The sequence below is a fragment of the Leopardus geoffroyi genome, chromosome B2 (assembly GCF_018350155.1).
Source record: "Leopardus geoffroyi isolate Oge1 chromosome B2, O.geoffroyi_Oge1_pat1.0, whole genome shotgun sequence".
In the NCBI taxonomy this organism is placed as follows: Eukaryota; Metazoa; Chordata; class Mammalia; order Carnivora; family Felidae; genus Leopardus; species Leopardus geoffroyi.
Window position 1 is genome coordinate 76,335,289 of NC_059332.1, and position 144,179 is coordinate 76,479,467.

Sequence of the window (144,179 nt, forward strand, 5' to 3'; positions counted from 1 at the left end):
CGTTAAAAAAAAAAAAAAGGAAACTTAGTCCAAGGGTAAAACTGAATATCAAAATTATCTAGCATTTTAGCAAGCAGCTTGAGCCCTGGCACATTAAAGTGACTGATATTTTTGTGTTGAGTCAACCAAAAATGACACAAACATTTACATAGCATCGGTCCAAAGGGAAAGAATCAGAACTGGTATAAATCAGTTTCTACTTGGGAATTTACATTAAAGTGGAAAATAAACACATGGGTGGTATTTCTATTTTATTTAAAGTTTATTTACTTATTTTGAAGGAGAGAGAGAGCAGGGAAGGGGCAAAGAGAGAAGGAGATAGAGAATTCCAAACAGGCTCCATGCTGTCAGTGCAGAGCCCAACGTGGGACTTGATCCCATGAACCGTGAGATCATGACCTGAGCTGAAATCAAGGATCAGATGCTTAACTGACTGAGGCAGGGTAGTATTTTAAAAAAATTATCCTTAATCGCTTTCAGATAGATCAACTCTAGGGATGAGGATGGGCAGGAACAATTGTGTCTGCAATCCAACTGGCAAGTCGAATGAGTCACATTCTCTAAGAACTCTGGTAAATGACGCTGAACTGTTGCCAGGTGAAGGAAATGGAGTTTTTTCATAACTACATTGAACTGTGTGGCAGAGTTCCTTAAAGGAACTAAGGAGAAATCTCTCCTGGGCTTGGCACCATCAAAGAAGTTTCCCTTCTTTCTTTCACTCTAGTTGAGTACCGATTTGGGCAGGCATAACTTTTTGGTCATTTTACTTTTGACTTCTGCACTATCTTCTCTTTAAAACATAAGCTCCCAGAGTTATGAGGTTTTTGTTTTAATTTTAGCATGCTTCTGAGCCAATCCCAAAGATAAGCGTTCCATGCCCAAACCTGAAGAAATAGTAGAGTTCAGGGACAGTTCAGGGGCTCAGCCTTCCAAGTTGAGACTGACTTGCCATGTGGGCTTCAAGGCAATTCATCTCTCTCGTTCCATTCATTCATCTCTGAAGTGGGAATAATAGTAGCCGTCCTCACTTACAGCACCGTTTCCTTTGTCATTAAATATTTATTAAGCATCCACATGCATGACACAAAGTTGTATAGGCTAAACCGGACAGACACTCTCTCTGGCTTTAGAGAGCTCTCATGATGCAAAAGATAGGCAGAATCTCAGCACATAAGTCCAGGGCAGGAGTGTGAATATTTGCATGAGTGAGTGTGTGTGTGTGTGTGTGTGTGTGTGTGTGTGCGCGCGTGCACTGAAGAACAAAAGCTGGAACCACATCTTGTTTGTCATCTTTATAACCTCAAGCGTTTGCCTTGATTTTAGGTTATCTTTAACCATTAATATTTGGAAATATATTTGAATTTCAAAACCTTTGGGTTTCACACTACAGCATAACCAGATTATATCTCCTTTTCTATTTGCACAAAGGGCAGTCGCTACCACATGCCCAGAAGGTATTCACGTAACAGGTACACAAGATAACCCCCACAGAAGAACAAGGAGCAAACATTCATAGCACCAATGAGATTCTCATGCATTGGGGTTACATGCATTCTCATAGCACTAGGGCGTTATTCTTTATGGTAGAGGTCAACACAAGACTGAATTATAATGGTTATTTCTGCTAAGAAAACACTTTCTCCGGGAGAAGAAAGCATTGAGAGAAGTGGTAACCAAGAGGGTGCAGAATGAAAGTTACTGTGTATAATATGCATCCAGCTATGAAGCTCCAGCCCTTCCCATTAACCTTGTGTCAATCTGTATTATTAAGAGACAGTCAATTAGGCGAGGTACATTATAATTTTTTTTTAAGCAAGCAATAGTTGGACGTTTTCATCTGGGCCCTAGCTGAGTTTCCCTTGTTTGCTTAATCTGGGCTTTCGGTCTTCCTGAAAGATGAAAGGCTGCCATTTTAGCCTCAATGCCTCATAATATGTGCGTTAAACTCAGCACTGCCTCATTATTTATTAATGTCAAGTTATTATACTTCAGTGGAGGATGGGGGCCAGAGCCACAATGGTGACAGATGTTCCAACAGATCAGCTTATATAATGAGAAGTTGGGCCAAATCTGTCGAAAGAGGTGTTTTTTTAAAAAACACACTGACTTCAAAGAAATGAGTTGTGGCATCTGTAACATCTATGGAGCAGTGCCAGTGAAGGCGAGTGGGTCTGCAGCCGGGGGGCACAAGTCATGCGATTATTGGAGCTTGCAGTGCAGTGACTGGAACAACATCTGGGCTGCAGCAAGCTGGCCAGGACATTTAAAAAGAGCTCCTGCGGTGCCTCAAACTTTGATTTTACAGAGCTGTGGGGAAAGAAACAGGCTGCATTCAAAAGCTCATGTGTTTTGGCTCACACATTTTGTCCTCGGTCACTGTGGAGGGCCCCACTCAGCTGGGGGATCTCAGGGACATTGTTGGACAGTCATTCTCTATCTACTCCACTAGCTCCAAGGGTTTGTGCTGGGGTTGGGCAGGTGATCCCCAAAAAGAGGACAAAATAAGAAATACCTCTTGCCAATCCATGAATATGACACTTATTCTTTCACAGCAAGAAACTCTCAAGGGACGCATTTGTGCAAGAACTTGACACTTATCAGTTGGTTTTGGATAGTATGTCAGTTGGAAACTAAATAGCGTAGTGTGTGTGTGTGTGTGTGTGTGTGTACACACGTGCATGTGTAGTGAGGGAGTGAGATTATATCCTATAGCTAAATATTAAGAATATCCATTTCCAGTATCACAAGGTTCAAAAAAACTTTTTCCCTGTTCCCCTTCTAGAATATTCATTTATTCAATAAATATTATTGTGAAACTATCATGTGTGACATAGAATAGACAGAGCACTGGACAGAGAAAAGGTCTGAGAAGGAACTGTAGTAAGTGAGCCTTGCTTACTGCTCACATGTTTGGAAAGCATTTATGAGGTGCTCTGGAAACTCTGAAGTTCTCTAGCACAGTGCAGGAGGCAGGGTAGCAGGGTGACGAGGAGCATGGTTTCTGGAGCCAGAACCCTTGGGTACAAATCCTGACTTTGCCACTTACAAGTTGTGCTACCTTGGGTACATTATTTAATCCCTCTTGGATACTCAGTGTCCACATCTATAAGATGGGAGTGATAATAATAGTAATAACAGGTTTGTTGTTAGGAGCAAATGTGTTAAAATAAACATGATGCATTTAGAATTTTACTTGGCACATACAAACGATAAGTAATTGCTCCTTTAAGACACGCATGTGCTCACACACACACAAACATGAAAGGTGTTATTTCAGAACTGAAGCCATCAAATGTGAAAAACAAAACTTCCCACTCTCATTTCTGCATCCTTCTCTTTTCAGCCCTCACTTGGCCAAACTCTGTCCTGGACTTCCTGATTCCCTTGTTTTTCCAACTTTCTGTGTACGTCTTTTAATCAACGTAAGCTTCCTTTGCCAACCTTTTATGTATTATAAAGTTTGGAAGCTTTCTACTCCCAAAACACAAGCAGCAGCAGAGCCCAAAGGGCGTGTTGTACATATAAAATAGAAAAGGAAAAGTTAGCAGGGGAGCCTGGAGAGAAGTCACTAGGTAGAGGAAGGCCTGGGGCTAAGGATTCTGAAGTGAAGACTCTGACTTACTAGTGCCAATGAACATTCAAGAACCCTTGATAAAGTGGGCTTTGGAGCAAATCAGACCCGGTATGAGTCCTGCCATGAGTACTCACTAGCTGTGTAACTTTGGTAAATCACTTAATCTGGTTGAAATATAGTTTCATGTAAAATGGGGGTCATAATATTATTTCCTTCCTAGCACATTTACATAGACAATATGATATAAAGTAGGTAAAGGACTTAGTAGAGTATCTGCAACATCGTAAGTGCACAACAAAGAGCAGTTGTGATTATTACCACTGGCCACCCACTAGTTTGGGAGGAGTGTGGGGAAGGAATGGCCTGCACCGGAAGAAGGAAGAGAAGAAACCTCCCAGCTCTCTGCCTTTCTTCCTTCCAAGTCACAGATGCTTAACAGTGCCTGACAAAGCCTACTCCTCACTGCTTGATAGAAAAGGGGATGCCAACAAGAAACCCGAGGCTGTTTACTCAGGAAAAGAGACATACCTATAATAGAATCAACACGAAGACCAAATATCAAAGAACTTAGGAAGAAGATGCCGTTTTTTAAAGGTCAATGAGCACAGTTCTCTGTACCTGAAAAAAAACAAGGCAAATACACCAACAGAGCTGGAGGAATTAAAGAATAACTTTAATAGGACCATAATCTTCATGGGCTAGTGCATTTGTTCCGATCTCTAAAAGTGACATTCATCCTGGTGGAACAGTTCCATTCACATATTTCAGGAACTTTCAGAATCATCTCAATGTAGAAGCCCATAAATGAGTCACTTTCAAAACAGCACATTTTTTTTTCTTCAGCACATTTTCTTTTCTTCTTATAAATTCAGTAACAGCAGAAAGAGATCCTATTCTCTGGAAGCCACAGTGATAATCCTCCTTATCCAACCTATTTTCACTTTGGTAGGAAAGATGGTGTCAGGGCCCAGCAGATTTTTCTTGAAGTTATGGTGGGTCAGCTAAACAGACACTAAGTCCAGCTTCCTCTTTGATAGCTCCCTTTTCCCCTTATCTAATGCCAACTCAACTTTGCTTTTTATTGGATTTCCATTACTTCAATGTTCTTCATGGAGACTCAGTTTCTGTAACCATTACAGCTGATGGTAGTTTAGTACTTTAAACGTCGTTAGTTAACTTGCTGCATCACACAGGCCAGGCACATTTCCATCAAAAGTTGCTATCTTGTCCTTCCAGCCTAGCAACCTTGGCAAGGTGCCCTCTTGGAAAGCCTAGATTGCATCTAAAACCATGTGGCAGAGAGAGAAGCCAAAGATGTCCGTCCTGGGAAGACTCAGGCTGGGAAGCAAGCTATACTGTCCAAGCAATAGGGGACCAGCCACACTCAGAACTGCTCCACTGGCCAGCCCACAGGTCTCCCCATTTCTCTGATCAATTTTACTTGCCTCCACACCGCTTGCCCCATCCTGACCCCCTCCACTTCTATTGCAGTGACAAATAAATCTAAAATCCAATTTCAACTGTGTCTTGTTTTCAAAATACATGCAACTCCAGCACACCAGGTCTACCTAAGGCTCATCATAAACCAATAATCATTTTCATAATATATAAAGGAAATTCCTCTTTTCTCCAACAATTATCCAATGGTTGTCTTTACGGGAATTCATCTTGAGTCACACCATTAGCTGCCCTTAAGGATAAATAGACTTGTTTTTATCCTTTAACTGATTAAGTGTTATATGGCTACTACAGTGGATATGAGGAAAGAAGTAAAAGATGTTAACACTAAGTACCTGTTATGTGCTAGTCCCATTATGTGACTTCAAAAACTTTAATTCATATCGTCAATATAAGGCTAACAAGTTCATAACAATGGCTGCTACTTTTTTTAACTGATAAATGATATTTAATGATCTCTGAAGTAGTTTTTAACAAGAAGCTAAAGATGTACTACCAATTAGTAAGTAAGTTGCAGTAGGTGGACTTTTGCTGTTTTATTCCTGTTCATTGCCCTCCATTCTGCTGATGTGTTCAACAGATTCTGTTCCCTCTTACTCAGCAAATACTCCCAGTAGGGCAGCAGACTTTCTGCTAATATTCCAATTTGTCTTTCATTTATAGATAAATAGTACTTTTTAAGAGATTACAGTGATCCCGTGTTCTGGTTCTATGAGTTGCTCTTTTCAGTCCTTACTTTCCTAAAGGGAGGATGTCCTTTTACCTCCAAGTCCCACACAGGTCCTTGTAAGGATCTCCATGCTCATACTTCTCCTCTTCCCGATAATTCTAGAGTAAGACTGCATATGTTCAAGTGTTTAATAGAATTCAATTAAATCCCCAAATCACGGGACTCTGGTTCTCACGGATTGAGAACCACGCTAATGTTGATAGCCACTAGACCCTTGCAGCCGAGCACTTGAGATGTGGCTGATGTTATTGCAGAAGCTCAAACTTAACTAAAGTTTAAATTTAAAAACAGAAACCATGTAAAATATTTTTTCATTAAATAAAATTTTATTGTTTTGGAAGGACTACGCTGAAAATTTGGCATCCAAATTGAGATGTGCTGTTAAGTGTAAAATCAACACTGGAGTTCAAAGAATTAGTCAAAAAATGTAAAATCTCCCATTAATAATTTTTATATTAAGTATGGGGCTCCTGGGTGGTTGGTTAAGCATCGGACTTCGACTCAGGTCATGATCTCACAGTCTGAGTTTGAGCCCCACATCAGGTGAAGCTCGAGCCCTGCTCTGGGTGAGTTTAAGCCCCACTCCACGCTCCACACTCTCTCTCCCTCTCTCTGTACCTCATGGGATTCTCTCTCTCTCTTTCTGCCCCTCACTCTGTGCTCTCTCTCCCAAAAATAAATTAATTAATTAAAAAATTAATTTTTATGTTAATTACATGTTTAAATAATAATACTTATGGGGTGCCTGGGTGGCTCAGTCGGTTGGATGTCTGACTTTGGCTCAGGTCATGATCTCACGGTTCATGAGTTCGAGCCCCACGGGGAATGTGCTGACAGCTCACAGCCTGGAGCCTGCTTCGGATTCTGTGTCTCCCTCTCTCCTGCCCCTCCCCTGCTTGCACTCTGTCTCTCTCTCAAAAATAAATAATAAAACATTACAAAAATTTAAATAATACAACTTAGGATATATTAGGTTAAATAGAATATTTTATTAAAATTGAGTTCACCTGTTTCTTTTTTTAATTGGCCACCACCCCACATTTAAATTTACATATGTGGTTCATTTTATATTTCTATTGGGCCGTGATGTTCTAGAAAATAATTATAAAGAGAATGGAGAGTAGTTTCTACACTGAAATGCAGGGAGAGAAGGATAGAGGAGGGAAAGATGAGAAACTACTAATTTAGCCCATCTAACCATATGAAAAGAAAATAATTTCATTTGAGATTAAATCCCTGGACTACAATTTCCTATAGGTTTAGTTTTCCACTCCGTGTTCCTAATTAAAACCCTTCATGGGCTACTTCCGAGTGATGAGATTGCTCTGTGAGACCCTGGCTACTCGGTGGCTGGACATGACACACACCCCTTCCCCGTATGAAAGTGCTTAAAAACGGTATAATAAACGCAGCTTACAGCAATGTCATTAAACGTTCCCCTCCATGGTATCTGTGTGGAGCTTAATTAGATGGAAGGATTACAGAAAAGTTTGTGTCATAATGATTCCTTAAAGTGAAACTGTAGATCAAAGTTCACCACTGCCAAATATACAACTTGAGAACAAACTCAAGTGCTGCTATTAATCATGGTTTCTGGGGATTTGATGACACAGATTAAACTGCTGTAAAGAATACTGCTGTGCATCACATTCTTGCAACTGTCATCAACACTTCTGCCAAGTGTTCACAGAGCAGGAAGGAAAGCTGCTCAGCATTTACTGGAGGTGCCTCTTTCTCCGAGCTTAGTCAAAAATCTGGGCACCAGGCTTAAGTTCATGACAACACCTCCGAGATATCTGTAAAGCCTCTGCTTTCTTAGAAGCTAAGGGAAGTCTTGGAGAGACTGAGAGATCATGGGTCGGGGGGAAGTAAATTGAGAGCAGATATCACCATTAATTTCATTTCCATTGAACTTTCAATGAGATATAAGACTTTCCATAAAGATTCTGTAAAAATATTTTAATAATTTATAATATACTGTATTTCAAAGATTTGAGGATATGTGACTTTTTTGTTACATTTTTAACATCTTTCAAACAGAAATGTTTCTTAGAGTTGATGGCATCTTACAGGGAGTGGCTATAATAAGGTCATTACTGCCTGCATGTTGTGTGCCCATTTAGCCATGCTGCTCCTACTTTAATCACTTTCGTTGAGTTCTGTGCACTGTTCGAACAACAAAGGTCAAGTTTAACTGCAAACTAAAATGTCTTTAAGATTACATAGGGATACAACATTGAAACAAAAGGCTATTGTGCACACAAAAAGTCACACAGACAGAAAGGTGGGGCATAAATTTGACATTAGTAAAGTCATCACTGGAAGAATGACATCAATTCCACCTGTCCTTACAAAGCAACAACCAAGTGTTTTATGGGACTGAACAAGTAGAAGAAGCCACCTTATAGTATGTCGAAGACATGTTAAAAAAAAATAGCCCATTGCATACCAAACAAAGCAATGGACAGCAGAAGAAACTGCCAAGCAACAAGAGACTGGTGTGATCGATTCATGTGTTGTACAAGACTGTGGATAAGGCCTTGTCTCAAGTTTCATTAGCATCATATTTTTGTTCGTAGTCATTCAAACACTGACATGTTAGATTATGAAAATTTAGATATAGATTAGATATAGGTATAGATATAGATAGATATAGATACAGATATAGATATAGATATAGATATAGATATAGATATAGATGTAGAGGTAGATGGAGGGCAATAATAAAGAGCTTGTGCCCTCAGTTTGGGCCCGAGTGATATGCTCATAAAGGACTTCTTGTCTTTGGCAAATAATAAGTTGTCTCCTGCTCTTCCTTCTAACACAGAGGATGCTTGGATGAAATTTATGTATTTCCTTATTTAAGTAATTATTTTAAAATATTAATCATGTGGTTTTAAGTTTATTTATTTTTGAGAGACAGAGCATGCGTGCAAGTGAGGAAGGGGCAGAGAGAGGGGGGGAAAAAAAGAATCCCGAGCAGGCTTTGCACTGTCAGCTCAGGGCTCAACACAGGGCTCCAACCCACTATCTGTGAGATCATGACCTGAGATGAAATCAAGAGTTGGACACTTAACTGACTGAGCCACCCAGGCACCCCTGAATCACTTGGGTTTTTTATAGGTGAGCAACACTCAGTTACAGAAATGATGAAACATCCCGTGCTCTCTTGCCAGTAAATAAAATAGTCTTCCTTTCTTCCTTAAGATCTAATAGACCATAGAAACTTACTAAATAATCTTGATAAGCTGTCATGATTGCCAGGAGAGTCAGATGCTCGCTAGTAGATGACAGATAAGAATCAAACACACACCAGTTGAATGTGTGTGTCAGGCTCATTTGTTCAGCTGGCTATGTTTGTTTGTTTGTTTGTTTGTTTTAAATTTCTTTAACATTTATTAATTTTTTTAATGTTTATTTATTTTTGAGACAGAGAGAGACAGAGCATGAACGGGGGAGGGTCAGAGAGAGAGGGAGACACAGAATCCGAAGCAGGCTCTAGGCTCTGAGCTGTCAGCACAGAGCCCGACGCGGGGCTCGAACTCACGGACCGTGAGATCATGACCTGAGCCGAAGTCAGACGCTTAACCGACTGAGCCACCCAGGCGCCCCTAACATTTATTAATTTTTGAGAGACAGAGCTTGAGTGGTGGAGGGGCAGAGAGGCAGAGAGAGACACAGAATCCAAAGCAAGTTCCAGGCTCTGAGCTGTCAGCACAGAGCCCGATGCGGGGCTCAAACTCACAGACCGCGAGATCATGACCTGAGCCAAAGTTGGACACTTAACCGACTGGGCCACCCAGGCACCCCATCAGGCTATGTTTCTAATGCCACACTCTGGCAGTCGCACAAGAAACATTCCCCATGATTTCCTAGTAAAGCAATTTCACAAATGTACTTGGCTTGGAATAAGACACTTGGGAAACCAGTGCAATCCCCCTTATGTGAGGGGCAGCAGTATAGTGTGCCCAGGATGCAAGTGAGTGTGTTTAAGTTTTAAACTTAAAACTTAAAATTAAGACCACTCGTCTTCCTTCCTTCAATTACATTCTTCCTGGTTATGCTCTCAGAGCACCACTCTTTTCATGGAGAACACTTACACTGTGGTGATTTTTATATTTATTTGAGTTGATTAATGTCTCTTTCCTCTGCAAGGTCATACGCTATGTGTTCAGGGCAATTCTGTGCCCTATTCACCACAGTATTCCTAGTTCCTAGAATGATGCATGATTCACTAATGATGTCCAATAAATATTTGTTAATTTGTAAATTAAAATTGGTAATGGAGTTCTGAGGCCACAATTCATGTTAAAAGAAGATCAGGCAATGACATCAACAATCTCAAGATTTAAATTTCAAGCTGGTGGAATTTTACTTCAGCTAATACAGCTACAAGATTGGAGAACTTTGGCACTAGGTATTTTCCTTCAAGAAACATGTTGATACTGGGGTGCCTGGATGGCTCAGTTGGTTAAGCATCTGGCTTCAGCTCAGGTTATAATTTTATGGTTCGTAAGTGTGAGCCCCCCACTGGGTCCTCTGCTGTCAATACAGAGCCCGCTTCAGATTCTCTGCCTCTCCCCAGCTCAAGTGCATGCGTGGACTCTATCTCAAAAGTGAATAAACATTAAAAAAAAGAAAGAAAAAGAAACAAGTCGATACCATTCTTCTCTGATTTTCACTATCTCAACATATATGATCCCTCTTGTAAGAGGCGTAGAAAAAATAATTTTCTCAAATGAAGACCTGACTATTAATATTATTTCCCACAGAATTTTGAAGAACATGGATACATGTTTCCAGGGGGATCATTGGAGGGACAGCTGGAAGATGCATTTCTCTTCTTTGTTAAACTCTGCTAACTAAAGAGGCCACTGGACTAATGTGGCTCGAAAGCTGTTGTAGCTATATACGTAAACCAAAGTCTGAGCCTGTAAATGCTCTAAGATTAGGAAATCAAAATGCTAAGGACAACCAATCACCAACAGCCAACAAGGCTTTAAACTATCTTCAATCAATAATTTCCTTACTTTGCCTCTGCCTCTTCTCTATAAAAGTCTGTCCCTAAGTTCCCATCCACAGAATGCTCCCAACCGTTTCTGATTTGGTACTTCCCGATTAGAATCAATTTTTGCTCAGATAAACTCAAAACATTTAATATGCCTCATTTCATCTTTCAAATGCTCTTAATATAACCAAGACTTTCCCACTAGCTTTGCCCTAGCTCTGAATCCCTCAGCTACCAATTCATAATGGCTGTTCGTGGGAAGCAGGTGGCAGGAGGAAGTTGTACTGAAGGATATGTTTTGGTGATTGTTCCTGTCAACCGACTGCTTTCTCTAACAAGAGCTTTGTGTTTTAGTTAAAATCAGCAAGGAGCACCTCCTTCTTTCCTCTTTTTTTCTTCCTTCCCTTCTCTTCTTTCTTCCTCCCCTCCCAGTCGGGAATTTATCCTCAATCATTATTACTGCCCTAATCTCCTTTCTTCCATGTTCTCAGACACAATTTAAGCATCAGAAGACTAAGGCTGAGCCCCAGCCTGTCACCTGATGGGGGTGACTGTGGACAGCTCCTAAACTTTTATGAGCCCTGGTTTCCTCACTTATATATAACGTGAGGACCAAAGCATCTCACAAGATTGTTGTAAAAACTAAATGAAATCATGTATTGTGAATATGCAGTATGTATGCTGCACAAACTCTAGTTGTCTTTTTATATCTCACGTGAAGAAAACTCTGCATTAAGTTTCCCCATCTTTCCCGGAGAGTGTCTTCTTAACGCATCTAACGGAAGCAAAGCAAGAGAAACAATCACAGTCACCAGTAAATGATTATCTGGGTACTGCACCAAGGGTGGGGAAGTAGAGCAAGAAGAAAGGAGCGAGGGTGGCGGAGTGACCCCAGGCAGGAAAGTTGCCACTGATCCTGCAAACCACCTTCCCTGTTTCAGACTTAATAACTGCTCTTCCCTAAGCAAACCTTGTCAAAATGAATTACAACGTGTATACTCCCCAGAAAATACCCTGTTTGTGTCTGCCTAATAGAAGGGAAACACCCTGAGGCCTGGGTCATCGCTGAGTGATTATACAATAAGACCAATTGCTTGGAGGACAGAAGGAGAACAGCAAAGGTGTTCGTAAATGAGTTGCCTGACAGAGTCACACAGAATTAGTCAGCTTTTAGTGACCATAGTGACCACAGAGTCATGACCTACTCATAATAACCCTCCAGAAGCATCATCCACACAAGAGGTGAACTACATACTGAAGAATCTATTATGTCCATTGCCCACAATCCATACTTCTTTGAGCACATGGACTACTTTCTGCTTTGCAGAATTTCCTGGAGCTTTGCTGTCCAACATGGTAGCCACTAGCCACATATGGCTATTTAAACTTGAAATAATTAATATGGAAGAAAATTTAAAAATCAGTCCTTCATCATATTTGCCTCACTTGAGGTGCTCAGTAGCCACATGTAACTACTGTATGGGACAATGCAGATAGGTAACGTTTACATTATTACAGAAAGTTCATTGGACTATTTGAGTATTCTAGAATACTCATCCCCCATTTTTCCCAGTCCTCCAGGCCTTTGTCAAACAGAGCCTCACCTCACAGCTTTCCTTGATCCCTCTCCTCCCCCGTCACCATATAATCTTAATCACATCTTCCAATATTCCCTTGGAACTTGGTATTACCTCTTGGTACTCTTGATACTACCTCTATTTTAACACTTATTGTATTGTGTCTTGACTATGTATTTGCACATGTGACCCTATGATGAGGCACCCCCAAAAGAATAAATTTTTCTTGCTCATCATCACATTTCTAGCAGCAGAATCAGTCATGTGGCAAATGCTTAACAAATTCTAAATCCAGAGATGAATGAATGCTTGAACTTCATGTAAATAATCAAACACATGGGTTAAGAACTCAGGATGTCATGCACAACCTTCTCCCTGGGGTTCTGAAAGATGCATCACACACACATGGAAAGTAGAAAAAAAAAACAGGCATTTAATACAGAGTACAGTTTTATCAATCTGGGCACATATCTGATAGCCCCAAAGCAGAGCTATGGTAAAAGATACTTCATGAACTCAGTAGGGCCTCCTTCTTTATATATATTCTTTCCCCCTATATATTACTATTTCACCCCCAAGCTCTTGGTGGATCTTACCACTAGACTATGAAATCAAGCAAACCAACAAGCCAAAGTACTATCCTATATTCCAGAGATAAAGGATTGGACAAATAGCAATAAGAAGTATGTGTGTCCCAATATACAGTGACCCACTCATCTAAGATGCTTGACCCTAAGATGGCACCAGCTGCTGGGTCAACAGCCATCGTTATGGTTTCTCTCATAGCAAAGATTCTCCCCAAAGTGTCCTGGGTCTCCACCAAGAAAGAAAACATTTTTTTCTTGACAGATCACCCCTAATCCATGGTAGATGGAGAGATCTCTAGGTCCTCTTCTACAATTTTATATTTTTATATTATAAAATAAGTGCTGGGGCGCCTGGGTGGCTCAATTGGTTAAGCATCCGACTTCAGCTCAGGTCATGATCTCGCCATCCGTGAGTTCGGGCCCCACTTTGGGCTCTGTGCTGACAGCTAAGAGCCTGGAACTTGTTTTGGATTCTGAGTCTCCCTCTCTCTCTCTGCCCCTCCCCCACTCATGCTCTGTCTCTCTGTCTCTGAAAAATGAATAAACCTTAAAAAAAATTAAAAAATAAGTGCTTTTGCTAGATGAAATAATGTTTATTACAATATCAACTCACTTGCACAGACATACAACTAATAACTTAGAAGTCAACATGTTAGTAAAGCCCAATACAGCAATCCCTTTAAAGCCACTGGGCCCATAACTCCCAGGATACAATATGCCCATCTCTTGTGAAGCCCGGGCTGCTCTATCACCCTGACTATCTCGCTACAATCAACAACACGTCTGTGACTAGCTGGATGACAGGATGTAGAAAGCCTCACTTTCCCCCCTGTTATTTCTAGACTAGACTCTAGGAGGTGCCTGCAACAGAAACAGTCAATTCCTGAAACCATAACTTCAGCCCACTGAAGCTCCATACACTAAATGATCTCCAAGTTGCATGTAACACATTATTCCTGCAGTAGTGTCTCCCCTTTGAATTCACATAACATCATAATAGCTTTCAGAGATATTCATAATAAAATACCTACAGTTTGGGGAGGAGCATCTTATTTAGGTGTTGGCCATGACTCTCTCTTCATACAATTCAGTTCAAGGAGAGGAAGGAATGAAGGGAGGGTGAAAGGGAGGAGGGGAAGGAGGGAGGGAGGAAGAAAGGAAGGAAGGAAGGAAGGAAGGAAGGAAGGAAGGAGGGAGGGAGGAAGGAAGGAAAGAAGGGAGGGAGGGAGGAAGAGAGAAGGGGTGGGGAGGAGAGGGGAGGGGAAGGGAATGGAAAGGAACAATAGAGAGAGAGGAAGAATGGAAGGGAGGAAGAAAGGAAAGAAAGAAGAGAGGAAGGGAGGGAGGAAGAAAAGAAGGAAGGGAGGGAGAAAGGAAGAAAAAAGGAAATAGAGAGAGGAAAGAGGGAGACAAGTATTCTTTACCCTATCTTTTTATGAGGAAGCTACAGTCCTCTGTGTCTCCATTAATAATGGCAAATGGCAGCTCACCAGGCAAAACCTCCAGACTTACCAAATTTGAGATTCCATTCTAGGCTTACAAAATGCATTCATTATTTTATTCATTTATTGACACATTTATTCATGTATCCACTCCTTCATTAATCATTTTTTATCTTTACCATATGCTGTGGCAAAAATAAATGAGATACAGCTCCCTCCCTCACGGATCTCCCATTGTAGCTAAGCTAGTTGACCTACATGAAAAGCATATGTTGAGGTATATTCCTTTAAAAGAAGAATGCAAAGTACTGTGACAGTATTTTAGAGGGAAAGTTTATTTCTACTGGGGAAAGGAAAATGGGAGGAATGTAAATTATTGAAGTTTCATTGAAGAAAGACTAGAGTAAGTTCTGAATAATGAGAATGTAGGTTTGAAGGACATTCAGGACTGAAGGAAAAACATGAGGAACGACAAGGAAGTTTGAAAATGTCTGATGTCATTGGAGACTACCACCAAATTTGCTGAATATCTTGTCCAAAGCTTGTGGATGAGTCAACATGGGTTACCTCTGAAGGTCACTTGCTTCTCCAAAACTATCCTACTTGGTCTCTTAGGATCTTCTGGCTCTAAATTGTTATATTTCCTTAAGGTAAAACTGAGCAGACAGCAGACATTTAAACATATACCATTTCCAGTTCCTTTCTTCCCCACACACCAAGGTTATCACATTTGGAAAAACAAAATGAGCAGAAGCTATAAGGGACCCACCATGATGTTTGTTCGTTCTGAGCCAATCTTCCCTAAGGCAAGGCACTACTGGAAGCATGTAACATTCCTTGATAGATGTTCCTTTAAGATTCTCTTTATTTTTGCTGAGTGAGAGATTCTATTTTGTTTGAAAAATGTAGTTTAACTAATTTTCTCTTGAAATTCATTTAGGCAAATTAATAAAAAAGAATCTGCAAATCTCCTGCAATCCATTTCATCAAATGCCTTCAAGAAAAATGTGCAGGAGTTTTCCAAAACCCTAAACAAGCAAGGTTTTCCCTTCCTGCTATTAATAGAGAAATATCTTATTACAGTTCTATAAACAGAGCCAAATTGAAAAAATTGCATTTAAATGATGTTAGGGTTTCCAAAGAAAACCACAAAACAAACTCCAAGTTAAGGCGATAATGCATCCCTGTTGTACCTTGGCACAGGAGCAAGCATTCTGCAGTGACCATCTGGGATATGTAACATCATAATAAGGGCAAGGGTACCAACTCATAGAGAAGCCAAGAAGCAACACTTTTTTTCTTGCCAACTGTGATATATTCTAGTATGAAGGTTTTTCCAGGAAACCAACATTTCAACTTTTACAAGACATTTGAAGACACCAAAAGTTTTTTCACTGCTATACCCCAAATATTTAATGCCAAGCAAATAGAAGATGCTCAATAAATATTTATTGATTAAATAAAAATTGAGAGTGCAAAACTTTTTCTATGATAATAAAAATTTCATGATGCTTTGGGATCCTTTAACCTTACCCTTGACACCCTGGAGGATGTAGGGGTTCCTGGGTGGCTCAGTCGGCTAAGCATCAGACTTTTGGTTTCGGCTGAGGTCATGATTTCATGGTTTGTGAGTTTAAGCCCCACATCAGGCTCTGTGCTGACAGTGTGGAGCCTGCTTTGGATAATCTCTCTCTCTCCCTCTCTCTGAATAAGTAAGTTTTTAAAAAAGACACTGAAGGATATATCATTATCTACCTAAGAACATTCCAGGTGTGTTGGGAGGAGGTGTAATTTAGCAAATACTATTAAATTTCTAAACCCAAAAATCACTTTAAAATGCGACTACTACTATTTCTACTAACAATGTGAAAAGGAAATTTTTAAAAGTTCATTAAAATGTCTTGGCCCTCACACTAAAAGCACAAGCAACAGAAAAAATAAATAGGTAAATTGGATCTCTTCAAAATTAAAACCTTTTGCAATGCAAAGGACATCATATGTAAAGCTAAAAGACAAAAAGACAGCCCATGGAATGGGAGAAAAATATTTGTAAACCATAGATCTGATGACTCTAAAATCTAGAATATATGAAGAACTCCTATACCTCAATAGTTAAAAGACCACCCAATTAAAAATGAGTAAAGGATCTAAATAGGCATTTCTCTAAAGAAGATACACAAATGGCCAATAAAGCACAGGAAAAGATATTCAGCATCATCAGTCATCAGGGAAATGCAAGTCAAAACCATAATGAGATACTACTTCACACCCAGATGGTTATAATCAAAAAGACTGATAATAACAACTGTTAGTAAGGATATGGAGAAATTGGAACCCACACACATTGCTTGTAAGAACGTAGAATGGTGCAACCACTTTGGAAAACAGTCTGGAAGTTCTATGAAACATTATAGCAGGACCTAGCAATTTCATTCTTAGGCATATACCCAAAAGAAAGGAAAACATATGCCCACATAAACACTTGCACACAAATGTTTTAGCAGCATTATTCATAACAGCTAAAAAATGGAAACAAGCCAACGTCCATCAGATGAATGATAAATACAATGTGAAATATACCTACAATGAAATATCGTTTAGCAATTTAAGATATTTAAATATTAATCCATGCTACAACACAAATGAACTTTGCAAACATTGTAAGTGAAACAAGTCTGTCACAAAGGACCATATATTGTATGTGGTCCATCCATTCACATTAGATGTCCAGAACAAGCAAATCTATAGATAGAAAAATAGCTTAGTGGTTGCCTAGGACTTTGGGGTAAAGAAGGGGTAGAGGGAAAGGTGGGGTGATTGTTAATTGGCACAGAGATTTTCGCAGGGTGATGAAAATGTTCTAAAATTGATTGTGGCAATGGTTGCACAACTCTGAATATACTAAAAATGATTGAATTTCTCACTTTAAATAAGTGAATTGTATGGCTTGTGAATTGTGGCTCAACAAAGCTGTTATTCAGAAAAATATTTCGCCCTTATTAAGTTATTCTAGGACCTGATCACTATAATGTAAAATGTGGACACAGGATGTGTATGAAGGTCCAGCCTTGTATAAATTCAATGAATTAGAGAATAATCAACTGTTTTATATTATTGTATGTGAGTCTCAGCATGAATCAAACCCTTCAAAAAGACACATTCAAGTGTTTTCTGGATGATGATTTAAATTTATTTTGAATGTACTTGAAATGATCTCTAGATATTTTACTAGATACTTATTCCAAATTGAAATAATTTTATGCCATTCAATAAGAGCATCATGAAAAAGAAATTTTATTAACATCTTTTCCTGTTCACTGTAAAGTAGCAAATACCTTAAGTTCAGATTCTTCCAAATACTAAAACATTAAAGTATGCCCTACATATTATAACTAACAAAGGATAGTTCCATTTAAAAGGTAAATTCTAAGTAATCCAATAAATTTAAAGTAATCCTGCCATGGGCGCCTGGATGGCTGAGCGTCCGACTTCGGCTCAGGTCATGATCTCGCGGTCTGTTGAGTTCAAGCCCCACATCGGGCTCTGTGCTGACAGCTCAGAGCCTGGAGCCTGTTTTGAATTCTGTGTCTCCCTCTCTCTCTGACCCTCCCCCATTCATGCTCTGTCTCTCTGTCTCAAAAATAAATAAACATTAAAAAAATAAAATAAAATAAAATAAAATAAAATAAAATAAAATAAAATAAAATAATCCTGGTTATGGTATGTTCTTTGTAAAAATAGATATACACAAATATGTATTTTTTTCCAAAAGACCTATATAAAGATATATTTTTATAAAACTATTTTCCTATTATACAGCTGAATGTTTTCTATAAACTGTCATATGAATTTAAAACTGAAAGGAACAGTAAAGTTCCTCATTTCGGCTACCCCTTTCACACATAAAAAAACTGAGATCTGAGGTGATGAAGTTTTTGTCCAAAATCATGATTGGGAAGTCCATGGTTTGAAACCAAGCTCCCTAATTTCCCAAGGAATGATGTTCTCACCATACCAAAATTCCAAAAAAAAAGAAAATTTATTATTTGAAAGTCTATCAGCATGTAGAAGGACACTATGTTTATATATGTCTTGGATGTTTTTATGCTTGAATATCTATTATTTGCTCATTTCCATCACTAATGTTTTTAAGCTTTGAGCTCTTAAAGGTTACATTCATGTATGTCTACCTAACTGTTCACATAGTCAACCTTACTCTCAACTCAGCATGTATTTTTTAAGTTTATTTTGAGAGAGAGAGAGAGAGCACACGAGGGAGGGGCAGAGAGAGAGGGAGAGAATCCCAAGTAGGCTCCGTGCTGTCAGCACAGAGCCCAATGCGGGGCTCTAACTTACAAACCATGAGATCATGACCCGAGCTGAAGTCAGACACTTAACCAACTGAGCCACCCAGGCATCCCTCAGCACGTATTTTACAGAATGACTGACAATCAAGGATATTAAAACATAATGTGGTAATAACTTAATAAAATTATTTAATTTCCAATGGAAAGCTTTAGAAAACCTCCATGTAAATGAGTCAATAAACTCCCCATGAGGAAACCCGGCATGGTTGCACTTTGAAAGGATTCTTTACAAACCTGTCTAATTAGAGACAGCATCAGCATAGCATCCACCAGCTCTGCCATGACTCCTGAAAGAAGCTCATGAAATGATTATTTTTAATGGCTTTACACCAAGTTTGGTTAGAGAGCCTTCTCCTTGCACCTTCCTCTTCCCTTCCAAATCTTTCCAGAATTGCCCTACTCCAAAAATTGCTCTTTTCTTCTAATCAAACTTCTGGCTACCTCCAAAGCTTATGTTTATCTAATTCATAGTGAGGTGCAAGTTGCTGATTTAGGTTTAAATCTGGGAAGTGATGTCTCAAGAAGAATTCACATTTTTTTAAATGTTTATTTATTTTTGAGAGAGAGAGAAAGAGAGCGGGGGAGGGACAGAGAGAGAAGGAGACATAGAATCTGAAGCAGGCTTCAGGCTTTGAGCTGTCAGCACAGCGACCAATGCAGGGCTGGAGCTCAAACTGCAAGATCATGACCTGAACCGAAGTTGGGTGCTCAACCGACTGAGCCACCCAGGCACCCCGAGAGGAATTCACATTTTAAAGTGAGGTTTCTTTTGCTCAAAATTCCATTAATCAATGTGAAGAGTGAGGGTGATCCTTTGCTAGATCAGCAACCTTGTGCTCCAATCTCTTCTGGGGACTGTGGAAGTCTCCTGACCCCCTACATTCCAGAAATCAGGGGTCAGCAAGTGGGTGTCCTGCTTGTGAAAAGCTGTTGACCTCTGAGAAGGAGTTTGTATAGAAGCAAGTGTTAATTTTCAAAATGTGACTGGCTGTGATAGCAGCAACATCACCTCATCACAATGTCCCTTGGAATGTTTTCCAGTCAAGGGGTCTAGAAGTGATCTGTCATCACTGGTCAGTGGTAAAAGCGCCTCATTCTTGTATGCTTGCCCTTCTCCCCTGGACCAGAAACAAAACATACCACCATGTCCTTCTCTTCTTACATTTGAATTTTCATGTGTTCAACATTTGTCAGGGCTTCACCTTCAATGACATGGTCAGGGCACCAAGAAATTATATTTAACACATGAAAAATGAATGCCAGACCCATTTTGCCATGCCTTGTAATCGAAAGCTACAAAATTTGTGCTTGGGGTGTTCATATGTGTGCTTGTTCTTGGAACAACATTTATAGACACTTTAAATGATTACCCTCCAAAGTCATAAAAGGGTTTAGTAACACACTTTAATATATAATTTCTTAAGCACTTTTTTAATAAAATACAGATATATAATTATAATTATCAATGCATGTATGTCATTTAATATAATGATAAAAGGCTAGTCTTTGAAGTGACATGGTGATTAATATTTACAGTAAAGCCTAAAGGAAACAGCAATTTGTACAATATTGCTAAATCAAAAAAATTAATAAAAAATTCTACTCGTATTGTGGTATCATTTCATATCACCAACAGCAAAAAGGAAAATGCTCTCCCTATTAGTATATGTGGGGATGGATCATTAATTAATTTCCATGTCTTCTTAAGATAGAAAACTCTTGTTCTTGAACTGTACTAAGCATTAAGGCTGGGATGTACTCATGAGGACTTTTCCTAAATCTCTGTCAAGCAATCAACACCACACACAAACATCTTATACAGATCTACCTACTGGAAATAGTTTGTGTCCCTTCGTGCTAATCTTCAATTTAAAAATCAATACTAATTTGATGAATTGTTACAGAATCCATGGGGAAATTTATCAACATCCATAAACAGAGTCATATCCTGTGCAACTACTTTTCAAATAATTATCAGCCTAAATATTTAACAGCCATGTTGTTTTAAAGTAAAGAAGCAAATCAGGAACTACACCCTTTCCCCCATCTAAACTAGGGAAGAGTTAAAGCAATTCTGTTTACAAATGAAAGGAAATCACACTGCTTTAGCTTGACAAATATATGAAAGGTCGTTAATGAGTCAAGGAACAGACGTATTACTTTAGTTTCTCAACAGACAGATGGTAATGCTCCTCACCATGCATTCTTAGCCTTTCTGATTCATCTCATAATGTGCTATCGAAGTTACTTGTTTTGAAATCTTCAGCCATGTATACATTATTTTAGGGATTTTTCAAAAACTAATTCTGTTTACATTTTTCCAGTTTTGAGGTCGAAAATGCTGCTGAGGTTAAAAGTTTTATAGATCCTTTATCATAATTAGTATCTTCCTCCTTCATCCTGTAAGAGGGTCTTTATAGTAATGGGCTTTGGCCTTTGCACTACAACCCCCAAAAGACAGATTGCTGGAGATAACCCACTGAAATTCCTCACAGTGTTATTTAATACCATAAAAGCCTAGAATCTATCTGTTTCAGGAAAGACTCAAAGAAACAAAGTTAAGGAGGAAGGGAGGTTTCAATTTGTAGGAGTTACGAGACGTAAATAAGTAGCATAAATGCCTTTTTCCTTATAGATCATGGATCAGGAATCTCAAAGCAAAATGGAAAAAATATCCCGAATGAAAACCACACTATAAAAATCTAAGGGATAGCTGACAACATTATTCCTCTTGATTTAAAAAGACAGACACTTCTCATTGGAATCAAAGAATTTGAGGTGGATTTATTTTCTTTTTACCATTCCACTCATATCATGTGTTCCTTCCCTGGCAAAAACTGGAATTTAAAAATGTTTACTAGAACATTCTTTAACGGTCTACTTAAGCTAAATAAAATGAACAAAAAACCCAAAATACTAGAAATTTATTCTCTGCAGATGAGTAAGTACCTCTTATATACCCAATGGAAAGTGAAAAGAAAGTACAAGCCTCTCTTCCACTTTACTTAAGTGAAAAATTATCATAGGTCATGGATTTTTACAGAACCAAGGTCATCTACTATCTGTGACAAACAAGAGCAAGCAAGAACACAAAAGCTAATCCTTCATGATTACAAATACCTCAGAACTAATACCAAGACCTCAACTGGCTTTTGCATTTTAGGTTCTCACATTGTGCCCAAGAATAACAGAAATCACAAAACTCCATGTGCTGGTTACTGTTAGTTATCAACACTCAAGTATGAAACTGTGTAGAGCATTTTTCTGATAAATTAAGTTATAAGTCTTGGTCTGGTTAGTATCACTGCCAAGTTTTAAGTTTGCTGTTTGGTTTTTAAAAGAGTCTGAGAATTTTGGTTAAACATTATTACTTATGCCAATACTCTGTGCAACTAGACGAAATGGGTAGGGGGGAGGGAGGATGTGGTTTTGTAGGCTGCAAAACTCCACATGCTATATACGGTATATGTATATACCATAGATAATTACAATCTCACCATGAGAAAGTCAAAACACTCAGTGAGCCTTCACTTCCTATTATATGTAAATCTTACAAGCTACTGATAGTTTCTTTTCATATTGCTTTCAAAAAAAAAAGAAAAAGAGAAAGAAAACAAGAAAAGAAAATACATTAGACCAATCTGAATATGGTTTAAACTTCAAGGATTCATCAGACCATATGTGCAGACACTTGAGATGATGACAGAGTTAAGCTTCCTAGGGTCCTAGAGTCAAAGAAACTCTGCTGACCCCCACTGCTAAGCAGGTGCACTCCTTCCACAGGGGGCAACATCTGCCGATCGGTCATGGTCCCACTCGGTGAGGACCCCAAGAAACTTCCTTGGGAAGAAACAATTTTCTCAGGACTGGCAGCCAGCTTGGGGGATGTAGAGAAATTATATCCATATAAGGCACAGGGGCTGTGTAACCTGAAAGTGTTATAGGAACCCTGATGGGTCTGGTTAGCAGCAAAGGCGTTGCTGGAAGGTGAAGGCATGATGTACTGGAGCTGGGGGGACATCCCCGAAATCTGCATGGACAAGCTGGTCTGTGGGCAGCTGAAAGTGTCCCCATCAGCGCCGCCCATGGACATGTTCACAGAGGTGTTGCTGCTCACGCCCACATAGGAAGGAGTCCTGGGCGCGGCGAAGGTCTCGCCGGTCTGGTTGGTGAGCCTGTTGTAAGTCTCGGCCAAGGATGTGCTGTACCGGTTGAGGGTGAGGCCAGAGCGGGCACAGGCAGAGTAGTCAGCTGGGGCCAGGCTACACAGCTGGCTGGTGTTGGGCCCCAGATGGAAGGCAGGAGAGGAGCAAGGGGAGCCAGACAAAAGATGAGGGTGGGTGGCAGGGACACCACTCCCAGAGCCTTGGAGCAATGTGGAGGAACTCGTGCTTCCTACAAAAGAAGTTGAAATGTAAAGAGCAACGACTCTACAGCCATGTCTGCCTTTCAATTTTGTGAGCATGAGTGAGACACAGCTTGTCACAAGGAAGCCTACGCTGAACAACGAAAAGGAGATGCTTTTGTCTCTCAAGGAATTATAACTTAACTGAATTCCGACAGCAACATGTTAGACACAGATCCTCTCAATATTCCCAAGGCAAATGATCTCCCCAGGCAATAATTTTTTTTTTACTGCAGAGGATATTAGGACACTGCCACATAGAATTTTCACATTTTCTCCCTCCACCAGCTTTCCCAAAGGCTTCGGATTTTTCTCTAATAAATATTACGAATACTGACTTTTCTGGCAACTTTATAAATTTCATCTCACTCTGTATCGTCTTCAGAAAGTATAGTCATCATCTGTCTTCTTTCCTTATTTTACTTTTTCAGCAGACCTTGCTCTGGGTCGATATGTTTTCTTGCAAGAAAATAGAAGTAACTTAAAGGAAAGAGCCAAACTGGTCAAAGACACATCCTGCCTCAAACACATCTGCATCTTCCCACCAAAAGCTTGTGTGCATCAATGGCTGTACCCCAGAGGGCTATTGCAAGAAGACAATAGTCTAGAACTTCAAAAATCTTATTTCCAACCAGAAAACAGGTTGGTGACTCACATGCTGACACGAGAGCAAAGGCCCACCATAGAAACAGTCCTTTGAAACAGAGAGGGTGGTTAACCCTGGGTCCAATCAATAATGGTGGTGGTGGCCCTCTTCCCCTCTCTGGATTCGCTGGCATATTGATGTTTGCAAACTTGACAGAAGTTAGGGGGAGAGAAGAATTCCAACAGGCTGGACAGGTTGTAAAGCCTTCATTCCTCCATCAACAGTGTTTTATATAGCTTCTCAAAATAATCTAAAAGCCCAAGCCGGTCAATGATAATTATCTAAAACCCAGCATGTTAATTGTCACCGGGTTGCTGGGCAGGATCAGGCATAAAAAGCCTGAGTGCAGGAGTGGGCTGAGAGTCCTACCTACCGAGCAGAGAAGGAAGCATCATTCCTTGGCATGCAGCTCTCCATGAGGAAACACTAGCCTGAGCTTGGGGGAAATACTCAGAGGTGAGCCAGAAGAAGTCTGCCTGAGTGTGCCTGACCTTCTCAACATAAATCCAACAGGAGAACCGTGTCTACAGGCAATGCTGCTGAAGGAAGTGAAGAAAGAAGCTGGCGAGAAAGGGTGAACTGGGACCACCACTGGCGACTCCCTGCGCAGTGCGCCTGGCACAGGAGCTCACAGTCCGATGCTAATTTTAACAAGACGTTTAAGGGTGACATAAAGGTCGTGAAATATATAAACAGCCTAAAACATCCAAGACTTCACCTATGACCATTTTTCTGGTCCCCATCCTCATTCCACACAGAAGAGATGGATCCTGTCACAAGAGGATGTTGGCAATGAGGTCACCATTGTAGATGCAAATGACTCATTCATTTTTCAGTGCCCGAACTTCCAGTCAAGAACTGGCTGTATGTATGACCCAGGAGACTTTGTTTTACCTTGCTTGGGAATTCCAGGGATATCTTCAAAGGTGAGAGTCCGCAGTGAAGGTCTCCAGAATGCGTATGACTCCACAAGGGCTTCCAAACCCATTCTAAATGGAAGGATCGGGATGGAGGCGGACAAAAGAAGCCTAGTTAGGAGCAGTTGGAGCTTTCGGCAGTAATAAGCAGCTCAAAAAACATCACCAGTGTTGATGGTGGCCCCCCCACATTGGTAGGGTAGGAGTTTGGCACAGTCATGAAGAAATGCTTCAGAGATGGGCTACATTCTGTCACCAGGTGCACAAGATGATGGAAACCACCCAAGATGTCCTGTTAACATTCTCAGAAAACTAAGCTGACCTCGGAGAATAAAAAGCTGTCCCTCTGTGCTAAGGAACTGAGGCGAAGAGGTCCATCCTAGCTGATGTGAGTCCAAGGCCCTGCTGGGATCTGGAATCCACCCTCTTTCCCTGTAACATTACTTCTCCCTCTGATGAGCAAGGCTTTGTGACAAAAGCATGACCCTGTAAAGCCAATTTTGCTGAAGAGGCACTTCTGCCCATCATTCAGTGCCTCGGTAGCCAACTTTGGAAGAGCACTCATCCAAAGAAAACTGACTACTCTCTGGGGGGCGCAATCTCCACCACACCCAGTAGAGCCAGGATGGGCTCCCCTCCAGCAACAGGGAGTCCAGGAAGGTAGGAGGCAGCACTGACCTCTCAGCCCAACATGCAGAAGGAACACAGGAAGGTGATCTCACAGGCTGGTGTAGTATCTGGGGCTAGTATCAGCATCATTCTTTTCAGACCTTTACATACACTTAATGAATGGATACTTAAAGACACAGGACAAGTTGGTTGTAAACCATTTACATGAAATATGTATATTTGAAAACAAGGGTAACTACTCTAAATAGATACATAAAGGTATGTATGTATCTCCTACCATAAGTGATTCAGAATCTTCTTCTCCTTACATCAGATAACTAAGTCCTCTATGTTCTGGAAATGAGGCGCTTCACTCACCCATTCTCAAGACCTCAGTCTTCCCTCAACTACCACAGCCCTAAGCGATTTGTAGGAAATGCCTGCTTTCTGAGTGTCCAGCAATACTCAGACATCTCTTGTGATTGTCAAACACACTTTTATTTAACACAGATAATCTATATTTAATGCAAATGTTAAAGATCAGGTCTTTCTCTAATAGCTTGTGCTCAACTTGCTACTTCCTCTGGACACCTTGCATCCCCAAATAAGAACTATGAACAAAGACTACAGGACCCCCCTCATCCTGGAGTCATATCACCTACATGACATGGGGAAAACTCTCTAAACACTCATAGTGAGTGCTATAGGCAGATAAAACCATCTTATACAACTTGCCCTACTGTTCTAAGGTTTTACACACTGAATTTACTTCCTTAGAGTGTTCAGAGTATAGAATCTATTAATTTGTTCACGTCTATCATGACTCCACGGAGCATCACTACCACATCTTAGTGATAGAAGGGACAGCAATATGTGCGTGGATGGGTGGTGTGAGTACCCATCACCGGTTGTGTGTATGAGCCATCCTCACGTGAGCCCAAGCATGGACCTGACTCATCTCTCAAGTCGTAAGTTCAGGGGGTGCTGCTCTTAAAGCACTTCAAAGAGCCATCACCAGCCCCACACAGGTGCTAGTACTGGGCTGCCAAAGGGGAGAGAGGGGAACAGAGTGGACCCTGCACATGCCTTACACCTGGGCTGCACTGAGAGTTGAAGGGCAGAATCTGGCTTTGGATATAATCAGTGTTGCACAGAGAGAGGATTATTTCATGGTAAGAACACTGGATTGGGGGTCAGGAGAATTGGGCTGTGGCTGCAACTCATTAAAATTCATTGTGTGACCCTAAGTAAATGTTTTAACCTCCCTGGACTTCAGTTTCCCACAAAGTGAGGATTCTTTACAAAAGCTCTGCCTCATTTCCTAGCGCTAAAATTGTTTGCTACTAAGTGATTTTTCCAAAACCAGACATCATATCTGTGGCTGACTACAAGCCAAATGCAAGATCACTCTACTCAGTAATATTTTACATACATGAAAGTATTGATTTGGGGGCAGTTTGGCAGCTTGGTCAGTCCCAAAACCCATGTAGCCTGCAGGTTGCATTTAATACTCAACTAATGAATGCTGGAGACTACTTATCTGATTCATCTATATTTAGCTTGTACTCAGTTTTTATGACTTTCTAGAAACAAGCTTTTTTTTAATCCTAAAGAATGTTAGGATGCAGTTTTGTATAAAACTGCTTTTTTATTACCACATGGATGAGTTCTAGTAATCACAGTTCTAAGTACTAAGGATACCAAAGTGGTCACGGAGTAGTCTCAAGGGGAGTTTGCTAAGAGGTAATTAATAAGCATCCACTGGACTTAGACATGTATTAACTGCAGAGATGTGCATTATTGCATTATCTGTTTTAGCCGTGTAAACTTTACTATGCTTCAAATACAAATCCATAGACCAAATTCTTGGGGAGACGTTATTGATCATCACAAACGTATAATCCCAAGCTTTAAAGGGATGCTCTGAAGGTGACATATCGACAAGTCAGCTGACTTGGAGCTATCGATATTTTTCTCGAGGCTGCTGTTTCACACTGCAAGTTCCAGAAAAGATTTCAGATATTGTGCAGGAAACAGTTATAAAATATTTATTAGCTGAATCTGGACTTTTTAAAAAAGGCCTTCATTTTCTCCAGTAATGGAGACTTTTCCCATCTAGTTAAAGAAAAGATAAAAGCACCTCCTGCAGGAGTGTAGCCAAGGCGATAATTTATACAAGATGCCTTTGAACAATTTCCACATTTTATCACCACCCTAATTTATGCTATCAAATGGCCAAGTTTATTTAGTAAAATGGTTATGTTTTTCCTGAAGTATTTAAAGCAGAGAAATTTCTGTACCTTCCTGAGTAAAAAATTTTATAGGGTCAAACCCAAGGCCTAACTGAAGAATGAAACTATTCTCAGCACATAAATTCTCTTTCACGTAGCAAATGTCTTGCAGGAGAGCTTTTAAGGGTTGAAGCTACTGATTCCTATAAAATAGGCTGCGGAGCCATAAATAACCAGGAAGGGATAATTTTTAATTAAAGCAAATTGTTTTATAAAGTTTAAAAAATCACAAGTCCATGTTTATTTCTTGTCCTGCTTAATTTGTTTATTTCATGTGTGGGGAAAAATAAAAACAAAATTTATGTTAAAAAGTAGTATCAACAAGACAACACAACCAGGGGTATTAAAGAAATATAATTAACTTTTTCTCTTGGGCTTTCTTTTCTATTTCTGTGAAAAAAATATCACTCCTTCCCCAAGCCCTCAACACCAAGGCACCCTCCAAGTCTTACATATAACTTACTCTTTTTTAAAGGAAAATAATAGGTAAGTTAGAAATCTTCAAAGCTGACCAAATCCGCTCCTCTATACATGTGTTTTTGCATTTATCAATAGAAAATGTTAAAATTAAATTTTTAAAAAGAGGATATTGATTTATAAATATTTAGCATTCCAAAATAAGGACTGAAGAGCTATCTATCATAAGCAGGAAAACTAATTTTAATAAGCTAAAAATTAAAATTATTTACTTCACTAACAAAAAGCTATAGATAGGCTCAACATGTTTTTCTTGTACTGCGACACTGCTTAAATAATTGGTGCAAACAAAAAAAATTTAACAAAGTGTTAAAACTTAAAATTTAGTAAGTGTTAAAACATAATTCATTATGTTCTGTATGTCCATTAAAAACTAAAAATTTTAGGGGCACCTGGGTGGCTCAGTTGGCTGGGCATCCTACTTCAGCTCAGGTTATGATCTCGTATCACGTCGGTGAGTTCGATCCCTGCCTCAGGCTCTGTGCTGACAGTTCAGAGCCTGGAGCCTGCTTTGGATTCTTTGTCTCCCTCTCTTTCTGCACCCCCCACCCCACACTCTGTTTCTCTCTCTCTCAAAAACAACTAACATAAATTTAAAACAATTTTTTTAAAAACTAAAAAATTAAGAGTCAGTAAAGAAATAGGAACAAGCACCATGGATGCGACAACTCTATACTTGTAAAACAAAGGGAAGGAAAAAATTCATATCAAACCTAGTATTCTGACTTCATGATACCAAACAGAGACTTAGTTTATTTTCACCAAACCCACAGATATTTTTTCACTGACCAAATTTTAAAAACCCAATGTTTTTCATTATGCTGATGTTTCTAGAATTCTTTGTGAAAACTTGTCATATGCATCTTATCATCTCACTTCTATTTGTAGGCTCATTCACTATTGTTATCTATCCAAAATACACCTTTAAAAATATTTTTAAATGTATTGCTTCAAAAATGAACCGACAGTATACAAGCAGTGTGATTCTCCCAGTGTTGACAGCAGTGATGTGTTTGGTAGGTTAGTCCTATAGGAGAAGCTGGACACAGTTCCTGGCTATATATTCTTTACGTCTCAATGCTGCCTTCCTGGAGTTTCAGTGAGTTTTAATAAATGTATTCTCTGCTTTAAAAAAAATAACGAATTGGAAGTAATGTAAGACTCTTAAATGGATAAATACTATACTGCTATAACCAAAACCACAAGAAGATTCCATTAAGTGCTTGTCAAGGTAGAAAAGAAGTCACCCCAAAGGCTCCCTTCAGTCCCTCACCAGTGACCACCTCGGTTACTAAATTATTCAGCTTTTAAAAACTCCTCTGAACAGCAAAGTTAACTAAGAGCTAATGTAACAGCAAAAGCCAAGCAAAGTTTTCTCCACACTGAAACAAACATCTAAAAAAAAGACAGAATAATTTCAATATATCAGACAACAGGTATTATAGGAATACCTGCAATCTTCCTACAGAATGAAGAATTTCAGAGGGAATTATTGGCCAGTCCTGTTATTCGTCAGTCTTGTTGATCTACCTGCACTAAGTTAAAGGCTACTCCGCTCTCAGTGCATTTCAGCTGCATTTTAGTCCTCCCATTGCACAGTGTTTTAACAATGCCATTGCATATGAAGATGAAATCAAACCTCTTCAAGCACTTGAGTGTATTCTGAGAAAAAAATCTCTGTCTGCACCAACCTTGCCTGATTAATCAACTGGAAGAATGAAAAATCTGGACTACTACCTGATTGTTTCCTCTCAACAATTTTAAATCAAACAGTTCCTAAAACAAGATAATTGAGATTTTGACTTCCTATAGACACAGCCTATGAATACCAAGTTTTCAAGAAGTATTAGAATAATTTCTGGAGTAAAATTATAAAACTTTATCAAATATTTCTTTCTAAAAGCAAAATGCTTTTAAAAACATTTAAGGCAAAGCCTTACCCTGAAGAGGCCTCTGGAGAACGTTAGTCTATTATAACTGTTACTATCAATACTTATCTTAGAAAATGTTGCACCAAACTGTATTGGAATAGAGTCATATCAATAAATTCAAAAACCCTTGGCACACAGACTAGGGTGATCTGCTTTTTTGATAAAAGTAATAGAGTGGAATTCATTATTGTAGCTCTCCCACTTAGTACAAACACCATAAAACACGCCACAGAAAAAATAAACAAGTGTGTGGCTGTCAGCGGAGCCAAGACAAATTTGGAAACTAAAGAACATCAGCTCTCTTGGCAAAGGGGAGTAGTTTCATATTCTTGTTGGAAATCTGAGGGAAAGAGAAACCCCATCATGTTCGAAAGACAGAATCAATAGATTGTTGTGATATCACTAAGCAAATTCTACACCGTGAGCAGATGCACAGAGGCTACTGACTTAGAATACTGAAGCCCCAGGGCCTGAAAGGCAGGCTATTGATTTGAGATACTGAAGCCCCTGTGCCTAAAGGGCAGGTCTCCTCAAGCCCCCTTCAGAGGTGGCCTGCACTGTTACCCTGAGAACTTCCATTTTTCAGCCAGCATCACACATCAGAGTTCACCTTAGGAATGGGCAGACCCCAGCACTAGACCCAAAACTAAGTTACCTCCAAGGCCCGATGTTAGCGACAAATTTTAATCCTCATCAGAAAATGATTTCAAAATCATGTCAGTAAATTTAACTCTTTACCTTGTAATGTAAAATTCACAATAAAAAGCCAAATATATTTATCAGAGCCAAAATGCTCTTCACTAAGACTTACCGGTTACGCCCAGAGTCTCGAAAGCCTTTGGCAAATGGATTCCTATCTATCTTCAGGCGAGTTATCTGCAGAGCAGGAAAAAAGTCATATCAAATATTAGAAATGTCAAGGAAGTTTATTAAAGACAGAAATGGTAGAAGAACTACAAGTAATTCCAAAATTGACTCTCCCCTATTTCTCAGGTATTTTATTATTTTAGCTGCAAATCAAAAGAAAATTTCAGAAATCACCTAGACATTCATCTGCTAAGAAAAAGACAATCCCCATCCATACTCAAACTCTGTAAATAAAATTTGTTTTGCTTTTAATATCACTAGAGAAGGAAATTCTGAATCTTCTCTTGATAACTTGTCCTTTGTTTTCAATCCCTCTGAACTAAAGCACTTCCCTTTAACTCTGTGACATGGTTTAATCCTATTTTTATTGGTAATGGATAACAGCTAATATCCAACTTCTATTTATTCAAGTTATTTATATGCTTGAATGCTATTAAGCTTCAACATATTCCTCTCTTCTTCTGAAGGTAATATACACTTCTTTAACTTTTCTGCCTTTGTATTTTTCTTTGTCTCTCTTTGTTTTGTTTTTTTTTTTTAATTTTTTTTTAACGTTTATTTATTTTTGAGACAGAGACAGAGCATGAATGGGGGAGGGTCAGAGAGAGAGGGAGACACAGAATCTGAAACAGGCTCCAGGCTCTGAGCGGTCAGCACAGAGCCCGACGCGGGGCTCGAACTCACGGACCGTGAGATCATGACCTGAGCTGAAGTCGACGCTTAACCGACTGAGCCACCCAGGCGCCCCTCTTTGTCTCTCTTTGAATCATCTTTATGGCTCTCATCTTAAAGTTTTATTCTTTCCTGTTTTTTTTCTGTTGAATCCTGACCTGGTCAGAGCAATATAGTGAATGTCTAACCAGAGGTAACCCTACTGGAAGACTCTAATGAGATTAAATCCTATTCATGTAGTAGAAATAAATGATGTTTTAATTTTAACTAAAATTTGGGGGTAGAATTTTTACAGATGGCCTAATCATTTCCATTAAACATATTTTTTAGTTATACCATCTTGTAATTGACACTAATAAACAACATCTCATCTATTTCTTAACAGATCTGCACCTTGCCCAAAGGAATTTACAGCCTATTTTCAAAGAAGCACATCATGCTTTGTTTTTTATGCTCTTTGGTTTAGTGGAATCTACCAAGTTAATGAACATACTTCCGATGGTACCATTTTGGCTAAGGACAAATGAAAACTATTGGATAACACTAAGACCAAAAAAAAAAGGGGGGGGGGCATCTTTGAAAAGTCTTCTGCAGTCCCCTATATTGTCCTCTGTGTGCTGTGTGCAGTACCTGAGATACATGTGCTCCACATGATACTGTCTTAGTATGTGGATAAAACTACCTTATGAAGGATATAATGTAAAGGTTTGCTAATTAATTCAGCATGACTGCCATTCTGTCATTGATGGAGTTCTTTATAATTCATTATGGCTTAATTCTTTGTTCATTTAAATAATATTTAAATAACATTAAATAACTTAAATGTTCATTTAAAGTAGCATTTCAAAAAAGAGTACAGATTTATATAATGGTGCCTTGTCTGAATAGAGATATACTACTATTATCATTATTTTTATTCCTGAGTGCATACTATGTATGCTGTAGTGAGAATTTTATACACATATTTCATTTAATTCTCATGGCAACTTATACGTAGTTATTATCCCAATTTTATGTTTTTTTTTAAACTGAGGCTTAAGTTTCCTATGGTTTCATAAGGTTACTTGGCAATACAATTAGGCTGGGACTCTAGGCTTCAGAACCCATGCTAACCACCAGGCTAAGCTGCCTACCAATTTTCCATGAGTTCTTAAAAATAGTAGCCAAGAAGATAAAAAATGATCATTGCATTTTGTCATTATCAATTTCCTTTCTAAGTTTCTTACCCTATTAATTGATTGATTTGTCAATGTTTATCAACTGGTGTTAGTGACCAACATGTACCAAAAGCTTATTGTATCTTGTTTATTGTATCACAAAGGCTGGGAGAATACACACATTTGACATGGCTAATTTGTTTGTGCTTGAGACAGAGAAAGAGGCAGAGAGAGAGAAAGAAGATAACTGGGGTTCCTTAAAAGGTAGTGAATATCTCAGCTCTTTTTCTCCCTATGCATTTTTCCTAAAACAAAAAAAAAATTCATTCTCTGCACCTAACATATTTTAAGAATATCTTCCTAATAATCTCCAGTCCTTCTAAAGGTTAATTTCATGCTTGTTTCTAAAAGTCTATATAAAAGCATGACAATGTGAATGAGAGAACGGGACATCTTCAGCTGTGGGGCTGGCGTCTCCCCATGGATGAGAGGGGATGAGCCTCCCAGCCCTAAAGTAAGATGCAGAGGACAGAATCCAAACCTCCTCATAAGCTTTAAAACAACAGAAACCACAACAGAGTTTAACATCTAACTGAGATGTAAATAAACGTAATAAGTGGAGAGCTAAAATAATTCTGTTGATCACTAAAACTAAAGAAGAAAAAATCTACCACATACCATATCAGCCTCAACTACATCACAATTTTTTATGAAAACTCGCCGTAACTGCATGGACTAAAAAATTGCCTCAAATCAATTTTGCACTTACTTGACACAGCCTTAAAGAAATATATACACTTACCAATATCAAAAAGAAATACTTCACCTCTGAAATTATTACTAATTTTATGAAAATATTACTCCACAATTGATCTCTCAGCTTATAAGCCTATGTATCACCCTCTGTCACAATTAAAGCCTATCTTGAAAGAAACAGCCCTTTTTGTACATGTACCAAAATGACTATATAAGATAAATGCCTCTGAAATATTTCCTATAATACATGGATTATAGTTTTAAAATAATGTGTTATCTTTCAAATTCTACTTGTTTATTTCCTAGGCAATCTTTCATTTCTTCTTGTCTATTTCCACATGCTTTTTAATTTTAATTATGACTTTATGATTCAATATCTCAAAATGGAAAGTAAACCTACATTGCCAGTCATGAGACACATTCTTGTCTAAAGAAATTCTCGCGATAGTAGCCTTACTTGGAGAATCACAGAAAAAGAATTATTTTTACACACACACACACACACACACACACACACACACACACACACTCTGGATGTCTTATATGGCAAATGCTTTATGACAGTTGGTAACACTGAGATACAGTGAAAAGGATAGCTAGCTTTCAATTTACCCCTGAAACGAAAAGTCTAGAAAGATACAAATTCTGAGAACAATACCTGCTGATTCTGATAGGCAGTGACAGTCGTGAAGACAGTTTCTGGGAAGGAGAATGCCTTTACTCCCTCCCCAGATGGAACAGGCTTGATGGGAGAAAGATCATCCCCGCAGTCTTTACGGATGACATGGACTCGTGGTTGGTATTTGTGCATAGAATGAAGAATAATCTGTATCAAGGAAAGAAGGCCAAAAATATCAAGAACTTCTGCCCAGTCTTATCACCATGACTAAATATTTAATGTGTAAGAAAAATTGGCAGAAGTGCCAGTTTAATAAAGTATATCAAAAAAATAAATAAAATATATCAAAATTGTAGAGGAAGGGCTAAGAAGTTATTTGTAAAATATGCACAAAACTACAAAAGGAAAAAGAGAGTCATAATTTTGATGGAACCCTGTGAATAATCATGAACTTAACATCTAATTTTCTGTTTCTGAAAACACAAGAATAAATTCATCAACATTTTTTTTTAATTTTTTTAAATGTTTATTTATGTTTGAGAGACAGAGAGAGACAGAGCGTGAGTGGGTGAGGGGCAGAGAAAGAGAGAATCTGAAGCAGGCTCCAGGCTCCAAGCTGTCAGCACAGAGCCCAACGCAGGGCTCAAACTCACACACTGTGAGATCATGACCTGAGTGAAGTTGGACACTTAACCAACTGAGCCACCCAGGTGCCCCAACATTTTATTTATAATGAGCCAAATGGAACACAAAATCCAAATCAGTAAAACTAAAAATGAGATTTAAATGATTATTTAAATTCCACCGCAATCATCCCCTAAAAATAAGTATTTGCACACCAAGGTTTTTCTTAAGAGAGCATTTTTCCTCTATTGGTGATGACAACGTGCCTATTCAAGGGCAAAAGGAATTTTAAGAACACCCAAGGGTCTGCCTTGTGTGTGGCTTGCAATATCCCTGGTTTGCCCAGAGAACCCAGTGTCTACACCTTCATAACAATGAAACTTTCAAAACCCAGGCACCTGGGGATGGAAAAGCTAATGCACTCAGACTCTACTAGGGAAATCTGATAATATGGTTCAGCTACCTTCTACCCAACGATTTCACTTCCGAGAATTTATCCTAAGGAAATATTTCAAATCCAAAACAGCACTTCATGTAGAATAGGCAGTGCACCATTTATAATGGTGGAGAAACAATAAGCCACATGAGCAGATTGGTTAGGTCAATGAAAGTCTATACAATGGGATAGGTGTTATTCAGCCATTACTAAAGCCTGTTTAGGACATTTTTAACCACAAAATAAAATGCTTCGGTTTAAACGTTAAATGTTCCAAGTTTATAAACTTATCACAATTATATGAAAATAGACAATAAAAAGAACCCACTGAAAGCTATGAACAGTGGTCATGTTTAGATGATGGGATTGTGGGTGAATTTTTTTCTCCTTCTGTATATGTTTTATGCTTTCAAGGTATAGGAGGTAGAGTAAAGAAATATCCTTGTCCAGTGAAATTTTTTATTTGCTGCTGAGAGTCCACAGTCAGGTATTCATTAATTAGTTCAGTTAACAAAGCTATATCTTTTCCTGAGTTACACAATTTGAATTCAGACTTGGGGGTTTGGGAGTTAAGAAAAGAAATACTTAAACAAAGTCTTGGAAGAACACAGTGATTGACCTGCCTCATGTTTTTCAGGACGCAGACAGTTTAATGAAGCCAAATTCAGAATATTCGGTCAGCCCTAAAACAAACAGCTCTATACCTGGAAAGCATGTTTGCTACCATAAGAGGATGTCTCTACTCCCAGGCAGTAACGAGCGCAGTGGTCAATTTTGTTTTGTTTTTCACCCTAAAATTTCCTCTCAGGAGAGGAAATGCCTGGGTGGCGGATCTAATGATAGTGCCTACCAGACCCATTTGATGGGGAGGCGGTTAGTCGTATAAGGAAAGGGTAAGGGAATACAATAGCTCTCATGGTCACGTGTGGACACACACATGAATCTGCAGCCTCTGGAAAAGTCTCTTTCCAGATCTAAAAAAAGGACAGAACTTCAATAACCCATTAGTGGCTCACAAAAAATCAATTTAAAAGGTCTCAACAAGAAACTTTTTAAATAAATAAAATTATAAAGTAGAAACATCGAGTGTGCTCCTTATAGTAAGGATAAGTACTGTTTTGCAAAACATTGTTCACTTTGTGTGTGTTTACTTACGCTAGGTCATAATGTAACATGTGCGTGTGGTTGTGTGAGCCAGGTAAAACACAAATGCAAGATTTATTCTAATGATTCTAATGATCAGTAAATTCCAGAGAAGAAAAAATGGAGAAAGCTACCTCACATCAAACAAACAAAAATAAATACATAGCTAATTTTGGAAGACTAGAATAAACTAACTTGGAATAAAGGAAAGTAAAACTGATTTGGGTTTCTGTTTACTAGTCAATGAACGTAGGTTCTGATTTTATGAAGTCTTTGTTCTCTCAAGCAGATTTCTCCATATTGCTATATATACTTAAGTTTTATTTCCTTCTTTATATCCTTACAGAATTTCCAAGATGACCTAAGGTGGGGTATACTGGAGTAAGGTATAGAAGTAGCTGATGTATGCCTATGTTTGCACATTAAATGGCAACTGCCTATAGTAAACTGGAGATCGATCATTCAAGCAAAATAACATGTTTTCAATATTATCTATACGGATTTAGTATATTCCTGGACGTTTTCAGGTAATGCTAAACAAGCCTAGCTCTTCTGAATAAAATAGCATTATTTGCTTTTTAATGATCTATCAAACTTACAATGATGAGTGGTCAATAACATTTTCCTTATTTAATAGAACAAATAAAACCAGGAGAACTATTGGCCTTATGAACAAGGAGCCCACCATGATAATGCTGGAACTTAAATAATTATATCGGATCTGCGTGTACCATGCTCTCTGTTCTGTTTAAATGGAGGATTTTTTTGTTTTCTTTTTGGCATTACCTAGTAACATAGATAGTTACATGGACTAATGTTCATAAACACAGTTTTCTTTGATACACATTTTTTCCACTTTAAAAACACTAGTTCTGAGTCAAAAGAAGCATGATATTACTTATCTCTAGTATGAAGGGCCTAAAGTGCCTGAAGTTTGACAGACAGGCCAGCTGTGCCTTATAAAACAGCTCAATAAGGAAACATTACCTGCTGACTCTGGAAATTTTCTAGATGACCTAAATGCCAGTGTTGGAACAAGTCAAGCAAAGGGCCGAGGAAGAGCAGATACTTAGCTCCCTGCATTATTGGTGATGACTGGTACTGACTCATTTTAAAGGTAGGGGTCAAGACAGTAACATCGGATCACAAGCTCCATGGCAAGATGGCCTTGGTTTTGTCTCAGATGTGATGCTGAATATACAACACTCCTTACAAATATGTACTTTCAAGTTCATCAGCTCATCTGATTCACTCAAAATCCTCTGGTTCTACTAAAACACATGAGAAAAACAAGCCTCAGAGCACGAAAGTGACATGCTCATGAACATGAACATGTTGGATCTCCAAGCTGTTACAAGTTTTTCTCAAGGAGATCTTGGCAATCTCCCTTGTAATGCCTTGCTTCCCTACCTGAATCTCAAGCAGAAATGAAAGAGGGTGAGGACAAACTTAGAGCTAGGGTGACTATGTCACCAACCCTTTGGCAGCTGAGAAAGAGACCCTCCACAGGTCTCCTGACTATGGCAAGCTGGCCATGCTTCCTTCCAAAGCACCCCAGCACTGTGGGTAGGAGTCCTGCCAATGTTTAAGGACACCATTACCTGTTAAACGTCTTCTAATTTTTCAGAGATGTTCATGTAAAATGTTTCCCTCCAGACAACAAACTCCAGATGAACAGGGAACCATGCACATGATGAGAAGGAAATACCTTACCCAAGCATGCTAACCATCTACACATGGGTAGCCCAAGGACCGGTCTTGGCTGTATACAATCCAATGTAAAGCTGGCTACAGATTCGCCATGAAGTAGAGATTATAAAGTCTTTACAACATTCAAGGATTAGTTGTGGAGGGGTAGGACATTCCAGTCTAGATTCTCTTCAATATTCCTCTCTAGATAATCCCTGGTATTTGGAAAGATGAAGTCACATTGAGGAAAACCTAGTAGCACATAACCTCATGTCTCATGCAGTTCTAGGTTCAGTCACAGCCCTGTGAATATTTGAGTCCTATGTTAAACACACTGTGTTTAATAAAAGTCCCAAGTCTACACGCAGTTCTCAGGTCACTATGTTGAATGCTTATACACTTTTAGAAGAATAAAACTGGGAGGTGAGAGGCCAAAAAAGGTAAGAAAGCAAAATTCACCTCTAATTTGTGTCTACAGCTTGATTAATTAGAAATTAGTATCACTTCCTTCAGAATTTGCAGTTAGGGGGACCTTCACCATCTGATGACAGAGGGGTGAGTTCCTAAGAGGTCTCTGAGTCAAGAAAAGGGCTACTGAATTAGAAAATTCCACCATAATGGTACTACTATCTTCCTAGATGCTGAATCACATCAACAATAGAGTAAGAGGGGCACCTGTGTGGCTCAGTTGGTTAAGCATCTGACTCTTGATCTCAGGATCCTGAGTTCAAGCCCTGCATGGGGCTCTGCACTAGGCGTGAAGCCTACTTAAAAATAAACAAATAAACAATAGAAGGAGGAACAATTTCCTAATCTCCAATCTAACCTCACTTGGGGTCATCAAACTGAGTAAAAAAAATACAATAGAAACCTTCTTCATGAAGCCTTCCCAATCTCTCCTGGCTGAAATAATGTGGCATCTGTATTTCTCTGGGCAGACAGCATGATCATCTGTGTGCATGTCTTCTCTCCCCATCTAGGTTAAATCACTGAAGGCAGAGACTATGGCTTTCTACATTATAATACATTTTACAAAGTTTTAAAAAAATTCTTTTAAGGGGCACCTGGTGGCTCAGTAGGTTAAGCATCTGACTTCAGGTCAGGTCATGATCTCATGGTTCGTGGGTTCCAGCCCTGCATCGGGCTCAGTGCTGACAGCTCAGAGCTTGGGGCCTGCTTCAGATTCTGTGTTTCTCTCTCTACCCCTCCCCCACCCATTCCGTGTCTCTCTCTCTCTAAAATAAACTTGAAAAAAATTAATAAAAATAAATTTAAAAACATATAATTTTTTAAAGATAAATAATGGAAAAGAGCATCTTCCCTCCTACATTCCCCTCTAGTATCAACTGATTCATACATTTTTACCATGTACAAAGGCAATTTTCTTGCTTCCAAAATAGGTACATATCTTTATCTCCCTGTTTCCCATACTCATTAATCACCTACCCTGTACTAAAATATTACATCCTGCCATAACCTTAAAAAAAAAATTTCATTGATAGATGACACATTTCTCTAGATTTTTACTGTTTTCTATGTCTTTGTTTTTTGTAAAAGTGAAATATTATAATTATTTAGGTATAAGCAATTGAATTTCAATTGCAATGTATTCTTTTGTGTTTAAACAAATGCTATGTGATGATTAATTTTATGTGTCAACTTGGCTAGTCCATGTTCCCTAGATATTTGGGCAAACACAGTCTGGATGTTGCTATGAAGGAATTTGTAAATTTTTTTAAGTTTATTTATTTATTTTTGAGAAAGAGAGCATTAGAGCAAGTAGGGGAGAGGAAGAGAGACAGGGAGACAGAGAATCCCAAGCAGGCTCCATGCTGTCAGTGCAGAGCCCAATGCGGGAGTCGAACTCAAACTCACAAACCATGACAAGACCTAAGCCAAAATCGAGAGTCAAACATTCAACTGACTGAGCCACCCAGGTGTCCCAGTGAAGTTATTTTTTAGACAAGGTTAATATTTAAGTCTTTAGACTTTGAGTAAAGCAGATTACCCTCCATAATGTGGGTGGGCTTTATTCAATCAGTTGAAGGCCTTAAAAGAAACAGACTGAGGTCCCCTGAGGAAAAAGGAATCCTGCTTTGAGACTGCCTTCATGCTTGAGATGCAGGATCAACTCTTCCCTGGGTCTCCAGCCTGCTGCTGTAGTTCTGGGACCTACCAGCCCCCACAATTACGTGAGCCAATTCCTTAAATAAATCTCTCTCTATGTATATATTTATACACATTCTACTGGTTCTGTTCCTCTGGAGAATACAGTTTGACAGAAAGTCTAATGAGATTACAAACTTTAAATTATATAGATAAATTACCATATCTACATCAAATATTGCAGATACATTAAGTGTTAGATATAAAGCCAGCTACCTGATGTGAAAAATTTAGAATTAGAAAGTGATTTAAATTACTGAAAGAAGTATGTACTTTATATATGACAGTGTATAGTTTTTAGACCCAATTATCTCTTTAAAAGATATATTCTTAAACTGTAGGACTCTGAAAAGTAGAAGATACTTAAGCTTTTGAAAACAAGTCACACTTAACAGTATTATTTTTAAATTAAAAAAAAATTGTTTAACGTTTATTTATTATTGAGAGACAGAGAGAGACAGAGCATGAGCACGGGAGGGGCAGAAAGAGGAGACTCAGAATCTGAAGCAGGCTCCAAGCTCTGAGTTGTCAGCACAGAGCCTGACGCGGGCTTGAACTCACAGTGAGATCATTACCTGAGCTGAAGTCTGACACTCAAGCAACTGAGCCACCCAGGCACCCCTATTTTTAAATTTTCTATTCCAAAAACAAAAGACCCCTCAATGAACAGGCTGGCAATATTTCAGTCCGCTCCCTCAATGAGACAGAAGAAACTAGTGTTCCTTCCCTGAAGTCAAGTGAAAACTGTTACAACTTGACTGTGTAAATAAAGAATAAAAACAGAAATAACTACTGCACTAAGATACAGAGCATGAAGTTGGATTCAGAAATGAAATCTACTGGGGCGCCTGGGTGGCGCAGTCGGTTGAGCGTCCGACTTCAGCCAGGTCACCATCTCAAGGTCCGTGAGTTCGAGCCCCGCGTCGGGCTCTGGCCTGATGGCTCAGAGCCTGGAGCCTGTTTCCGATTCTGTGTCTCCCTCTCTCTCTGCCCCTCCCCCATTCATGCTCTGTCTCTCTCTGTCCCAAAAATAAATAAACGTTGAAAAAAAAAAAATTAAAAAAAAAAAAAAAGAAATGAAATCTACTATGTTGCTTTTCTGATTTTTTTTTTTTTTTAAGTAGGCTTCACACCCACCACTGTGGGGCCTGAACTCAGAACACTGAGATCAAGACCTTAGCTGAGATCAAGAGTCAGACCAATTAAGCCCTCTGATTTTGTTTTCAATCATAAAAGGCAACAAACAAACAAAAGCAATGTAAAATAGATGTGTCTTAAAAATCTAGATACTGAATTTGTACCACAATGAAATTTATACTTGAATGTTTTTAAGGTCATTGCTTAAGATACTATCTAGCAGTTTACAAATCATACCCCGTCATAAGTGTATTACTAGGTTATGACAGTTTGCATTTTTGTTTGAAAAGATTTGCTTATAAATATGCTATCTTTATGTTACACTTTGAGAAATGAACTAGTTGATATTCAATATTCCTTTTATGTATGATGTATTCTTCAAAAGATATTTCAATCCTGCCTCAATCAAAACCCTCTCAAATAACAAAAACCTAATAGAAATGCTAGCTTTTGATGGAAATCAGCATGTATCCAGAGTTACTTATTTATTAAAATAATAAGGTAGAAGTATTGCCTACGAATAATATTGCATAACAATAAGGCGTTAAAAATCACTATATTATTGGAATGACTGACTTTGATTTACATATGTTTCAGCAATTTTAAGACTAAAAAGAATTGTTACTGTAACATTTTGACACATTAGATGAGATTATAAAAATGGGACACAAATAGTGTAAGCCTAGACCATTACTGAGAAGCAGTAAGCTTCAAGAGGGAAAAGAGCTAGATGCAGGCAGGACACAATAAACCATTATCCCTGTTGACCCAACTCCTAAGTATTCATAGTCAGACCATAATAATTAGCACCTTATAGGGTTTCAAACATATGTTTTGGCTAAAAAAGTCTGCCTGAGATTCTTTCATTTTAATACAAATGCAATATCTAGTTTTAACCTATTAAATGTTTCATAGGATATGCTTCAGGCCACAGGCGTAGTCTCTGATGCAAATATAACCTTGATTTTGCACAGATTAAGCACATGCTGACTAACCAAGAGAGGAATATTATGATCTGAGAGAAGTTCATGACATTCAGTCAGACACAGTACATATATGTCTACACCACCAATGGTGGCACCTTAGGGAAGCCATCTACTCACATGGCCTTGGTCATCCAGTTCATTGTTGGTGAGCTTCAGCTTGTCAAAGCTGATCACTTGTCTCATCCAAGTCTCCCCGGAGGCAGGCGAGTCCGGATGAATGTACACCCGCGGTGGCACAGGGGAGTCAGCATTACCCGCCACCATCCATTTAGAGCTGTGGTAAACATACCTAGAAGGCAATGACAAGGCTCAGTATATAGAATATTGCTTTCTTGGAATTTCCAAGTCAGTAGAATCAGACAAACTGAATATCTTATTTTTTTTTTAAGTCTAAAAAACAATTTGCTCTTTACATCCAATACACATAAAATAACATTTCAAGCACTTTTCAAAAAACTCTTGGAGGCAGCCGTGGTTTACAGACCTTTTCAGAGCAAGTGATGTGTTAAGGGTTTATGCACATTATCACCACCATAAATTCAAGTATCTTCATTCTTATGACTCACACTTATTCACACTAGACATTCCATCTGCATACTGATATTTTCCATTTTTCATCTGGATATTCAATTGACATGAAGAAACTATTAAGTTGTCAAGCTCACCTTTAAGTGAATCTCAAAACACCTTGAGAGCTATACCTTTAAAGTGCCCCACTTCCTTTAAGACCACTTCCCATTTTAGGAATGTACAGGCTGATGAGGTCAATGGTAGAAAGGCAAGGGGAAACTGTCAAAAGTTCTATACTTTCATTTTCTTAGAAAAAAAGTTTAGCTATTATCATTTAGAACATTTTTCTAATTCAATTAAGCTAAACATTGCAGATAATGTATTAAGTTTAACTTAAAAATTTTGTATAATGAAAAAATGTAGGTCTTTATAGCCTATATTTCTCTTTCTCAACCCTTATAAGAAACTTCTTCACTTTTCAAATTCCACTAATAAAAATATACATCAAACTTTGAAAATAAGGGCATATCTAATTAATATTACCTTTCAAATAAAGAGACCAAACATCCTCTTCTGTTCATTTAAGTGTTTCAAATATATTGACTCCATAAGAACAATACATTTAAATAATAATGTTTTAGGTAATAAATAAGATCATAATATTCAATCCTATATTCAGATTATCATTTATTAATGTTAATCTAAAATTCGCTAATTCAAAAACTAGAAACTAGTATATGATGATTCACTTAGAAAAGGGTATAAAATGAAATTACATACTTAGGTGTTTTCCTTCCATTTGTATTTTAAAATATGACATACAATTTAAAGCAATAATTTGTGAATAGTCTCAGAGAATTCTACCGGTGTTATATGCAAATTTCTTTTAGAAATAGCATGACAGATTTTCATAACATCTCTGGTAAGGCTCTCTGTTTCAACTAATGTCATATATTTTATTCTCTTTTGAGCTCAATATGCCTTCTACTCTTTAATTCCTTTCCTTGGGGAAAAAATATATAATCACAAAATTAAAAATAATTTTTAAAAATTTCCCTGAATTGGTATAATGAATTAGGCTTTTGTGAATATTAATTTTACATTACAATAAATCACAAGGATTTTTAACAATCAAATATCACTCTTTGATAGCAGAAAATAACCAAAAAATTTTTTCTACTACTCCTAAAAAAGTTAGAAAATAAAATGCAAATCTTAGAAATTCAAGAAAAAAACTGCACTATAGTTATTCCAAAAAAAATCCACACCCACCAAGAGAATACACATTACATGTTACATATTCTTTGTGAAACATTCTTAATACAACTGCTAAAACCAAACTTCTTGGTAAGCATTGTAAGTGAAAACAAATTAATGATTTACAATTTGATCTTTCAAAATTTGACATCTCAATACTATACTTGCAAATACTATACTAGCAAATTTTCTTGCTTTATGTGAGAATAATAAGAATCAATTAAGTCAAAGAAACCACCCAAAATACATGAAAGATATTTGGAGAAATAGGAGAGAAGTTTGGAAGAGAAAGGAATAATTTCTAAGCTCATTAAGAATTACATTATCTTTCTCAACACAAAAGCCAAATTAGAATATGGATTTTTAAACCAAGTATATTTAAGGACTAAATGCCTTCTAGCTTCTACCACGTAGTAGATAATTTTAGCAAACTCCTTAATGAGTTGTTTAATTAAAATCAGTAACAATACAAAACACAAATAATAAAACTGTCATTTTTATTACCCATTCTTTTAGCATTCCATGTGCGCCTCTACTAATTGAATCTGTATACTTTTGACATCATAAGCCTGTTTCAAAAAAGTACTCCCTAAATTTTAAAAAGTGATGAAAACCAAATCTGACTTCATTAAAAAACTTACTAAATGCTCTAGCTGTTTATAAAAAATTAAAAAATACATAGAAACAAAGAAGAACAAAATTTAAAGCAGCATCTTCTGATCTTCTACTCGAAATTTCCTTTTTTAAATCTTAGCATTTTTAACTCCTCAGGAAAGTAAAAAGCATTGTCATTGAAAACTGCTGATTGGCTTATTTGCAGAAGAAAAAGAGCAGAGGTAGGTTTGAAACTGAAGAATGTGTATCTTTTCCAACTTTACCTGATATCCAAATAAATATATACTCTTTCAAAATCTAAATATTACAACATTCTTTTTAAATCTACTGTGTTAACTACTAACCAAAAAACAATGGTTAACAAATTCATTACCAGTTTAAAGATGTCCTAATATCGTAATGAATTAGGAGATTCTATTTCCTAAATTATAAAAATCCTCAATAATTTTCTAATATTAAAGGAAAAAAGCCTACCAACAATTATGATTTTGAAGATAACAAGGTAAAGGGAATTTCTTTAAAGATCGAAACAATCACAAAGAAAATGAAACATTTCGTTGAATATTATGTATACCTACAAATTTAACATTTCCTCTCAAAATCCTAATTGAAAAGTGAATCATTATAAAAGACACAGTTTAGCAACACTAAACTAGCCCTTATTTAAAGTTATCAATACTTAAAAAACACTTCTTCTATATCTGTTAAAAGCAAAACAAAAATTAAGTTTCCACATTTACTGTAAGAGAAGGCACCATCTGGGCTACTGGAACTGTCGGGAGTTGGGTTATAGATCTAGAAATTCTACAGGCTTCTGGAAACAAACATCATAGTTATCACAGATGAAACAGGCATAGCCTGTAAACTCCTAGCATTTTCTTATCCTCTTGTATCCATCTGATCACTGTACCTGTATCTTTTGTTGTCCACTGGCACAATGTCCATGGCAATGTAATATTGCTGGTGAGGATCTAGTCCTGAGATCTTCACTCTCATTGCTGGAAACATGCGCCTATGCATACGGAGGGGAGGAAAGAGGTTATGTGTTTTGTTTTTGTTTGTGATTAGGCATGGACAATGAATAAGCCAAGAAACCTAGGGAAACCTCTCTGTTTTTCATACGGAAAAATTTATAGCATTCACTTTGGTAACGTAATTCAAAGAATCAGAATACAGGACACATCAAAACTGAGGCTTTTAAATATAATTTGTTGTACACTGTCATGCACCGTGTTTACTGAAATGTCAGTACAGCTTAAAAGGAAAAGAACTGTACACTGAAGGAGTAACAGCACTAAAAAAAAAAGCAGCTTATGTCTTAAACAAAAATCAATAAGCATATTTACTTTAATAATACGAATAATAAAATGTTCCAAATGGTAGAAATAGAAAATCTGAATTTGTACAAGTGATAAAATATATTATAATGTGAAATTTTAAAAGGGTTATAAAAAACCACAAGGAGCCAATGTGCCATGCTATAACCAAACAATATGTTCTTTATTGAGACAGGACTTCCTGTCTGCAGCATGGTAAAGGTGAAGTGCAAAAGTTGCTCTAAATTTGAAAGGTATAGTAAAACTTCTTTATTGAAAGCAGAAACTAAACACAATGCATATTTACCAAATCATTCCTTCCCCCACTATACCCTGGAAATACTTTCTTATTTAGCTGCACTTACTCAAACTTTGCTAATTAAAACAAATGAAAATCTGCATTTCTCTAGGCTTCCCAGAGATGCATATCAGAGATGCATATCAGAGATGCTAAAGTACACCCAGCTATCCTTTAAAAAGGATACAGTAGCATGAGTAGAACAGTAAATTATTGTATATTAAAAAACAAATAGAGCAGTTCTCTTTTTTTAAACTTTCATCTAGAGATTTATGTCTAAGACCCTGCCAGTTAATCTAATTTTTGCTAATTTAACCTTGTAACACAAATTTTAGTACTGTTATTTACTAAAAACTTTTTCTGTAACACTAATGCCATTTAAGACCACTTCCAGAGTAAAGAAAGTCCATTATTCCTAACTAGGCATGAGAACAGTTTAATATGCTGCTGTTTTAGTGTTATTTCAGTGCACCTGTAAGATAAAGAGTAAAGGTCTTTAACTGCATCCTTTATAAGACAACTGTTGCTTTGTGTTGTTGAAGACTGAATTTGGATCATTAATAAAAGCTCTGTGAAAATGTAGAAGGTAGCATATGGATTCAATAAAATATGTTTTTGTAATTTCTAATAAGTTTGGATACTTTTATGCTATCCAGGTTTTTGCCATGTGTATTCCCTGAAAGAGTTGCTGTGCTTTTTAAAGTTCTTTTTTAAGAAGATATTATTCATAGATTTCACTGCACTAAATGAACTGAAAACTTTAACATGCAAATACGTCTCTGCTTCCCTCAAATTAATGGTATCTGCCCAACAAAACTATTTATTTTACTAATGAGTGTGCAAATTTTACATTTTCAAAAAACAGATATAACTTCTTACATTTTTGCGTGTGTGGTATCCTTCAACAAATTTAGGCGAATGTGTTAGATTTCATTTAGAAAAAAAATGGAACCATGTAACTGGATCCACCAACAGAATGGTTTTTAAAAACCGGGTAATTATTTTTGCAGCGATTGTACATGTATTACTGATAATTCCAGTAACTTTTCATTCTAATATAATATCAAAATAGCACAAGACGTTCTTACATTGCTAGGAAATCTTTTGATAAAGAACCAACTTGGAAGTCCGGAATCTTTTTTAAAAAAGAAGCAAATTATAGTTTTCTAAAGAGTAAACTGCGCTTTTTAAAAAAGGACTGGTTAAGGAGAGTCGTCTGTTCCGTAGTTCCGGAATCGATAACTAGAGCCTAAATAAATGCGTGGACAGACGTAAACAGAACCGCGAATTTGGAACTACCCAGCACACGGAGTATCAACCGCAACAGCCACCGCTTCGGCGGGGACGGTGATTTTCTCCCTAACATCCAAGAGGGCGGCGGGGCTGTGCCCCTCACCGACTGCACTGCGGTGTGGGCAGGCAAAGCCAGTCTCAAAAGTGAGCCACAACCCGGGCCTTGTCTTGTCCGTACAAAAGTGCTAACCAGAGACTCCACAGCTCTGCAGGCCCTCCTTCTTCCTAACCCATCGTGGGGTGAGGCCAGGGCCGGCGTATTCGCGACAGATCGCCCTTTACCTGCCCGCCTTGGTGATGATCATCTCCGTGCCGATCTCGTGAAAGCGCTTCCAGAGCTCTGCTCCCTGCAGATCCACCCGCGGGGCCTGCGGCGAGGGCAGCGGGGTCCCCGGCCGTGCCAGGGCGGGCGCGGGGGACCCCTTCGGGGATCCTCCGGGGGACGCCAGCGGGGAAGCGCCCTGCAGGAAGCCGTCCTCACAGCCACCTGGGCAGCAAAGGGCAAAGAGGGGTAACTGGTGAGGGCTTTGAGAGGGGAAGTCGAAAGGGGAGACTGACTCCTGGAGGGCGGCTGGGGAGACCAAAAGGACCAGGGAAAAAAGGGGGAGCTTTCGTGCCTTCGGATTCTTCTAACAAACTGGTCCAGGAGTAGACAACCGCTCTGCCTACCAAAGGGACTCGACGTGCAAGCGGAACCCCCGAGTCCCAAGGCACGAGGGCCGCGTCCACTCCTCCCTCCGGGCCTCCGCCTGGTCAAGGCCCCAAAGTAAGTTTCGCCCGGCTTCCAGGGTCTAGATAAGTGCCCAAAAGAGTCTGAAATGGGTTCCGGAGTCCAGACTCCCAGTGCAAACCCCGGCAAACCCGAAACGCACGCTGCAAAACCGCCTGGCGTCTGGATCCCTGGTCCGAAGTGCCTGGGCCTCCCTTCCCGTTAGGCTTCCGAGGCGGCTCGCTTTGGGCCCGGCCGGAGGCATCTTCTAGAAAGCTCTTCAGACTCCACTCCCGCCAAACTCCCTGACCTCCCTGAACTCCTTAGCCAAGCAGCGAAGGGATGAGAAGGGAGCCAAAAGCCAGCCCACGGTGGCCGTCGGCCTTGGTGTCGGGAATCCAGAGGGGAAGGGAAGGATTCGGCTACCCCTCGGGAAACCACGTTTGCAAATACACCGCCCTCTTCCTGGTTTGCCCAAACTGTTTAGGGCATTCGTTCCGGTTTCGGGGGGGGTTATGCCGTCGCTCCCCCCACCCCCTTGTTTTTAAAAGTTAGGAAAGAAAAAAGAGCACCCATTGGCTGGAACCCCAAGGGAGGCAGATGCGGAAGGCAAAGCCCTACACCGCCAAGAGCCGAAAAGAGCAGCGGCTGAGGGCGCGGGTCGCCAAGTGGGCTGTGGCAGCCTGAAATGCGAGGCTAGGAGCGGCATTTTAACCTTCTGGAGGCGACCAGAGTTGAATGGCGAGAGCGGCCAGGGCGGCTGTGAGCTTCGCGCCGGGACACCCAAAGCCAACGCGCTGGTGGCAGAATTGCCTCAGGCACGGACGGGTACCGCGCGCGCGCACTCCTACAACTCGCCGAAGTTCAGATTCCCCGCGGGACCGGGAGGGACGCGCGGGGAAGAAGTTAGGCGGGAAAGGGCCGACTCACCCACGGCTCCCCGGGAGCCGCAGCTCCGTTCCAGGTCTGCGCAGCTCCGGGCGGGCCCGGATACCGCCCCGGCCGGTGGCGGGAGTGCAGCGCCTTCGTCTCCCTCAGAGGATCCCTTTTCACCGGCGCCACCGCCGCGGCTACAGCCTCGGTCATCTACGGCCCCCGCAGCCTCTTCCGCGCCCAGCTTTCGTCGCTTCTTCTGAAGCTGTTGCTGCTTCTCGGCGCCTATCAGCGCCTCCACCGAGAAGGCGTGCGCCTTCAAGCTTAGCATGCTGCACGGCGAGCCCCTCCGCTTCTCGGCCATCCCCGCCGCCTGGCGCCCGCCCGCCCCTCGCGCATATACACTCAAGCGGGCACACGCACACACTCGCTCTACTCCCCCACCAAAATTTGAACGGCTCTCGGGGCCTCCCGCAGGCCGATCTGCCCCCTTCCCCGCCGCGGGCAAAAACAAATTTGGCGTTTCCTCTTTCTCGCTTGGGTTGGGATCCGAGGAACCAGCGACGCGCCCGCCAAGTTTCCTTCCCTCGGTCTCTCGCGCGCGCTCTCTCACTGATGCACTCCTTCGCTCCCACCCCCTCCACCTCCTCCTGCTGCTCCAAGATCTGCTTCGACTGATGCGCCAGAGAGGACTACCATGGGTAAAAAACACTCTGCGGACACAAATTAGGGATTGTAATTGAAATTTGTTGCCTTGATCTGTCAGCACTTCCAAGCAGGAGAGCGGTGGGAAGAACTTGCTCATTAGTGTCAATAAAGCGGCAGGGGTGGAGTCTGAGGCCATGTCAATCATCTGGCAGCCCAGCCAATCAGGAGGTGCCGACTCCGCGCAGCCCGCGCCCACTTCCTTACAAGGTTGCAGGAGGAAAAAAAAAAAAAAAAAAAAAAAAGAGTGAAAAGCGCCGCCGTCTGGCTTGGAAGTGCCAGCCGCGGGCGCTGAACCCAGTCTTTCTGGCTGCCTTAACCCATTCCAGCCCCTGAGTCTCTAGTTTTCCTCACCTAGACCTGGAAAGTGTGAGGCTCCTGGCTTTAAACCGAGTTGATCACCAAAGTTAGAATATCAAGACTCTTCCAAACTTAAACTCCAGTCCGACTCCCTTATCACTTAATTTTGCTACAACTCGCAACATTTTCGGTGGAGACAATTCACAGCCACGAAGCCCGCCTTTTCTCATTTAACATTCCTCATTGAAACATTCCTGCCTTTAGTAGCGCCCATTCTGTGCCACGAATGGCACTAGGGTTGCTTATTTATGTTTGTTTCTTTACTTGTGTTTTTACTTAGCGGATTCTTCTTGGGGAACGTGTGGGAATTCAAGATATATTTAAGTCCTTTATATTTAAGAGAGCGAACTTTTTTTACATTATCGCTTAGTCTCTCATAGTTACTAGTCTGTAAAAGCACGCCCTTTCTGAAGCCTCCCTTTCCTCTCAAAGTATGATAATTAATTTCAAAACGTAAGTCTTGGGATTTTAATTCTGTGTGGCTTCAATGATAAGGACTTAGCTTCAAAACCCCAAAACTTCGCACGATGAGATCAGTTTTAAGGCACGAAAAAATTTCCATTGCAGCTTTTTAAAAAAGTTTCTGTAATTTAACGTAACTCCATATTTGTCCTGCTTTAGAAAATTTGCCACTTCTTTTCTCAGTTTTTTAAAGAGTCAACTTGTTTCTTCAAGACAAATTAAAAAAAAAAAAAACGCTTTTTAATTGAATAACACCAAACATGCATCTGTACTGTTTGTACTGTCAACTCGATTTTTTTGTCAAACCCCAAATGCGTTTGGTGTAAAGAGAGCAAATTTCGTGTAGAATAAAATTCCTAATACACATTACTCTTAAATCTTTGGTATAAAAGACACAACAAAGGGTTGTTGTTTGCTCGCTCGCTCAATTCAACTTCTACAACTGCTGGGTTCCTCATTATCTCCGACTTCTAAGCTTTCAGTAGAGTAATACAGGGAGTAGCTTTCGCCACTGAAATCTTTGTACCGTAGCTCCCGGGAACATGCGGTTCCTCTGAGGTAACCTTCTAGAAGAGAAGGAACCTGAGCAGGCGGTGCCCTCGGTTATCCACGAACTCGCCGCCCTGCGGGGCCACAGCAACCTGAGTCAAAAACGACTCGGCAACACCCTCGCGGAAGAGAGCTCTTTTAAATGCTTAAGAAACCGATTCAAGTGGAAGGAGATGTTTTGCATTTGTAAAAGAAGTCTTTGCACAGTCTGGAGCAGTGCAGACCCCGGAGGGCGCCCCAGGCGGGTAATACAGCCTAAAATGTAAGCGCTAACCCGATTTCTGAAGCCTGGCGGAAGGGGAAGCGGGCCTGGGAGAGCACAGGGTTCACCTGGAGGGCTTGGGCTGGGAGTGAGGGCGGAAGGGGGGTGCGCAAATGCGGCTGGAGGCTGCTCCGGGAGCTCCGCGCACTGGGCGTCTGAAACCCGCATTGGCAGCGTGCGAGGTCCGAGCGCCCAGCTCCAGGCCCAGGATCTTGATGACGCGAAGGAGCGACCCACGGCTCCTTTGAGCAGCCCTTGAGACCTCGGAGGAGTGTTTGAGGCCCATGGGTGGAGTCTCCGGGGCTCTCAGGCCTACTCCGGCCCAGTGGCCCGAGAAAGAGTGGCTCATCCTGAGAAACCTGAGGCCGCAGGACGAACGCAATTTCCAGACGCGAAGCTTGCTTTGTAGACGGGTTCTTGTCCATTTATATGCTCCGAAGCTCAAACTCATGTAGGAGGGACTAGAGCGCCTGCAAGGGCGCTCTCCGGATCACGCAGCTCCAAGGCCTCCACTATCTCTCTGCCCCTTCTTTCACCTTTACCTGGGGCAGAAAGGGACACAGACCCCGGAACCCACAGACATGGGAGAACTTGCGTCCACATAGACGACCAGCTGGAAAGATGGACCTCACAGACACCCAGGATGTCAGATAGAGATAATCCAGGTGTGCGCTGGGCGCCGAGGGCAGGAGGAAGCGTTGGTCCCTTTAGTCTAGGTCCAGACTGGGCTTTGGGAACCATAGCGGTGGAGCCCGCACTGCCGCTCACAGCCTGGGAGTCGCGCTGAAAGTGGATCAGGCTTCCGGAACTAGCAGGACCAGCTGTACTCGACCCCGCAAAGCAGCAAGTCGCAGACCCCACCGCACCCGGACCTTTGCTCCGGGAGAAGGGACGCCGAATCTCTCCCAGACGTGAGAAGGAAAGCAGGCCAGAGTCCGCGGGGGGGAGGGGGGGACGTTCGCGGCCTTCCAAGGGATGGCGAAGCCAATGCCCTTACAAGGCGTTTTCTCAAAAGCGTGGCTGGCGCGTGCCAGGGCCGAGCCAGGGCCTTGCACGTCGCGAGTCTAGGGAGCAAAAGAAACGGGGACAGGATGCGAATCCTCAGAAGAAAAGCTCGGTGGAATACGTGTGCGCGTGTGCACATGTCTGTATGTGCTTGTGTGCACGTGAGTACGCCCGTGTGCACTTGTCTATACGTGCCTGTATGCGGATGCGCGTGTGTGCACCTGCGCGCGTGTAAACGTGGGTGAGAGCCTATGTACAGGGAGCGTGCGCCTCCTGTCACTTTAAGAGAGAAAATGCCTGTTCCCAGGTCGTGCTATATTAAGGAAATGATTAAAACTTAATTAAACCGTCAGGCCTCTGGCAAGACTATCCAGGCTCTATTTGTAATAAAAGTCATCCAGGGAAGAACATTATAAGTGTGGGTCTGTCTCTGAGACTCGGCGAGAGGGGAAAGGACATAAGAGCCTTGAATGTCCAGGTTTGGAAGAATGGTGCCTAGGGGAATCTGTATCCAGCCAGAGAGCAAAACTAAGGCAGGGGTAGGCTAAAAAGCATATCTGGTTCGTCCCGTTTCTTTCTTTTTCTTCCTTTTCTTTTCTTCCTTCCTTCCTTCCTTCCTTCCTTCCTTCCTTTTTTTTCTTTCACAGTTTAAAATTGGATCCTTAAGAAAGATTTTTTTTTTTAGCTCACTCTTTCTGTAGGCTTCTGCTGTGCTTTTAGCCAAGACTTGCACTGTATATCTATCTCTATACCTGTCTATCTATGTTTGGAGATAGCTTGCTGCTGCTTCTCACCTAAGCTACTATTGTTTATATGTTTGCATTTCGTTCTGTATTTTATATTTTTGTACTTTATTTATAAACAACTATTTTTAATTCCAAATTTTAAAACCCTATGAGCCAGGATTTCATTCTCTAAATAGACTTTTTTTGTTTTTGTTTTTGTCTTTCTTTTACATTTGACAATCGATGTAAGAGTTTCTAACCTCATGTTTGATTTCCCAGACTCAAGATCTGACACAGGGAGATTTACCCTGGCATACAGGAGAGTCTGTTTTTTGCCCTGAACTCGAGGCGCAGCACGTTGTCTCCGAATTTCCAAACAGGCAGGATCTGGACTTCCTTCCCATGCATTGAAAGACATTTATTATTCGCTAAAAGACTAGCCTAGCAAGAAATAGAGTAATAGAGGGGAGAGTCGGTGTGAGGGAAGGCCCAATCCAATTACCAAGAGGGATTCTTATTTGGCTGCCTTACTTTGTAACTTGATCTGGGAAGGAGCCCTATCCTAATTGGGGGCCACGGATGCCAGAAGCCGCCCAGCATCACGGGACTGTGCCACAACTTGGGCAAGGGCTCCCTCTCTCCTCCATTCCTTCCCCTACTTTCCCCACTCTCTTCTTTCTCCTTGTACATACTCTTCTTCTTGCCTCTCCCTCTTATTTGGGTTAATAAAAATAATAAGTTGCAATCTGCCAGCTTCCAAAGTCTACAAGAATAAATTCAGGTGTCCAGGGTCTGTCTGGCTGCTCCTTTGCCGGCTTCTCTGTGGAGTCTCTGGCTACTCTAACCCTAACTGCAAACCCAGGCCCTGCGGAGAGAGTGATCCAGAACCTCAGTTCCTCACTGCTCCCTCATGGCACACACAGACAGGCACCTCTGCGTGTGTTGACGACTATTAACCATTCTTCTCTCCCACAAGTTTCTTCCCAATTCTAATCATCTGAGACATAATGCGTCTACAAAAGAACTCCAGCAGCCTATCCAAAGAGCCCTTCAGGGCTCCTCAGGGCCCAGAGAGATTGTCTTGCAGTGTTGGTTTTTAAATCAAGGATCATTTCTCGGTGGGGCTTAGAGGAGTACAGAGTTTTAGTAGAGCCAAAGGAGAGTGTGTTCTGAGGTTTAGCTTCCTTCCTCCATCCCTCTCCATCTCCAAGCACTCCAGCATCCAGAAGGAGAAGGAAGGGAGAGAATGATGCCTCTGACCTACCAAGTGGAGGGGTTGGACCTGTGATGTGTCCATAACAAAACACTCTGCTAGGCTAATGAGCTTCCCCATTCATGCCCAATTTCCAGCAGTATCTGCTCTCTGTCCACAGAGGATACTACAATTATTTTTCACCCTGTGCTAGAAAAAAATTGCTGCCTTCACTTGGTCATTCATTGACTCACACTCCTCCCACAACCCTACAGTTAGGGGTTAGTAACAGAAATGTCCGAGAAAGGCCACACTTTCTCTGTCACTAAAACCTGATTCAAATATAAGATGGCTTGAAGGAAGTAATGGTAACATCCAGATGTAAATGAATACTAAAGATGGGTAGTTGGATGTTGCTGATACCAATATTGCAACAGGTCGATTTGGATATAAATCAAACTGAGACAATGAGTGGGGAAATTAAATAATATTCTCTAAGTAGTTAGTGGGCATTTTAGTAGCTTATGCTATATAATACTATGTTTAAATTGATTTTTAAAATACATACCTTCATAACCTTCATATTCTTTCAATTAAATATTTAATATTATTTCCCTATAATCCAAGATTATCTTGAATCTGCTGCTTACTAAAATGAATTGAAAATGTAACTAAGTATCCCTGTCTAGGCTCCATGTAAGAAATACTAGGTATGGTTTTTAGCTTTTTGTAAAAATTATTACATCCTCTAATTGGCTGTAAATTGGGGCCTGTTCTCATATTTCACAACTGCAGATACCAAAGTTCTTAAACAGTGGAAATTTTGTGCGCATTTATATAACCTGCTGAAAGTATAAATAATGAAGAATGTGACTGGAATTTATTCATATTTTTCTACTGACAGATGAGACATTTCAGTTTCAGCTGAATGAAAAAATTTTTACCAGAGTAATTTAAAGTTAGCACAGGAATTGCACAAAAAGAAGTAAACTATAGAAAAATATTAATAGCATTGGGAATGAAGCCTGAATTTGAACACGTGGGCAAAAAGTCTGACAACAAACTAACGTTTCTGCATGACTTTTGGTTTTGTTTTCTTTTCACTTCTAATTGTGTGAACTCTCTCATCCTTTAAGAAATGTATCATGAACAATCGAGATAAATGAAAAACGAAGAGGTTAGAGTTCTTTTTCCTTTAAAAATATAGGGGGAAATACAAAAATATTAAACTTTGCATTAAATAAAATAAGCTTGCTGGAATATATTTCCAACCTGGGTTTTCAGGAAGAGCCAAATGAGAATCTTCAAACAAAAGCCTAAAGAATGGTAATAACAAGAGGAACTCTACCAAGACATTTCGATGTTTGGGAAATGCTGCTTGTAAAGAATCCTCAGAGTATACAATACTGCATTTCCAAATCCAGCCTCATGAAGAAAGAGGGAGGAAAAAAACCTATCTCAGGCCATTGGTAATAGGTGATGTAAATTTAGAATAACTAGCATTTCTAGAAAGACTTCTGCTTTTTTATGTTAACCTTTAGTCTTTGGTGCGGGTTCCTTCTCATATTACATAAAATGTACTTTAAGAAGCACTCACTACCTGCTACAGATGTCCAGGAAAAAACTGACTTATGGAAGTCGGAAACATATGGCAGTTGCCTATTGCACAAGGAAGGTACATATGAAAGTTATAAATTTCTTTCTTTAAGTCAGCATTGTAAACGCATTTTATAGGGTTCACAGTATGTATTACATCTGTAGATTTAATTTTTGAAATATACATTTTTGGAGATATTTGTGGTTTGGGATTCTATGAGAAAGAACTCATCTTGATGTGTTAGGAATAAAGGGGGAAAAACCCCAATAAATAAACATGTGGAGAAGCAAACATCCTTCTTTTAATTTCCCAGCTGGTTATACTGAAAAGGACATCAGACCATCTATTGGCAAAGGATGACTCACAACAGGGGTATTGCCCGGCAGCATAGCGGTCTGAATTTATTGAGAGAGATCCCTCTTCGAAGAAGCAGAGATGTCAAGTTGGGGAGAGCCAGCTTGGGGCCGATAGAAAAACCACCAGATTAAGAACTGGATCCCACAAATGTCAAAAACGCACTACCAGTTCACTTTACTGTTGAGGAAAAAAAAAAAATGCCCACCAAATCGCTGATCTTTTTTCCATCAAAAGATTAGATTTAATTTTATTTCATTTCACACCTTTGAAACTACATATTTTGATTGCAATCATAATATTATATATTCAGTATTATCGATGGATACCAAGTACTAGCAACTACCAAGGTATCTTTCCTTAAACCTTCAAAGTGATTTTAAAATAATCCCTCCAATTTTCTACCTGAAGCCCCCTGTGGTATCTTTAAGTTTAAATTTAATTTGTGGATTTTAAGAGTCACAGCTCTCTTGTTCAACTTTATTTGGAGAAATGTTAGAAGCAAGTTCTGTGAAAGAACTTGGTCAAAAAGGAGTTTAAACAAATATATACTTGTTTAAACACCCTAAAAGCGGAGCAACTGCCTACAGGTAAGGTCGCTGTGGGTTCAAGTCAAGAAAACGGTCCTCAGATTTGCTCCGTGAAAGCCGGAGGCTGATCTCCCACTTTGGTGTGCTAGAATGAAATTTACCTGGGGTAGAAATAATGCAGAATGATAGCAGATGTGCCCTTTCTGGGCATAAGTTTTATTTGGTTGTGTTTTGAGTTTCCCTTTGTGATCAATTGTTGAGTGGTCACCTGCATGGATTTTCTCTCTTTCTCTCTCTCTCTTTTTTCCAGTTCCTGCCTTACCGAAGGCTAGTCCTGGCCAGACTTTTAACCACTTGGTCTATGTGGGGCGGTAAGAAATTGAGCTTTCATTATTGGGGGCTTCCACTTAGGCGGAGACAGGAATCGCCTAGGCGCAGAAAACAATACCAAATTCTTTTCTATCTGTTCACAGAACTTTGTGAACAAGGCGAGTGCCAGGGCAATTTCTGATTTCCTTCTTTTCCAAGTTTTAGGTCACTTTCGAGCTCCCATCCTTTCCTTCCCAAACCATTCTGCACCCTCTCCTTAACATTTATAATTAGAGCTCTTCAAGGAGAGCTCCCCCAAAGCATTTCTCATTCAATAACAAAAACAGCAGTAACAATAAGAAATGAAACAATCAGTTCAGTTTCCGGGGAGCACCCTAGAAATTTCTGGGACGAATCTGGCTGGTAAAACATTTAGGAATTCACATTCCCGATGAGGTTCCACGTCTAAAATTAAAATCCAGTCTGGATTTCTGAAGTTCATTTTTCCTTTGGTCAATATGTGCGTTTTCTTTCATTTTATTTGTGTTCCCTTCTGGATTTGGTGCCTTCCCCCCCCCCCATTGCCGAAGACAATCTGATTTACAGTTTGACTGAGAGTTGCATTTCTGTTTAGAAGGTGAAACGTCCAAGTCAGTTAGCCAAATTATTCCCCGACGGCTCCAATATTGCGCCAGAGTCCCAGAGTCAGTTATTTTTATGTCTGACTGTATTTCAAATGTGCAGGGTGATAAATAAGACCCGCCTCAAGCTGCAAACTATCTCAGTGTGATGAAGAACAATTGACAAAAATTAACCCAGCCAAAGCGTTGGGGTTTTCGCGAGCCGCTGGAGCATAAATCAGCATCGCGGGCGGCTTCGGGAAGCAGCGCGCTCCGAGCCGCGCGCTCCGAGCCGCGCGCCCGCAGCAAGCAGCAGCGATTTTCAGCAGCCGCTGGGCTCGCCTGGCCCAAGTGAATGGGGCTTAGTCTCGGGGATCCGAGCGACCCGCTGACTCTGTCCCGAGTTCAGAGTTATCCTAGAAAGGAACACAACACGTTGGGGGAGAACGGCATGGCTACGCCTTAGCGACCCCCCCCCCCCAATTCACCATCGAGAATTCTCCAGTGGGGTGTGTGTGTGTGTGTGTGTGTAAAATCAGAGGACTAAGGGAAGCACACTTGACGCGGGGTGGGGTGGGGGGGCGGTGATGAGCATGGAGTAACAACCTCCACAGTGTCTGGATCCCGGAGAAGGTCCTCTGCTCAAGTCACTTGAAAGGGATATTCGTCTTAGCTATTCACAGTTAACTCTTCTTACGGGAAATCAAGGGTGGCTCCCGGGGAAGTTCTCCGCGGCGGCGCCGTAGTTGTTGGCTGTCCGGCGCCCGCCTGCGCATTCGCTTTTCAGTGCACACGCCCCATTCCGGAACCCCGGCTCCCGCCAAGCCCTCGCGTTCTTCCCGGGAGCGAGGCGGCTGGCCACGGCGCCCCGGGACCTGTAGGTCGGATAGGGCAAGGGGCGCCCCGACCGGCTGCCGCCGGCCCTCGCCACCTGTTGGAATGGTAAAGCCCCAAGACCTTGCGCTGCCTGTGGCGGCGGCGACGCGCGGCTACAGGCGGACTCGCGCTTCAGCGGCCAAAGGGAATCCCAGCCGCGGGTTTCCGTTGATAAGTGTAAAGAACAACCCTCTCGGTGCTAAGTGCACAGTAAGTGCGAACAATAAATAGATCATTTCCCGGGGCATCTGTCTTGAAAAGGCCCCTGCTGTTCAGAGCCCGTAGGGGGTTATTGATTAGTGTGGGCGCCCGCGCCCTTCCCCCACGCCCCCTCTCGCCTGTGAGAGGGTACGAAGCCTCTGTCACCGCCTGGCGCGGCGTCTGGCTCTTGCTAGGGGACTGACAATAAGGACCATCAAGCCTCTCAGAAACCTCCCCGCACCCTTAAGGCCACACCATCCTGCCGGCGGAAGCCCAGGCTTAAAGAGTGCGTGCGTGAGAGTGCGCGCGTGTGAGGCTTGGTCTGCCTATCTCGGTTACCACAGTAGAGCCGAGGAGGGAAACGAGTGGGGGAAGAGAAGACGGTTCGTGTGTTGTATCCATTTGAATTTAGAATTTCCTTTAAAAACTAGGTTACAGAACAAAGTGAGTGAAAACTTAAGACCCCCTCCCCCCCCCCTCTCGCGGGGAGCTCTAGTTCCGGAACTGCACGGGCCTCACTTTTCTGCGGGCAGCGCCAGCGGGTAGGGTGCACACGGCGCTCGCAGCTGAGGTCCCGCAGCTGTGGTCGGGGGAGCCGGAGCCTCCTTGTGGCTCCGAGGCTCGGCAACGCACGCCCCCTCTCGCGCTCCGCCCCGCGCGCGGTCCCGGGCCCTAGCCGTCCTCGGCAGCCGCGCCTCCCACCGCTTCCTCACCCCGGGGCGTAATCTCCAATCCACCCTGACCTCAGGCCTCGGCCTGCGCCCAGGCCAGTGGTCCGCCCTTCCAGAGCACTCCGGGGCGGGGCGGGGCGGGGTGGAGGTGGCAGAACAGGCTGCGCTTGCGACGCGATTCCGCACGGGTTTGTTTCGTGACCTTGATCACGTCCCCGCCTTAACCTCCTCAAAGTTACAACTGGGATAATCTTTGCCGGACTCGCCCGCCCGGTGGTGGGGTAATAGATTGCGGCGGGGAGGCAGAGAGACTGTCAACTATCCCGCTGTGTGCTTGTTCACAGCCCGCCCCAGATATTTGGAGGTGGAGGTTGAGGTATTCAGGCCCTGGCCTGCGGCCTCCGGGAGGAACTGGGCTCGTGGACGTTAAGGCTCCTTGGGGCCTCGCAGCGCTTCCGGAAGGCGGGCGGGCGCGGCCGAAGCGCCCGGTTGGGGCACAGGGCGCCCTTGGCAACGTTGGCCGCATTGCCCCATCCCGGCCCGAAGCAGAGCTGCCGGGCCCGGCACGTCCCGCAGACTCAGGCTTGGCCCCGCGCCCCGTACTCGGCTCCGGGCTGACCCCTCCACCTCGTCGCGGCGGTGGGCAGCAGCCATGGGACTCCGCAACCCGCGGCAGGAGCCGAGCGTCGGCCTCCGCAACCTGGGCTGAAAAGGAAGCCGTGTGCGTTGTCCTGAAGCGCAGACCCGATGGAGACCACCCAGAGCCGCGCAGGAGATCCAGCCTCAGAGAAGGCATTGGTTTCTGACTTTGCCAAACCCAGGCGGAGAGTCTCTCCAGGAAGAAATCAACTTTTTCTCCCAGAAGTCTCCCAACCTTTCACAAAAATATAAAACCATCTGGAAAATTAAGCATCTACCTGGACGGAGGGACACAGTTGAAAATAAAAGGTAATTAGAAGGAGGAACCTGAAAGGATTAGTAATACACGTTTTCTTTGCTCTTGAATACAGGAAAACCCCAGAGTTTTAATGCTGTAATGCAACCAACCCTGAAACAGAAGACTTAAATCTCCCCAAACCCTGGGCCAACCGGCGGCCGGTTTTTTCTCAGCTTCCCACACTACCTGTTACCATTATCATTGCCCCAGATATAGGTTAGGAATAAACTTCTCCCCCATTGCCATTGCCATGTAAAATCCCAGGGCGCACCACCTAATAACTTCCTTGATTTCTCTCATTGGTGAGGCTCTCTTTTTTGTTTGTTTTGCTTTATTATTGTTGTTTATAAAGACACATTTCACAAGTTCTTTAAGATCAGCTGTTTCAAACTGCCCCACCTTACTTCATTGCAGACCAAACAATGAGTGCAACAAAACCTGTGTATGGAGTAGTGATCTAAGATGGTCATGAGCTCTCAGATGCATAGTTATTTCTAAGAAGACTTCATTTTTTAAAAAAATGAAAAACATTTTGGGGCAGTTACAGTTACATTAGTACATATTGTGGAAATAAGCTTGCAGTTAGAGAAAAATTATTAGAAACAGCTGTGACGTTAATGTTTAAAAACCCAGAGTACTCAGTATGCTCAGTATCTACTTTTCATCATAAGTTTTTCTTGTGCATCCACATAATGCACTACTCTCTGTGTATAATATAAGACACTTGTTTAATAAAGCAAGTGATTGTCTGTGTCAGGGAGATTTGGTCCTCTCTGCCTCTCTCAGTCCATGTGCAGAGCAGATCAAAGACCTGAATTACCTCTGCCTTTCCAAAGACAGCCAGATGGTGTCTTGATTTTTTTTTTTCTTTTTTCAGATTTGTTAGCAATAGAATTCAAAGGACGAAAGAATCTGCGTGATGCTACAGATGAAAGCTCTACCCAGGTAAGTTATTTTTTAATTAATATCATGCATACCTTATCTTATTTCACAGAAGTTTTGAGGACTCTCATGAGAGTGCACCTAATAAACATGAAAATGATGAGTAAATGAGTAGAACAAGGTAAAATAGAAATCACATGCTGGGGTCAAGATAAGAAGAAAATAAGAACCCTGATATGTATGTGGAATACTAGACAGTTATTAAAGAAGAACTTTAAATTTGTCTCTGAGCCTCCTAGCAGGAAGAGTGAAAAGTGAAACATGATCCTCAGTGAGCAGAAGGAGAAATCATATCAGTTTCTTACAGTAAGCAGCGTATTCCTTGTGGTGGTGGTGGTGGTGGTGGTAATGCTAACCATGACATTCCAGGCACCATAGCATGTTTTACATGCTGCTCTATTTGTGAGACCAACTGCTCCCCTCCCCCACCGCTTCCATTGTGATACTCTTTTTGGGATATTTTTACTTTGTTATGGTTGATATAAACCTGTTTTTCAAGCCACTTGGGTGGCTCCGTTAGTTAAGTGGGTTGGTTAAGTGTCTGACTTTTGATCTCAGCTCAGGTGTTGATACCAGGGTCATAAGTTCAAGCCTCTGAGTTGGACTCCAAACTGGATGTGGATAAATAAATAAGTAAATAAGTAAGTAAGTAAATAAGTAAATAAATAAAGTTGTTTCTCTACATAGAGGCAGTTTGATGTCTGGAAAGAACTTTGGAATTAGAGAGACCTAAATTCAATACTGGCTTCTGCACTTAGGGTTCTGCTGTAACCCTTGGCAAGGCTCTTAATCTCTCTCTGAGACCCAGTTTTCTTTGTAAAATGGAGACAATCTATCCCATAGGTTTATAGAGAGGGTATTCCAGAGCCGGGCACTAAGAGACTTTTTTTTTTTTTTTTATAAATGTTAGGTTATTACTGCTGTTTTTTATTGTCATTAACATAATACAAACATTAGGTTCCTTTCTATTTTTCCACAGCAATGTAATATTCAAGAGTACTTGTACTTTTGGGTTTCAGAGCAAATGAGAATACCAAAGTTTGGACGTGAAGATCTTTTAGTACAGTTAAGTGAACAAGGTTTCTGAGTTCCCTTACCCTCCTTTCTTGCCCATAGTGGTTAAACCTCAGGAGACACAAGAGGGTGTTGGTAAGATAGGCCTTGCGCTGAACCAGCAAGGGTAGGACTGGGTCCAGAGGCTGCAGGTCCTCTGGTGTGTTCTATACAGTAGCTCCACTCCTAGTCACCAGTGGATGGCAGCTGTTTGGATCACCTTGATATTGGTCACTGCATGAATGAGTTCCAAGAGGAGGCTGATAGATCTCTGAGTATTATGTTGGATGGGGGTGGAAGCACTAAGGTTTTACAGGTCACTACAGAAAGTCAGTATTCTATTAAATAATGGGGATTTGGGGCAGGAACAAAATACAAGGTGATAGACCCCTTTCCCCCACTCACTCTGTCTCTTACTGTGTAGAGCTTTTAAACTGAGTACTTGCTGAGGACCCAGCAGTGGTTATAGGTTTTATGGAGACCAATTCTCTGTCCTGGACCCACCACCTTTCTTGCACTATCCGGGCAAATGGCCTCTGAGATTTTCTCTTTCTGTCCCTCTTCCTTTTTCTCTCTTTCACCTGCTCAGTACCCACTAACCTCTCACCCTTCTCCTCCTGCTAAATCTTGCAGGTTGATAATGAGTTAAATATATCAATCTAGTCCCTATATTTGCTGAGGTTAGTTGTATCTTAAAAAAGTATGGAAACTTATGTGTATGTGTTTGACCTGTTTTGCTAGATTGTAAGCTTCCCAAAGTCATGAACTTCATGCTGTTTATGCATTGATTGGCTGAATCTAGATCAGCAGGTAATTTGTTCCAGGCAGCCCCATGACTAAGCTGCTAAGAAGCAGCGTGGCATAGCAGGGTGGGCAAAAAGTTGGATTCAGAAGAAAGGGGCTCAAGGCTTTGTTGTCTCTATCACTGGCTCCATGATCTTGTGTAATCATCTAACATCCTTAGCTTCTACCTAAAGTATTTACATGGGGTGAACTCAGTGATGCCACATAGCACCAATACTTTATGATAGTGAATCCAGCTGAGAGTAATCTCCTCTCTCTCTGAATTAGCTCTCGTGGCATTTTATTTCTCCATCATTTAGGCACATAACACATCCTTCCTTACATTAAAATTATTGCAAACTATTTCTTATCTCTATCATGCCATAAGCCCCAGGAGTGCAGGAACAGTGTCTGCACTGCATCAGTGTTTCCAAAAGAGCTATTCCAGTGTTTTGTACCACTGTACTCAATAAATATTTTTGAGTGAATAAAATCTTACCCTTTATTCATAACATCCACTAATTTGGTGTAAAAAGAGGGAAGGCTAAACTTTGAGAGGGCTGGCGCACCTAGGCCTCATTCTGTGCCGAGTCCTGCTGTCTTATATCCATGTCAGCCAGGGTGCACAATCAGGCTTGTGTGTTGTTTCAGGGTACAGGCCAAATGATCTAGAACAAATATCCAGCTCCTTTCTTTAGCAAATGCACAGAATGTGATAGAAGGAAAATAGGCCTTATGATGGCAGAAGAGAGAGGCACATGAGGAACAAGTTTTTTCTCCTCATGAGTGTAGATAGTGGGTATTGAACAATGTGGTATGCAGCCAGCAATGGGGTCCATCCATCTCATGAAGGGAGTTCGGCGAGGCCTACCTGTTACTGTGGCATGATTTTCTTGGCCATGTTTGCCAACTCCCTGAAGCTCTTGCAGGGAAAGGGAGGTGGAAAGGAAGAGTGAGAAGACAGCCATACTCTGTTAACGGGTGTGCATCTGGATTCCTATCCTGTCTTCAATAGATTCTGGAATATGGCTGTAGGCAGAACCAGTAAACTCTTTTCTAGACCAGTCCTGGTGGGAGAAGGATCTAGTAAATTCTCACAAAAAGGCACTTCCTTGCTACTTCTACCACTGGGGTCACTGGGCCTGCAACCCTGCCCCTTCCTCAGTCCTCGGTGCTCACCTTAAACTGAAGCCCCTCCAAGCAGCCCTTCATGCTGTGGCCCTCCCAGAGCCTCAACCTGCCCCAGCTGGCTCGACAGTCTTACACTTCCACTTTGAAGACTGGTGCTTCTGGAGCCTCTGCTGCTGTTGTTCACTGCCCTCAAGATACTGATATGATCTCTATAGTCATCCCAGCTTCTCATTGCCAGGCCTGGGCTCACACTTGGGACTTGCATGTTGGAAGCCCTGCTGACATGTTGCCTTCTTACCTGTATCGAGTTGGGCTGCGGTGGTCCAGATTACTTGCCTTTTCCTCCTGCTGATTCTCCATTCTCCTTTCCCAGCCCCACCCCCAGACAGCAGTGAAGGTCCCTGTTAGTGCGTTAGTGCACTCCGGCTTTTCCTTGAAAAGGTCCCATTGGCAGGTCCCAAGGGTGTGGAATAGTACTTCCTGTGTACCTCTCCTCTTATGCACCTTTGTAGTGCAGGAAGTTGCCATGTACCCACATATGAAGGCTGGAGTCTGTTCTCCTTTGGGCCAGTTAGGTTTCCTTGAGGTCAACTGGCTGCATATTCATCCCCATCCATTTATGGTGCATTTATTATGTAAGTCTCAGACTTACCTATTTTAGAAAATTTCAACATTCTAGAAGTTATTTTTTTCCTTTCTTTTTTTAAAGTTTATTTATTTTGAGAGAGAGAGAGAGAGAGATAGCATGTGAGAGAGAGAAGGGGAGGGGCAGAGAGAGAGAGAGAGAGGGAAATAGAGAATCCTAAGCAGGCTCCATGCTGTCAGCACAGAGCCCTATGTGGGACTCAAACTCATGAACCATGAGATCATGACCTGAGTTGAAACCAAGAGTCAGAAACTTAACCACTTAACCAACTGAGGCATCCAGGTACCCCTAGAAGTTATTTATTAGTCATAGAAATTAATACTAAGTGCAGTCTCAGACAATCTCTGAATAACAGTGGAATAACCCAACACTAGTTTGCTTCTCATTTACTTAAGATCCCCATGTGGGTCAGGTGGCATCTTTTCTCCAATTGTTGACTCAGGGACCTAGGCTGACCTCTTCTTATAGTTATGCCATTCAGAACTTGACTTCCAAGTTTGATGTGGAAAGGGAAGAGAGAATGTGTGGGGAAAGCATGCCCATTCTTAATTACCTCAGCCTGGAAATGACACGTGTGACTTCTGGTCACATTCTGTTAGCCAGCAATCATTCCCAAAGCACCATGTACCTACAGAAGAATATGGGAAATGTGGTATTTCCTTTTTCCCAGGAAAATGGAAGTAAAACAATTTGATGTCTGAGTAGCTTTTTCTCTGTCACAAATTTTGAGGAGAAACTCTTCTCTTTTCTGGACAAGAGAACCTCCAAGCTAGTATGACCCATACTGAAAGGACAAGGAAAATAGAAAACACCGTTTACTCAGGTACAAAAGCTAAGATGATTACTATAGGCCAGTAGTTGGGTTTTGCTCTGTGGAGCTAGTTCAAGGACAAAGTTCTCTTTGAGGTCAGGGGGAATTACATTCTGTGAAATTGAAACCAGGTATCTGGAGGAAGATGAAGATGTGAGGAGCCAAAGGATATCCCCTTATTGTAGAAACAGCCATATCAGTGTGAAAAGCCCTAAATCCATCTAGTCCAGATTTCCATAGTCTTTTTATTACCAGAGTCATTTCCAGTGTCTTGAAACTTGGGAAGGTTTAGCCAACAAGCTATAGTGATATTCCAAAGTCCAGGAATTAATCACATCTTTTCTGGCCTTTTACTTTTAGTCCTAATACATACTATCAGCACTCTGCCTTCCTTCTTGGTCTTGGTTAACATTTTATTTGTATCTTTAATGATTTAACAGATGTCAAATTTTGTTATGGATTTGACAAGGGCTGACATTGCTCAAACGTCTTTGCCCAGGTCTGGTCCATTTATGAGGGGCTAACAGACCACTGATGTCATTTTCATGTGCTTTGATGGAAGTTTTAGTGTCCCAACTCCCCTGTGGAAGGAGTTTTACACTTCTAAAGTGGTTGCAGCCTTCTTGTTAAGTTCTTTACCCAACACGCTTTTGCATTTTACCTTCTTACTGAACAGTTTTTGTAATAGCATTTTAGGATATTTGGTTCAACACTAGTCAGCTCAAATTTTCCAGATGAGATGGATCGTTAATAGAAGAAAACTTGAAATCTTCAGTTTCTGGGAGAGATGATGGGCATTGTACATTGATCTGTATTTCTAGTCTTCAAAGAGACTAGAAAAAAAAAACCCTTTGCGTTGTCTGCCCTTAGAACAGTTGCATTTATTGTTTAAAATAGCCTGACATATTATTCTCATTCCTGAACTTATATGTGAGTAGGTCTTAGAAGTCCTGCCAGAACCTTAGAAACTGCTTGATTGGTTAGTATCCACTGGCCATTAAAGTACCCAAAGAAGCTCTGGCCAAAGAGAGAAACTAAATGGAGATCCATTGAATGCCAGAGACATATGTTGTGAACAGTGCTAACCATGGAGAAGATCTGGCCTTCACCTTCAAGAGTTCATAGCCACATGAACTGTGTGAAAAATAAAAAAAATAAATTAACTGTATTAATAGAGCACGAAAAGCATGGTCAGAGGCAGACCAATCATACCTGAAGGAAATATAGGTAAAAGTATTTGGCTTATATCCTTTTAGGTGGAAATATAAAAAACTGTTCACATAGGAGTCAGGACCAAATGAAGGAGTAAGAGTTGAGAGTTTTATTTCTGGTGCAGAGCCCTTCCCTTATTGCCTGTGTGACTGTGGGGGGAGTTCTTTAACCTTTATAAGCCTCCTTTCCCTCCACTGAAAAATAGAGCAGTGTGGATCCTGGCAAACACATTAACTGATTGTGTGGATCAGATGAAACAGTATATTTGAAAGTGCTTTAAAATGGTGAAGTGCTACATCAAGGTAAAGGCAAAGAGAGGCCTTAATTCTGTACTCTCTCCTCTCCTTCATCTGCCCCCCACCCTTCATCCACACACAAACTGCTGGGACTCTTTATTGCAGTGCAAGAAACACCTCTGGGTGGAGGTGTGTGAATGTGAATATTTTTTGGTATGTTATTTGGCACCACAAGTATATGTAAAAACAGTGATTTTGGTGAAGATCTTTTTCTTCCCTAAAAGTTTGCTTCCAGCTGCTGAAATCATTTACTCTGTGAATGGAAACACAGTTTAACTCCAGTAGGATGTGGCACTTGGTGGTGACACTAGACCAGTTCTCTGAAAATCAATTTGCCAAATTACCAATGGCAGGAACCCAGCAAGCATATATCTTTTACCAGGTGGAGGAGAGTTTGTAAAGAACCTTTTTCACCCGCAGAGGTAGAGACGGGCAGAGCATACACCTGCAGAAATAGAAAATCTGTAAAGTGTGTTTTAAGGAAAGCTCATCCATTCACATCTCCATGTTGAGTCCTGGAGAATTGCTTCAGCAACTGAAATGTGACTCATGGAAAACTGATAACTGAGCTACTCTGTCAAATCATCTATGAAAACTACTGGTGTGAACAATCACCAAAACTAAACTTTGACAAAAATTCAGCAGCAACTCAGTGAATTCAACAACTTGGTCAGACTAGTAGAGAGTGACAATTGATTTAAAAGAAAATGGGTTGGGTCTACATTGCTTTTGCCACTGTGTGTGCGTGTGTGTGTGCATGTGTGTGCGTGTGTGTGTGTGTGTGTGTGTGTGTTGAAGAAGAGTGCTGCAGTGGTGGCTTTTAGGTAATGGGGGTTTTCAAAACTGGGTGAGAGTTAGGATCATAGTTTTCTGTAGTTTATGCACTTTGGAGCAGGATCTAAAATGGTGTTGAGGATAGGAGGGGAATGGAGGCAAATGCTCAGTGTGAAATGTCCAGCAGAACCCAAGTTTACAGGGCCTGTCCCGTGAATACTGGAATCCAGACACAGAAAAGTCAATCAGGTTTCAGAAGCATCCATACCAGGTTTACAGCTCTGGTTAGAAATGGCTCTGGGGCGGGGCACCTGGGTGGCGCAGTCGGTTAAGCGTCCGACTTCAGCCAGGTCACGATCTCGCGGTCTGTGAGTTCGAGCCCCACGTCGGCTCTGGGCTGATGGCTCAGAGCCTGGAGCCTGTTTCCGATTCTGTGTCTCCCTCTCTCTCTGCCCCTCCCCCGTTCATGCTCTGTCTCTCTCTGTCCCAAAAATAAATAAAAACGTTGAAAAAAAAAAAAAAACCCAAAGTTTAAAGAAATGGCTCTGGGGCTCCCCAGGTGGTCAGAAATGTGGGTTGGACGGCATCAATGCTAGCATCTGAGAGCAGTGAAGGACCAGGGTGGTTCATGCTGGATCAGAAGCCAGGAACTCTATATTCTGGCCCCATTGTTTCCCTTAAACTGATGTATACCAGTGCTTCTCAAATTCTCTATGAAGGACTTTATTTTTAAATTTCTAATCCATTTAGGACCAACACATGGTCCCGGTATCTGTGACATACACTCAATTTGTGCCACATGTGACTTACCGAATAAATTAGATGATACTTGAACTAGTCTACACTGAATTCAGTGAGATGACTATATTGATCATGGTGCATGTATCTGAAATGTCAAATTATTGGGTGTTTTAAAGTGTTCTCAATTTTTGATCTTCTCTCTTTCTGAGCTAATAACAGTTTGTGGACTGTCACTGGAAAAGGTGTTTTCTTTTTTCTTTTTTTTGTTTTTAATGTTTATTTTGGGGAGAGAGTGCATGTGAGTGGGGGAAGGACAGAGAGAGAGGGAGACAGAGGATCGATTCCAAGCAGGCTCTGCACTGACAGTTCGAACTCCCGAACCGCGAGATCATGACCTAAGCCAAAGTCAGACGCTTAATCAACTGAGCCACACAGGCACCCCTAAAATAAAACTTTTAATGGTAATATTAAACTTACCATTGAAAACTACATTTATTGGTTTATTTTTAAGCCCTAAAATGCTGTAAATGCATATTTTGCTACCTCTAATTATTATTTTTTTAAATATGAAATTTATTGTCAAATTGGTTTCCGTACAGCACCCAGTCCTCATCCCAACAGGTGCCCTCCTCAATGCCCATCACCCACTTTCTCCTCCCTCCCACCCCCATCAACCCTCAGTTTATTCTCAGTTTTTAAGAGTCTCTTATGCTTTGGCTCACTCCCTCTCTTTCTTTTTTTTTTTTCCCTCTCCCATGGTCTTCTGTTAAGTTTCTCAGGATCCACATAAGAATGAAAACATATGGTATCTGTCTCTCTCTGTATGACTTATTTCACTTAGCATAATACTCTCCAGTTCCATCCATGTTGCTACAAAGGGCCATATTTCATTCTTTCTCATTGCCAAGTAGTATTCCATTGTATATATAAACCACAATTTCTTTATCCATTAATCAGTTGATGGACATTTAGGCTCTTTCCATAATTTGGCTATTGTTGAAAGTGCTGCTATAAACATTGGGGTACAAGTGCCCCTGTGCATCAATACTGCTATATCCCTTGGGTAAATTTCTAGCAGTGCTATTGCTGGGTCATAGGGTAGATCTATTTTTAATGTTTTGAGGAACCTCCACACTGTTTTCCAGAGCGGCTGCACCAGTTTGCATTCCCACCAACAGTGCAAGAGGGTTCCCATTTCTCCACATCCTCTCCAGCATCTATAGTCTCTTGATTTGTTCATTTTAGCCACTCTCACTGGCATGAGGTGATATCTCAGTGTGGTTTTGATTTGTATTTCCCTGATGAGGAGTGATGTTGAGCATCTTTTCATGTGCCTATTGGCCATCTGGAATAGGTGTTTTCAAAGTTGGTTTCTACTTGACAGTTTGCTAATGCAGATGTGGGAGGTTGACTCATCTTTCAAATATTGTGATGCTTCCTCTATAGGTCACTGTCAGAGGATGAGATTTTTTTTTTAATGTTTTTATTTATTTTGAGACAGAGCATGAACGAGGGGAGGGGGGCAGAGAGAGAGGGAAACAGAATCTGAAGCGGGCTCCAGGCTCTGAGCTGTCAGCACAGAGCCCCATGCGGGGCTCGAACTCATGGACGGTGAGATCGTGACCCGAGCTGAAGTCGGCCGCCCAAATGACTGAGCCACCCAGGTGCCCCAGAGGATGAGATTTTTAAACTGCACATTAAGGAGTGCTTCAGAAAATAGAAGCTTAAAATGCTGGTTTAAGAAGATATTGGTTGTCTTGTAGCCTCCATTTTCCCTCCTCCTTTAGTATTAGAACCACAATCTCTAGATATGGAATAGAAACTGCATTTCCCAGCCTCCTTGCAACTGGGAATGGTCATTGGCTAAGTTCTGGGCAAAAGGATGTAAGCAGAACTGGTATGACACCTTCTGGGAAGGCTAAAAGGGAAAGAACTGGAATGTGGACATAACTGCTGGGGCTCTACCTTTGATATGTTTACCTGCCGTGAGAGTGGAAGCCCTGAAAAGCAGAGCAACAAGACAGATAGAACCTCCGTCCCTTTTACCATGGACTCAATGTGCCACACTAGGCTGCAATATCAGAATGGCATGAGGGAAAGAAATAAGATTCTGTATTTTTAAAGACTGTGCTATTTTGGTATTTCACTTATTTGCTAGATGCAATCCTAAGCAATATGAGTACAATTTTAAAATCCTGATATTTTTAGTAAAGGATGTCTTTAACAAAACATCCTTATTTTCCCAATCCTTAAACAGAGAATTTAAAATATGATTTAATCTTTTTATGATTAACAAGAATCACCACTAAGAGCTATGATTCTATGTGCCAATGTCTAGGAGACCATGACCACCTGCTTGTGCGGACTGGGTTTTAAGATTGCTTACCTTGTCAGCTCTACCTCTTTCTACTTTCAGTGGTCTGCATCTAGAAAGTAGAACAATCTTTTTAAAAAAAAGGTTTCTGCCTCTAGATGGCTGCAATATGGAAACCAAACATGTTAAAACTGGGTAGATAGGGGCGCCTGGGTGGCGCAGTCGGTTAAGCGTCCGACTTCAGCCAGGTCACGATCTCGCGGTCCGTGAGTTCGAGCCCCGCGTCGGGCTCTGGGCTGATGGCTCAGAGCCTGGAGCCTGTTTCCGATTCTGTGTCTCCCTCTCTCTCTGCCCCTCCCCCGTTCATGCTCTGTCTCTCTCTGTCCCAAAAATAAATAAACGTTGGAAAAAAAAAATAAATAAATAAAACTGGGTAGATCAATCCTGCCTCTGTTTATTAAACACTTACTAATGTGCCAAGCCCTGAGCCAGATGCCAGGCATACGTAGATGAATCAGTATAATTCTTGCTCTCAGGTTGTTAAAAGTCCAATGGGACAGTGTTAGTGACATCAACAAAATATTCTAGGAGTATGAAAGAGGGAGCTATTATTTTGTCTGGTTCTGGAGTAAGGTTGTTAGAAGAGGCTTCACAGAAAAGGTGACATCACTGGAACTGGGTCCTGATGTGGGATACTACCACAGAAAGAAGTGCCGATCAAGTCACTTGTAGGGACACAGTTCAGGAGAGTTATGGCAGTAGTGCAGTAGCATAGGGAGGCTGGGACATGTGGCTGGACAGGAAAGTTGAAGCCACATTTAGAGGGACTTTAAAAGTTTTATTTAAGATTTTGGTCTTTGTGGGAAGTTGGGAGCATTGAAGTGTGTTGTTTGTTTTATCTGTGTGATTCTAAGCAGGACATAGATATGACACAATCTCTGAGCTTAGGGAAATAAGTCAGACAACACAGTGAAAGATATATTGAATGGGGAAAAAATGATAGGAATCTACTGCAGTAGAGTATATACTGTGATCTACTACAGTATGGATGAGAACAGGACTCAAAACATTGGCCATGAGGGAGAGAGATACTTGTGAGATATGTTTGTAAAGAAGCAAGAAGATTTGGGGGGTTGGTTGTATATGTGGGATGAGGGAAAGGGAGGAGTCAGTTTCAATGTGGGTTATGATACTGATATCAGACTCAAAAGGAAAATAAATTTTATGCAGAAGGTTGGTTTTAGTACAACAGGGTATGTTAGGATAATGCCTAAAGAACATCGCATTTTAATGTTTTCTCCTCTGCTGTCCTCAACAAATGTGCCTGCTGCACAGTAACAAATATATGTTGAATTAACGATGAAATAATTCAACTAATAAGAAGATCTAAGGAGGAGATAGGGATGTGGAAGTCAGCAGCATCTGTGTGATGCTTGAAGCTGTGGAAGTTGGTGAAATGAACCATCAAAAGCATGAACAGAGGTGAAAAGAGAATTTAGGAACCTTAGGAAATCTTATTAAGGAACAAAGAGGAGAGCTAGTGAGGACATCTCAGAAGGGGTGATCAGATAAAAATGTGTCCTTGAAAACAAATAGGACAATTTTAAGACTGAGATGGTGGTGAGTTCTACTAAATGCTACCAAGGAGGTAAGTTTCATGAGGACTAAAGTCAATAGATTTGGAATTAAAAGTGACAGTGATCGTTAAGATCAACTTCAATAGAGCTATCTCTGTAAATCAGCTTCTCTTGAGTGATGCCTCTTAAACTTCGGTGTTCATCAGAATCATCTGGAGGGCTTGTTATACACAGAGTTCTGGGCCACATACATCCGCCCTCATTTCTGATTCAGTAGTTTGGGGATATTTGCATTTTTAGCAAGTTCACAGGTAATACTACTGCTGCCAGTCCAGGACCATACTTGCAGAACCACAGCTATAGAACGTCACAGAGAGAAAACAACTGGATTATTTGAAGATGAAAGAGAAATACTTTCCTAAACTCAAAGTTTCCAGAAAGATGAAAAAAAGAGGGGAAGGGGGTACACTGTACTCACCAATTAAGACTTCGTCACCTCCTGGTGGAGAAGCAACAGAATAGATTCTTCTTAAATATTTGAAGCTGAAGAATTTTTCTCAAGACATGACAAACTTCTGTTTTCTGTTCTGTATAAAATAAAAGTAATAATAAAACCAACCTCTGTGCATTGTTCTTGGGAATAAATTAAATAATATGGTAGTGATATGATAGCATTCATCTCACTGTTTGGTGCTCAAGTAAACAATTGTTGAATCAGAGCATAGACATTATTTATTCAAAAGCAAAATAGCCTATACATAAATTAATGTTTCTGGTGATAATAAAAATTGCCTATGCAAATTTCCAGCAGCCCTCCAAAATATGTTTTTATAATTGGTACTCCATTGCTATCAAAAAATTATAAATTGAGCAAATATAAAAGGTTTGGTGACTGTTTTCAGGGACAGTGGAATTTAATACTACATACCTCAAAACTTTTTCCTTCTTTCTCTTTGAATATGTGGTCTGCCAAAATTTCTGTCTCCTGAAATATTTTCATCTGGTCACTTTTTAAAATAAACATTTAAGTTAATCACTTAACATTTATTTCACTAATGTGACGAGTGAATGTAAATCACTAAAATGAGTTTGAGGAAAGACTATGAAAATCCACTCAAATAAAAAAAAAATGTGAATGTTTGCCGAAGAATTTAATAGGAATCCAGAACAAACACTGTCAATATTATTTATTAAAAAAATGGAGTATTCATTTAAATCATGCTGTGATTAAGTAATGAATCCACAAGACTAGGTAAACAAACCAGGTTTTTGAGAAATAAAATTTAAATATGTCTTACAAATATTCTAATCCAGTAATTATATTTAGGTAGACAGTAGTTATTGATTGTGCCTGTTATAATTATATAACAATGATATTTTAAAATTGTGTCTGCATATTAAGAGAAGGAAAATATCTATAATATATCAACTCCATATAATTCTCCTGAAGATTAAATAATGTATATAAATGTTTACATTACTTGGAACAAAGAAACATGATGATAATAACAATAATAAACACAATAGCTATTACTAATTTTGTCTGAAATTATGGTTAAGTCATTCTTACTACATTAACCTAATTTAATCACTACCACTTCACCATATAGTAGGTGGATATTACGCTTAGCCCTACTTTACAGATAAGGGAAATTAAGACTTAGTGAGGTGAAGTAACATCCTAAGTAGCACAACTAGTAAGTAGTGGAACCAGTATTAGAACCCAGACCATCTAGCTCCAGGGCTATCCCCTCCCACCCACTGCCAATACAATGTAAGACGCCCATGTGTTGGTGTGTATAGCATGCATGGATCTAATAGAAATGTCAATAAGAGAAAGCATAATACTAAATATGTATCCAATGCATTTAATTTGAAGTATTTAATTACAAAGCATGCTTGAAGTTAACTTGAATACAGAAAATGTGTCTAAAAGTAGATAGTAATCATGTAGTTATCAAAACATGCCAAATAAAATGCTACACACACTTTGCAAGTCATATATCTCAAGGTCTTATATCAAGAGTAGATAAAGAACTCTAACAACCCAGTAATAAAAAAAAACTGGGCAAAGAATCTGAATAGACATTTTTCCAAATAAGATATATAAATGGCCAATAAGCACAAGAAAAGATGCTTGATATCATCAGCCATCAGGGAAATGTAAATCAAAAGCACAATGAGATACCGTTTCACACATACTAGACTAGGATGGCTAGAATCAAAATGTCAGAAAATAACAAGGGATAGTGAGAAAAAATTGGAACTCTCATACACTGCTTGTGAGAATGTAAAAAAGTACATAGCCACTTTGGAAAACAGTCTGGCAGTTCCTTAAGTGATTACACACAGGTTAACGTATGTCCCAGCAAATCCACTCTTAGATATGTACCAAAGAGAAATGAAAACCATAGTTCACCCAGAAACTTGTATAGGAATATTTATAGAAGCATTATTTTTAATAGCCAAAAGATGGAAATGACCCAAATATACATCAACTGATGAATGAGTAGAAAGGGTAGATCTACACCATGGAATGTTATTTGGCCATAAAAAGGAATGAAATACTGATATATGCCATAACATAGATGAAACTTGAAAACATTATGCTAAATGAAAGAAAATCACACAAAAATCTGTTTCTATGCACTCACAATGAGCTATCTGAAAGAGAAATAAAGAAAATAATTCCATTTACAATAACATCAAGAACAATAAAATACTTAGGAATTTAACCAAGGAGGTGAAAAAAATAAGTGAATTTAACCAAAGAATTTTCTGTATGTTGAAATCTATAAGACATTGATAAAAGAAATTGAAGAAGGCATCAATAAATGGAAATATACCCCATTTTCATGGATTAGGAGAATTAATATTGTTAAAATGTCTATACTACCCAAAGCCATGATAGGTTCAATGCAATCGCTATAAAAATTCCAATGGCATTCCATATATATAATTGAATATTATTCAGCCATAAAAGAAGAAAATCCTGCCAATTTCGACAACATGAATGTAACTGGAGGGCATTATGCTAAGTGACATAAGTTAGACCCAGAACGAAAAGTACTGAATAATCTCACTTGTATATGGAATCTAAAAAAGCTAAAAAAAAGGAACAAAGAATTGATTGGTGGTTTCCAGAGGCTCATGGGGTGGGAGAAGTGGGGAAATGTTGGTCAAGGGGCACAAACTTCCAGGTATAGGATGAATACATACTGGAGATTTAATGTATAGAATTGTGACTATACATAACAATTTTTTATACTTGAAAGTTGCATGGAGAATATGTTCACACCCCTGCCACACACACACAAATGTAACCGTAGGAGGTGATGGATGTAACTAACCTTATTGTGGAAATCATTTCACAGTATTTACATAAGTCATCATGTTGTACACCTTGAACTTATACAATGTTATATGTCAATTATATCTCAATGAAGCTGGAAAAAAAAGAAAAGAAACCCAGTCACAAAAGACCACATATTACATGCTTCTGTTCATACGAAAAGTCCATAAAGGGAATATATATAGTGACAGAAATCAGATCAGTAGTTACCTAGGATTGGGGAGGTTGAGGAGTGGTGGTAAGTGGGTAGGGGGATGACAGCTAAAGAGTATGGGGTTTCTTTTTGGGGTGATTAAAATGTTCTAAAGTTGACTAATGATGTTTGCACATATTTGTGAATATGCTAAAAAATCATTGAATTTGTACACTTTATGTAGGTGAATTGTATAGTACGTGAACTATATCTCAGTAAAGCTGTTAAAAATATATGAAGCACTTTTTGTGCAGGTGTACGTATGTGTGTATTTATTTATTTATTTATTGAGAGAGAGAGAAAGAGAGATACCAGGGGAAGGGCAGAGAGAGAGAGTCTAAAGCAGGCATTGCACTGACAGCGTGGAGCCCAGTGCAGGACTTGAATTCACAAACCCCAAGATCATGACATGAGTCAAAATCAAGAGTCTGATACTTAACTGACTCAGCCACCCATGTGTCCCTGTGTGTGTATATTTAAAAAATGATTGGTGTAGGTGGACAGGACCAGAGAGTGCCAAAGATTTGATCACAACATTATTAAAACACTAAATACTGCCAAAATAATTTTTTATAATAATAAGATACAATAGAAATCCAGAAACTGATATTTTTACATATAAAACTTAATACATGATGAAACCTTACAAAATAATGGGTCTTGAGATATTTAATAAACCTAGTATTACATTAATTAAGATTTAAAAGAATTCAGAGCCACACTCAAACAAAATAAACTTCAGATTCAAAGCAACACTATAAGCAGAAAAATAAGCAGTAAAAAGCATTGAATATTTCTCTGATTTTTAGAAAAATAACTTACTAAACTGAAAGCAATAGAATTTCAGTGAATTTAAAAGCAATAGAATAAATAAAATTTAATACAATAAATTTGATCCTATAAAATGAAACACTTCCTTAAATAAAATTCATTCTTTTTTATGGCTGGATAATAGTCCATTATATTTTTATACCACATCTTCTGTATCCATTCTTAAATTGATGGACACTTTGGCTGCTTCCATATCTGGGCTATTGTAAATAATGCTGCTATAAACACAGGGGTGCGTGTATTCCTTTGAACTAGTGTTCTTGTATTCTTTGGGTAAATACCCAGTAGTGCAATTGCTGGATCATAAGGTAGTTCTATTTTTACCTTTTGGAGGAATCTCCATACTGTTTTCCACAGTGGTTGTACCAGTCTTCATTCCCACCAACAGTGCACAAGGGTTCCTTTTTCTCCACATCCTCACCAACACCTGTTGTTTCTTGTTGATTTTAGCCATTCTGACAGGTGTGAGGTTATGAGCTCTAGTATAATGCTAAGCAAAATAATCCAGAGAAAGGCAAATATCATATGATTTTACTCATATGGAACTTGAGAAACAAAACAAGCAAAGAGAAAAAATGAAAAAGAGAAACAAATCAAGAAACAGACTCTTTGTTAAAGAGAGCAAACTGGGGCACCTGGGTGGCTCAGTCGGTTGAGGGTCAGACTTCAGCTCAGGTCATGATTTTCACGGTTCATGAGTTTGAGCCCTGCGTCAGGCTCTGTGCTGACGGCTCAGAGTCTGGATCCTGCTTTGCATTCTGTGTCTCCCTCTCTCTGTGCCCCTCCCCTGCTCACACCCTGTCTCTCTCTGTCTCTCAAAAATGAATAAACATTAACAAAAATTTAAAGAGAGCAAACTGATGGTTATGGTTAAATAGATGATGGGAGTAAGGAGGACACTTGTCATGATGAGCACAGGGTGATGTATGGAAGTGTTGAATCACTATATTGTAGACTTGAAACTAATATAACACTGTATGTTAACTAACTGGAATTAAAATAAACACTTAAAAAACATATTTCTCAAGCCAATTTTGGTAAATATTATATATTACAAGTAAACTATTATAATTTTCAATATTACATATTGAAAATTGTATTATAATTTGAAAACATATGCATTTTATCAATAAAGACTTTTAGTTGGCAATGAAGAAATAAAATAAATTCCCTAAAATAAAAAAGTGAAGCAACCAACAGAACAATAATTTTAAACAAATATGACAAAATATTAATATTTAATCATATAGAGTATATAACATTGTACCTCAATAAATAGATGTGCAAGAGACCATTTATATAATATAAAATGCCATTAACAAATAACTGTAATAAAAAGAATTTGGCTCAATAGCAATAAAACACAAATTCACTAATGATTTAAATGTTTACATCTATTAAATAAATGCATTAAAATGGATGATAATGCTGATAAGATTTTAGTAAAGCCAGCTCACTAATTTTGCTTTGGTGACATTGTAAATCATTATATTTTTGGTAAAAAAATTGTCAGTCAATACAAAAACCATATCCATATTTACATGCTCTGATTTGATAATATTACTTATGTAAATTTACTTTAATAACCCAAAGGAAAAAATACAGTTATATATATGTTAATGTTTATTATTGAAATTTCTGGAAAAAAACTAAATATTCAACAAGTATTTATTAAATTGAGGTCTGTGAACTTCATGGAATAGTATGCAGTCATTAAACCAGAAGTATAATGACTAGCAACATGAACAGATGATTATGATAGTATGTTAAGCAAAACAAATAAGCAAAGCCTCAAAAAAAAAAAAACCCACCAGAATACAAACTTATATCAACTACCTAAAACTATTATATGCATATGGACAAGAGTTAGGAGGAAGCATAGGAAAAAAAAACATTTGATTTGTTAGAAGAGAAGAGCTGTACATAAATATTTTAAATTTTATCTCAATTTTCATTATAGGCAGAAAGTGAGAAATATGCAGTATGGCTGAGATGATGTGCTGTCAGTTACACTTAGCAAAGCTGGTTGCTATAGCAATAGGTGAAGTAAAACAGGAGTTGAGGATATAAGAGGCAAAAAATTAGAGATGTCCAATACGGTTTATGAAAATGTTAAAATAAACAAACATTTTGCAAAATATGTTTAAGGTATTTTAGGAAAGTTTTACCTTTTTTTTTTTTTTTAATTTTTTTTTTCAACGTTTATTTATTTTTGGGACAGAGAGAGACAGAGCATGAACGGGGGAGGGGCAGAGAGAGAGGGAGACACAGAATCGGAAACAGGCTCCAGGCTCTGAGCCATCAGCCCAGAGCCCGACGCGGGGCTCGAACTCACGGACCGCGAGATCGTGACCTGGCTGAAGTCGGACGCTTAACCGACTGCGCCACCCAGGCGCCCCGGAAAGTTTTACCTTAATATTCAACTCCTTACTCCATGTTTGGGAAATAAATTGCTGTAGGAACCCAGTCGTGGGTTCATAAGAATGAGTGCTGAAATGAGGAGCTCTTGTGTGAGGTCAGAGATGGTACATAAAAACTGAAGAAGTAGATTAACTCATGCTGAGCCCAGCAAGCCTCAAGATGGGACCAGAGGGCTGTAAAACCAAAGATGCTGAAGTGCAAGAAAGGCAGAAGCAAACATCTTGCTTTATAATAATCTGGAATGCTTTTTTTTAAGTGTTTTTTGTGTTTTTAGAGAGAGGGAGAGAGCAGGGTAGGGGCAGAGAGAGAGGGAGAGAGACAGAGAATCCCAAGCAGGCTCTGCATTGCCAGCGCAGAGCTTAACACAGGACTTGAACTCATGAATTGTGAGACATTGACCTGACCCGAATTCAAGAGTTCGATGCTTGACCAGCTGAGCCATCCAGGCGCCCCCATCTGGAATGATTTTTAAAATCATCATGCTACTTAGTTTGCAGAACAGTGGAAAAAGCTTCATTCTCAACCTACAACGACCATACACACGCACACACACACACACACACACACACACACACACACCCCAGATAACATGGAAAATCACAGTATTTATGAAGCCATCAGAAATTGAGATCATAGGGTAACCAATTAGTCCAAACTCTAAGTAAGCACAAGTACCTCTAAGGAGAGACAGCACAGGAGCAGGGCTTACCTAGTGCAGGTCTTACCGGACACTGCACAAGCTGGTAAGAAAAAGTTTGCTAAAATCTTCAACAAATTGCTCAAGGCCAAGGGTGGGATAGCGTGAGAATACAGAATGCCTGAACACAGTAGAAAACAGGGGAAATAGCACCACTTTCAGGTTCTTCTCCATAGACCTCAAAAAGTGCCTACCAAAACAGCAAAGTGAGAGTCCTAAAAAAACCCATCCTAGGGTCTGCAGGAGGGGAAAAGCAGCCACAGTAGGAAGGTGATAAAGACTTGCCTGGTTCCTTCTTTTCTATTTTTTTACCCCCTAAGGAATAAAAGTCTTAAGCTGCTGGGAGGAGTGCAGCAACATTTGTTGCACTTTATGGTACTGGTGAAGACTCATTACAGTTGGTGGAAGGAAACAGAAAAATCTCTCTGAGGGAGGTGCAGGAACATTTCCAGTCCTTGACCATTAGAAGTCTTCTACAGCTGGAAGTTAGGTCTTCATCACCAAGAAAACCTCACCCTTGCACCCCAGAGACACAGTTCATGCCTGAAACTGAGGCTTAATCAGCCCTAAAACACAGACTGAGAATCAACAGCTAATAGCGGTCCACTGCCTGTAGAGGGGCACAATTGTGCAGAAAGACCTGTCTGAGGCACAGGAACAAAGGAAAGACCTAAACATGAGGGTGGGACAGACAAGGAGGAAAAGCCTCTGGCAAACCAGCCACCACGCTAAATACAAAGTACTTCTATGGGAATTTGAAACACATGGTGCACTGAGTGTAACCTTAGCAACAACATCCTCCACACCCATTTAAATTTCTGATTAAATTGACTCAGCCCCCATACTAGAGTCCTAGCAGAGGAAAAGTTATGCCCATTTCTATGTATAAAATGTATTTCCTTTGCTCGCTATTGTACTGCACAATACATCTAGGTTTCAACAAAAACTACAAGGCATACAAAGAAGGAAGAGAAAAATACAACACAATTTCAAGAGACAAAGCAATTGACAGACTAGACCAAGATATAACAGATGTTGGAACTAGTGGACAGGGAATTTTAAATGATTAATATGTCAAATGATCCAGTGGAAAAGGTATATAATATGTATTATTAGATCGGTAATATCAGGAGAGAGATGGAAGCTATAAGAAATAATTAAATGGAAATGCTAGGAAAAAATCACTTTAGATAAAGATTGCCCCCAGTGCCTGCTTGATTCATCAGTAAAATCAGTACAGCCATGGGAATAATCAGTGTACTGGAAAACAGACTGATGAAAATCACCCAAACTGAACAAGGAGGAGAAAGAAGAGAGGGGGAAACAGAACAGGGAACTCAAGTTCTATGGGACAATAACAAAAGCCTAACATATGTATAATTGGGATTCCAGAAGAGAAGAAAGGAATAGGACACACGAAATATTTGTTCTTAAGAAGAAATAACGGCCCCAAATTTTCCAAAATGAATAAAAGATTCCAACCAATAGATCCAAGAAGCTCAGAGGATATCAAACAGGATAAAAACAAACACACAAAATACCCAAATATAAACACATTGTATTCAAATTACGGGAAACCACGGACAAAGAGAAAATCTTGTAGGAAAGCAGAGAAATGAAAGACAAATTACCTACAGAAGAACAAATCTAAGAATAACAGCAGATTTTTTTATCACAAACTGCTAATCATAAGATAAAAAGAGTCATATCTTTAAAATGCTGAAGGAAAAAAAAACCTGTCAAAAATCTATACAAACAAAAATATCTTTCAAATATGAAAAATTAATGACTTTTCCAGAAAACCAAAAATGAGAAAATGTGTTGCCAGAAGGTCCGTGCTGAAATAAATCCTAAGGAATGCTGTTCAGGCAGAAGGAATGTGATGCCAGACAGAAATTTGGATATACATATAGAAGAGTGCTGGAAATGAAATAAATGATGAAAAATATAATTCACTTTTCTTAATTCCTTTAAAGATAAATGGTCTAAAGCAAGAACGGTGACAATGTACTATGTTATATATTATGTAAAAGTATTATATAAAATTAAAATGTATGACAGAAGAACACCACATATGGAAGCACATGTAAAGCTAAACAATACAGAGTGGACTCTGATTAGCTAACTATCTAAATTTTAAACCCTAAGGGAGGTGTCTGGGTGGCTCAGTCAGTTAAGCATCTGACTTCAGCTCATATCATGATCTCTTGGTTTGTAAGTTTGAGCCCCACATCGGGCTCTGTGCTAACAACTCAGAGCCCAGAGCCTGCTTCAGATTCTGTGTCTTCCTCTCTCTCCACTCCTCCTCCACTCAAGCTCTGTTTCTCTCTCTCTCTATCTCTCTCAAAAATAAACATTAAAAAAAAATTAAACCCAGGGCACCTGGGTGGCTCAGTCAATTAAGTGTCCAATTTTGGCTCAGGTCATGATTGCACAGTCTATGAGTTTGAGCCCTGTGTAGGGCTCTGTGCTGATAGCTTGGAGCCTGGAGCCTGCTTCAGATTCTGTGTGTGTGTGTGTGTGTGTGTGTGTGTGTGTGTGTGTCTGCCCCTCCCCCACTTACACTCTGTCTCTGTCTCTCAAAAATAAACATTAAAAAATTTTTTTTCTTAAAAATTAAAACCCTATGGAAACCATTAAATCATTTTATACAGAGGTAAAAAGAATAAGTCAATAGTGGAGATAAAAAGGGAATCACAAAAAAATGCTCAGTTAATGTAAAGGAACAGAGAAAAAAAAAAAAAAAACAAATAGAACAAATAAAAATCAGCTAGTAAGATGGCAGACTTTAATCCAACCATAGCAAAGATTGTATTAAATATAAGTCATCTAATCATACCAATTAAAAGACAGGATTCTCAGGGGTGCCTCAGTTGGTTAAACGTCAGACTCTTGATTTCAGCTCAGGTCATGATCTCAAGGTAGTGGGATAGAACCCTGTGTTGAGCTTCACTCTGATCATGGAGACTGCTTGGGATTCTCTCTCTCCCTCTCTCTCTCTGCACCTCCCCTGCTCATGCACATGCTCTCTCGCTCTCTTTCAAAATAAGTAAATAATATTTTAAAAAATACAGTATTTTCAGATTGAAATCAAAGCAAGACTCAAGTCTATGCAGCCTATAAGAAACCTACTTTAAACAGAAAACAGATTGAGAGTGAAAGAATGAGAAAAGATATATTGCACAAACTCTAATCAAAAGAGAGTAAGGGCACCTGGCTGGCTTAGTTGGTAAAGTATGCAGTTCTTGATTTCTGGGTCATGAGTTTGAGCCCCACATTGGGGGTAGAGTTTATCTGGAGTAGCTATATGTGTGTGTGTATATATATATATATATTTAAAAAATAATCTCTACTCCCAACTTGGGGCTTGAAACCACAAACATGTAAATTTAAATATAGTTAGCATATAGGGTAATAATGATTTCAGGGGTAGAATCCAGTGATTCATCCCCTACATCTAACACCCAGTGCTCCTCCTTAATGCCTCTTGCCCATTTAGTCCATCCCTCCACCCACAACCCCTCCAGCAGCCCTCAGTTTGTTTTCTATATTTAAGAGTCTCATATTTTTTCCCTCTCCCTGTTTTTATATTATTTCTGCTTCCTTTCCCTTATGTTCATTTGTTTTGTATCTTAAATTCCATATATCGGTGAAGTCATATGATATTGGTCTTTCTCTGACTGGCTAATTTCGCTTAGCATAATACATGCTAGTTCCATCCATGTTGTTGCAAATGGCAAGATTTCATTGTTTTTGATTGCCAAGTAATACTCTATTGTGTATATATACCACATCTTCTTTATGCATTCATCTGTCAATGGACATTTGGGCTGCTTCCATACTTTGGGTACTGTCGAAAGTGCTGCTATAAACATTGGGATGCATGTGCCCCTTCAAAACAACACACCTGTATCCTTTGGATAAATGCCTAGTAGTGCACTTGTTGGATCATAGGGTAGTTCTATTTTTAATTTTTGAGGAAACTTCATACTGTTTTCCAGAGTGACTATACCGGTTTGCATTCCCACCAGCAATGCAAAATGGTTCCTCTTTCTCCACATCCTCACCAGCATCTGGCATATGCCTGAGTTGTTAATTTTAGCCATTCTGACTGGTGTGAGGTGGTAGCTCATTGTGGTTTTAATTTGTATTTCTCTGATGATGAGTGATGTTGAGCATTTTTTCATGTGTATGTTAGCCATCTGGATGTCTTCTTTGGAGAAATGTCTATTCATGTCTTTTGCCCATTTCTTCACTGAATTATTTGGTTTTTGGGTGTTGACTTTGATAAGTTCTTTATAGATTTTGGATACTAACCCTTTATCTGATATGTCATTTGCAAATATCTTCTCCCATTCTGTAGGTTGCCTTTTAGTTTTGCTGACTGTTTCCTTTGCTGTGCAGAAGCTTTTTATCTTGATGAGGTCTCAATAGTTCATTTTTGCTTTTTTTTCCCTTGCCTCTGGAGACATGCCAAGTCAGAAGTTGATGCGGCTGAGGTCAAAGAGGTTGCTGCCTGCTTTCTCTTTTAGGATTTTGATGGCGTCCTGTCTTACATTTAGGTCTTTCATCCATTTTGAGTTTATTTTTGTGTATGGTGTAAGAAAGTGGTCCAGGTTCATTTTTCTGCAGGTCGCTGTCCCGTTTTCCCAACACCATTTGCTCAAGGGACTCTATTCCATTGGCTATTCTTTCCTGCTTTGTCAAAGATTAGCTGCCCATATGTTTGTGGTACATTTCTGAGTTCACTATTCTGTTCCATTGATCCGAGTGTCTGTTTTTGTGCCAGTAACATACTGTCTTGATGATTACAGCTTTGTAATACATCTTGAAGTCTGGAATTGTGATGCCTCCAGCTTTGGTTTTCTTTTTCAGGATTGTTTGACTATTTTGTGGTTCATTACAAATTTTATGGATTTTTTGTTCTAGCTCTGTGAAGAATGCTGGTATTAATTTGATAGGGATTGGACTGCATATGTAGATTGTTTTAGGTAGTATTGATATTTTAACAATATTTGTTCTTCCAATCCATGAGCATGGAATATTTTTCCTTTTTTTTTTTTTTTTTTTGTATGTGTCTTCTTCAGTTTCTTTCATAAGCTTTTTATAGTTTTCAGTGTATAGGTTTTTCACCTCTTTGCTTAGGTTTATTCCTAGGTATTTTACGGTTGTTGGTGCAATTGCAAATGGGATCAATTCCTTGATTTCCCTTTCTGCAGCTTCATTATTAGTGTATAAAGACGCAACCGATTTCTGTGCATTGATTTTATATCCTGCGACTTTGCTGAATTCACGAATCAGTTCCAGCAGTATTTTGGTGGAATCTTTTGGGTTTTCCATATAGAGTATCATGTCGTCTGTGAAGAGTGAAAATTTGACTTTCTCCTTGCTGATTTGGTTGCTTTTTATTTCTTTTTCTTGTCTGATTGCTGAGGTGAGGACTTCCAATGCTATGTTGAATAACGGTGGTGACAGTGGACATCCCTGTCATGTTCCTGACCTTAGGGGGAAAGCTCTCAGTTTTTCCTCATTGAAGATGATAGTGGTGGGTCTTTCATATATGGCTTTTATGATCTTGAGGTATGATCCTTCTGTCCCTACTTTCTTGAGGGTTTTTATCAAGAAAGGATGCTATATTTTGTCAAATGTTTTCTCTGAATCTATTGAGGGGATCATGTGGTTCTTGACCTTTCTCTTATTAATGTGATGTATCACATTGATTGATTTGCAGATATTGAACCAGCCCTGCATCCCAGGTATAGATCCCACTTAATCATGGTGAATAATTCTTTTATTGCATTGTTTGATCCAGTTGGCTAGTATCTTGTTGAGAATTTTTGCATCCATGCTCACAAGGGAAATTGGTCTATAGTTCTTTTTAGTGGGGTCTTTGTCTGGTTTTGGGATCAAGGTAATGCTGGCCTCATAGAATGAATTTCTAAGTTTCCTTCCATTTCTACTTTTTGGGACAGCTTCAAAAGCATAGGAGTTAACTCTTCTCTAAATGTTTGGTAGAATTCCCCTGGAAAGCCCTCTGGCCCTGGTCTCTTGTGTTTGGAAGGTTTTTGATTACCAATTCAAGTTCTTTACTGGTTATCTGTCTGTTTAAATTCTATATTTCTTCCTGTTTCAGTTTTGGTGGTTTGTATGTCTCTATGAATTTGTCCATTTCTTCCAGATTGCCCAATTTATTGGCATATAATTGCTCATAATGTTCTCTTATTATTGTTTTTATTTCTGCTGTGTTGGTTGTGATCTCTCCTCTTTAATTTCTTATTTTATTTATTTGGGTCCTTTCCTTTTGATCAAACTGGCTAGGGGTTATCAATTATTTTTTAACTCTTTCAAAGAACCATCTTGTCTTTTCATTTATCTGTTCTACTGGGGTTTTTTTTGGTTTGGTTTGGTTTTTTAATTTTGATAGCATTAATTTCCACTCTGATCTTTATTATTTCCCCTCTTCTGCTAGTTTTGCCTTTCATTTGCTGTTCTTTTTTCAGCTTTTTAAGGTGTAAGGTTAGGTTGTGTATCTGAGAACTTTCTTCCTTCTTAAGGAAGGCCTGTGTTGCTGTACACTTCCCTCTTATGACTGCCTTTGTGGCATCCCAAAGGTTTTGGGCTGTCGTGTTATCATTTTCACTGGCGACCATGTACTTTTTAGTTTTCTCTTTAATTTCTTGGTTAGCCCATTCATTCTTTAGTAGGATGTTCTTTAATCTCCAAGTATTCGTTGTCTTTACAAAAAACTTTTTTTGTGGTTGATTTCAAGTTTCATAGTATTGTGGTCTGAAAATATGCAAGGTGTCAACTCGATCTTTTTGAACTTGTTGAGGGCTGATTTGTGACCCAGTATGTGATCTATTCTGGAGAATGTTCCATGTGCACTCGAGAAGAATGTGTATTCTGCTGCTTTAGGATGAAATGTTCTGAATAATCTGTTAAGTCCATTCAGTCTAGTGTGTCATTCAAAGCCATTGTTTCCTTGTTAATCTTCTGTTTAGATGATCTGTCCACTGTTGTAAGTGGGGTGTTGAAGTCTCCTACTATTACGGTATTGTTATCAATGAGTGTCTGTATGTTTGTGATTAATTGACTTATATATTTGGGTACTTCCATGTTGGGAGCTTAAATGTTTACAATTATTAGATATTCTTGGTGGATAGACTCCTTAATTATGATATAATGCCCTTCTTCATCTCTTGTTATAGTCTTAGTTTTAAAATCTAGATTGTCTGATATAAGCATGGTTACTCTGGCTTTCTTTTGGCGATCATTCACATGATAGATGGTTTTCCATCCCCTTCTTTCAATCTGGAGGTGTCTTTAGGTCTAAAATGGGTCTCTTGTAAACCACATATAGTCATGTCTTGTTTTCTTATCCCTTCTGTTACCCTATGTATTTCGATTGGAGGGTTTAGACCATTGACATTGAAAGTGAGTACTGAAAGATATGAATTTATTGCCATTGTGTTGCCTGTAGAGTTGGAGTTTCTGGTGGTGTTCTCTGGTCATTTCTAGTCTTTTTTTGCTTTTGGTCTTTTTCATTTTATTTCATCTTTTCTCCTCTCAGAGAGTCCCCCTTAGAATTTCTTGTGGGGCTGGTTTAGTGGTCACAAACTCCTTTAATTTTTGTTTGTCTGGGAAACTATTTCTCCTTCTATTTTGAATGACAGCCTTGCTGGAATTCAGCATGTTGAATATATCCTGCCACTCCTTTCTGGCCTGCCACGTTTCTGTGGATAGGTTTGCTGCAAAGCTGATCTGTCTTCCCTTATAGGTTAAGGACTTTTTTCCCCCCTTGCTGTCTTTATAATTCTTTCCTTCTCTGTGTATTTTGTGAATTTGACTATTATGTGTCTTGTTGATGGCCAGTTTTTGTTGAATCTAATGGGAGTTCTCTGTGCTTCTTGGATTTTGATGTCTGTGTCTTTCCCCAGGTTAGGAAAGTTTTCTGCTATGATTTGCTCACATAAAACATCTCCCCTCTTTCTCTGTCTTCATCTTCTGGGGCTCCTGTGATTCAGATGTTATTCCTTTTTAGTGAGTCACTGAGTTCCCTAATTCTTACATCATGCTCTTTTGCCTTAGTTTCCCTCTTTTTTTTCTGCTTCATTATTCTCCATAATTTTGTCTTCCATATCGCTGATTTGCTGCTCTGATTCATCCATCCTTGCCTCTGCGGCATCATTTCAAGATTGCATCTCAGTCGTAGCATTTTTAATTTCGTCCTGACTAGATTTTACTTCTTTTATCTCCACAGAAAAGGATTCTGTGGGGATTTTCAACCCCAGCTAGTATTCTTATTATCATGATTGTAAATTCTAATTCAGACATCTTGCTTATATCTGTGTCGATTAAGTCCCTGCCTGTCATTTCTTCCTGTTCTTTCTTTTGGGGTAAATTCCTTCGTTTTGTCATTTTGGAGGAAGAAAAAGAATTAATAAAATTAAAAAAGAAAATTAAAAAGATTCAAAACAACAAAAAGAAATCAAATTAAGGAAGCTAGATCCTGGATACGTTTTGGTCTGGTTGTTAAAAGTAGCTTGATGAATAGAGAAAAAAGGGAAAGAAAAGAAAAGAAAAAGAAAAAAAGAAAGTAAGAAAGCATTTAAAATTAAGAAAATGTATACAAGAAAATACAATAAAATGAATTGGATAAGGTAAAATAGAATAAAAAAATAAATTTCCAAAAAATATATAGTAAAAATTAAAAAAAAATTTTCTATACAAACGGAAAATAAAAAATATTTGTTTCTCTTTCTGTATCCAAGAATAAGGAAAGAAAAAAAGGAAGAAAAGAAAAAACAAAGCCAACAACAACAAAAAACTCCCGAATAGATGAACCAGTGAACAGAATCCTTATGAAATTACATACAGTTTTCCCTAGAAGTCAAACTATGAAGCACTTTATAGTCCATGCACTAATCAGGCAGAGAGACTTGTGGTCTCTTCTAGGGCTTGGTTGGTGCAGTTCGATGGGGTTTGGTGCAATGGCTCCATTCTCCACTAGGTGGCGCTCCTTAGCTTAATGGGGCAGATGGGTGTGGCACGTGTGCACATGTGTGTGCATGTGCAGGAGAGGTGAAAATGGCATCGCCCAGCTTCCCAGTCTCTAGCATCAGAACTCTGTGCTCTACCCAACTGGCAATCAAGGACCCCTCCTTTGTCTCTGGCTTCCTTCCACTCCTTGCTTCTACACTATCTGCATCCAAGCTGTCAGCCTGCCAGGCAGCACCCCTTTCCATTTATCTTGGATGGGGCTGTTTCCAAAGCCCTCACTTCTGAGGGCCCTGTGGCTTGGACCTGCTCTGACCCTCTGGGGGAGCATCTTGCTGAACAATGGCCAGTGCCGGAACAGTCCTGCGATCACACTGCTGGAGAGACTCCGAGGTTGTGACTGGATGCTGGCTTGCCCCAGAATAAGTAGCAGCAGAGTTTCAGGGATTATGGTAAATCACAACACACAACCACGTCAGGTTTCACTGCACCCTGGCGTTTTTGTTCCAGTACCAGCAATCATATTCTCCAGTGTCCTTTGCCTGTGTCCCTCTGGTTTAGGCAAGTGTGGGTGCTTCTGCTCTTTCTGTTTCTCTCCAGGTACTTTCAGGGGGAATGCTCTCCTGTACTCTCCCCACTTTCTCTGTCCTCTCTGAAAATATCGTTCCCTACCCCCTGAGGCTTCTCTCTCCCTCATTTCACCTCTCTGCACTGCATACCTGCCATGTTTTGTGGCTCAAGTTGTGCAGATTGTTGTGTTAATTCTCACATCAATTTTCTAGGTGTGAAAAATGGTTTAATGCTAATCTAGCTGCAATTCAGGGATGAGAGAAGCAGAGAACTTCCATGCTATTCTGCCATCTTGGCCCCTCCCCGGAGTAACTATATTAATAGCAAAGTAGATTTCAGATCAAGTAATATTATCAGGGATAAAGAAGAAACATTTCTTGATGACAAATTACAGGTCAGTTCATTAAGAGGACATAATAATGATAAGTTTTTATATACTTAATAACAAAGCTTCAAAATCCATAGAGCAAAAACTGATAAAACTGAAAGAAGAAATAAACAGATTTACAATAATAACTAAAGACTTAACACTTTTCTTTCAGTAAGTAATGAAACAAGTAGATAGAAAATCAGTAAGGATATAGAAGATCTGAACAACAGTGAAGACTAATTTGTCTCAATTGATTTTTATTTTTTTTTATTTTTTTTTCAACGTTTATTTATTTTTGGGACAGAGAGAGACAGAGCATGAACGGGGGAGGGGCAGAGAGAGAGGGAGACACAGAATCGGAAACAGGCTCCAGGCTCTCAGCCATCAGCCCAGAGCCCGACGCGGGGCTCGAACTCACGGACCGCGAGATCGTGACCTGGCTGAAGTCGGACGCCTAACCGACTGCGCCACCCAGGCGCCCCTCAATTGATTTTTAGAAAAACACTCCATCAACATCAGCCAAAAAGTCAAGTATACTTAGAATATTTACCAAAATTGACTATATTCTGAACCACAAATCAAGCTTAAGCAAATTTAACAAAATTTGCATGACACAAAGTATGTATTCAGACCATACAGAATTAAACTAAAAATCAATAACAGAATTAGATTCTTTTTAATTATAGAAAATTCTAACCTTTGCTTTGCTTATTAGAATTTTGTTATCTGACCTCATTACTACTTCTTTTATATTTTAAAAACTATTGGTTGAATAAGGTAGAGTCATACCCTTTATAACAAGGGGGTCTACAACAGTTGGTTGAAGGATTCCTGGTATGGATGAAACAGTAAGAACCAGTCAGTGATCAAGGATAGGCAATTACATTTGGTCAGACAGAGCAGCAGTTCAGATATCCAGGCAGAGGAGGAAAGGATTAACAAGCATTCAGCAGCTATAGTTCAGAACTAGAAAGTCAGGACTTAAAATGCTAAGACCAATGTCCTAGGTTTTTCAAGGTTAAAAAGCTAGGTAAATCAGCAGATCAAACTAAGGCTTAGAAATTGGGTTCTGAGGCATAGATGTACTATGTCTCCCATCTTTTCTTGGGCAACACAAACTGGTCTCAGAGTGTGGTTTGACTGCCATGTAACAGCTAATACAATTGGATATACCTTTGTGTCTTTTTTTTGGTCATTTTCTAAAATTCTTTTTGTTTGATTGCTGGACCTCCTAAATTGACCTTTTAACTTTTTAAAATTTTTTTCTCACCTATTTTACTTTACTTAGTCCTTATGCTCTACTTTTTTGGAAACTTTCTCAATTTTATTCTCCATCTCTTCTATATGGCTTTTTATTTCTCCTATCATATTTTAATTACCAAAAGTTATTTTTTTCATGAAATGTTTCTTTTAAAAGTCCTTTTGTTTTGGTTTATGAATGCACCATCTTCTGTTTCTTATCTTATTGTAAAGTAATAGCTATCTTCTCTGTGACTATTTTCCCAAGTTTTCATCTCACTGTACTGTTTCCTCTAAGATGCTTTTTCCTCTGGGCTTACATCTGATGTGGACTGAATTATGTCCCCTAAAACTCATAGGTCGAAGCCTTAACCCCCAATGTGGAGATATTTGGAGATAGGGCTTTTAGGTATAATTAAGGTTATCTGAGGTCATAAGGGTGGGGCCCTAATCCAATAGGATTGATGTTTTTATAAGAGACATCAGAGAGTTTACTTTCTTTCTCTGCCATGTGAGGACACAGCTGGACGTTGGCTAGATCAATAGAACAGAATAGAAAACCCAGACACATGACAAGATGTCCAACATCAATCATGTTTCTTTCATTCATCATTCTTTCCTGCTTTGTCAAAGATTAGTTGACCATATACTTGTGGGTCCCTTTCTGGGTTTTCATGTGTCTGTTAGCCATCTGTATGTCTTCTTTGGAAATGTCACTTGAAAAAGAAGTCAAGGAATTGATCCCATTTACAATTGCATTTTTGTGCCAGTACCATGCTGTTTTGATCACTACTACTTTGTAATATAACTTGAAGTCCAGAATTGTGATGCCTTCGTCTTTGATTTTCTTTTTCAAGGCTGCTTTGGCTATTTGGGACCTTTTGTGGCTCTAGACAAGTTTTAGGATTGTTTGTTCTAGCTCTATGAAAAATGCTGGTGGTGTTTTGGTAGGGATAGCATTAAATGTGTAGATTGCTTTGGGTAGTATAGACATTTTAATAATGTTTGATCTTCTAATCCATGAGCATGGAATATTTTTCCATTTCTTTTTGTCCTCTTCAATTTGTTTCATAACTGTTCTATAGTTTTCAGAGTGCAGACTTTTTATCTCTTTGGTTAGGTTTATTCCTGGGTATCTTATTGTTTTTGGTGAATATTGTTTTTGGATCAATTCCTTGATTTTTTTTTCAAATGACATATCTGATAAAGGGTTAGTATCCAAAATCTATAAGCAACTTGTCAAACTCAACACCCAGAAAGTAAATAATCCAGTGAAGAAATGGGTAGAAGACATGAATACACACTTTTCCAAAGAAGACATACAGATGGCTAACAGACACATGAAAAGATGCTCAACATCACTTATCATCAGGGAAATACAAACCAAATCACAATGAGATACCACCTCACACCTGTCAGGATGGCTAAAATTAACAACACAGGTAACAACAGATGTTGGCAAGAACATGGAGAAAGGAGAACCCTCTTACACTGTTGGTTGGAATGCATCACAGAGTGGTTCAGTCACTCTGGATGTATGGAGGTTTCTCAGAAAGCTAAAATTAGAACTACCCTACAACCAGCAATTTCACTATTAGGTATTTACCCAAAGGATACAAAAATACAAATGTGAGGGGCACCTGGGTGACTCAGTTAAATTTCAGCTCAGGTTATGATCATTATCATGAGTTTGAGCCCCACATTGGACTGTCTGCCATCAGCACACAGAGTCTGCTTCAGATCTTCTGCCTCCCTCTCTTTCTCTTGCCCCTCTCCTGCATGCACATACACTCTGTCTCAAAATAAATAAACCTTTAAAAGTTCATATTCCAAGGAGCACATGCACCCCAATGTTTATAGTGGCATTATCAACAATAGCTAATCTATGGAAAGAACCCAAATATCCAACAGCTGATGAATGGATAAAGAAGATGTGGTATTTGTATATATGCAATATACAATGGAGTATCACTCATTCATCAAAAAGAATGCAGTCTTGCCATTTGCAACAATGTGGATGGAGCTAGAGTGTATTATTGTAAGTGAAATAAGTCAGAGAAAGACAAATACCATATGATTTCACTCATATGTGGAATTTAGGAAACAAAACAAATGAACATAGGGGAAGGAAAAAAAAGAGAGAGGGAAGCAAACCATAAGTGACTCTTAACTATAAAGAACAAACTGAGGGTTGATGGAGAGAGCTGGGTGGGGGATGGGTGATGGGTATTAAGGAGGGCACTTGTGATGAGCCCTGGGTGTTATATATACAAGTGATGAATCACTAAATTCTACACCTGAATCCAATTTTATCATATATGTTGACCAACTAGAATTTAAATAAAAACTTGGAAGAAAAAAAAAAGAAGAAATGAACCAGCAAATAAATTGCTCACTTTTCACCCTCCTTCCTCTCAACAGCAGACTGTTCCAAGTTGTTATGGTTCCATGCAGAAATACCATGTGACCAATTATGCAGCCTGTGCTTTCTTGAGAAGCTGTGATGAACTGGCAATGCACCTTCTTGCATTTGCTTTCTTTTTTCTCTGCCTGTTTCCTTCTCCCCTTTATGTTTTTTCATTGCGATTATACTCTCCAAAAATGTGGCAGCATATTAGCTTTGCTTCAGGATCTGCTTTTGTTTAGAGCAAAGGTCCTCACATGTTAGTGTTCATAATAATTACCTGAGGAATTCAATAAAATGTATATTCTGATTCAATATTCTTGGGTTGGGACCTCAGATTTTGCATTTTTTACAAGCTTCCAAGTGATACCAGTGCTGCTCGGCCATGGACCAGATTTTGGGTCACAAAGCTGGTATGAGAAATGTTGTGGTAACAACCTCTGGTATGCTGTGGCATTATAATCATTAAAGCTCTCACTTCTTGTTGATTGGGTTGAGGTGCAGGTGGATGACATAGCATTAGAACATTGTGTCAACTGTACTTTAATATTATGAAAACAATGATAATTATAAGGATTGTGGTGTCGGGTGGCTGCTTTTGACATCACCAGAAGCCTTGCAAAAAGAAAAATTATAGGTTAAAGACAATTTTTAACCTGTGTCATGCTGTGATAGCCAGAGGACCTTGTGGCAGCTTTGGAGAAAATTTCATCTTCTGCAGCCACAGGAGTGACTAGGCTAAAATGTGGGCCTTTGATCTGAGTATAAAGATGGCAAGTCTGCAAAGAAAACTGAATGTGCAGCCTCAATAGTTCTTGAGGTCTGATAGGGAAAGAGTTGGGATCCTGATAACTGGGAGGAGAACATTTGTGTGAATGAGCCTGAGGACCATTAACTCCTAATTTCTCTGAATTCCCTGGCCATCCGAAGCAAGTCCTTATTTCTCGCCAGAGGCCAGGAGTCTCCTCTTCCCTGGACAGTATTCAATGACCTAACCTTAAGGATAATCCCTCAGAAGATGATGCTGGTTGTCATTAAGGTCTGTCACCTACCATATTTCATTGCCTTCAGATAAAAACCTGGATCAGGTCTCAGCACAGCCTGAGGAGGGAAGTACAAGGCTGCTTCAGGAAGAAACAGTTACATGGCAAAAGCTCTATAGAGCCAGGATATATACACGTATCAGCAGGAGCATGAGAAGACATGGAGGATATCAGAGGGCCAACTAGGAGAAGGTGCAGTATGTGAGTGGATAAGAGAGAGTTCATTATCATGGGGATCTCACATACGATTTCAGGATCCAGTCATGTCTGTATGGCAAATATGTCTGTACCTGGTCTTAATTTGCTGAGCTGGGCATGGAAGCAGCTTATAGTAAATGAGGAATTGATGCTAGAACAGAGATCGTGTCTTAAATCAGGGTTCAGCCATCTTATTCTGTGAAAGGGCCAGAGAACAAATATTTTGTAGGCTATAAGGTCTGGGTTGCAAATGCTCAACTTTGAGGCTCTCGCAAGAAAGCAGTCACAGATAATGAGTAAAGGAATGGACGTGACTGTGTTCTAATCAAACTTTATTTACAAACAGGCTTTAGGCTAGATTTTGAACCCAGGCCTTAGTTTGCTGAACCCTGTATTAAATTAAATTAAAAGCAGCATCATGTGATAGAAAGAGCTAGAGTTTTACAGAAAGACAGATCTGGATTTGATTCCTGGTTCTACTTACTAGTGTGTATCATGCAAGTCACTTTATTTCTCAAGCCTCAATGTTCTCATTTGTTACAGTGGGCCTTATAATCTTTCATGTTTTTGTAATAATTAAATGAGATGATGAGATAATTTTTGCAAAATATTTGACATAAATATATACAAAGTCCCCATAAATTGAAGCAATTGTTTTCTCTTTCTTTCTTTCTTATTTCTTTCTTTCTTTCTTTCTTTCTTTCTTCCTTCCTTCCTTCCTTCCTTACTTCCTTCCATCCTTCTGAACAGCACCAGGTATATAACCCAGAATATTTCGGGTATTCAATAAGTGCTGCTTACAAAAAAAGAGAAAAATCAGCAAATTGCTGTCTGTTCATGATGGGCTTTCCCAACATCTTTCCTTTTCTTCGTATGAATGCACTAATCACCTGTGCATAAGGTGTATACAGTACTTCTAACAGTAATTGTAAATCATTAAGTTGGGACGTTGCCACAGATAAGTCTCATGACTTTCAGTCACGTGAATGAGTTTTCCAAAAGTCTGATCATGAAAGAAGTTGTTTGATGACTGATGTTCTGCTTGGAGCTCTGCTGCTCAAATGTATTTGGCTGCCTGAGGATCTTTCTTCTCCTCTCGGTCTTCTCTAAGTTTGAGAGAGCCTGGGCGATTTTTGAGACTTGCAGTATATTAAACAATAAAGAAATGCCAAATAGAGTAAAAATAATGTGATGTGATGTATTTTAAACGTTTATATGGAATAAAATAAAGCTTTTGACTCTCAAAATAAAATGTATTATATTCCCTTTTTAGTATAGACTGTCATGGGTCTGAATATGAGGCCTATCAAGAGTGTAAGACTAGGGCATATAGACTTCAGGGTTCCACTCCCCTGAGCTTGACCCTGCTCAACTCATAAGACTTCTAACTTGTTGGCACTTTAAAGCATTTTTCAACAACTGTTTTATGCTTCTGAGAAATAGTTCTACACTTCCATAAAGTGCACCTGGAAATATTGGTGCATTTTGGATAATAGCTTTCATATTTCAAAATTAGATCTGATAACTTACTCTATGGTGGAATGAGAAAAACAGAAACTCAGCCAGAAGAAATACTATAAAATACACTTTAGGTTGATGTACCTAAAACTATGCATAGATAATGAGTTGTATCATCCCACTTGGGGGAATATGTTTTAGAAACAAATGCTCTTTTTTTTTTATGAAGTTTGAACAAATGATATATACATAGGTAGCATTAAAAGAAAATAATGACATATCTTTTTAATGTGGGTTGGTATAAATTATCTTTGGAGTCTTCTGGAGCTAAAATGCTTTGCAGTAATCTTTATGAGTGTCCTCATGCCCACAAAATTGAGTAATAAAGACTATGGGGACCCAGGCATAGAATCTTTTTGTAGACAAGGGGTTCAAGAGATGACAAGGGAATGTGTCTCCCTTATGATTACATACACTTGGACATCATTCTGGCTATCAGAATTCTAATTATATCAACAACTATTTTTAGAGGAATATATTATGTCAGGTACCCTTAAATGTTCATTTAAGTCTCCTTTAGAATGGTTACTGTTTCTTATCATTGCAGCCATACAGCTGAGGACACAAGCGAGAACTTGGTAATTATCTGTGGAATGTTTTTAAATGAATATGCTATTATATTTGATCCTCACACTGACCCTTTATGAGACATGTATTATAAACCCAATTTTATAGACTAGAAGCTGACGTAGCTAGTAAGTAGTAAAGATTCAATTTGATACCAACTCTGCCCAGAAGTCCGGAGGGCAGAGTACTGTGACAGGGGCATATGGAATTGACTTGATGAGGCTTTATTTGCATATAAAAAAGTACATCACTAACAAGGAGGAGTCTGCCCCATGTGAACACTCACCCAGGGTCAGAAGGGTAAGTGTGTAGTTTTGATCCAACTGAACTTAAATGGTCATGATATTCCATAGGATCTATTCTGTATCAGACCCTGGGATAGACATTGGCTTATGCTGTTTCTAATTCTTATACCTGTGATGTTTTCGTGGAAACCTGGGCTGAGATTTCAGTGAGCAACTGGGAAGTGTTAAGATTGTATTTTAATTATTTGGTTTTTCTGTCTTATTTTTCCTTTTAGAGCCATATATTCAAGGGCAAAGATCATGTTTTATAATGAGAAGCAGCATGATATGATGGAAGGAGGTGAAGTTTTGCAGTTAAACAGATTGTCCCATCTTATGGACAGTGAAACTGAGAATTAATCAGATGAAGTAACTTGCCCAGTCATACTGCTGTTAAGTGATGGAGTCTGGATGAGAATCCAGGTTAGTGTAATTCAAAAGAGAATTACTATGAGAGTACTATGAAGTACTCTCCCTTCCTTCATATTCCCGAATGACAAAGGATCAAGTTATGTGATGGTGATGTTGTTTGGTCCTAATGTATAGTTGGATCCTTTCTGCACTGGTCACGACATACATCTAGGTTTATTGATGTCTCATATTTTTACACTTCAAATCTGGGAAGATAAATCAGACAGTGGAAACAGGTTCAAAAGAATAACGAACATATTAGTTGCTGTGTACAAATGTTTGAAGGTTCATTCACTCATGTTAATTATATTGTAATACTTGACTTTCTGTAAGTGGTGTACTCAAATCCCAGTTGTAGCTTTGATTGAAGAGGTCCTTCTTCCAGATGGTAAAATCAGGCTTGTGTGGCTTGAGAAGTAATGCAAAATCTGACCTGTGATAGCTTTTAGTTAGGTTGAGCTACAACTGACCACACTGCTATGTGAGAGCTTCCTTTTCTCAGACACATGGCAGACCTAGTTCTGTGGAACCTGGTAAAGTGATGCTTTAAGCTGAGAATGAAGAGCCACATCACCTAAAGAGAACTTTGGCAGACTAGGCATTTCTGTGCAAGTGAGCCAGGTGTGGGGCTCCTTCATTACCCCAAGCCATCTGGGAGCACCCTAGATCAAGAATTCTGCTGCTGATAACTTTTCTGACCTTCTGTGGAGATGATGTGTGCAAGAATTCTACCCAGAGTAGACTGAAGGCTAATGTTTCAATCTTGTTGCAGAGCACTGACCACAGAGACTGGTCCTTGCTGGGTGGTCTGGAACAGTATTGTTCCAGTTCAAAAGAATAAATTGGAAACTTGCCTGCATACACATTCATGAAACAAGTCTCATGTGTTCTGGCAGAAATCAGCCATAAAGTGCTGCATTCTGAAAAACTGGTACAAAATCCAAACATCAACATGGCATATTTAAATGTACTTAATCATTTATTCTTTCATTAAGAAGGATTTATGGGATGCCAACCATGTGCCAACCAGACACTCTTCTAAACCACTGAGGCTCAAAGATGAATGATATACAGTCCCTGCCCTCCAGTAGCTCACAGTCCAGTGAGGGGACAGATGTATATTACCAGGCAGTTATAAAACAAGGTGGGATATTATTGGCAAGTATAAAACTGCAAAGGATATTATTGGAGGACCAAGAAAGGACCTCTAAACCAGCCTGGTGTGCAGATGGGATTTCAGGGAGACTTCTTGGTAAAGGTGGTTCTCGTGTTGTCTTAAAATTCATGCTGTAGTATACCTGGCAAAATATAGAAAGATTAATAGTCCCTGTAGAGAAGCTTGGAGCAGTAAAGCACCAAGTAGCAATGTGCCTTTTTTGAAAATGTCATGGAGGTCATTGTTGATGGAGCCCAGTTAGGATGACTATAATAAGTCCAGAAGGCATATTATCTTCTTTGTTTAAATTCATAGCCGTAACGCTCCCTCTTAAGTCCTAATTTGGTATGATCTACAGATATCCATAACTTGAGTAATAAATCAGAGTTCACATGATGAAATTTGAGTGTCTGATAATCGTTACCACAAAATAACTGTGTTCTGTTTCTGGATAAAGATGCCTAAGGCTTGGTAGGCCTCATCTGGTTTCTGCAGGGACCAGACTGCTGAATTAAAGAGAGATATAATTGAGACCCCCATCCCTGCATCTTTTAGGTTTTGGTGATGATACTAATCTCCACCATCCCTCCATGGTTTTTGATTTACTATCTTGGTCCATGAAACAAGAGCGATTTTAAAGGTTTCCATTTGGTTTTCCCCACTATGATAGCTCTTACTCCACAAGCCAACGATCCAATGTGGGGGTTACTCAAACTCCCTAACATGTCAATTCCAACTATATGGTAGGGAACTGTGGAAATGGCCACTAGGTGGGTCCATAGAACTTGGAAGTCAGACTTTAGCATTTATTACCTGGCATTTGTAAGTCTAACAGGGGGACCATGATGCTTTGGGTCTCTGGGATTCAACGTCATTTGAGACTCTGAATCCAGTAGCCTTAATAAGTTGGTATTTTCCTTCCCCCAGTGTACTCAGTCACCCAAGTGTATGACCCTAGATCCCACTGGGGAAGGACTGGGGGAAATCATTACAATTTGTACTTTTTACAATGTTACAGTGTTCTTCCTTCTAGAGACCCTTTCAAGTCAAGGAACTCTGGATCTGAAAAGTGACTAAGGGTTTGTAATTTTTCTCTGATTATAGAAGTTAAGCACCATTCTTGTTGGCTACTGGTCCATTTTGTCCCTACAGGTGCCATTAACCATCTCCATAACTCGTTATAGATCAAGACCCCTTGGCTACTCCTTTGGTCTTGCATGTCATTATCATTATGGTAACTTTTTTTTCACTTTTTTTTTTCTTTTGCAAAGTGTAGTTGACATGTAATGTTACATTAGTTTCAGCGGTATGACGTAGTGATTGCACAACTCTATATGTTATGCTATGCTCACCACAAGTGTAGCTACCAATCTGTCACCACTCAATGATATTACAATACCACTGACTATATTCCCTATGCTGTACCTTTTATCTCAGACTTATTCATTTCATAACTGGAAGCCTATATCTCCCACTACCCTTCACCCAATCTGCTCATCCCCTCCCCACACCTCCTCCCCTCTGGAATCATCAGTTTGTTCTCTTTATTTATGGGTCTGTTTCTTTTTATTTGTTCATTTTTTTTTGTCTTGTTTGTTTTTTTTTTTTAGATTCCACATATAAGTGAAATCATACAGTATTGGTCTTTCTTTGTCTATCTGTCCTATTTCACTTAGCAAAGTACCCTCAAGGTCCATCCATGTTGTTGCAACGGTAAGATCACATTCTTTTTAATGGTTGAGTAATATTCCATTATATATATATATTCATATACCATATCTTCTTTATCCATTAATCTGTCAGTAAACACTTGGGTTGCTTCCATATCTTGGCTATTGTAAATAATGCTTCAGTAAACATTAGGGTGCATATTTCTTTTCAAATTAGTGTTTTTGTTTTCTTTGGGTAAAGACCCAGGAGTAGAATTACTATAGTATAGTAATTTTTTTTTTTCTATTTGAATGTTTTGAGGAATCTCCATAATGTTTTCCACAGTAGCTGTACCAATTTACATTCCCACCAATGGTGCATAAGGGTTCCTTTTCCTCCTTGTTCTTGCCAATACTATTTATTTCTTGTCTTTCTGATTCTAACCATTCTGATAGATGTAAGGTGATATCTCATTGTGGTTTTGATTTGTGTTTTCCTGAGGATTAGTGTTGTTGAATATCAGTGTCTATTGGCTATCTATATGTCTTCCTTGGAGAAAGTTTTAATTCTATTAACTTGGGGTTTTTTGGTGTTGAATTGTAGAAGTTCATTGTGTATTTTGGATATTAATCTCTTATCAGATATATCATTTGGAAATATCTTCTCCAATTCAGTAGGTTGCCTTTTTGTTTTGATGGTTTCCTTCACTATGCAAAAGCTTTTTATTTTGATGTAGTCCCAATAGTTTATTTTTGCTTTTGTTTCCCTGGCTTTAAGAGACCTATTTGGAAAAAAGTTGCTAAGGCTGATGTCAAAGAGATTACTGTCTTCTAGGATTACTTTTCTTCTAGATATTTTATGGTTTCAGGTCTCTCAATTATTTCATGGATTTAATGAATCCATTTTGAGATTATTTTTGTATATGGTGTAAAAAAGTGGTACAGTTTCATTCTTCTGCGTGTAGCTTTCCAGTTTCCCAGCGTCATTTATTAAAGGGACTGTCTTTTCTCCATTGTATGTTCTTGCCTTTTTTGTCATAATGGATTGGTTTATTTCTGGGCTCTCTATTTTGTTCTCTTGATCTAGGTGTCTATTTTTTGTGTCCGTATCACACTGTTTTGATTACTACACGTTTGTAGTATATCTTGAAATCTGGGATTGTGATACCTCCAACTTTGCTCTTTCTCAAGATTGCTTTGGCTATTTGGGTTCTTTATTATGGTAATTGTAACATCTTGGTTTCTGGTGGTTATATACCTAGCCTCTAGTACTTTACAGCCCCATCATCTCCTATAAATATTAATGAGCTTAGTTCCATGATTGCCTTTTCTTCAGTCAGCCCCAGCCTACAGAGGAGAGCTACCATGAATTCCTCCTAGTGATGCTCATGCCTCTTCTACCACTGCATTTTTAGTGGCCTTAGTAAATTATATGTTCTGTAGGCTTTACTATGGAATGTAATCTTATTCCAGCATGCCCACTTCCCTTTGCCTCTTTATTTCTTCCTGTACCATCAGCCTAGGCAACCCACACATTTCCATTCCTCTCAGCATTGGCCACAACTTTTTCTAAGCATCTAGGAGCTACTCTAGTAGTGAGTTTGCTGCATCATCTGGGGTCCTTACCAAGGACTTAAATATAAATATGTTAGCTTGGAGATAGTACCCCCAAGCCAACAAATTTTTGCTCATTTAATTTTATATTCTTGATACCTGGGTATACATTCTAGATACTTTGTATCAGTCTGAGTCTAATCAGGAAACAGAAACTACAATGTAATATGAACAGGGACAGTTTAATATAAAGAATTATTAAACTATATAGAGGAGTAACTATAAGGATATAGAAAGGACTCTAAATTTTTTTTTAAGTTTATTCATTTTGAGAAAGAGGGAGAGAGGCAGGGGGGAAGGGCAGGGAGAATCCCAAGCAGGCTCTGCACCGTCAGCACAGAGCCTGAGGTGGGGCTTAATCCCACAAACTGTGAGATCATGACCTGAGCCAAAACCAAGAGTCAGACGCTTAACTGACTGACCCACCCAGGCATAGAAAGGACTCCAAAGAGAACCTTGGCCTGAGGAAGCATCCCCATGGAAAGAACAGCTTGGAAGGAGAGTCCTTCTGCATGGCTAGGCTTCAGACATCACTGGAGTAGATGTGGTTGCCAATACTGGTTGGGATGTTTACTGGGTTTCTTGGGTCAGAGTGGTCTGTCATTGTCAGGCAGCAGGAGTTTAGGCGAGCTGAGGCTGGTGGGCAGGCACAGAGGAAAAGTTGGGGTGCCACTTCCAGGGCAAGTCCTGAAGCATACCAGTGTTAACAGGAAGACTGCAATGGGGTGGTCACCAACAGAAGCTGTTCAGCTCTAGATACACTCTTACACATAAGACCTCCCATGTCTCAATAGTACCACTCCCTATTTCTTGCTCACTAGTGAAGAAATTCTGACCCCTCCACAAAATGAGAAGACACATAGTTCCAACAGTCTCAAGGGAGCTCTGCAGAGCCAGTATCCATCCTCAGTGGTGTCCATGCAGATGGCTCTATCCCATATTTGAGGGTCTTAGTTTTTCCCAAGAGAGTCCTTAGCATAAAGACCTGCCTTGGGTGAGCATTCAAGCCATCTCTGGAACTCTGATATGCAACTCTCTGAGCTGCAGTATGCTGCCCAGCTGTGTCTGCTCTTCCACTCCAGGAAGTAAGGGCCTCTTTGTAAGCTACCGGAGAGATGCTCTGGCTCTCATACTTAGCTTTTAACTGTCTGTTGATGGATCAGTTTCTCATCATCCCTCTTAGGGCATCAAAACAACCTCGCAGTGGCCACCTTCACTATTCTTGTGGTCATTGCTACCTCAGATCTTTCAAACGCCTGGATTGTTTCATCTGCAAGGCGTTTACTTCCACTCATTTTCCCAGATCACCACTAATGAAATCGTTAGCAGTTGAGCTGCTAACTTGTTTCAGGGACTGTCTATGCCTCAACTTACCATTCAAGATGGCATTGTCTTTGCCCTCAGGTGATGAGTAAGCCAGCCTCATGTTCTCATCTTACCATCTGTTTTCTCAGACCCCCCTCAGTACCTCTTGCATTACTTCATGCCTATTGAAAGCAGATGCCAGGATGGAATTAGACATGTAAGAGATTTATTGGGAGAAGCTGGAAAAGGTGGAGAGAGCCTTTAGACTACATGTAGGTCTGACATCTACGGACTGAAAGAAAGAAGAGAGAAGGAAATTGGATTGGAAAGGAGGAGTCTTGAACTAATGAGGCTAATGAGGAGGCCTCAAGCAACATCAGCTCTGGAAAATTCCCACCTCTTGCAGGATGGGGCCTGCCTGAGTGCCCCTACAGTGCTCAGTCATTGTCTGGGAGGAGCCCGTGGGAAGTGTGCTCTTGGTGTAAATTAGCTTAATTTGCAGCCCAAAGAGGCAGTAGTGAGAGGAGGAGCATTAGCCAGTTCTGTTCCCAACAGTAGTAGATTTGAACAGCACATTTTTGTTACTGCCTCTGGGAGTCTGTAACGCAAAGCAAACTTTCCAGCAGTCATAAAGGGGGTGGTTGATGAATCAAAGCATAAGAGTTTGAAGAGATATCAGCTGTTCAGGTTGAAGTAGCAAAAGTGGGAGGAATGATAGAGAAGGGACGAGGCTTGGCAGGGTCACAGGACTAATGGTGTCCTGATTTATCCCAACAGAGTTGGAGTCAGGTCATGAGCTGTAGCAATTAGTGGTGGTTGATGAGCCATCAAAGGTGGGCCTGAGGGCCTAGTTCCATCTAGTCTGCCCACATTTACATTTTGCCTTCATCCAATGAGGAGTAGTTGTATGTTCTGAGTAGTTCCCGTGCTGCATAAACACTATTTGCCCCTCCAAATCTATTCTCCACTCCACCCTGCTCTGTATCCTGAAAGCTGGCCTCTAGGGACTACATCACTAAGTGCTCTTGCCCTCTGGTTTCTATTTGAGTCAGCCAAAGGAAAATGCTTTAGGAGATCAGAGAGAGGGAGGAGAGAGGTCAGGGTATTTATTCTCCCAGCCACCTGCCTGCCAGGTCACAGTTTGACAGTGGCTGTGTCTTTCTATCAAAGGTTTTGGCTTCTGCTAGCTGGCCGTGCAATATTTCACCCGGGGATAGTAAAAACTTCCTGATAGGGTTAGGCCCTCACCGTTGCTTGTTGGTTTCCCCTAACTTTGTCCACAACTTTGTAAATAGTCTCTTCATTAAACTCTATTTGCCCCTTTTGAGGGTGCCATCTTTCCCTGCTGGGATGGGTCTCTATTGGTACCATCCTTTTTTTTTTATCTCTAAATCTGCTTCCTCATTTATGAAACAGTGGTAAGAATAGCACCTATATCATAGAAGTTAAGAGAGGTAATGTAAGTAAAGTTTTTAGTATAGTTCCTAAAACATAGGCATTAAGTGTTCAATGAATGTTAACTGTCATTGTCATTACTATTATCATTGTGATTGTCATTTTTATTCAGGAGCCAGTCACACTGGGACCAAGATAAGAATGTTGAGGGTTCGACTTTCCCACCAAAACCTCCACTCAACTCAGGATACTTGGCAAAACATACGTGCAACCAAAGGTTGGGTCCCATTAGACCCATTACATGATAAATCCACCTTTGCCAATTCTTGTGATTGATAAAACTCCCAGCAGGATAGTTCTGATCATTATTTCTGAGTGTATTTGTAAGGCCAAAGGTTAATGCTATTCCCATTTATTAACCCCTTGCTGCCAATTAAGCTAATTTAGAGAAGGAATTCTTAATCAGTAGCATGAAGTAGAGGAAAAAAACTCTTTAAGGATTTAAAAAGCCACTACTACAACTTATAGAAGCATGGCTTATTTCATTCTCAATATGTCATAATTCCCAAATATATAATATATTATAGTGGAAAGAAAGCAATGCTTAAAAGAAATGCTGCAATTTGTCCACATTATCTGTATAATGATTCTCATGACCCCATTATGGCTTAATAGTTAATTTATTTGTTCATTTAGGAGATAATAGTCTTCATGAGGCTGAGTTACAGGTTTTATCTCCACATAGGCCTCATAGCACAAAGAGATATTCTTCTGCATAATTGAAATCTGTACTCATAGCCTGATATTCCAACTTGCAAATGAATGATGATGATCACAAGAACAATGAACAGAAAGTGGGGGGAATATTTTGTACCAATAAATTCTCATGAGTATAAGAAAATCCAAGTGCATGTTTTTCTCTGAGTAGGTAAATAGTATTATTTTCCTGTGCAAAAGGCTATTTTTAAAAATGCGAGTGGAATAAATTGTCATGTGAAGAAAGAGCAATGTAACATACAAGTTCTAGTAATACACACTTAGTGTTTGTATTAGTTTCTTGGGGCTACCATAACAAATTATCACAGGCTGGGTAGCTTGAAACCACACAATTTTATTATCTCACAGTTTTGGAGGCTAGAAGTCCAAAATCAAGGTGTTAACAAGGCTCTGCTCTCCCTGAAGGCTCTAGGGGAGGATCCTTCTTTGCCTCTTCTTAGCTTCTGGGGGTTGCCAGCAATCTTTGTCTTTCCTTGGCTTGTGTCAGCCTAAATCCAATCTCTGCCTCTGTCATCTCATGGTCATCTTCCCTGTGTGTCTGTGTCCAAATTTACTTCTTTTTATAAGGACACCAGTCATACTGGATATAGGCCGTGACTTCATCTTACCTTGATCATATCCACAAAGACCCTATTTCCAAATAAGGTCATGTTCACAAAGTTCTGAGTGGACACGAATTTTATGGGGACACTATTCAATCCATTATCATGTCTGTCACCCTAACTACTCAAGGGTTGGTTCATCTCTTATGGGTTCTTTTAAGCTATTTTATTTCTTTTCTTCTTTAATATTTTATTTCTCTTTTTAGCCTCTTTTCTTTTCCTTATTTGATTTGCTCATCTGGGGAGAAAGATTTAAGTTACACTGTTTTGGCGATTACACTGCAGACAGGCTTTGTCTGTGGGACAAGTGGTTTGTCACCCCCACCTCCACCCCATGTGATATAGACTTACATTTTCACTATCTCTTTGCTCTATGGAAGATATGGGTTGCTGGAGAAAGAAGATTTCAGTGAATGATGAGCTGCCAGCAGTCTTCCCCACATGATGTGTTATAGTCCAGAGACCTTGATGAGATACCCAGCCAGGTAATTCCCAGCTCTCTGTTGCCCACCCCACAACTTCTTCCTTCCTCGTGTTCTCTTCCTTGAAGCTACTCCTCAGAGGATATCCTTGGCAGACAGACTTCCTTTTAGCCCCACCTAATATATCACTTTTAAAAAGTCTCACAATTCTTGCCCATTTCCCAGCATATGTATATTAACAGTATTAAACGTGTAGAGTCGACGGTTTGTTGGAAAGGAGAGGAGCCATGGAAGCAGAGAGAGAGAATCTTATATTTCCAGTCCCTCTCTGTTTAGCCTCTTCCCCACCCTTCCCCAAGTAAGGAAGGGTTGTCAAGCCAAGTGTTCAGTTGGGGATGATTGATTGGTGGTCTGATGATCAGAGTTATTGTGTTCATGCTCACGCATTCATGGGCTCTCTTCCATGGTCCTCCATTGGGCTACTATGCAATGAGATGCCCAAATGTGTCTGGTTTTTCCATCAAAGCATGCCTCTACTTGTCAGTCATCATTTTGATTTCCGTACTGTATGATCAGTCATCAGTCTGACTTCTGGTCAGAAGATGGTAACAGCCTAATATGGATTAGGGGTTAGGGATAAGAAGAGGTTCCACTTAGCTGTTTAGACTATGCTGCATGCACAATCCAACCTACTTTAACCTTCACTTCACACTGGACGTGATTGGGCAGGGCTAAGCCAATAAAAGAGAAACAAAACTCCTAGTGCTTTGCACTTTGCTTCCCTTTTACGTGTGTGTGTGCTAGCACTTGTGTCTCAGCAGGAGCCTCTGAGGAAGGGTGATTGTGGGTGAAGAATATGCATATTTTGGATCCTTTAGCCAAATATCCTGAACAACCCAGCAACACTTCTCTAACAAGTATATTATAAACAATGTCTAGAATAAGAGAGCTGCTTTGTGGACTTAACGTATCTAGGCCATTTATTCGTTCAAATAACTGGGAATTTTGGCAGCCCGTGTTTGATCCCAGGCAGGCCATTACAAAGGTGAAACTGTTACATTGTTACTGGAGATATGCAGCATGTATTTTGAAAGCAGCTTTACACGTATTTATTGCATTGATGCACAACAAAAGATAATATCATTTTTAGTGGCTCTGACTAATATGTTACTAGCTGGTCATTAGAACCTAATGCTTATGTCTGTATAATACTGCATTTTTACAGGACACAACACTCTTTTAATAATGGTTTTAATTAAACATTTTTTATTGAACATATTCAGTGACAAGCTTGGAAATTGTGACAATATTTTACATCCTGTCATTAATTGAATATATATTGGAATCTAGTTCTTTGTATTATCAAAACAAAGGTTATTATAATTGTGAAGAATTTTATTTTTGAAAGATCTGTTATAGGATCATTGGTTAAATTGGAACTTAGAAATGCAGATCATTTCAAGTTATACTAAAATATATATTAAACCACTAAAGTCATTAAAACCAGCAGGATTCTTAACTATCTTAAATGGGTTCGCTGAACAAATGCTAAGTTTAAAAATCTCAATATATACAAAACTTTGACATAATAAAATAAGTGTTTGCTCTATTTCATAAAAATAAGAGGATGATATTTTTAAGGAATTGAAATTTTATTTATATCCAAGTTTAGTCATTTGGTTACTCATTTAACAAAAAAAGCCAGGGGCGCCTGGGTGGCGCAGTCGGTTAAGCGGCCGACTTCAGCCAGGTCACGATCTCGCGGTCCGTGAGTTCGAGCCCCGCGTCAGGCTCTGGGCTGATGGCTCAGAGCCTGGAGCCTGTTTCCGATTCTGTGTCTCCCTCTCTCTCTGCCCCCCCCCCCCCCGTTCATACTCTGTCTCTCTCTGTCCCAAAAATAAAATAAACATTGAAAAAAAAATTAAAAAACAAAAACAAAAACAAAAAAAGCCAGACTGATATAAAGATTATTAGAAATATATATAAACAAAACTATTAGAAATATTTTGTTACAGGTAGCATACAATTATTACCTGTAAATTAGTATAGCCATGGCTGACAGATCTAATATAGAGAAAAATTTTCCATAAATTGGGAAGAAAGTGAGAAACATGATTTTGTGGGGCCTTTGTTCCAGAAGTTAAGTGTACTATTTGATGGGACAAACTGCTACTTGCTTTTACCCACAAGAACATGAAAAATTTGCTGCTCTAATATCATTAGTAAAAGTGCATTGATAATTGCTTGTCTGTAAGGTTATCTTTGCTGAAACTGGTGACAAAGTTCTTATGTAAATTTTATTTACAAATATACATGTGTGTCCCACGATGTATCAAAGGCAGCATCTCTTTGGGCACCTGGGTGGCTCAATTGGTTGAGCATCTGACTCTTGATTTCAGCTCAGGTCATGCATGATCTTGTGGTTAGTGAGATCAAGCCCTGCATCAGGCTCTGTGCTGATAGCATGGCCTGCTTGGGATTCTCTGTCTCCCTCTCTGCCCCTCCCCCATTGATGCTTGCTTTCTCTCTCAAAATAAATAAATAAACTTAAAAAAAAAAAAACAAAGGCAGCATCTCTTACATATATTTTACCTCATTATGACTTTGTCAGTGAACTTGCAGGAAATGGCTAGGTAGCTTCATTTTGAGCCTAAGGAAGGAATGCCTATAACCAGAGTCCAAGGAGAGCTCACTGGGGGGGGGAAACTAAAGCCCACAAAAATTAAATACTTATCCATGGTGACCCAGAAAATCATTAAGCCCAAATCCTTTGACTCCTGAGACAAGTTCTTTTTTCACTCTCATTTATGATGTTATATGCCTCCCTGTGGCACCTTCTGAACATACCTCTCAGTGTGTGCTTTGGCATAGTTAAATTTATTGAGGCTGTTAACTGGACCTTGAAATGGTGCGTTCCACTTTGTGGTGTTAGGCAGATTCAGATGTAAAATCTGAACTGGGTCCTTATGACCACATAGTGACTTCAGTCCTTTTGGATAACTTCAACTTAATATCACTGGAAATTCCTTGCATGGATCATGAGCAACATGTGACCCCCAAACTCTTCTCAGTTCATTATAATCTTTCATTTCTTCCAAGGCATCTGAACTGGATTTTTCCCGCATTTATGCTGTCTCATCCCTTAATTGTTTAAAGACATATTTAACTGTATGAAAATGAATATTGAAACTGAATTGAATGAAGATGAAAAATATTCGAAAAGTGTTTGCGTTGCTTGCTTTTTTTTTTGGCTTAATTGTTCAAGGCTAGTTAACTGCAATGTTACCAATTAACTGCTAATGAGAATGAAAACTGCCAACTGTCCCATTCTTTGTTCAAGATCCTGTGCTACTGGGGTTCTTCTCATGGCATAGGCATTGTTCTTCCTTGTATCCATGGCTGTGTCTGTTAAGACCTTTTATACAATAGCCTCAGAACTCTGGTTGCAATTAGAGTTTTGATTAGCTGTCAGTGATGTCATAGCCATGGTTATTTTAAATCCACTGTGCTAAGTGTTTTCCTTTTCTTAATGTACTGTAGAAATTCCATTTCTTGACAGCAATAAGACACTTCAGGCAGTGTGTTTCAGGGCCAATATTGCACTTCTCATGGAGTTAAGACACTTGGCCTTCAGCCTCATGACTTATAACACAATCTGAGTTATGCTATAATCACCCAGATATATACATGGCCTGTTGTGTTTTATTGCTTAAATGGAACCTGTCCCAGCGCCTCATCATCTGACAAGGTGGGAATATAGCCCCGAATGACTGTTCAGATTCCCACTGGGAGTTGCATTTGGTCAGATCTCCTTTAGCCGTTCAGGGGTTGCACTAAAACCCTGGAGGCTTTTGGTATATTTACCACACAACAGAAATCAAAACTTCCAGCATCTCAGTTCTCGCTGCCAGACTGCCCAACTTAGGTTGCCAAATATCTCCCTCTCAACACATTTATTGAACTTTAAAATGGCAGAACAGCATTGAATGAAGTCCAGTAATTTTTATAGGATATATTTTAGTCACTAGACTTTGAAGACTATTCCAACATTAATTATAAAGTTTCTGTGTCTGGATAACATATTGTTAACAGTTATTTTGCAAGTGCTAATGGCAAGATGGAAGACTTCCAATAATTTTATTGAGGAAGTAGCAATTAAAATGTTGAGCACTACAGGGTACATACAAAATAAAAATAATTTTGCAAACATGGCACTGTACTTCATGACAAAAATGGAGATATACTCTTGATTTTCAAATAGATATGATGATTTTACATTTCCACCTGTTTTTATTCAGGGAAGATCAAGAGGTCTCTTTTTTGTTTGTTTGTTAATATTTAAAGGCGGTGTAAAATGCCAGCGCTCCAGGCTAGTTTGATATTATTTACCACAACATCATGAAATGATTTTAAGACAAGTTGTTATCCATATTTCTTTCAATAGCAAATATCACTAAAATGAGATCATTGGCTTTGTGTGACAATTTATGACTCTGGAAATGCATGAGCTGTCTTTTCTAAAAACTTTCAAAGACCTCATCCTAGTATAGTTTCCCTCCAGAGCTCTCTTGTGTGACCACCCATCTTCCAGACTCACCCTACCACAGTCAGCCAGCATCTTCGGGTCACGAGCCTGTCAGAACCCTGAGAGCAGAGTGATGGACAGTAGGAGGCAGCAGGCAGGATGCAGAGCCCTCCAATACACACTGTTTCAGGGCGAGACCCAGAGGGTTAAAAGGATTTGCCCAAGGTCACATGGCTGAGGAATAATCAACGGTGCATGTGGACTCGGTCCAGAAGTGTGTCACCTTTACCACATTGCTTGTGATCATTTTACATTCGGAGTGCAAATTATTAATTGTAGAATTGAGACAGCTCGAATCAAAACAAACTGATAATCTATCAGTTTGGTGACATTACATTTTGAAAGGGATTTTAGACCAAGAGTGCAGCTGCTTTCCAACTTTATTTGATCACCACTTTCTTTTTTAGCCATATTCTGATTGCTATGTAACTCGGGCCTAGGCTTCTCTCATTCATTTGGTGAAATAATTCTTTTACCTAAAGAGTAATCTGTATTTTTAATTTTAGTTTATATCCATAGTTGGAATACTCATCAGCACTGGCTGATGATATCAACACTATGCTATACTATCACTAAATAAAGTTTCCTGCTAAAATATTTTATTAAGGTTCTGCTTTTGGGGAATCGATGTGCATTCTCCCGTGGTTTTCCTTTGTGGATCATTTCTTAAAAGCACCTTTTCTCTGGGGCACCTAGGTGGTTCAGTCAGTTGAGCGTCCGACTTTGGCTCAGGTCATGATCTCTTGGTTCATGAGTTCAAGCTCCGTGTCAGGCTCTGTGCTGACAGCTTGGAGCCTGGAGCCTGCTTCAGATTCTGTCTCCCTCTCTCTCTGACCCTACCCTGCTCACACTCTGTCTCTCGTTCTCACTCTCTCTCTCTCTCAAAAATAAAAATTTAAAAGACAAATAAACAAACAAACAAACAAACAAAACACCTTTTCTCTGAAGGATTATCCAATCAGGAACCAACTTTTTTTTCTCACTCAAGAAAAATAAGCATACAGAAACTGGTTATCAGGAGTTTTTCATCTACTTTTGCTAAATCAAAGGGATTTTTAGAAACATTTTTATAGGGCAATTCTAAGAAAGAAAATAATTCTCATTAATGGTGTTTCTTCTTTTTTAACTTACTTATTTATGAATTAATTATTATATTCTTCTATTACTTTATTTACTCAGTCTTATGGATTCTAAATATTAAAGCAGATTATTAGATTTCTCCTTAGCTTGCTTAACTGTTTTGTTTAATAACACATCAAGGGCTTATGAATATCAGTTAAATAATTCCTCTAGAGATTCATAATCTAACCTAAAAGCAAATACTTCTCTAAGCTGCCTTCCTGTAAGAGGACTTATCATTTGTTAACTTACTGCTTCTTATGAGAGGATTTATTTTTATTTTTTAAAAAAACATTTTATTTTTTTATATATTTATTTTTTTCTATTTTAGAGAAAGAGAGCATATGAGTAGGGGAGAAGGGCAGGGGGGAGGGAGAGAGAGAGAGAGAGAGAGAGAGAGGGAGAAGAATCTTAAGCAGGCTCCACATTCAGCATGGAGCCCAACTCAGGGCTTGATCCTACAACCCTGGGATCATGATCTGAACCAAAATCAAGAATCACTCAACTGACTCAGCCACCCAGGTGCCTATAATATTTCTTATTTTTTACTTAGTATATATTCTTGGTTTATATTGAGTGAATCTATTACTACTCCACCTTTGCCTTATAAGAAGCAAAGTATGTCTTTTCTTCCTCTTATGCTCAATGTGTTATGATGTATTCACTTAATAGATGCTCAAAAAACTTCTCATAATCAGATGGAAAGCTGAAGATATGTATTTAATTCATCATGTGTTTTTTTTCTTCAGCAAAATTAATCTCAATTCTTGAACCACAGAAACCTGTGTTTAGAAAGAAATAATTACTGATTATATGTAAATGACATTGAAAATTTTTCTGATTTTCCAAGTGATTTTTAAAACTGATAAATTAACACAGCAGAACATGGAAGAGGGAGAGGCTTCTTGCAAGAACCAATATAAGGGATAGATAGTAAGCTTTCCATGAATTTCAGCATAAAAATGTCAGCCTTCTATTTTGCTAACATACCTCGAAGAACAGGTACAAAATTGATTTTGAAGTACAAGTTTTTAAAGCTAGAAATAAAACTTGTATAAATAGAATTTGGTTACAAAGGTGACGATGGAAAATAAAGTAATCTTCCTGTTGGTGGTTAGGTCCCCCGTGGGGCCAATTAGTGACTTTGTCAAAACTGTATGTCAGGTTCTGAAATAGTTAACCTCCAAAAGGTGTACAGTTTATCCCCAGGATGGACATAAGTGATTGGACAAGTGTCATTGAAAAGAACTTGAAATAATAATAGAGGAGTCACAGGAAATAACTGACACTGAAAGTTTTTATGATTAATACTTCAGAAATCTTTTCTCTTGATTTTGTTTCATGTTCTCATGATACTGTGGCTGTCCTACCAGATATTAAGAACCAGAGTTTGGACCAGACACAGTGTAGCCAATGAGAGGCAAAATCCTCTAGAGTTTAATGGTTTGGGCTTTGAAGACTGACAGATATGGGTTTGGTTACAGTTTCTGCTTTCCTGTCTATGTGAAGTTGGAAAATCCAGGTGTATATGACTTCCTTTTACTATATTGCTTCTAAACAGAATGGTAAGACAATTACAGGGAATGAAAGGGCAGACAGCCTTTCAGAATGTATTCAAAATACGAGTTAAAAAAATTTTTTTTAATATTTACTTTTGAGAGAGAGAGCGAAAGAGAGAGAGAGAGCACGAGTGAGGGAGGGGCAGAGAGAGAGAGAGAGGGAGACACAGAATCAGAAGCAGGCTCCAGGCTGTCAGCACAAAGCCCGTCATAGGGCTCGAATTCACGAACTGTGAGATCATGACCTGAGCCAAAGTCGGACACTTAACCAACTGAGCCACCCAGGCGCCTTGAAAATATAAGTTTTTTTTTTTTTTTAATGGAAGGGACGTTTTATATTAAAAAAAGTCACCATGATCTTGTCAAATTATCTATGAAGACAATTTTTTTTTTAATTTAAATTCAAGTTAGTTAGCATACAGGATGGTCGTGGCTTCAGGAGTAGTGAAAACAAGTTTTGAAGATGCTCTTACTGAAAGTGTGCTCTTATTCAAAGGCTTCTAGATGATTATCACAAGCTTTTCTTCTTTTTCCAGGGCATATAGGCAGATGACTATATACCAGAGCGTCTTATACCAAGGTGCAGCCAGATGACTGAGTTCTCTTCAATGGAAGGAAAAGTGGTGATATGTAGTGTTTCTGAGCTTGGTGCATAAAAAATCTCCCATGATAGGCTCTCTATGCTCTTTTCCTTCACATGAATTGATGCAGAGGGATATGGCAACATTAGAAATTGTATGTTGAAGCTGGTGGAGCCACAATATGGAAGGAGCCTAGGACCCTGAATCAGTGCCCAGAGGCGAGCCCCAGTTAATCAGGAACACTCATTTTGACGGTAATGAGTGAGAAATAAGTGTTGGAGCCATTATAAGCTTTGCTGTTTTTTTTAAATAGTAGAAAACAATACTTTAGTATTCTAAATAGTATCTAATATAGAATTTATTTTCTTTCATAATTTATTATATATTAACATTAGAAGTGCTGCTTGTCAGCTTTCAATGATGTCATTGCAAATGCATGCAATAGTTCACAGTGAATAAATGTTTATCTATTTGACCACATCATCGCTACACTGATTTTTACTGTTCTATGTCATCCCTGAATTTACAAAAATACACAAGAAGCTAGTCCAACTTCAATTTTTCTTTCACAGAGCCCACATATCCCCCCATCTCCACCTTGACACTGGAATTCTGATTAAAATGAAACAGCAATAGAACAGAGGTCAAGAACTTGGAAGGATTCATATGGAGGAAACCAGGTACAGCTTGATTTAATATCAATATTTCATGTGTTCAGAGAGTGGAGTTTCAGGCTACAAGATAACAGCCCATCATTTTTATGCCCTTCCATCTGTGAAAAGCTGTTCCTCAAAGCAGTGTGTGAACAACCTAGCAGCTTTTCATTTAAGCACCATATTCTGAAAAAGAGAGCGAGAGAGATCTTTTGATGTATAACCAGACTCTAGGAATAATTAAAATCCATGGAGTTTTAGGGCCAGACTCATAAAGAATGAACATATTGCTAAGGAAAACTACAGAGCACAAATCTTTAACATAATGAAAATGTTGCCTGCTGCATATACAAAACAAAGTCTACACCATATACTATCTGTCAGTGAAGAAACAAGAGTGTGGATTTAGGAGATAGTAGAATAGGAGGAGCCACAGGAATAAAATAAAATGTTTAAAGTGAGGGTTTGGCAGGGGGTGGAGGGAGGGATGAATAGATAGAACATAGGATTTTTAAGGCAGTGAAAATACGCTGTATGATATTACAATGATGGAATACATGCCATTATACATTTGTCAAACTCATAGAATGTACAATACCAAGACTGAATCCTAATGTGGACCTTTGGTGATTATGATGTGTCAATATAGGCTTCACCCCTTCTAACAAATGTACCACTCTGGTGGGGAGATTGATAATGGGGGAAGCTGCCCATGTGTAGGGAAAGGGAGTAGATGGGAAATCTCTGTGTCTTCTCTTAACTGAACCTAAAATTGCTCTTTAAAAAAGTCTTTAAAAATTTTAAAGAAAAATCCAAGATGTAATGCATTAAAATTTACAGGGTGAGGTTTTGTTTAAAAAGTATGAATATAATAATAATAATAATTATTATTATTATTATTATTATTATGCAGATAAGCCCCATTAAACCAAGTCCCATTGTAAAACAGCAAAGCATAAAATAAAAGGGATCCATATTCTCATATTTCTAACAGAACTCCTGGAATAATGCAAAGCGATAGAAGAATCAGGAGTTTCTTCCTGATAGTCTGTCTTCCTATCACTCATGTGGCATTGTGGGAAGCATTGGTACAAATCTTGGACCAGGGTCCTTAGGTCCCATCCCAGGTTAGGGACTCATTAGGCAGGTACCTGGCTTCCCATTTAGGTATCCAACAGTACCCACAAGCTTTAAAACACCAGAGGACATTGTGGTAACAAAAAGACAAATTAGTCTGAGGATGGCCCAAAGATGGGATTATTGCCCCATTTAGTATACTTTTGCAATCAGATTTTTCCATGGAAAGGCCTTTCTCTGTGAAGTCTATTGGAGTCATAGGAGCAACTTTTCAGAAAAGTAGCACTTTTGCTGAGTCATACCTAAATCATAACAACATGAAAATTCCAACAAGTATACATGTTGTAAATGAACCATCTTTCTTCCAAAAATGATTCTATTGCATCTCTTCTGTCACATCTCTCAATTTAGGAATTGTAAGCTACTTCGGTATGTTATTCAGGTGAATCATGGAAGTACTTTAAAAAAAAAAAAAACTTCTTATACATAAGGAGATGTAACTCTGAGGCATTTTTTGAGTCCCCATTCATTTATTTATTCCACTTTAACTAAACACCTGCTATGTTCTAGGCCTTAGCTACTAGAAAGACTCAAGGAATAAATAAACAACAACCAACAAACAAATAAGCAAAGCATTTAACAGTTATAGATGTTATGATATGATGTGAAGTGTTGACTGTCCATCATTTTGCTTCATCCTCATGATAACCCTATAAAGGAGGTACTGGTAGGATCCTTTTTTTCTAGATGAGCAAATAGGTTTAGAGTGGTTAAGTAGCCCACCCAAGATGGTAAAGGGCAAGAGCCCTAGTTTATTCTACCCTAGAGTGTCTGCTCTTAATCTCCAAACAATCATGTCTCCCATGGTTTCTACTCTGGGATACTATTGTGTACGCTATTGATGGGGATAAGTGTGCAAGCAAGTAATTTTAATACATCAAGAATACACAATGTGATACTGGAGCACAGGACAGAAGAGAGAATAAATGTGCAAGGTAGAGGTGGGAAAAAGAAATGCTATTACATGGGGGTTGCCAGATGGAGAATCAGGGACAGACATTGCAAGCAGAGAGGCATTGTGTTCAAACCCAAAAAGGCATGAATGAGATGGTGCAGCAGTGATTAGATTCTCAGTATGGAAGTTAGGCTGAGCAGGTAGAGGCCAGATTATTAAGAATTTTAATTGCATGATGAGCACTAGGTGATGTATGGAATTGTTGAATCTTTATATTTTGCTTCTGAGACTATTCTGGAATTGAAATTAAAAAAAAAAAAGAATTCTAAATGCATAGCATGTTGAAAAGGTCCTTAAGCAGAGATATTAGGTGGATATCCTCCCCACCCCACACACCAAAACTTTTTATACTGCAAGGAATAGACAGAAGGGCACAGTGCTGATGGGTGGGCAGAATGACGTCCTTTGTATTTTCATTTTTTGTTTCACTTCTGAAGATTGTATTGTAGATGATAGAGTAAGATTTATGTCTTGTAGAAGGAGCCATATATAAATCAGGCATAATGACATCTTCCATGTATTGAAGACTTACTATGAGCTAGTTGCTATGTTGGAAACTTTGCATGTTATTTCGTTAATCTTAAAAAATATTTTTGCAAAGATGCTGCATTTGTGTTTCCCTAGCAGATATCTGTGGGACAAATCTCCATTTCACTGATGAGGAAATGGAAGCTCTGAGAGTCTAAAATACTTGCCCAAGATAATACAACTGTTAAGTAGGGGGAAAAAAAAAAAAAAGGAGCTCCAGTTACATTCTGAACAAGGAAAGTAGAGTTAGATGATATTTGCAACCTTCCATGGCTGTTTTTTAGAAAGTCTCAATACTTTTGTAATCACACTTAATATTTGGAAAATGTTGGTCAGGATAGATTTTCAATCTTCTCATTACGAAAATAATTTTGCAGTTAGAGTATGAACTCTAAGGGAAAATACCACTGATAAACACAGAACAACTCTCTTGTATTAACAGCAATTTACATAGCAAATCTAAGGAGATTGTGCACTACTATCAGATAAACACTTTTTTTATATTGATGTCTGGAACTATACACTGACTGCTTGCCATTCTCTGCAGTGGGAGTTCAGGCAGCATGCAGCCAAACTAAAATAGATTTTATAACATCGAATTGATTTTTTTTTTTGGTATTTGCCCTCAGTGTAGCACCATTTCTCATATTCTTAAAGCTGACCTAAGTTTGGGAAATTTGCCAATCAATTGTTCAGACTTCTTTCTTTATTTTATAACCCATAGGATACTATTGACCAACACAGGAAAACATCTGTTATAAAGAAAGCCAAAAGCTACTAAGAACTTAATAATAGATGGTCACCTTGTCCTTTTGTAGGCACTCCAGAGTTGGATATTAAATTCAACCAACTGAGTTATCTTTAATTAATTACATTCTTCTAGAGGCTGATGCCTCACTTTGTCCAACTTTTTACAAGGTAAATAGGATAATTTGCCTAATGATTCCAGCATTTAGAGTAGAGCTGGGGAGAGAAGTTAGAAGATACAGCACCATTCTTTTTCACTCCTTAGCAGAGGGCTGAAGTTCAGCCAGAGGTCTTGTATAATAGGAGTTTTTAGAGGATATTTAGTGAGGTCCCTATTGGAACATTATCTGTATCGCGAACAACCGTATATCATTTGATAATCATGGGCAAGTTTCAGCTTAGGAAAGACTTCATGTTGATGAGCTTTAAGATGGGGAGGTCCCAATTTTGAGGATGCCAACATACTTCTATCCTATCAAATCCCTCATGTCAGGCAGGATTATCTAGCAGAGGAGTATCGGTAGGGGAAAAGGAAAGAAGCTCGCAAGCCATCCTGGACACCAGGAGGTTTTCACACACCCTTCTTGGCCAGAATATAAAATGAGGGTTCCGTGGCTTTCAAAGTCTTTTAAAGCTTAACACACTCTGCTCCTAAGTTCTGTCATTTGCTCTCAGTTGAAAGCAGGGCTTTCCCTGTCGACCCTGTACAGCCAGGGAGAAAGAGTTCCCAACAGAGCTACCTGCTGCTGTTTTCAGGAATTCTCCATGCTCCTTATGTTCGGATGCAGCTAGTACTGCTCCTGTGCAGCCAATGGGAGCCCAGGCGCCAGCTCACGTGGTTTTACTAGCTGGAACACTTGTAGAAATGGCCTGGCCATCCAAACCCGGCTGTAGTTCTCCATTCTTATTGTTTTAGTTCTTGTAATAAATCTTCCTTGGCCTGCTAATTCATTGGTTTTCAAAATTTTGGGGACGCAACCCCGTAGTAAAAAACAAAATACATTTGATACATACCTGCACACAAATATACAATTAAAAATATTTTTAATGTTTATTTATTTTTGAGAGAGAGAGAAAGACAGAGAATCTGAAGCAGGCTCCACGCTGTCAGCACAGAGCCTGAAGTGGGGCTCCAACTCATGAACCATGAGATCATGACCTGAGCTGAAATCAAGAGTCAGATGCTTAATGGGCTGAGCCACCCAGGCACACCACAAACATACAATTTATACAAAAATTTCATTAATAAAAGTCAGGTAGGAATATAGACAAGAGTCTTGCCACAATTTTATTGTAAATCTGCATGCCATTAGCAGAGGAATGAACATTAAATGTACATTGACAGGTAGCTTTGACCAATGAGAATGCATAAATATTGAAAAGAAAGGGATTTGGAGAGAAAATCATTGAGGTACACACAAGAAAGCTGGATCCCAGTTCAACTCAGATTCTAATGACATCAACTGGGGAGAAGCAAATGCTCAGAAACAATACTTTCTGAAGGAGTTGCTTCAAGGGCTCAACTATTAAAACAAACTTCATTTTACCAATTGCTCTTGAGGCAGTTGAAAAAAGGACAGATAAAGGCTTTCTGGGATTTCATGCAAGTTACCATCTGACCTCTCTGGTGCTATCAAGATTGACAATGGGAAGAGAGAGAGACACCGAAAACATTTGCATAGATGCTGCTGAAGTATGCTGACCCAACTAGGAGACTGATTCACTGGGAGCTCAAATAGCCAACCTAGACGGTGTGCTGAAAAAGTCTCTGCGGGGAAATGGAACTTGACAATCCCATGCATTTACAGTGTACGATTCTGTCTCTTTGTTGGAAGAAATTCATAAAACTCAATTACAAGGCTCAGAAACAGGGATCTGCTTTAGCTTAAATCTTAAACAATATCAGTAACATGGAGAGTTATTAAAGAATGTTTACTTTCCAAAGAAAATAAATGGGTCACTCAAAACTAAATTCAAATGACTGAATAATATGAGAAAAATTCAAATTTCATAGTAATAAAAATTTTAATTTCTAGTAACAGCTAGCAGCTATTCTTTAGCTTAATAGGATTATTATTATTATCATGAATGGCCAATTTGAGTGGCGATTCAGGGACATGGGTATTCATGCTTATCTTGCTGATTTGTGAATAAGCTGATGACTTATATCTAAATAAAAATGTTTATTCCCATTCTTCTAGCATTTCTGCTTCTATGAATGTATTTAATCCAAGCATATCACCACAGATGTACTCAAACATTGATCTATAAGGATGTTTCTTGAAGCCTGGCTTATAATAGAAATAGTGCCAAAAAAACTCTGTAAGCTTCAATTTTCATGCCTATGAAAACAAGAATAACAGTAGTACCTACCTCACAGAAGCATTCTGATAATTAGATAAGATAATCTACCTAAAGCACCCAGCCCAGGGCCTAGCAGATAGTAAGTGCTTGTTCTGGTTATTCTCTGTTTGCCCCCCATGTCCTTTCTTAGTACTGCTCTGTCCTGTGCCTGCAGATGGCATCTCCCAACGCCTCTTGCTCGCTGGCCCCCAGTTGAGTGTGCCCAGTAGCAAAACAGGAGGTACTGGCCAGAGACTTCCAGGGAGGGAGGAAAGAGAGGGCTTGGGGTATTTCTTTTCCTCTCCCTCCTTATTTTAGAACTGCCTTCTCATCAGCAGCTGGGTCTCTGTCTCTATCCATGGCTCCCACGGCCCCAGCTTTTTCTCAGTGAGCTCCAGCAACACTATTTCCTTCCGTTGACCTTTAGGATTTCCCATTGTTGCTAGTCTCTGGATGCCTCCACATCCTTTGATTATTTCCGACATCTAGACAAAAAGTATCTTCACTGAAGTGTCTTTATTTTTTTATTAAAAAAAATTTTAATGTTTATTTATTTCAGAGAGAGACAGAGCATGAGTGGGGGAAGGGCAGAGAGAGAGGGAGACACAGAATCCAAAGCAGGCTCCAAGCTCTGAGCCATCAGCACAGAGCCTGATGCAGGGCTTGAACCCACAAACCACAAGATCATGACCCGAGCTGAAGTCAGATGTTTAACCAACTGAGCCACTCAGGTGCCCCTTCACTAAAATGTCTTTAGTTGAACCTTATGGTGAATCTCAGCTGACACCCTGACTAAAACACTCCTTTTGGTTAGGGACAAAGAGGATAATGTTAACAATGGTGATTACTGTGTCATTGTTATAATTATCAACTACTTCTAAACTTTTTTTCAAATCTTGGTCTTTGAATTTCTATTTTTCAGTATACTATCCATTGTCATGCTTCTGTGTCTTTCCAATATAATTCTGTCAGCTAATACTGTGACTTTTGGTACTTGGTTACTGAGGCTAGCAGAAACCTTGAGAGGTTGGCCAACTTATTCTCTTGCTTCAAGGTATAAAATATGTTTCAAGGACAGACAGGAATCTACACTGCTATGCCCTTCATCCTCTTCATGTAGGGAGAATTAAAATACGGTAACATAAGCCCAAAAGTCAACAGTATGAAAATCACTCAGCACATAGAGTAATGAATCCAATCTTGTGTCACTTTCTTCCAAGTGGTGGACAGGAAAGGGTAATGGACAAAGAGAGGGGAGCAACAGTATTGTAATTCAAGGCTTTCTAGAGCAAGAAGTTCCCAACCAGGTATTTAGAGAAGTAGTCACTGGTAAATGGTGGACAACCAGTCTATGGATTGGGCCCTGGTATAGAGACTCTGAACTAGGATTGTCCAGTAGGCCTCTCCCTGATACCTTCCTGAGGCTGAAACTGGCATATTATCGTGGCTCCTTGGGGCTATTTATATTTGACTTTTCTTAATCAGCTCCAAACATTTGAATTGAGTGTATTGCCATTGTATTACTTCCATTTTTCAAAATAAGCCTAAGAGAAACTATATTGTCAACACTGCATTTAAATAAGATTATAGGACAGAGCTGAATTTGACTTTCACTTCAAATAACACTGTTGACTATATCTGCAAACTAGCCAAGAGGTTTTAAGAAAATCGTTGTATTTTATCATTTATAAAATGAAACTTTAAGTGATCATACACACATATACACACACCTGTATTTACTTTGCCAGCTGTGTTTTTTTGGGAAGGATTGTCCTTTACTCTGAGATAGTTTCTACTTTTTTGGTGTTAAAATAATCTTCCTTTTTAAAAAATTTTTGTTAATTTTTGAGAGAGAGAGAGAGAGAGAGCAGGGGAGGGGCAGAGAGAGAGAAGGGGACAGAGGATCCATAGCAGGCTCTGTGATGACCGCAGAGAGCCTGACTGTGGGCTTCAAACTCATGGACTGACCTGTCAGATCATGACCTGAGCTGAAGTCAGACACTTAACTGACTGAGCCACCCAGACACCCCCCCCCCAAATAATCTTTCTTTTATGAAATTATAATAATGAGCGTAACAATAGGTGCCAGGCCCTGTATTAAGTGCTTTGGCTGCATGTAGCAGATAATTCATCTGTAATTTTTAGGAGAGGACTATGAGGGGAGTACAGCTATCATCCCCATTCTGAAGAGACTAAGCTGAGGCATAGCCTAGTTAAGCATCTTCTCCCAGGTCCCACAACTGTTAAGTGTCTAATTTGGATACAGCCTAGATAGTGTGACTCTAAAGGCTAAATGGTACTGTTTTCTGTTATTAGATTGCAGTTGCTTTGTTAATGCATTTATTTGGGGAAACTTGTCTTGAAATCCCAAAGTACAGAAACTAATAGACTCTCGTCTCCATTCACTGTATCTGCTCCTGCATTGCACATAGCCTTAATAGCAGGAGATAGTGTGGGTGGGCTTGAGATGCCTTGTCTGGACCACTGCCTTTCCTGAGGGGTCAGCACAGTCAAGGATTGTAAAGGTAGGTGAGATTCTGATAGCACTACAGAGCCTTCCACAAAGTCACTGACCACAGCACCAAAAGAACCAAAGAGGGAGGCTTTGTAGCTTTCATGACACCATGGTGGGGTGTTGTTACCTTGGTGCTATCACCACCCCCCATTGCAAAGAACACCACCATTACCATAAGAAAGCAAACCTTACTGAAGCAGCACATGCTGAGAAAATATGGCCAGGGTCCAGGAAGCTGTTTGTAGAAACCACACCCAGCTGAGAGCCCTCACCCCAGCTGGAGAGTCTGGTTATTGTTTGGATCAGCTTGTAAGGTCCCTGTGGGACTCCTTTGCTCTGTGTGATGGTAGCTGTCGAGTACAGACTCTGGGAAGTAGGGTCTCTCATGCTGCTACATCCCTCACCTAATATAGGGGCAATGTATTCTTGCCAGGTGTGATGTAGTATGAAAGGTTAAGTTGTCTCAATTAATCTGTGCATGTTCCAGAAGTTTACTCTAATAAAGTAAAAGTATTCTAAATGAAGCTTTTCCTAGAGTTGGGGCTTGAGGGGAGTTTGAAGCTACCTACTCCATCCTGCCAGTACAGAGAAGAACATCTATACTAAACCACAAATAAATGAACTAAAAACCAGGCAGAACGTTGGTTCTCTAGTTACATAGAAACATGAATCATCAACCAAACAGTAAAATACATAGTGTAGAAAATTCTGCTATTCAGTCATCATCCATATGGGTCATAAAAAGGGCAAATACATACATGAGCAAATGTGTATATTGTATGTATATGAAGACAGCTTTGTGCTCTCACCTGGGAATCGACATCTTTTTATTCAAATCTAGCCATGCTCTTTTTATTGCCAATAACACACTGCTTAGAGCTGTTCTTTAGTGTTTGCTTTTATTTCACACCAATAATGCAATGTTTGAAGTTGTCCTTTAATGTGCCTTTATTATTAATAATAGGTGCCATTGACCAAGCCCCTACTTTGGGTCAGCACCATTCTGAGCAATTTATACTTACTATCACCTTTATTTATTATAGCAACTCCAAAATGCAGGAACTATATTCACATCTTAAAAATTAAAAAATAAAGTTGAAAAGTTATAATTTTCCTAAGGTCAGGATGTCAGGACCACAGTTGGTATTTAAACTAAGCAAGTCTTTCTGACTCCAAGATCCACTCTCTTTCCACTACCCTAAGGCTCTCTCTTTTCAAACAATTATTCTCCAATGTGTAAAATCATTGTACTTCTGCTGCTAAGACAGCAGCTATAGAAGTATCCTGACCCTCCCTAGCCCCCCAAGGCCTGTCCAGCTTAGGGGCTGAGCCACAGGACCAAGCCTGGACTCTTGCTGCTCCCCAGGTATTGGATAAGATTACAGATCTAAGGTCTTAGAGATCCGGTTGTGCCAGTTAGTGACAAGTAGGTGTTGACAAAATTAGTCTTATGATTGCTTAAAGAAATAAGTTTACTCATTTTATAACCATACAGAAAAAGTTAGTTGATAGAACTTTGGTTTGTGACCAACTTTGTCACGTGGAAAGTATCTTGATTTTGGTGCTTTAGTTTTATGTCAGTTCCCTATTGGGAAGTCTGATCTTATGATAGTAGAATTGGGTGCCAGATCTGTAAAACCAAAGGAAAACTTGAATATGTGGCGGGTTTCAGTGAGTCAGGGTGATCTTGGTATTCTTCTACAGCACAAATTTGTTTTTCTGAAATGGTCCATGCCTTTGGTCATATGGCAAATAATCTAGATAATAGACTTGAGAATTTTTGATGATGCTTCTGTCATGCTTAAACAGAAAATTTTACTTTAATTTGGAAATATTGCCTAAAAAGCAGATTTCATGATGCAGTTTAAATTTATTTCAACAAATACTTATTGAGCATGTACTATGTGTTCTAGGTGCTGGAGATAAAACAGTGCACAAAACTGATAAAAGTTCCTATGTTCATGTAGTTTATGGCCTATTGCAGGAAGATAGACAATAAGCAAATAAATAAAACACATAGTATATCCAATGATGCCAATCCAGTACTATGGAGAAAAGAAAATCAGCGAAAAGTAGTGAAGAGTGATGGGGTGGGAGGAATATTGCAACTTTTTATAAGGTTATCAGGGAAGGCCTCATTGAGAGAGTGAATCTTGAGCCAAGACATGCAAGAGCTGAAGGTATAAGACAGGTGGATATCAGAGGGCACAAAGTATCAAGGCCCAGAAAGTGTGCCTGGCATGTTGGAGACTTGGCAGGATGGCCAAGAGGGATAAACTGGGCAATGAGAGAGCAATAGATCAGTGAGAGAGACAATGTGTCTCTGTGAACTCTGGCTTTTTCTCTGCGTTGAAGAAGCCACTGGAGGGGTTTAAATAAAGAAAGTACTTATAAACAGGATTCTCTGGCAGCTGTGTTGAGAATACATATTATTGAGAATAGAGGGTGACATCAGTCTATTAATTTTCCATTCTGTGTAACAAATTGCCACAAAGTTAGTGGCTTAAAATAACATGTATGTATTATCTTACAGGTTATATGAGTCAGGAGTGGGTAAGTTCAGTTGGGTCCTCTCTAGGCTGCAGTCAAGATGTCAGCCAGGGCTGGGTTCTCATCTGGAGGTTTGACTGTGGAAGGGTCTGCTTTCAAGCTCCCTCTGGTTGTTGACAGAATTCATTTTCTTGCAGCTATAGGATTCATTTAGCTGTCTTCTTCAAAGCCAGCCATGGAGAAAGAAAAAGAGAGAGTGAGAAAGATAGAGACAGACAGACAAACTCTAGAGCAAGTCTGTTAGTAGTACAGAGTCTTATACAGCATTACATGATCATGGGAGTGACATCCCATTACCTTGCCAAAATGCATTGGTCAGGAGCACATCCCAGGCCCTGCCTACACTTGAGAGAGGAGATTACACAAAGGTGTGAATCCCAGGAAGCTGGGGAGCATGGAAGCTACCTTACAGTGTGTCACCACTGTTAAGAAAAACCAATTAGGAAGCTCTGCCAATGATCCAGGCAAGAAATGTAAGAATTAGACTAGAATAATTAAAGGAATCATTATATAATCTTTCTTGATTCTCCTGTGCTGATGATGACTTGGACTGGACATGACTAACATGGATGTGAGATAAGGTTTAATGAGATACTTCAGCAGTGTTGATAAATGAAATGAAGAGTCCTTTTTCATTTTCCCCCCATGTGTCTTCTGAATTCATCTTTTTTTAAATGTTTATTTATTTATATTGAGAGAAAGAGCACACACCAGCGAGGGACGGACAGAGAGAGAGAGGGAGAGAGAGAATCCCAAGCAGGTTCTGCATTGTCAGCTCAGAGCCCAACATGGGGCTCCATCTCAACAACCAAATTGATCATGACCTGAGCCGAAATCAAGAGATGGACGTTCGACCAACTGAGCCACCCAGGAGTGCCTTCGGAATTCATCTTTATGCAAAATCACACCATTCTTCCACACTTGGATCTAAAGTTCCATTGTAAATCTGAGAGTACTCATTTGATTAGGTCACTCAATGGTGCAACACAATAGCTTTGGGCCCAATATTGCCTGTAGACCTGTGAAATAACTGGAATATCTCTATCCTTGCCTCAATCAGGGCCAGAATTGTTATGAAGTCACCTGGCCTTTTTTCTCTGTAGCTTCTTGCCTTTCCACATAAAAAAAGTGGTGATTTTAGTGTTTCTGGAATTTTGTGATATTTCTGCAGTGTTCTCTTTCTTGAGTAAATATGCATGACTCTATTCATTAGCACTGGTCAAGAAATTTCAGTTAGTCTGCCAGCAGGTCTGTCAGATCAGTTTGCCCTCTCTCCTCTTCTATCTGTCTTCTCAAATTCTTCACACCTTTAAAATTTCTTAGAAATATTTTTTGATTCACCTCACCTGCAGACCTAATTGCTTCATGCCCACACAGCCAGCCTAGAATCTCTACATAGAGACTGCTTTCTCTCATAAAAACTTCCCACAGCCTATAGCTCCTTATCTTTTGTAGTCAAGAGAATCTCTCTGACCCCACGCTTTTATGTCCCCCAGCTCTCAGTCTGTTATCCCCAATCACCAATCAAATGATTATTTAATATTTCCCATAAACATACAAGGCTCAGTGGAATACACTGTGCCAAAACCACTATGAAATATGTGTCCTGAAGACTTCACATTCTGATGTCTCTCTGGTTGTTATAAACACATTAGGACAATAACCCTGTGTTGGTGCCACAGAAGAGTGCAGTCCAAGAGGGCAGCATTGCTTCCAGATTTTTTAGAAGGGGCCATTTTAGTCATGTAGCTCATGTGAGTCAGAATTCAGGCGCTTCTTTGAACAGGCTGCACTAAGCAGACCTGCCTCTGACACACTGCAGCTCTCCTTTAAGCCAACAAGAGCCTCTGGGCTCTGTGAGTCATCCTTTCCCAGGTTATTAAGGCTTAGATAGAGATTTGATAAATGACAGTCTAAGTTGTTATAGCTAGTTCACTTAACCCTTCATATGGAAGTCTATCACCCCACAGTTTTCTAGTTCTTGCCAGAAAGACATCTGAGCAAAGCATATGGATGCCCTGATGGATGTTTAACTAGGCATTCAAATAGTACTGGATGATAAAAGGGAAATTTTACAATGGATTCTTCAAGTAGCTTGAAGGAAAGAGTAAAAAAAGGGTGTGAGCTTTCTAGAGAGTCAGACTAACATTTAATCACAGCTTCCTATGGGCACGTTTCTCATTTTCTTGGAGTCTCAGCTTCCATTTATGTAAAATGGAGGTATTAATACACCACCTATGGTTCTTGATAGAATTAAATATGAAACACACCCTGCAGAAGTCTGGGGACCTCAAAGCATTTCCCACTTGTAAAGTAGGCGATGACACTTCTACAATCAGAACTCATCTGTGAGGCTGCTTAGTGAGCAGAGTCAACATGCTGGTGTCAATGGCCTTGCCCTTGGGAGTCATATAGATTCAGAATTTGTCCTGCTCTCTTCTGCTTCCTCCAGTCTTGGCTAAAGGAATACGATAAAGCAATAATAACTTTAGATCAGTTTTAAGCCTGCTCATAAAATACGGAAACACTCAGGAACCAGAAGATTCTTAAATCTGTTGAGGACTAAGATGGAGGCATCAAAGAGATTCCAAAAAAAAAAAAAAAAAAAAGCATAGCTTAGCTTAGAAGCCAGCAATATGTTCAAAGTGACTCATTTGGTATTTATTTTTTTAATTTTATTTTTTTAATTAATTAATTTATTTATTTATTTATTTATTTATTAACGTTTATTTATTTTTGAGACAGAGAGAGACAGAGCATGAACAGGGGAGGGTCAGAGAGAGAGGGAGACACAGAATCGGAAACAAGCTCCAGGCTCTGAGCTGTCAGCACAGAGCCCGTGGGGCTCGAACTCACGGAGCGCAAGCCAAAGTCGGCCACTCAACCGACTGAGCCACCCAGGCGCCCCTATTTTTTTAATTTTAGAGACAGAGTGCAAGTAGGGAGAAGGACAGAGAGAATCTTAAGTAGGCTCCACTCTTAGCGTAGAGCCCAATGTGGGGCTCAGTCCCAGGACCCTGAGATCATGACCTGAGCTGAAATCAGAGGTGGATGCCCAACTGACTGAGCCGCCCAGGTGCCCCTGACTTATTCATTCTTATGTGAGAAGAACCCTACAGAGGTCCAGGTAAGCAGGAGAGGATTTTGGAGCTGGACACTTCAGGTTTTTCAGGCCATGCCAGTCTTCTCAATTTCTCTCTCTACACCTTCATGTGTTGGGAAGCTGAATCTGTGGGTGTTCGGAAGGAGTGTGTGTGTGGGTGGGGGAAGGGGGAAGCTGATAGTGTATTTCATTTAAGAAAGAGTAAGATGGAAGATGGAATTAATCATTCATTGCTTTGTATCCTATTCAGTGCTTAAGCAGTCCATGTTTTCTACACTATTGTCCTGTTATCTTGGAATTACAGCCTAGAAAATTTAATTTGTGCCCTATGTACAATATCTTTAGGTTACTAAATATTGTCTAGCTATGTGAGCACTTTGGGAAATCACTGTTATCTGTTGATTTTTTTGAACCAACAAGTAAACAAATAATCTTTAAAAAATAACCAGAACTGTGTCTGGATCTCACTTTGGTATATAAATATGTTTTAACAGGTTATTTAAGGGCTATGAACTGGGTGGTCTTTTTATTATATTTTCTTTTCCAAAGTTAGTTGACTATAATTCACTTTAAAAAATCTTGCTGTATATCTAGCCTTAGCATAGGGGAAAAAAAAGGAAAGAAACAACCTGCTATCTGACATTATGTCACATTATTAGGATTCATTACTAGTCAAACTCTACTCATATCTGAAACTTGTAAGTCCTGCTGTCATTTCTAAACAGTTGCATATGAATGTGCAAGATTAGAAACTTGCTATTAAAAAGAGAGAGCTTTCCAAAGAAGACATACAGGTGGCCAAGAGACACATGAAGAGATGTTCAACATCATTAATCCTCAGGGAAATTCAAATCAAAACCACAATGAGGTATCACCTCACACCAGTCAGAATGGCTAGTATCAAAAAGACAAAAAATAACAAAGGTTGATGAGGATGTGGAGAAAAAGGAACTCTCATGCACTACTTGTGGGAATGTAAACTGGTGCAGCCACTGTGGAAAACAGTAGGGTGATTCCTCAAAAAAATTAAAAAATAGAAATACCATATGATCCAGTAATTCCACACCTGGGTATTTGTCCAAAGAAAATATAAACACTAATCTGAAAAGACATATGCACCCCTATATTTATAGAAACATTATTTACAATAACCAAGATATGGAAGCAGTCCAAGTTTCCATCAATAGATGAATGTATAAAGAATATATATATATATATATATATATATATATATATATATATATAATGGAATATTACTCAACCATAAAAAAGAATGGAATCTTGCCATTTGTGACAGCACAGATGGACCTAGAGAGTATTATGCTAAGTGAAATAAGTCAGGCAGAGAAAGACAAATACCATATGATTTCACTTATATGTGAAATCTAAAAACAAAACAAACACAAACAAAAACAGACTCTTAAATACAGAGAACAAGCTGGTAGAGAACAAACTGCCAGACAGGAGGCAGGTTGGGGGAGAATGAAAACACAAAGGGGATTAAAAGATACAAACTTCCAGTTATAAAATAAATCATGGAGATGAAAAGTACAGCATAGGGGATATAGTCAATAATATTGTAACAATGTTGTATGGTGACAGTGACTACACTTATCTCAGTGAGCACTGAGTAATGTATTCAATTGTTGAATTAATAGGTTGTATTCCTGAAACTAATATTACATTATATGTTAATTATACTTCAATAAAAAAAGAAAGCTTTATTTTTTTATTTATTTTTTTTTTAATTTTTTTTTTCAACGTTTATTTATTTTTGGGACAGAGAGAGACAGAGCATGAACGGGGGAGGGGCAGAGAGAAAGGGAGACAGAGAATCGGAAACAGGCTCCAGGCTCTGAGCCATCAGCCCAGAGCCCGACGCGGGGCTCGAACTCACGGACCGCAAGATCGTGACCTGGCTGAAGTTGGACGCTTAACCGACTGCGCCACCCAGGCGCCCCAAAAAGAAAGAGCTTTAAATTGATCCTCTGTCTTATTGTTAAGCATCTAAATGGTATTTGAAATTTTAGAAAACTAGGAGGTATAAGACAAATGCCACAAAATTTGTCACAGCTTCAGAAATTAAATGATCTAACATTTTGGGTGTTTCTAACTGCTGAGGTATATTTTTTAGTCAATAATAAAAGTATTACTATTTCTATTTTAAGGAATATGGATCCAGATGACAACTAAGAGCAGGCAGATTATCAGTCTATGCCCCCAGAGTGGTTTTCTCCTTGTGACAATCTTGCAAAATCTAGTACAACCTGGTTTTCTGGTGTCAAAGGTCAGAAATGTTAGAACTGGGAGAAAACAAATCCAGCAGGTGAGGAACAAATTAGGAATCTCAAACCTAGAGCCCATGGTTTGGGGAGGGGAGAATTGTGATTTTAAAATAACAAACAAAATCTTAAAATTATTTTAGATATAAAATTTAGAGTAGATGTGTGGCCATTCTAAGTTCAGTCTAAAAATTCATAGTTAAAGAAAGGAATAAGAATAAGAGAGGATGTGATGGTAATCTGGCTGTGACATCTGTCACTCTATTGATGGCCAAGGTTGATTTGGCTGACCTGGGTGTCTCCTTCCTCCCTCATCGCTCCATGTGCATCCCTCCCTAAGCTGTGTGCTCAGTGGAAGAGGATGTCCATCTCTGATAGAGGAGGACCATTCTTCTGTCAAGGGTATATGACTAACTGTGCTCCCCTTCTAGAACCTCCAAACAAGCTCTCAAGGTCCATTTGTAGGAGAAGGTAGGGTAGTCAAGCTTTAAAGACTCCAGACACATCCAAATGAGATGCTGCATGTAGCAGTCTGCCTTTCTTAAGAAGGAGAAGGAGAAGAAGAAGAAGAAGAAGAAGAAGAAGAAGAAGAAGAAGAAGAAGAAAAATGAAAACAAAATCAAAAAAGAATAAGAGAATCACAGAAAATAGCCATGAAAAATTAATCTGAAATTCATCTCTAGGCTCACACCGGGACAAATACCATAGACATTAAAATTGTCCTGGGTAGCAAATCACAAAGCAACCATTATTGCCAGAAAGTTCTTCCTTATAGCTAACCTACTTTCTCATGGTGCATGTTAAAAAACATTTTCTCTTGTGTAGTTTTCATTGGAAATAAAATCATCCAGATCCCTACTTCCATGGGATATGGAGAAAGTACTGAAGAGGAAACAAAGTTTAAATGATGTTGAGAGTATTTTTCCATAAGTGATGAGCTTATTCAAAACATTCTTGGTAAGTGTCCTTTTTTATTTTTTTTAGTAAAACATTTCTTAATGTTCATTTATTTTTGAGAGAGAGAGAGAGCGAGCACGAGTGGGGGAGGGGCAGAGAGAGAGGGAGACACAGAATCCAAAGTAAGTTGACCGCCCGAAGCCTGACACAGGACTTGAACTTATGAACAGTGAGGTCATGACATGAGCCAAAGTCAGATGCTTAACCAACTGAGCCACCCAGGTGCCCCTTATAGTGTTCTTTTTTTTTTTTTTTAATTTTTTGTTTACATTCTGGTCAGTTACCATGCAGTGAATATTGGTTTCAGGAGCAGAATTCAGTGATTCATCACTTACATACAACACCCAGTGCTCATCATAACAAGTGCCCTCCTTAATACCCATCCCCCATCTAGCCCATCCCCCACCCACATCCCTCCATCAACCCTCAGTTTGTTCTCTATCATGGAGAGTCTCTTATGGTTTGTTTCCCTCTTTCTTTTTCCCCCTTCCCATTTGTTTTGTTTGTTAAATTCCAGATATGAGTGAAATCATATGGTATTTGTATTTCTCTATTTCACTTAGCATAATACATGCTAGCTCCATCCACATTATTGCAAATGGCAAGATTTCATTCTTTTTGATGGATGAGTAATATTCCAGTGTGTGTGTGTCTGTGTGTATACATATATGTATACACACCACATCTTTATCCATTCATTAGTCGATGGACATTTGGGTTCTTTCCATAGTTTAGCTATTGTTGATAATGTTGCTATAAACATTGTGGTGCATGTGCCTCTTCAAATTTGTGTTTTTGTATTTTTTTGGGTAAATACCTAGTAGTGCAATTGCTGCATCATAGGGCAGTTCTATTTTTAACTTTTTGAGGCCCCTCCATACAGTTTTCCAGAGTGGCTACACCTGTTTGGGTAGTGTCCTTCATAATTGATTCAGATCAAAAGTAATGGATTGGGACCACAGGATTTAGTCCTGTGTCTCAAGACATAAGTGGGTGTCTGACAATCACTCAGTGTATTTGTGTTTAAGCTGGCAAATTCAAAGGCTGTGTATTAAGTGATACCTTCATAGAAACAATCAGTGTGAACTTTTATTTATCTGATCCTACAACAAAATGAGAGTGTCTAACTGGAAACAAGCAATTACTCTGATGTTCAACCTTAGTATTAAAAAATATGGAGTAGGCATGTGCTAATAAGGTGGGCTTGGGGTTCGTAAAAGTTCTGAACTATTCGTTAACCGAGGGAGATATCATAAATCAAAGGGAAAAAAGAAAGTAGTTATGTGTGGCTTTGGGGTCCTGTGTTCTGGAATGGCCTTGTCTATATGCTAATATTATACATGGATAAATGCTTTACATCTGCTACTACCTCACTGTCATATTCAGAAGAGGAACAGTACTATCCATAAAGTGTTTCAGTTCCTGTCGAAAACACCACATAAATATATGGTAATGTATTATTATCATTATATAGAGCAGAGGCCAAAAACCTCTTGCCAAAGTGATCCTCTAAAATTTTACACCTATTTCATGCATTAAAAAAAGAAATGTGTAGCATATGCTTTCACTTATTTTACGATTAGCTCATCAAATTTGTGTTCTGTGAGGATAGAAAGCCAAAAAGCCTGTGTCTCTCAAGGCCCTTCCTCCACCCCTATGCCTGCCTCCTCTTCCAGCGTTGTTTTTAAAAGGTCTGGTCTCACAGGCCCTCAGAAGCAAAGTTAAATTCAAAGAAAATAATAATAACTTGCATTTGTGTTGCTCTTTAACGTTTACAAAGTGCTTTCATATAATCTCATTTGAGTCTCACAACTACTCTCTGGGGTTTGCAGGGCAGGGAATAATACTCCCATTTTACAATTGTGGAAACTGAGACAGAGAAGAAAGGCTCATGGCTTGCTTCAAATTATCCAGTTAATAACCAGCAGAGCTGGGTCTTAAACCCAAGTCATCTGGACAATTAATTTAATAATACTTTTTCTACTCTGGCCAGGCTGCTGTGGTAGACAGAACTCTGAAAGGACCCTTAATGGGGCATCTGGGTGGATCAGTTGGTTAAGTGTCTGACTCTTGGTTTCGACTCAGGTCATGATCTCACAGTTTGTGAGTACAAGGCCCACATCGGGCTCTTCATTCATAGCTCAGAGCCTGCTTGGATTCTCTCTCTCTCTCTCTCTCTCTCTCTCTTTTTCCCCCTCCCCTACTCGTGCTCTCTCTCTCTCTCTCTCTCAAAATAAATAAACTTTAAAAAAATTATAAAAAATAAAATGACCCTTAATGCCCCTCACCTTTATATAATCTCCTCTCCCGGAGTGTCCCCAGAACCTGTAAATATAATAATATATCGCTCCTGTGATTATGTTACTATATATGCAAAAGAGATTTTGCAGTTGTAATTAAGATCTCAAATCAGTTAACGTTAAGATATAGAGATTGTCTGGGTAAGCCTGACTTAAACATAGCAGCCTTAAAGTGTGGGTCTAGGGGCGCCTGGGTGGCTCAGGTAGTTAAGCGTCTGATTTCGTCTCAGGTCATGATCTCATGGTTTATGGGTTTGAGCTCCACATCAAGTTCTGTGCTGACAGCTCAGAGCCTGGCGCCTGCTTTGGGTTCTGTGTCTCCCTCTCTGTCTCTCAAAAAAATCAATAAACATAAAGAAAAAATATGGGTCTAGAGATAAGAGATGGAGGAAGCCAGAGAGATTTAAAGCACAAAAATGATTTGATGTGCAGGATATTCTCTGTTGCTGACTTTGTAGAACCTTTCCTAATGACACAGAATTCCAGCAGTTTCTAGGAGCTAAGAGACCTTGCCTATAGCCAGCAAGAATATGGGGACCTCAGGTTTACAACTGGAAGGAACTGAATTCCATCAATAGCCTAAATGAACTTGGAAGTGAATTCTCCAGAGCCACTAGATGAGAAGCCAGGTTGGCCAACATCATGATTATAGCTTCACATGCTATGAACGGAGAACCTAGTCATACCATGCTGAACTTTGGGCCTACAGAACTGTGACATAATAAATGGGTGCTGTTTTAAGCTGCTAAATTTGTGCTAATTTGTTATACAGCAATAGAAAACTAATAAACCACCACTCATAAATATTTATTGAATGTTTATTACATGTAAGACAGTAACTTTTATTTCAGATAATTTTATTTTGTCTAGAGGGCTGGTTTAGACAAAAACAAAAACAACCTTCTCCCCCAAATCCCAGACTTACTGTGGTAATATTAATATTTCTCCTTACTTGTGGAAATGTAGAGAATTTCAATCCCTGTCCTCTTGAAGGTAAGCATGACTATGACCCTTATTCTGACCAAACAAAATGGAGGGGGACTGACATATGTCTCTTCCAGGACAATGGCTTCAAATTCCCCATGTTCTCATGTTCCATGATGAGGAGCACCTATTGGCCTGGGTCTGGGGAACAGAACTTCCCACCATCTGCTTTGGGCATATAGCGTGGGCAAGACATAAACCTTTGTTCGTTTTAGCCTCTGAGATTGCTGAGTTGTTTGCTTCCACAACACAACCTACCCTATCCTGACTGACACATTTGCCTTGAAAATACCAGACCAACATGTAATACTGAACCTCATAAACACTGACTGCCATCCTGCTACATTAGCAGTAAAGCCAAGTTATCTGTTCTCAGGACCTTTTGCTGAATATATTTTGGGTAAAGAAAAATAAAGCTTTATTTACCACAATTTTTACCTCCAAGTAGATGAGAGATGAGGAAAGAGATGGGAGGAGTGGGATAAGACCCAGGAAAAAAGGGAAAATGAAAAAGAATGCAGCTCTCTGACTGAGCAACAGTTACTGACTGGCCACAATTAGACTCTATGAGGTTCTCAAATATTAGTAAAGACAGCCCACTTTCCATAAGGCATTGAAACAAGTCAGTCATTAGTGTGACAATGAGTTAAAAGGAAGAAATCATGTACCTTAAATATTTTAAGGTGGCTCTATTCTCTAGGTTTGCTGGAACATGCTATCCTGACTGGGGGGAAGGAAATCAAGACTGTAAGCAAATTTTTATGAGGGTTTTCACATTTCACATTTATCAGTTTTATTTCTGTGGAAGACCTACAATATAGGTCTATATAATAGCTAAGTTGAAGAAACAGTTTTTATATCCATATCAGAACATAGCCAGTAACAAATAAGTCTTAGAATTTTGCAATCATCCTTATAATCATTCATCAGCTATATTCTCGTTTGTTTTTTTAAGCCGCAGCATTAGATAAAATATTCCCTTCTTGTTAAGATAGTCATTAAGGTTTACAAATTTTAAGTGAGCTAACTTGAAAAAGTTAACCATACACAACAAACTTATTTTGAAAATAAACTTTTTGGGTGGGGGGGAGGTAAATTCCATATAACTGCTAACAAGTCGAGGTCAAAGTAAGCGTCTGTCGAAAACATTATTTCAAGAAGTTTTGATATGAAGCAGGAAAACTCTACATAATGTTTAAGCTCTTGGTTTCCAGGCTCATTCCATCGTCACTATTTTTCCACTTATTCACTAAGCAGATTAATCAACTCTAGTCATCTGTTTGTAAAGTTTTTCAAGTAGATTTTTCAAACTAAAAGTTACAAAATTTCTTCAGAAACTTGAGAAACTTTCTTTTAAAACTTTTATTTCTGGAAAACAAAATCAAAATGGGCTATTTTATTTTTCTTTTAGTTACTTTTCTTAAAGTAGAAAAAAGAGAAAGATAATCTCAAAAGTGTGATTGGACATCCCTTACCTTTGTAAATCAATTTTTATATTTCAACATGATTCTGAGGAAATTAAAAGTTAAATATCTGTCAAGTCTCTCTCTCTCTAATATTATAAAATCAGCATTTACAATGGAAGATATGACTTCCATGGTATAATAAATGGGTATAGATTGTGAATTCTGAAGACACCTCCCTCCCCCCATAATTCTAACTGCAGTGGACATTTGGAGTAAGGAATAAGCCTTACCAAATCCAGTTTTTTGGCATGAGTAAGGGGAAGGGTACCTCAGAAGGATGAAGGAAAGCCAGCCTACATAAAGCTAGTATCTGGTACCTCACGAAGTTTCCCATACTTTCCCCATGGCCATGTCAAGTTCTTCATCAGCATGTTAATTTCAAACTAACAGGTGATTTTTACATAAATGATCAAACTTTCTCTTCAGAAAATACATGCAATAGCTAATTCTAATCTGGCCATGAAACTAGAGTGCCGTTGAAGTCATAAAAGGGCCAAGCTTTTAAGTGTGAGTTTTTTTCCTTTCCTCTACAAAAGAAACATACATTTAGTATTTCTTTATTTAAAGACATGCCCACCCACAAACATCTGAGAAACATCTGTAGACAAAATGCCAAAATGCATAGTCGAATTTTGACTCACACCTCACCACCCACCAAGACCCCTGTCAACTCACAATAAACACCTTTCTAGCATCTGCCCCAGAGAAAGAAACGCCACATTACCCAAAGGTCAGAGCAAACAGATGTCACTTATTGCAGACCCTAATCATATCCATATCCAACCTTAGGAGGTCTGTAGTGAAAGCCGACTTCTGGAGTCAAGTTTTCTTCAGTTAGAGACGCTCATCCCTGTGTCCTCTCTCCTTCTCACTGGAGTTAGGGGGCCTTAGAAGTGATTGTCTCTGGGGCTGTCCCTGCGCTCTGCTGACACATCTCATGATTGAGCACAGAGGTAAGAGAAACATCATGGTTGGCCAGCACCCTAGCAGTCTTCCTGCTTCTCATTTTGACATATCCGGAATACTCTTTCAAGAGCAGGTCCTGCATCAACTTCTCTGATTCCCTGTGGCAGTCTCAGGACTGCTCTTCCCTATTCTCATAGCCTTTTGTACACATCTTGGTATCTCCATTTAAAGACTTCATCCTATTGACTAGCATCAGTTTACATCTGCGACCCCCATGAGACTGAGTTTCCATTGGAGGAAGGAAGAAGGGAAGGAAGGTAGGTAGGATGAAAGGAAGAAGGGGAGGAAGGAAAGGGAGGGTAAGGGATTCCTATGAAGAGGCTTCAGGAAGACACAATGTTGGCAGTGTAATTTAGTAGATTTTTTTTTGTTTTGCCTTTATAAACCAATAAAGCATAAAGTTAAATTCAATAATATGTTCAGTATCTATGAGAGATTTTTATTGTCATTTATTTCTTTATTTTTAAGATTTTAAGTAGGTTCCATGCTATTGGTGGGGCTTGAACTCACAACCCTAAGATCCAGAGTCACACGTTTTATGCCCTGAGCCAGCTGAGCTCCCCCTGTAAGATATTTTTAAAAGGAAGAGTATGGATTTTTTTTTTTTACCTTTGCCCTCTGTTTTCTGGTTGGATTTGGCCAATAACAGACAATGGGAGAAAGTTAGAGTTGAGAAGGCACGGGGGACATGAGGTCACGGTATTTCTTTCTCTTCAGTTGCTTGTGAACCTCTACTAAAGGCCACAGTCTCAATCATATGACCCTCACTCTCTCCTTCCCTTGTCTCTTTAGCCCTATGGGTGGTACCAGCTTCCCAACATTACTAGTCCCAGAGAACTGCAGTGTCCCTTATTGACTTTCCTGAGCCTTGCTCATATCTTTGTAAATAGTCCTTCATTTCATTTGACTCAATTTCTTTCTGGAGAAGGCCATTTGTTTTCTTATGGGACACTGACTGGGGACAGTAAGACACATTCTCTATCTTCAAAAGCTATTTGAGTAGGCAAATGAAATTAAATACACAAATAAATATCGTCTAAGGAGAAATGCAATGAGGATCATAAATAATTTAGAAATTAGAAGGTACAGAGTTTCAAATTTCATAATACAATGCTGTACTTGAAAGAATTGAAAAATTCTTTATCGGGGCAACTGGGTGGCTCAATCAGTTACAGGTCCAACTTCAACCCAGGTCATGATCTCATAGCTCATGAGTTTGACCCCTACATTGGACTCTGTGCTGACAGCTCAGAGCCTGGAGCCTATTTCAGATTCTGTGTCTCCCTCTCTCTCCCTGTTCCTCCTCAACTTGCACTCTCTCTCTCTCTCTCTCTCTAAAAAAAAAAGCAAAACATTAAAAAAAATTCTTATGATTGCAAATAAGAATTTGAAAATGGCTTATAGTTGAATATGATATAAAAATAAAGCAAAATAAAATTCAGAAATATGACTTACTTTTCATAACAACTTTCAGTCCCTGCCTGCCTCAAACTCATGTAGATGCAGATATTATATAGCTATAACCTGAAGGCTTATCTTTTGCCAGTTCTTGAGACAGTCCCGTCCACAGCTGTCCATACACTAGGAGCTCCATTCCCAGTGGCTAAGGTCTAGAGCAATCACGCTGTCATAAACCTAGTACCTAGTGATCCTGGAGTGGCTTCACATTCTCCCTGAAATCTTCTCTCTATCCTTATGACTGAGCATCTGTTTTCTATGTGTTTCTGTACCAGTTTTTCCCTACTCGAACTAAAACCTTAGTCTGACCCTTAGACTATAGATTGGAGCCTTCCAGACAAGCCTTGTCAACTTACCTCCCCTGGAGACAGAACAGTGCTCTAAGATTGGACTGTGCTTCAACAATGACAATAACCACTTCCCCTTATTATCTATAAAGTGATCCTTTTATATTATTTGTAAATCTCACCAAAAGCATTCAAGATATGAGCATTGTCCCCTTTAGCAGATAAACCACAACTCAGAATTAGAGCTATCTAATGACTTAACCAAAGCTAAATAGCTAACAAGTAGAAAACGCAGGTGTCTTTCATTCTAGAATTTATGATCTTTCCACTCTATTTCTCTGCCTCCTCTCTGGAACTTTGACACAATTCACTGACGCTTAAGGGTCTTCTCTTCCAGAGATGCCAGAACATGGGATCCTCAGAGATCAATGCCAGACCAGAATGGGCTTGGATTTGGACAGCTGGGACAGAAGCAGTCTTTGTTCCACTGTCCCAGCTCTACCTAGAACAACCTTATTCTCCTTGAAGACATTAAGACTTAGCTTTTAGATCATATAATATTTTTATGACAATTCTACAAAGCTCTGGCATTATCCAAAAGACATTTTAAAATACATTTTTTCTTTTATGAGAAAAGATAGATGCACAAAAATGTAAGCTTTAAGGGACGTTTCTTCATACAACCATAACTAACCTGAAACCTCATCACATTAATGTTGATTTTTAGAGAAGTCTCATTTCATTCCTAATCACCAGAATTTACAGAAGTGAAGTGTAATACCCCTAAGAGTTTGAAGATTTTAACTAATTATAAACAACTCCTGTTTGCTCTAAATTAAATGATTCCATTGAGGTATAATGGGGCTTCTTGCTTTCTTTTCCCCTGCCTTCTAAGTTTTTCAAATAAAATCTATAAAATAAAAATAATTATTAAAGAGGGGTTGTTGAAAAAAAGAATTATTTAACATCTCTGTGTACATAGTACTGGTCTTCACACAGTATATACAATTTTAAAATATCCATTAGTTGATTTTATGACTCTAAACCAGGTTCTTGAGATGTTTGTTGATTACATACAAAAAATAAGAGATGTCTTTTCTGAAAGGAAGTTTCTTTAAAAGAGTTGATAAAGTGTCCCCTTGTTCCTTCACATCTCTTCTCTTCAGATCCCTATTTAAAAGTTATTTACAGGTTTGCCCTTTTGTATGGACTTCCCTAGGTCTTTTCAATATGAAGAAAGACCTGTTATTATAATAAACAGGTAAGCAATGCTAGTTGCTGTAACAAAGCCCCAAATGTATAATGGTTCACATACAATAGAAGTTTATTTATTATTTACAAAAATTCCAAAATACAAGTGTCTGATTGGCAGATGGCACTTTTCTCAAAGGGGAAATACAGGAACACAGGACCTTTTTTCCTGTGCCTCTGTCATATTCAACCTATCCAAGGTGTCCATGCATACTTGCCTCAAAGCAGTGGAATGGGAAATAGCATAAGGAAGGTTCTGCATGGAGGATTTTATAGGCCAGTCTTGAAATGGTAAACATTGCTTCCATTTACATTTCAGTGCCTGGAACTTAGTCATATGGCCATATCTAACTACCAGGGAGGTTAAGAATGAAGTCTAGCTGTGGGTCCAGAAAGAAGAAATGGGTTTATTGAGTCTACAGTGTAGGTTCAGATTCAGACCTGGGTTCAAATTCTAGCTCTGCAAATAATTCTCACGTGAGTCTTCATGCCTCTATTACCTTACCTTTTAAGGGGTAATAAAACCTATTTCAGCAATTGTTGCTAAGTTGAAATAGAATAACAAATATACAATGATTAACACATAGTATTTTTTTTTAATCTGAAAGGCCAAGATACATGTTTTATGGTTATACAGATTTGTATAATTATGGATTTTGTCTGGTCCCCCAAAGCTTTGTGATATCAAAATTCCCTCCTTAATATTTTGAATATTCAGCAGTATTTCACAAATACATCTATGTTACCTAACAACCTAATTTACCATTAAAGAAATACCAGAAATTACTGGTAGTGTATCTTTTACTGATTATCCAGGTTTTAAGTTACTCCTACCAACATTTTACAAATTATAATGAAAAATTGGCTTTTTTTCTATTTCACCATAGTTGGTTTGGCGAATGCATACAATTTGGGGGAAATAAAAACAATGGCCACAATGTAATTGATCCATAATTATGGCTTTTAAATCCTGTGACTACAAGAAGGAGATTAAACTCTTAAAATTCACTTCAAAGGTGAAAAGGCTGCCAGTCTTAAGCATTAAACCTTCATGCATAATCTGGATTCAGAAAAGCATCTTGCCATTTCAAAATCAGAAGTCACCCAATAACCAAAGATTTACAATAATGGAAAGAATTATCAGGATTATTTTTTGATAGGCTGTGCAAATTATATATTTTCGCCTCCCTTTTGTTCCCTGGGATAAATTTTAGCCACAGTTTTTCTTTTTCTTTTCTTTTTCTTTCTTTTCTTTTTTTTTTTCCTTCTTCTGCTGCTGCTTCTTTTCTTCTTCTTCTTCTTTTTTTTTTTTTTTTTTTTTTTGTTTGTTTTTTGTACCAGCAGCCATGGGATTTTTGCCAGAACTGAACTCAGCCACTTCCCTGGGAATGTTGTCCAGTTGCTAATTTCACTACCGGAACTGTGTTCCTTTGCATTCTGGCCTATTTCCATGCATGCCTCCACTGGAATAAAGGGTCTGACAGTTCTGTGGATAATGGTAAACATATGTAGCCAATGCTGTGCAGTTCTTTTAAAGCCAGAAAGCATTAGTAGGTATTTCAGTTGCTGGCAACAAGAAAAAACAATGTAAGGCACTTCATCAAACACCAGAACCCAAAGAAAACTACACATCAATGATTTTAATATATAGCAAGAGTTTCTTCTTTCATTCTTTCTTTTCTAAATCATTGGCTAATTAAAAATGAAAGTCAGACTATTATGACAACCTAATTCCAAACTTTAAAACTACAGGGGAAAAGGCTGGGTTGAGGAGGAAAGAGAATAATACAACTTGTTTATTTTGGATACTATTCCCATTTCAAGTTAGGCTTTTTGATTCTTTAAGTGTACAAGAGAACTTTGACTTTCCTGAGTGCACAAGGGAAAAATTACATGTTGTGATGTCATTGCCTTGAAGATTTCTCATACCACTGAGTACATTAGTCACACTGTCAATGTCAAGGAGATATAAAAGAAAAAGGGGGGGAGGGGAAACTATTATCTTCCTATGAGAATCAGTAATGATTTTTCTGTGGATGCATTTCTTCAAAATTGATTCCTAAATTCCAGTGGAATATAAGAGAGCTCTTTTAGAATATGTAATGACATCTGTAGCAGGTCATCTTGGGGTATTATATCACTAGCCTAATAAAGACATTACTATGTAATGGTAACTAAGAATAAAATGAAGACTACTTTGGGTGGTGTCTTATTTGCTACATAACTTTGACTCTTCTAATTATTTTATTATTCTCTATCGTGTATTGGTGATTACAGGGAGACATTTTCTTCTAAATGTACTAGAAAGTGATAATCTTCTGAGGTTCTTGTCTGTGGTGTTAAAGTGATATGGGTGTCCCTAGCCTCTTGATTGTTTGCTTTTGCGGTACAGCTTAGCAACTGCCTCCTTATTTGCCTAGAAAACCATCCGACACCCCTTGCTGTCTGCTTAGTTTCATGATTTTTGGCTCATTAGAGTCCCTTCCAGTGTAATGGAGGACCCTGCCTGACTGAATGTCTTTAAGACAGAGTGGAGCGATTCACCCCTAAACAGGAGCTTTTCTACCTAAACTCAGAATGAGTCACCCACAATCAGACAAAAAGGTAAGGAACCAATTGGAGAGAGCCAATGGAAAGAAAATCAGAGGTATTTATTAGACCAAAAAGAATTCTACTTGACTGCAGTTGAATCCAATATTAAAATGTTCAGTTGGCTCAGTTTCCTGGAGACTGTCTGATAGACATATACCTATTCAAACCTCTTGATACAGTGGTGTAAATGAGCCAAAGCAAGCAGGACCATTGAATTTCATTCTAATCAGCAGTTACCTTGGATACATGAGTGGGATGGAGAATAAACTTCAAAAAAAATGGAGTCATTTCACAATTGCCCAATATTGACTTGGATGGGGGTTTCTCAGTCTTGGCCCTATTGATGATATTGGGGCCAGATAATTCTTTGTTGCTGGGGATGCAGAGCTGTCCTGGGCACTGTAGGATGTTTAGCAGCACCCTGGCCTTTACCCACTAGCTGACAGCAAGTAGTACCTCCACCCTAGTT

General features: G+C 39.4%; 1 protein-coding gene and 1 long non-coding RNA gene across 3 annotated transcripts; one reads left to right on the plus strand and one right to left on the minus strand.

Moving 5' to 3' along the window:
- Nucleotides 1-20,128: 20,128 nt before the first annotated feature.
- On the minus strand, nt 20,129-49,942 carry TBX18 (T-box transcription factor 18). Its single transcript, XM_045498938.1, has 8 exons — nt 49,200-49,942; nt 47,843-48,047; nt 45,564-45,665; nt 42,389-42,560; nt 34,130-34,297; nt 30,831-30,895; nt 24,689-24,783; nt 20,129-23,138 (listed from the first exon to the last, which is right to left on the minus strand). The coding sequence occupies exons 1-8, from the start codon at nt 49,504-49,506 to the stop codon at nt 22,414-22,416; spliced, it is 1,839 nt and encodes a 612-aa protein (XP_045354894.1). The 5' UTR covers nt 49,507-49,942; the 3' UTR covers nt 20,129-22,413.
- Nucleotides 49,943-58,484: 8,542 nt separating this feature from the next.
- Nucleotides 58,485-115,316, plus strand: LOC123608685. 2 transcript variants are annotated; one of them, XR_006717378.1, is made up of 5 exons: nt 58,485-60,508; nt 61,375-61,442; nt 97,698-97,884; nt 114,592-114,890; nt 115,209-115,316. It is a non-coding gene; the product is annotated as an uncharacterized LOC123608685 (long non-coding RNA). The 2 variants fall into 2 exon arrangements; XR_006717379.1 differs by lacking the exons at nt 97,698-97,884; nt 115,209-115,316 and having other exon boundaries at nt 58,487-60,508; nt 114,592-115,116.
- The last annotated feature ends 28,863 nt before the right edge of the window (nt 115,317-144,179 follow it).

What these genes read in the sequence shown, in the direction of transcription:
- TBX18 (XM_045498938.1), bottom strand. Translation starts at nt 49,506, where the DNA reads ATGGCCGAGAAGCGGAGGGGCTCGCCGTGCAGCATGCTAAGCTTGAAG. An exon ending in AACTGGATGACCAAGGCCAT is followed by an intron (nt 34,298 to 42,388) that starts GTGAGTAGATGG and finishes TCCTTGATACAG; the next exon opens with ATTATTCTTCATTCTATGCA. An exon ending in CCCTGGAATTCCCAAGCAAG is followed by an intron (nt 23,139 to 24,688) that starts GTAAAACAAAGT and finishes CTTCTTTTGTAG; the next exon opens with GAAGCACGAGTTCCTCCACA.